Genomic DNA, 122,401 nt, shown 5'->3' with positions numbered 1-122,401 from the left:
TTGCTGCCGGGGACTGAACTCAGGACCTCATGCTTGGGAGTCTAATGCTTTAACCACTGTGCCACCTCCCAGACCACACGATTTACTTTTTTTTTTTTTTTAAAGATTGATTTTTTTAATTTTGAGAGACAACTTGAGAGAGGCCTTTTGAAATAAAAAATTTTTTGAAGTATGACCTATTGAAAATTTTAATCTGGATATTGAGAAATTGTCTTTAGACAAATTTGGAACCAAGCACTTAAATAAGGCTATCTTCATCTGTTTTAATTATTATTTATTTATTCGGGGACTAATGTTTTACAGTCAACAGTAAGTACAATAATTTGTACATGCATAACATTTCCCAGTTTTCCACATAACAATACAGTGCCCACTAGGTCCTCTGCCATCATGTTACAGGGCCTGAAAGATAATCTTACTCTTGTTTCATCTCCTTATTCAGTTTCACTCCCATTTGATTTTATTTTTCAATTTAATAATGATCAACAAGACCATAGGATAAGAGGGGTACAATTCCACACAATTCCCACTACCAGAGTTCCACATCCTATTTCCTCCATTGGAAGCTTTCCTGTTCTTTAACCCTCTGGGAGAATGGACCAAGGGTCATTATGGGGTGCAGAAGGTGGGAGGTCTGGCTTCTATAACTACTTCTCTGCTGGACATGGGTGCTGGCAGGTCAAACCATACCCCCAGCCTGTTTCTATCTTTCCCTAGTGGGGAAGGGCTCTAGAGAGATGGGGTTCCAGGACACATTTTCTATAAAGAAGGAGATAAGTTCAGTCCTACAAGGTGGCATTGGCAAGATAAGAGTCTCCAGGGAAAGTAATTGGGGGCTAGTGAAATATCTCATTTGGACAGTGTGCTGCTTTGGTATGAATGCAACCCAGGTTCAAGCTCAGCTCCTATTGCACTGAAGGAAGCTTCTGTGCTGTGGTTTCTGTGTGTGGTGTGGTGTGGTGTGGTGTGGTGTGGTGTGGTGTGGTGTGGTGTGGTGTGGTGTGGTGTGGTGTGGTGTGGTGTGGTGTGGTGTGGTGTGGTGTGTGTGTGTGTGTGTGTGTGTGTGTGTAAAGAGAGAAATGGTGGGGGAAGGAGGGAAAAACAGGACCTTCATCCTCACACCCCATTCCTATCCTCACATTGAACTCTGCAAACACGACTGAATATTCTACTACCCAACAGTTTAAATATTAACAAGCATATGAAGGGACTGGGGGAAAAAAAAAACTGGAGTCTGTAATAAGAAGCAAGCCTCAGCTGGATTCGATAATTATTTCTTGCGCAACCCTAGGCTGCAGTCAGAGCTTTCTGAAGATTACATACTTCCAGCAGCTCAGGCATGAGGGCTCAGCTCTGCCCATACTGCATAAACCTTTTCATAGCATAATAATTAGTCATGAAAAAGCAGAACAAAGAACCATTCTGACCATGGTGGCATGTTAATATTGGAATTACTGGCTTTCAGGAGAGATCTTTCTCCCTTGAAAGAGTGTAAATAGGGAGAGGAAGGAAAGCTGGGGTGTAGAGAGAAGAGAATTGGGCCAACACAGACTCCACACAAGTGGAGGGTGATTGTGTGGTAGGGGGTGTCTGTTGCTGTTGTTATGCTTATTCATACTGCTGCCTTATTTTATCTCCCACCAAATAAAGACATTACACTAAAAGTTCAGTCTTGGCTTAGCAAAGGGGAGTGCGCCTTCTGTTCCACCTTATTGGGCTTCTAAGATTCTAGTCCTGGCATCTCAGTCTATTCCCTGTAACAAAATCATGGCCCTAGTTTGCCACCCATTGTATTGTCCATCAAACTAAATATTTGGAAAACCAAGGTTCTAGAATACTGCTAGGCTGGTTACTCCTAATAAGATTTGGATTGTTGGGAGTCAGGCGGTAGCGCAGTGGGTTAAGCACAGGTGGCACCAAAGCACAAGGACCAGAGAGAGGATCCCGGTTCAAGCCCCCGACTCCCCACCTGCAGGGGAGTTGCTTCACAAGTGGTGAAGCAGGTCTGCAGGTGTCTTTCTTCTGTCTCTCCCTCCTCCTATCCAACAATGAAGACATCAATAACAACAATAATAACTACAACAATAAAACAACAAGGGCAAAAACAAAGGGAAAATGAATAAATAAATATTTTTTAAAAGATTTAGATTGTTGGAAAATTCATGACATATTTTTCTATGTTTTCCTGTGCAAAAAAATGTGTTATGACTTTTCTGACAACTCAATATATACATAGGTCCCCTATACATAGCTCCTAAAATTACAGGGGTAGAAAGTGACTGAGAAAATCCTCTATTATAGTGATTTTACAGATGAAGAAACGGAGGCCAGAGAAACCAAGAGGTGAGTTTTCTCACAAACATTTTAAGAATCCAGATGAAGGCAGTTGCCTTGACTTTTATTCTGAGAGTACATAGCTAATGTCACACACACACACACACACACACACACACACACACACACACATTCTTACCTGTTCTGTGACTTTAGTCTCTACCTGAAAACTCCACCCAACCTGTTTATGCACTTGATAAACTCAGCTATATGTAAGGGGTAGGAGATACTCATGGCAACACTGCAGCCTGCAGGTAAGTTTGAAGATAACAGCAGTACACCTGCAGAGAGCTACCCAACAGACTTATTCTCATAGCCTCCACCTCTACAAGAAGAAATGTGTCCATAGGCCCTGCGGGGACTGGAGAAGAAGGAGGAGAGATAGCACTAAAAAGACACACCTTAAGTTTGAACTGAAATGAATGCTCAGAAGGAGAGCAGTATTATTCAAAATTTAATATGCCAATGCACCATGCTTGATGATAATCACTTAAAACTACTCCAAACTGACAAAGGAAAAACACTTTTTTCTTTTTTTTTTCTTTAGATAGGACAGAGAGAAATGGAGAGAGAAGGGGGAGTCAGAGAGAGGGAGAGAAAGACACCTGCAGACCTGCTTCATCACTTGTGAAGTGACTTCCTTGCAGGTAGGGAGCCAGGGGCTTGAACTGGGATCCTTACGCCAGTCCTTGGGCTTTGCACCATGTGTGCTTAACCCGCTGTGCTACCGCCCGACTCCCTCACATTTTAATTTTTTTAATATTTTTATTTTATTTTTATCTTAGTTATTATTAGATAGAATCAGAGAGAAATTGAGAGAGGAGGAGAAGATAAGGAGGGAAAGAGATAGAGGCATCTGCAGCCCTGCTTCACCATGCATGAAGCTTTCCCCTGCAAGTAGAAACCAGGGGCTTGAACCTGGGTCCTTGCACACTGCAATGTGAGCACTTAACCAGGTGCACCACAATCTGGCCCCTGGAAAAACACTTTGTAACATAGACTCTTTTCCCTTATATAAGAGTTTGACTAGTCCAGAGAAATTCTTTTTATTATTATTTTTTATTATTTACTTATTTATTTTTTAATTTTCCCACTTTTGTTTCCCTTGTTGTTTATCATTGTCATTATTGTTGCTATTGCTGTCTTTGTTGTTGGGTAGAACAGAGAGAAATCAAGAGAGGAGGAAAGAGGAGAGAAAAATAGACACCTGCAGACCTGCTTCACCGCCTGTGAAGCGAGCCCCCTGCAAGTGGGGAGCTGGAGGCTTGAACTGAGATTCTTACGCCGGTCCTTGTGCTTTGTACCACGTGTGCCCGGCTCCCCTAGTCCAGAGAAATTCTAACAGTGGTGAATATTTGGATCACAGTATGTCTTAAAATACCTCTGAGAGAGAAAGAGAGAGAGAGGGACATGCAAGATAGAAACTTAAGTATTTCAATGAAACTGTGCCCCAAAGATGACAGTTAATGGATGGTCCTAGATTTAAAGAGAGATCTGTAGTGACAGAATATTCTGTTTTTACCTCTAATGATTTGGATAGAAACACCTTTAAGTCTCTACTCGAACATCTGTGACTTTTCTCTGGTCAGCCTACCTATAACTGCAAAAACGGCTTCCTCCTCCATTCCTCTCTCTCCCTGCCTCATTCTTCTTGCCATCGCTCATTACCCTACCATACAGATAGTGTACGGTGGTCCGGGAGGTGGCGCAGTGGTAAAGCTTTGGACTCTCAAGCGTGAGGTCCTGAGTTTGGTCCCTGGCAGCACATGTGCCAGAGGGATGTCTGGTTCTTTCTCTCTCTTCCTATCTTTCTCATAAATAAATAAAATCTTTAAAAAAAAAATAGCATATGCATCTTTGTATTGTGTCTATCTTCCCTGCTCTAGGAGTGCAGCTATTTTGTTTTGTAGTCAGAGAACTTAGAATACTGTGTAACTGAATGAATGAATGAATGAATGAAGACAACATTCTTATCAGATGTTAAGATAATGTAAGCCTAAAATAAGTTGGGGAAAATATTAGATGACAAAGTCAGCAACCAAAATTATCCTGACAGGTGAGAACAGTAGTCTGAAGCCAGCAAGATGGAATTTAACAAATTATGTAAATCAATCCCACACTTGGATTTCAGAAAAGCAAGTTACACAAGAACAAGATGGGAAGGATAAGGCAGCTAATGATAGGCACATGATTACGCCTCAGAGGACAGCCAGTTCAATCTGTCAAAAATAAAATCAGCCTGTCCAAAAAAAAAAATTTTTTAAGTGTCATCTTAGTGTAATCCCTAATTTTTTTTTAAAAAAAATCATTCTTTTCAGCATATCATACACCAATATACGTGCCTTCATTTAAAATCACATATTTACATACACAGATACAATGTACACATGACTAGGGCCACTCAGTCTAATTACAAACCGCCTAAATGTCCATCAAAAGGAAGCTGAGGAAGCACAAGAGGTGGCACAGTGCATAAAGAGACCTTCGCTTCTACCTATTTTGTCCAAACAGTACAGTAAGTGCTCTGCACCACTTGTCATTAGAGAAGTGCACATTAAAAACACCTGTGAGAATGGCATAAACAGGAAACAGGTGCTGGTGAGAATGTGGAGATAAAGGTTCTCCCTGACAGTGTTGGTGAAAATGCAAGCTGGTGCAGTCCCTATGGAGAACAGTAAGGGGAATCCTTAACCAAAGGAAAGTGGAGAGACCTTACGACCCAGTAATACCTCTTCAAACGACGTAAAATTATTTTATAAACCTATTTTAAAATAAAAGACGTGTCATTTCTTTTAACATAAAAATACTAATTCAAAAGAATATATGCCTCCACCGTGTTCATAGCTGCACTATTCACAATAGCCAAAAGGTTAAATCGACCTAAATGCCCATCAACAGATGACTGGGTAAAGAAGCTATGGGGTTATGGGGTAGTGTAGTCCAGGAGGTGGCACAGTGGATACAGCATTGGACTCTCAAGCATGAGGTCCTGAGTTCAATCTCTGGCAGCATATGTATCAGAGTAATGCCTGGTTCTTTCCCTCCATCTCTCTCTCTCTCCCTTTTCCTACCTTCTTCATGAATTAGTAAATAAAATCTTTTTTTGTTTGTTTGTTTGTTTTGTTCCTCCAGGGTTATTGCTGGGCTCGGTGCCTGCACCATGAATCCACCGCTCCTGGAGGCGATTTTTTCCCCTTTTTATTGCCCTAGTTGTTGCAGCCTCGTTGCGGTTATTATTGCCATTGTTGACGTTGCTTTGTTGTTGGATAGGACAGAGAGAAATGGAGAGAGGAGGGGAAGACAGAGAGAGAGGGGGAGAGAAAGATAGACACCTGCAGACCTGCTTCACCGCCTGTGAAGCGACTCCCCTGCAGGTGGGGAGCCCGGGGCTCGAACAGGGATCCTTACGCGGGTCCCTGCGCTTTGCGCCACGTGCGCTTAACCCACTGCGCCACCGCCCGACCCCCCAATAAAATCTTTTAAAAAAAAAAAAAAGAAGGAAAGAAAGAAGAAGCTATGGAATATATATACAGTGAAACATTGTTCTGAAATAAAACAGAACTTAAATAAGAAAAAGACAAACCAGATGCACTGATTTAGTCTTTAAAGAAGTTAAATAAGCAGAATATTTTTTAAATTTTTTAACTTATCTTTATTTACTTAATTGTTGAATAGGAACAGCCAGAAATTGAGAGGGAAGGGGGAGACAGAAGGAGAAAGACAGAGAGACACCTGTAGCTCTGCGTCGTCACTCATGAATCTTTCCCCCTGCAGGTGGGGGCCAGGTGCTTGAACCCAGGACCTTTCACATTGTAACATGTTTGTTCAACCAGGTGTTCCACCATCTGGCCCCCAGAAGAATTTTTAAAAAAGAAAAAAAATATCAAATTTTTTCTTTTTTTTAAATTTTTTAATATTTATTTATTTTCCCCTTTGTTGCCCTTGTTCTTTTTATTGTTGCTGTAGTTACTATTGTTGTTGTTATTGATGTCATCGTTGTTAGATAAGACAGAGAGAAATGGAGACAGGAGGGGAAGACAGAGGGGGGAGAGAAAGACAGACACCTGCAGACCTGCTTCACCGCCTGTGAAGCCCTGCAGGTGGGGAGCCGGGGCTCGGACTCTTTTTTCTTTTAAGACTGATTTATTTCATGAGTGAGAGTTGCCAGATTATATCTCTGTCATATGTGCAGGATATTGAACATAATAGCTCAGTTATGCAATACCTCAGTCTCACACTCTACTACTGAGCTTCCATCCTGACCCAAAATATCCATATTTGTGTACAGAAGTGATTCAGAACCTTAATATGGGGGGGGGGGGGGCTTTTGACCTAAGCATATCTGGGAGCCTGTTAAAAACAGAGTTACAGTCCCAAGTCCAGACCTATTGACATGTAGTCTGCATTGAAGAATTTTCCCAATTGGTCCCTTATGTACATATATTTTTTAGGGAATATTTTCACATGTGTATGCATATACATAGAATGAAAGGAGAGAGAGAGATCATCTCCAGCATAAGCATGCAAGTTGATGTTGTAACAGGCTGAGCTAGCTCTGGAATATTTTTAAGGAAGACTTCTATTATTATTCTTGGCTTTTAACTGTTACCACTGAGTAACAGTTCTTTTTAGGTATCATACCTGGTTGATGAGCAAGGACCCGGGTTTGAGCCCCCAGTCCCCACCTGCAAAGGGAAAGCTTTGTGAATGGCGAAGCAGTGTGCAAGTGTCTCTCTACCTCTCTCCCTCCCTATAACCCTATTCCCTCTCGATTTCTGGCTGTCTTTAACTAATAAATAAATAATGTTCTTTTTTTAAAGTTCTTTTTAGTCTTGTTTGTTTGGGTCTGCTTTTTTATTTTCAAAGAAACATTGTCTAACCACCCTTCCTAAAACCCACTAACCCTTTTCCTGACCCTTTGCCCTTTTCCCTCCCAGTAGATTGATTTAATTTGTTGATTTGCTGTTAGTGACTACTGTTTATTTTTATTTTGTCTTATCCATTTGTCAATGTTATTTCCTTGTATTATACATGTAATATTAGTATCTGTATTTCTCCTTTTGATTTATTTCACTTTCAATATTCCTGGTCAAGGTTTTCTTTTTGTTGTTGTTGTTGTTGTCTGTGTTTGCTACAAAGGTAAATTTTCATCTTTTTTAAATAGTTAAGTTGTGTTCTGTTGATACTTTCTTATTGAAGACACCTAACAGTTATCAGTGTTTAGCAGCTCACAGACCTTGAATTTGGAACTAATTCTAGCGTCAGTTTTGAGGTTAACCTTGCCTACTTTTCATTATTGAGAGAGAATGCATAAATGAGGGTTAAATGATCAATCACAGGTAGATATCCAGATTGACAACCAGCCCGCAGGGGTGCAGTGGGCATCCTTACCCGGTCACTATGGCTGAACAAGAGCAAACTATATCTAAGATGTCCCTGCAGTAAGAGTTTGGCTAAGCAAAGTCAGCTGACATTGAAGTTGGACCCACGTTTGAATCCCCAGAGTACTGATTATCAGAGTGGGAACCAACCTCTCTTGAAGCTCTCAGCAGATTCTGTTCATCTTCCTTTCTTACACTTAATGGTGCCAGGCCAACATTACTGTCCTACAGTTACATGGCCAATCTTATTCATTAGGGTTGCTTCATTTTTCTGAAATGGAAAAGGAAATAGCACAATGTTTATGCAAACTGCTGTCATGCTCATGTCCCAGGTTCAATTCCCTGCACCACCATAAGCCAGAATCAAGCAGCACTCTGGTAAAAGTAAATATTGCCAGTCAGTGGAACACCTGGTTAAGCATACACATCGCTCTGCTCAAGGACTCAGGTTTGAGCCCTCACTACCCACCTGCTGGGGAAAAGCTTCACAAGCATTGAAGCAGGTTTGTTTGCTTGTTTGCTTGTTTGTTTGCTTGTTTGTTTGTTTATTACCAGGGCACTGCTTAGCTCTGGTTTATGGTACTGCTAGAGATTAAAGCTGGGACTTCAGAGCTTCAGACATTAGAGCCTCTTTGCATAACCATTATGCTATCCACCCCTGCCCGCATTGAAGAAGGTCCGCAGTTGTGTCTCTTTCTCTTTCGATCCTCCCCTCTCAATTTCCTGTCTGCTCCATAAAATAAACAAACAAACAAACAAACAAATAATATTAAAACATCATTAGTGTCGGGAAATTGTGAGGATGTGGTTGAGCTTGGCAGGGCTTGACCTGAGGAGTGCATCTATCCTGTCAGTCTCTCTCTCTATGGAGAGGTTGAGCAAGGAGAGACAAGAGTAACCCCAAAGGTTTGCCTTTATCAAACTCCCTGTCTCACAAAGCACCCCACATTCCTGATACTATGGCCATTAGATAAAAAGAAAGGGGGAGATGACAGAAAATTGTGAGGAGCCTCACAAAGCATTAAGCCAGCTCCCCCTGCTCCACCCTGCATTCCTGATACTATGGCCTATTTACACAATCATTGTTTTGCCTGAAAGATCCCCACCCATTCCATTCCTTTGATCTATCTTCATTCTACCCTCAAGACTCTCCCTGCCTGCAGGGTAATATTAATCCTACCAGTTAAAACCCTCACAACAGTTGCTAAGGAAGTGTCTACCTTTTGCCTTTCTCCGCCCCTTTTCTAGCTATTTCCATTTCCAACTTGCCACTTGCAGGTTTGCCTTTTAAAAGCCTTGACTCTCTTTGCATTGCCTTATGCCATGTGTTTGGTTCCTGAGTCATCTCCCTCGCGTCACTGAGTGAGTAGCAGCCCAGGCTGGCTCTGGTTGCAGTTGCATTCTCTCCAACCCAGAGAGTATGCGCCCAAGAAGAGGCACCTCCACGCTAGCCTGGCACATTAGAATCTTGATAGAGATTGATTTGAATGCCCAGATGGCCTTCAACGCTATAAATATTTTAATAATAGAAGTTCTTCCAATTTATAAATACAAAATACCTTTCCATTTGATTGTGGGTTTTTGTTTTTTTTTTTTTTCTTTTTGACAACTTCTTTCATCAATGTCCTATAGTTTCCAGAGTAGCAATTTTTCCTTCACCTACTTGGCTATATTTACTCCTAAGTATTTTATGGCTTTTGATGTTATTTCTTTATTTCTAGATAATTCATTGTTAGCGTATATTTACTTTTTAAAAGTGAAGCCTTTTCTAAAAGTTTTTAGATACATACATATCAATTTCAAGTAACATAATAGGGAGTCGGGCGGTAGCACAGCAGGTTAAGTGCAGGTGGCGCAAAGTGCCAAGGACTGGCATAAGGATACCGGTTCGAGCCCCTGACTCCCCAATTGCAGGGGAGTTGCTTCAGAGGCAGTGGAGCAGGTCTGCAAGTGTCTGTCTTTTTTTCCCCTTCTCTGTTTTCCCCTCCTCTCTCAATTTCTCTCTGTCCTAGCTAACAACAACGACATCAATCACAACTACAACAATAAAACAACAAGGGCAACAAAAGGGAATAAATAATAAATAAAAAATATTTTTAAAAAAAACATAATAAGCACACCCAACCAAAAAGAGGTGTGTACTCCTATGTTCATAGCAGCACAATTCATAATAGCTAAAACCTGGAAGCAACCCAGGTGCCCAACAACAGATGAGTGGCTGAGAAAGCTGTGGTATATATACACAATGGAATACTATGCAGCTATCAAGAACAATGAACCCACCTTCTCTGACCCATCTTGGACAGAGCTAGAAGGAATTATGTTAAGTGAATTAAGTCAGAAAGATAAAGATGAGTATGGGATGATCCCACTCATCAACAGAAGCTGACTAAGAAGATCTGAAAGGGAAACTAAAAGCAGGACCTGATCAAATTGTAAGTAGGGCACCAAAGTAAAAACCCAGTGGTGAGGGGTAGGCATGTAGCTTCCTGGGCCAGTGGGGGGTGGAAGTGGGCGGGAGGGATGGGTCACAGTCCTTTGGTGGTGGGAATGGTGTTTATGTACACTCCTAGCAAAATGTAGACATATAAATCAGTAGTTAATTAATATGAGAGGGGGAAATCAATTGTATGTCTCAAAGTTTCTCAAAAGACAAACTGAATCTTTTTAATATATAGGCTATGTATTTGATATGCGGACTCTCTCAAAAGCCTAGACCAAGTAGATTAGAAGCTTCCAATAGCACAGCTATATACAAGATACTGGGTACTGTCCAGGAAACCATAACAAAGGGACTTTTCAAAGTTAACCCAATTAACAAATAATGTGATGATAATATTAACTATCGATTGTCTTTTTGAACCCTAAGACAGCAGGAACCTCACATCTTCACTATAGAGCCCCTACTTCCCCCAGTCCTGGAACCCTTGGATAGGGCCCACTTTCCCGTATGCATCTCCCAATCCAAACCAAACAACATTGCATCTGCCGATCACAAACTAACCAAAGCAACGATTGCTACCTCAACATGCTTCACCCCAGAATGTATCCAGAGACTTCACGTGTGGAATGACAACCCTTCAGCTTCATTACTCGGGTGAGACCTTTCCTTTAATAGTACACTCTAATTTCATCTCAGGTAGTTCACTTTCCAACAAAGTCCCATAACCTAGATATACACCAGTTTCTGTGAGAGAGAGCTTATGTGCACACGTATCCATAAACTACTGCAAAATATATACCTGAAAGCAGGACTACACTAGAGTTTGCAGTGAGTACCTCCCTAACACTTCCTCTCCACTATTCCAAGCTTGGGATCCATGATTGCTCAACAAATTGTTTGGCTTCATATGTTAACTCTCTTTTCAATCACCAGGTTCCAGATGCCACCAGGATGCTGGCTAGGCTTCCCTGGATTGAAGACCCCACCAATGTGTCCTGGAGCTCAGCTTCCCCAGAGTCACACCCTACTAGGGAAAGAGAGAGGCAGACTGGGGGTATGGACCGACCAGTCAACGCCCATGTTCAGCGGGGAAGCAATTACAGAAGCCAGACCTTCTACCTTCTGCATCCCTCAACGACCCTGAGTCCATGCTCCCAGAGGGATAGAGAATGGGAAAGCTATCAGGGGAGGGGGTGGGTTATGGGGATTGGGTGTTGGGAATTGTGTGGAGTTGTACCCCTCCTACCTTATGCTTTTGTTCACTAATCCTTTCTTAAATAAAAAATTAAAAAAAAAAAAAAACATAATAAGCCTGTAGTATGCTAACATAAATAAAATATTCTGTGATGAATAAATATATGTTCCAAAAAAGTTAATGACCACAGTGGCATTGTTTTATATTTTTGAAAATCTCTAATGCTTAGCTCAAGAACACAATTAGAGTCTCAGATTTCTACAGTATTCAATCCATTGCAGTATGTTGCCTTACATCAAGCATATAAAGAAGATTCAGTATCTCAGAGATAGTGTAATTAGGAACGAAAAGTATGCTATCTTTTCAGGTAATTGTGAATATTCTTCTTTGACACTCCATAAAAACTTGATAAATAGAATTTCTTTTAACGTTTATTTACAAGAGAGAGGGAGCAGGAGTGGAAAAAAGAACCAAAATACCACTCTGGCACAAGTAATGCCAGAGATCAAACTTGGAATCTGGTGCTTGAGAATCCAATGATTTCTCCATTCACTGTGATGTCAAAATTTCTTAAAGATCAAAAACAATGTGGATTCTAAAATTATGGCAGCTTACTGTTTAATTCTGTTACATAAAAAATCTACTGGCATATCTTACATGATTTGCAATATGATAAATTTGTGCTTTGGGAAAAAATAACTGGGGTATACAGATTTTCAAACTTCACACTTGTCATTATACAAAAATGTTTAAATAGAACTTGTTAATAGCATTGTTGACTTTAGGTGAAAATTCTTTTAGGTTTTAAGAACTGTTAAGTTCACAATGGCGGTAAAAAGTTTTCCCAAAATTCTAATTTTCACTAGGCAGCTCAAATATTATCATGATAAATATGCTGTTAGTTACTTTTTCTCTTGAAGAGACAGAACCAATTCATTCTTTTTAAATAAAAACAGTCTGCCAATACCTAAATCAAATATAATTTTTCCATTGCTCTTTCATATAAAATTATCTATTTTTTTAAGTAAACATCTAGCACAACTAACAATTTATTGCTATGCGTGCCTTTGGTTGAGTCAACCATTGTCACTGAGTTTACAAAGTGCACTGGGATAAGCACACATAGTATGAAGCACAAAGACAGGCTCAAGGATCCCGGTTTGAGGCCCAGGCTCCCCACCTGCAGGGGGGTCACTTCACAAGTGGTGAAGCAACTCTGCAGGTGTCTATCTTTCTCTCCCCCTCTGTCTTCCCCTCCTCTCTAAAGTTCTTTCTGTCCTGTCCAAGAATAGTAACAACAGGGAGGAAAATGGCCTGCAGGAGCAGTAAATTCAGCGCAGGCACTGAGGCCCAGCAGTAACTCTGGAGGCAAAATGGCAAAGGCACTCCGGAAGGTGAATCCTGGTGACTTGGCAGGGTCCCATGGTTACCTGTCAACTTCCCTTTTTGCTGTCAAGATGTTATGCATAGTGAGTTGGATTATCAACGAGATCAGGAGCCCCCTGCAAAGAGTGATAAACTAGGACCTTGGAAAACATTTTGGACAAACTGGATGCCTACAATGTATGTCTCCAGGAGACCAAAGTGAACACCATGCGATCATTCTTGGTGATCCGAATACAGCCCACTACCCCATTGACCAGTGGGATTCAGTAAACTTGAAATGCTTTGAAGAGGACGCAGGGCGAAAACAGATGAATGGCTTGCTTTATACCCCAGGGCAGTCAGGCTGAAGCTCATGCAGGGCCTTTTTTGATAGCTACCGTTGCTTCCAGCCAAAGCAAAAGAGGGCTTTTAACTGCTGGTCAGTATTCACAGGTGCCCATTGTCTGAACTACAGTTCCCGACTTGATTATGTGATTCAGGACAAGAGCCTGGTCATAGACAGGTTCTAGGCCTCCATTTTGATGCCTGAAATAATGGGCTTTGACCATTATCCTGAAGGTGCAATCTTGAATGTGTCACTGTGCCTGCAAAATACTATCCACCTCTGTGGAGCAGCTTCCTTCCAGAGTTTGCAGACACCCAACAAAGATCCTTCGCTTCCTAGTTCATCAGGCACACAATCCTGCATTCAAGCAGTCAATGCTGCAGCTCAGCAAGCAAAGTCAGCCACCGACACATCAGAATAAAGCTCGTTTACACTCAATCAGGCCTCGACCAGGTCAGGCTATCTCCCGCAAAGGCCAAAAAAACTTGAAGAGCTATTTCCAACCCTCCCCAAACTTGGAATTTCCTAGCTTCAGTGCACTTGTAACTCCAGAGATGCCTGAAGAGGTGTTGGCAAAAGTGATGAAGGGGCAGGTCAAGACTTCAGATTCAAAGGCCAACGATGGAGGTGCAGACCTCATTCTGGAAGACTGTGCTAGGAGGACTTTAACCTATGGTCCCTCTACAAGGGTCATAGGAGGCCGTGTGTGCTACGAACTGTAAAGAAGTCAGGACCCAACCTGGGTCGCCACTTCTACATGTGTGCCAACCCTCAAGGTCATCCCACTGACCCCTCTTCCTGCTACAACTTCTTCCTCTGGAGCAGGCCCAGATAAACAGATCAAGGCCTAGGAATGTCTGGTATGACCAATGCTGAACATGAGCTGGTCAGCTTCTTCCTAAAATGCTTCCTTCTCCCCTTCCACTTTCCTCAAGGATTATTCCTTTTTCTCTTCTTCCTCTAGTGCTTCTTTTCCTCTCTTCTTCCTGACTTAATTCCTTCATGGTGAACTTCTTGCATCTTAATGCTATAACACAGACCCATACCATTATTATTATTATTATTATTATTATTATTATTATTACTTCCTTATTGTAGGATTAATGTTTGTAATCAACAGTGAAATAAGGTAGTTTGCACATGTGTAACATTTCTCAGTTTTCCACATAGCAATTTGGCCCCCACTGGGTCCTCCTCTGCCATCATGTTCCAGGACCTGAAGCCCCCACTCCCACCCCTTTTACTTTGGTGCAACGCACCAACCTTATCCCACTTTCTACCTTCTTATCATAAGTACAATGTGAATTTAAACCCTTTCCTTCTTTGTATGAAAATATATTTGTGCCTAAATAAAATCAGTTTTTATTTTAATTCATATATATATATAAAATCAAGGGCTGACATTACAGTTTTACCCATCCTTTCTTTTGTACCACCAGTATAAATGTCACCACAGGTGTTCCAGAATAAACAATAAAGAATCAAAAAAGGCATCTGTCATTTGGGATATTTAAGCACCACGTATGTTTGGCACCCAGCACTTATAAAAACAATGTCTCCTTTGAAGGTCATTTATCTAAAAGCTAGATCAATTCAAGTAAAACACTAAGTCTTACAACTACTTATAAGTAGACAAAGGACTAGTTGAATCTTCATGTTTGCATCTAATGCTTTATTTCAACAAGTTACTGTACTGTTGGAAAAGTAACATGTGATCACTTCTTTTACTGACATTTCAGCCATCAGGTATTCTTCCAAGCCAACAACAGCACAAGACTTGATGCTTCTGTAAGCCTGGCTTTCTTATAGCCTTTGAATCTTCAGATGTGGCATAGAAGGCTTGCTTCTTTGAATGGTTCTTCTCTGGCTTCAGGATTTCCCAAAAAAGAAACATTCAAGGGCAACCCACATGTCATTCTTGCTTCTCTAAATCTTTCTCAGGCCTATGGTCAACTATCCTGGAAATGGGTCATTAACTTGCAAACTGTATTGACTCAGTAGTGGGAACCTTTTTGGCTCCAGACTGTGCCGAATTTCGCTTATTCCAGAAATATCTTGTAAGACTTTCCTAAGGCATTGAATGATGCAAACCACATTTATCCACTGACCAGAGGCAAAAATGTGATTGAAAAACAGGCCCTCAATTTCTTCCCAGCAAGACAGGGTGAGGACAGGGTTCACCATACAAAGCCGGCCTTTCTCCCCTCCTTGAAAACAACCTCCCATGGTTCATAACAGAATCTTTCATTGTTGAAAGTGGTTTTCTTGAGAACTCTACTCTCTTGCCCTTAAACACAGAACTGGGGGAGAAGGCAAGTTAGAGCACAAGGCTCACTCTGGGGCTTCACATGCTCTGTAAATAACACTAACAGAAATGATAATGAAAGGAGTAGAAAAGCATCCCCTTGGGTATTGCAATTATTAGTATTTTTCAGCATGTATTCTGTATACAGTACTGCATTTGACCCCATGATGACATGACAGTGAGCTGACATTTGACCCATGATCCTTTTGAATTATTCTAGAGCTTTCTGTCTTCGTTAGTTTCCTCAGTCTGCATATCAAAGTACTCAGTATATTTTCTCACAGTTCTGGAGGCTGGAGTTCCAGGACAGAGGTGTGATGGACTTGTTTGTTTGTTTGTTTGTTTGTTTGTTTTTCAAGTATCTCGCCTGAGCCTGTAACATCTCCTTCTGTCCTCAGATGGCCTCTCCTCTGTACACATCTGTGTCCTAATATCCTTGTTGTACAGAATGCCAGTCTTATTGGATAAGCCTCACCTTTGACTACATTTTAACTTAATACCTCCTTTAAAAAAAACCACTTCCAAGAATGATCAGTTCTTCAGGTTCTGGCTTATTATTTCATACATGAATATAAGGGAACATAAGTCAGCCCATAGCATGCTTTCCTGTTATCCCCTTGTGTTCTCTTAAATATTTTCAATGTGGGTCAGGCAACAAACACACCTACCTCTTTCACCTCTAAGCCTGTATTACTCAGCAAGCTTCCTGGCATGTTGCACTGGTCCAGGATATATTCATTGAAAATATAAAAACCTGACAAATGTTCACTTGTAAATACACCAGCATCAGAAGGATAAGAAATAGGGAAACTGAAACCTTATTTTTTTTTAATTTACTTCTTTATTGGGGAATTAATGTTTTACATTCAACAGTAAATACAATAGTTTGTACATGCATAACATTCCCCACTTTCCCATTTAACAATACAACCCCCACTATGTCATTTATCATCCTTCATGGACCTGTATTCTCCCCACCCACCCACCCCAGAGTCTTTTACTTTGGTGCAATACTCCAATTCCATTTCAGGTTCTACTTGTGTTTTCTTTTCTGATCTTGACTGAAACCTTATTTTAAAGTGACACAATTCTATAATTTCATAGCATATGATCATATGTTATCAGAATAGCACAGTTTAGACCCAGATTAATACATGATGAACCTATTAAGCCTTTAGTATTATTAAACAATCTATTTTATTTATTTTTTATTTCCAGTAGAGTTATCACAGGGGCTCAGTGCCTACATGATGAATCTACTATTCCTAGTGGCCATTCCTTTACCTCCTCCCTTTTTTCTTTCATTTGATTTTATTTGATAAGACAGAGAGGAATTAAGAGGAAAGTGGGAGAGAGAAAGGGAGAAAGAAAGAGAGACACCTACAGCAAGGTTTCACTACTTGTGAAGCTCCCCTCCCCACTGCCCTGCCCCCACCCCCATGCAGGTAGAGACTGGGAGAGTTTGAAACTCGGTCCTTGCACATATTAACATGTGCTCTCAACTTAATGGGCCAGTGCTGGGCCCCTAGGATTATAAAATAAGTTTAAAATTCTTAGAACAGATTTAATTAATTGAACTTAACTAAATAGAATTAAGAATTCTAATACCAACAACTGTTCTGAGTAATTCTATGACCTTGCTATATTTACCTTTACAGAGAATTTAAACATAATTTTTTAAGATTCATTTTGTTAATCATAGAGAGGAGGGAGAGGTGGAGGAGGAGAGACAGACAGAGGGCAAGGGAGAGGGGGAAGAGGGGGAAGGAGAAGGAGAGAGAGAAAGAGAGGGAGGGGGAAGAATCAGAGCATCACTCTAGCACTCTAGGGAAGGGAGAAAACTGAGGACTTCATGTCTGTGAGTCCAACACTATTCACTGCATCACTTCCCAGGCTGCTAAGTACTTTTTTTTTTTTTTTTTTTTACCAGAGCACTGCTCAGCTCTGACTTATAGTGGTGCTGAGAATTGAACCTGGGACCTTTGGTACTTTGGACATGAAAGGTTTTTTGAATAAACACTATGCTATCTTTCCAGCCCACTAAATACACTTTTGATACATCATTTTAGAATAAAGTTTAAGACCAGTTTACAATGTTGCTGAGTAAAGTTTATTTTGAATTCTGAAATACTGAATGAGTGGTCCAGGAGGTGGCACAGTGGACAAATCACTGTACTCTCAAGCATGAGATCCTGAGTTCAATCCCCGGCAGCACATGTACCAGAATGATGTCTGGTTCCTTCTCTCTCTCTCTCCTCCTCTTTCTCATTAATAAATAAATAATCCTCACCTAGTTCCTATTACAGTTCTCTCACTCGCTCCAAAGCTAACCTTATCAAAGCAAGGACTGCAAAAGCTGAATAAGGACAATAGACTGGCATACTTTAACGATGATTCTTTAGTCATTATAAGGCCACCCCGTCAGCTGGGGCCCTAACTGGGGAGTCCTGAGATCCCCAAACAGACTTGATAGGCCTATAATTCAAATAAATCCCTCTCTCCATTGTTATGGTCATTTCTATCAGGAACAACAAAATAGACCCCTTTGTGGGCCCCCATAGGACCTTGCCCTCAACCTGGATCAACAATGGTAGAGAATGTTCCATCTTCCGAAGGGAGGATGGACAACATACTCTATGCTACACCTGAGGAAGATGGGTCGATACTGGGTCAGCATGGAATGTTCATACTCATGACCACAGAATGTGAGCTCAGATATAGAGGGATGTAGAGGTCATACAGGCTCCTAAGATGAATATGGACCCCCAGATCACATCAAATTGATGGGGTTTACAGTAATACTTATACCCCTTTCCCATATTAGGGAGCTACTCTCTTCCCTGATCCAGCTTTCTGGTCCTTTTTCCAGCCATGACATCATCTCCCCAGACAATAATTAGGATCCACCTGCATATCAGATTTTAGGCTCAGGCAAAAAAAAAAACAAAAAACACAAAACACTAGTATAGCTACAGGCCCTTTGAAATATATGCCTACTAGCTATCTACAAAATGGAGGACCCCCCCCCCCAACACTTCATCTGCACTATTCCAGTCTTCAGGTCCATGATTGTTCAACAATTTGTTTGGCTTTATATATTAACTCTCTTTTCAGCCACCAGGTTCCAGATGTTAGCCTGATGCCGACCAGACTTCCCTGGACAGACAACCCCACCAATGTGCCTTGGAGCTCCACTTCCCCAGAGCCCTTCCCCACTAGGAAAAGAGAGAGACAGGCTGGGAGTATGGATCTACCTGTCAATGCCCATGTTCAGAAGGGGAGCAATTACAGAAGCCAGACCTTCAACCTTCTGCATCCCACAATGATCTTGAGTCCATACTCCCAGAGGGTTAAAGAATAGGAAAGCTATCAGTGGAGGGGATGGTATATGGAGGTCTGGTGGTGGGAATTGTGTGAAGCTGTACCCCTCTTATCCTATGGTTTTGTCAATGTTTCCTTTTTATAATAAAAAAAAAAATTTTTAAGCTTTATTTCACAGGAAAAAAAATAAATAAAACATTTTTTTAAAAAAAGAAATACTGAATGAAAGCTTTCCACACTGATTCTGTGTGTAGACACTTGCTTCACAAGACACAGGATGTATAGACTAAAGGGATATGTTCTTGGTCAAAATTTCCCCACAATTTATATATCACATGATTCAGTTTTACATACAAATGAACCTCTTCAATGAGTATTTAAAGATAGAAATTCAGCAAATCGGGTGGGACTTTCTTCTCTTTCCCCATCTCTGCATAGAACAATGTTTTTAAGGATGCTTTTCCAAGCATACAATAAGGGGGGAACGTTTATATCTTTAATTCCATGAACTCAGAAACATCTGCAGCTACATCTGGAGTTAAATGGCCTAAGCATCTCAACTGAAAACTATCCACACACTGTATCTGGAAAATGATTCATCAAAAGGAAAAATACTACAAGATGTAGCCAGTTCCATAAAGGTCATGGAAAAAAATATTTTTTAAAACATTGTTCTAAAATCCACAAAACTGGCCAGAAGCCTAAGACGTCTAGGATTTTTCTCAGCTGGCTTTACTCTTCTTAAACACCATGGGACCCTAAAATACTTCCACTGGGAACAACGGAGAGAAACAGAAATAGCAGCAATGTACATGAGTAGACCCTTTTCACAGAGCAGCCTGCAAAAAAAAAAAAAAAAAAAAAATCTCAGGCCACATTCAGGGACATGCACAATTTTAGGAAATGCAGACAACCTGAAAGCCCGCTGACCTACAGATAACCTATGCAGCAACAATGAAACCTGAAGAAAATACATTTTTCACTTGAAAAAAGTAAAGGGGAGAAAAAAAAACTCCTTTAAAAATACTTCTCTTTTTCTGGAACTAAGTTGAAAAAATTTCAGATAATTCTGATCTCCACTTTAATGGTTTGAAACTGGTTTTTCCCATGGTAAATGAGTAGTAATTTCCCACTATGGCCATGGCTGTGATTAACACTATCAGAACTGTCAGTCCTGGGCTCCAAAGCACGTGAATAGAGGAATAGCAAGTATAATTTCACTTCTAATACACAGAGGAGTCACGTCAAAGTTGTTTACGAAACGCCCAGTCCCTAAAGGAAATAGCACCAAGAAAATCATCTTGGCGCTCACTGGACTTCCAAAACTGTAATACAGTCTTTTTTCTCTCTCTCTCTCTCTATTTCTTTCTTTCTTTTTCTTTCTTTCTTTCTTTCTTTTTTTTTTTTTTTCACCAGAAGACTGCTCAGCTCTGGCTTATGGTGGTCGGGATTGAACTGGGGTCTTTGGAGCCTCAGGCATGAAAGTCGCTTTGCATAACCATTATGCTATCTATTCCCACCCACTATAGACAGTCTTAAAGGGAGAAGACAGAGCAATTCATTGGTGCAAGATGGCAAGAAAAATTCAAATATGTGGAGCACTTTTAGAGCCTTTATTTTTTTCTCTAAGGAAATGTCCCAACCAGAAAACCATTCATCTGACTTTCATTCAAAACAAAATGTATTTGAAATTTTATTTTCATATTTGAATTGCAAAACGCTTTTCTAGCAGGAAATCTTTGTGCTGAATTTGTGTTGTTGTTATTGTTTTTTTTTCCATTCTCTTTGGCAGAACAGAGGAAATTCCTTTACAGATGAGGAATTTAGCACACTTTCATGACAGAATTTAAGAACAGTGAGGAGTGTGGTTCTGAACTTTGGAATAACAACTTCCAAGAATCAGTGTTCTATCTAAACCAAATAGAAATATGTAAATTTTTAAAAATTTTTCTCTACTTCATATATACTGAATTAGAGGTAAAATGAAGACATCAAGAGAACAGAGAAGACATTGGGTAATTATTGGTGTTGTCATAGGGAGCCAAATCGAATAGGACAAAAAAGATAGAACAACTCTCTTCAAGATGCCTCTTCCATTATCATTGACCTATCAGAGAAATTATTTTTTTTATTATCTTCATCTATTTATTGGATAGAGAGAGCCAGAAATTGAGAGGAGGTAGGGAGATAGAGAGGGAGAGAGACAGACACCTGCAGACCTGCTTCAGCACTCAAAAAGCTTTCCCCCTGCAGGTGGGGACTGGGGGTTTGAACCCAGGTCCTTGTGCACTGTAACATGTGCACTCAACCAGGTGCTCCACCACCCAGCCCCAAGTTCAGAGAAATTTCATCTCTGCAGGAACAGGTGTAGAAGATACACCACCCAGCCCAGTAGCCATCCCAGCTCAGTACATGGAACCAGTACTGAGCAGAGACTGGAAGGGTTCAAATAAGCATGGGCTCTCCTTTCACCTCTAACCTAGCTCCCATCCACACAGCTATTGTCTGACAGCTTTCATTATAGGATAGACCTGTATCCATCTTAAAATTGTAGGGGCAGAAAAGACACTTTTACCCCTCTAGCTTTTTCGTGAGCTGGTTAAGCAATCAAATAAACATCAGAATGATTTGCCAAAGAAAAGAACAAATTTAACTACATCTTTGTGTATAGACAATCTACATGCATGTAAATTCTACGGTAAATAAATCACTTTTCAGTCACCAAGTTGTAAACGATACCATGACGCCATCCTGTCTTCCCTAGGCAGACAAAGTCATCAATGTGCCCTGTAATCCCACCTTCCAAGAGCCCTACCACAGAGGGAAAGATAGAAACAGGCTGGGAAATATGGATCAACCTGCCAATGCCTATGTCCAGTGGAGAAGCAATTACAGAAGCCAGACCTCCCACCTTCTGCACCCCATAAAGATCTTTGGTCCATATGACCAGTGGGATAAAAAAATAGGAAACCTGGGGCCAGGAGGTCACGCAGTGGGTTAAGCACATATGGCACAAAGCTCAAGGACCTGTGTAAGGATCCCCCCAGTTCCCGGGAAAAAGACGACCAGGAACTCATGGCTGAGCTGGAACACAATTGCTCTTTTTTTTTTTTTTAAGCTTTCAAGTGTTTCTTTTTTTTTTAATTTATTTTTTATTTAAGAAAGGATAAATTAACAAAACCATAGAGTAGAAGGGGCACAACACACAATTCCCACCACCCAATCTCCATATCCCCTCCCCTCCCCTGATAGCTTTCCCATTGTCTATCCCTCTGGGAGCATGGACCCAGGGATGTGGGTTGCAGAAGGTGGATTCCCTCTTTTATTAATCAGATACATCGCCTTTTATGTATCTCTTCACCGGAAGTGGCAAGGGGAAAGGAAATGACTAGGAGAGGGGGCGGAGCAAAAAAAAAGAGGCCAAACAGAACATAGAAAGCTTCCATCTAACCAATGGGGATTAAACCAATACCCTACAGGCAGGGCGGGTCTCAGGCAAGAGAGTGATTATGTAAACAGACCACAGCATCAAGCAAAGCAGCAGACCTGGAGTAATGAACAACACAGCCCCACCCCCACTCCCCACCTGCAGAGAGGGTCTCTTCACAAATGGTGAAACAGGTCTGCAGGTGTATTTCTCTCCCACTCTCTGTCTTCCCGTCCTCTCTCGATTTCTCTCTGTCCTATCCAACAACAATGACTAATAATAACAAGGACAAAAAAAGGGGGAAAAAAGCTTCCAGGAGCAGTGGATTTGTAGTGCAGGCACCAGGCTCCAGTGATAACACTGGAGGCAAAATAGAAAGACTTCCAATGGAGGGGATGGGAAACGGAACTCTGGTGGAGGGAATTATAGGGGATTCTACTCCTCTTATCTTACAATCTTGTTAATCATTATTAATCACCTAAAAAAAAGGTGGTGAAGAGGACCTAGTGGGGGTTGAATGGAAATGTGGAAAACTGAGAAATGTTACACATGTACAAATTATTGTATTTTACTGTTGATTATAAACCATTAATCTCCCAATAAAGAAATTTTTAAAAAGAAAGGTGGTGGGTGGGGCTGAGGAGATAGTATAATAGTTATGCAAAAGACTTTCATGCCTGAGACTTTCGAGATCCAAGGTTCAGTGCCCAGCACTACGATAAACCTGAGCTGAGCACTGCTTTTATCTCAGGGTCTCTCTCCATCACATTAACATAAATAAATCCTTTTAAAAACAGAGGAAAAGGGAGTCCCGCAATAGCGTAGCAGGTTAAAAGAACATCAGCAAAGTGCATGGACTAGCTTAAGGATCCTGGTGAGAGCCCTGGGCTCCCCACCTGCAGGGCAGTCTCTTCACAAGCCGTGAGGCAGGTCTTCAGGTGTCTTATCTTTCTCTCCCCCTCTCTGTCTTCCTGTCCTCTCTCGATTTCTCTCTGTCCTGTCCAACAACAACGACAATAACTACAACATTAAAACACGGGCAACAAAAGGGAATAAATAAATAAATAAATAAAATATTTTTTAAAAAAAGAGGAAAAAATCTAAGGCAAATTGTCCTAGTGAGGGTATTGATATTGGGGGGCTATGAAACGAGATAGGGACTTACTTAATTAAAGAAACTGATGTTTTGTAAGTACGAGTCTGCCCTAATATAAAGGTAGTTTTCTATGATAGAAATGTTTCTGGTAAGAAAGAAAAAGAGAAATAAAGAAGGAAAGAAGGGCAGCATTTAGTGCACCCAGTTGTATGCACACATTATACCATGTGCAAGGACACAAGTTCAAGCCTCTGGTAGTCCCCACATGCAGGGGGAAGCTTCACTAGTAGAGAAACAATGCTGTAGGCCTCTCTCTTTCTCTCTCCCTCTTTATCTCCCCACCTCTCTCAATATCTCTGTCACTATCCAATAACTTTCTTTTCCTCTACAGTTATCACTGGGGCTTGGTGCAGGCACTACAAATCCACTGCTCCTGGAGGCCAGTTTTTCCTGATTTTTACTGCATAGGATAGAGAAAAACTGAAAGAGATGGGAAGCATACAGAGGGTGAGAGAAAGATAGACACCAGCAGACCTGCTTCACCTCTTGTGAAGCGACCCCCCTCTGAGAAAAAAATAAAAAATAGTGATATCAATAGTGATCAATAATTTGAAAAGTACTGATAAAGGGAACTCATAACATAATATATAAAATGGTTAAAACAACAAGAAAAAATATTGGAGAATTGAACCAGGACAAGAGTCCAGCTAAGAGTCCTCCAGAGAGTGAAGCACAAAATAACGAGTTCAACATCCAAACATTAGCTAAGGAAATAATAACAGGAGTGAGTAAAGAAAGCAAGCACTCGCTCAATGAGAAAGGCTTTCAGCCAAGAATACTATATCCTGCTAGACTGTCATTTAGACTAGAGGGAGGCATCAAAACCTTCTCAGAGAAGCAACAGTTGAAGGAATCACCAAGCCTGCCCTGAAAGAAGTTCTGAAAGGTCTCCTATAAACAATCAGACCACCACAAATAGGCCATATATTAAAACACTCTAAAACTCTACAAGAATGGCGTTAAAATATCTTCAATCTTTGATATCAATAAATGTCAATGGCCTGAATTCACCTATTAAAAGACACAGAGTAGGAAGATGGATCAGAAAACACAACCCAACAATATGCTGTCTACAGGAAACCCACCTAACTCAACAAGACAAACACAGACTTAAAGTAAAAGGGTGGAAAACTATCATACAAGCCAATGGCCCACAAAAAAGGGCAGGAACAGCTATTCTCATATCTGACATGATAGACTTTAAAATAGATAAGATTAAAAAAGATAGGAATGGACACTACTTAATGCTCAGAGGATCAGTCAATCAAGAGGGCTTAACAATTATTAACATCTATGCACCCAATGAGAAGCCATCTAAATACATCAAACTTCTACTGAAAGAGCTACAGCAATATATTAACAGTAACACAATCATAGTAGGGGACTTCAACACCCCACTCTCTCAACTTGACAGATCATCCTGGCAGAAAATCAGTAAAGACATAAGGGAGCTAAATGAAGAGAAAGATAAACTAGAACTATTGGACATTTTCAGAGTCATTCATCCCAAGAAACTGGAATACACATTTTATTCAAATCCACATGGATCATTCTCAAGGATAGACCATATGTTAGGCCACAAAGACAGCATCAGCACTGAAATCATCCCAAGCATCTTCTCAGACCACAGTGGAATTAAACTACCACTTAACAATCAACAAAAGATTAGTAACAGTCCCAAAATGTGGAAGCTCAACAGTACACTTCTTAACAACTTCTGGGTCAAAGAGGAAATCAGGGAAGAAATCAAAATGTTTCGAGAGTTCAATGAAAATGAAGACACAAGCTATCAAAATATTTGGGACACAGCTAAAGCAGTCCTAAGAGGGGAGTTCATAGCTATACAAGCACACATTAGGAAACAAGAAAAGGCACAAATAAACAGCCTGATTGCACATCTTAAAGACCTAGAAGAAGAACAACAAAGGAATCCTAAAGCAACCAGAAGGACAGAAATCACTAAAGTTAGGGCAGAAATAAATAACATTGAGAATAGGAAAACCATACAAAAGATCAATGAAAGTAAATGTTGGTTCTTCGAAAGAGTAAACAAAATCAACAAACCTTTAGCCAGACTCACAAAACAAAAAAGGGAGAAGGCCCAAATAAATCGGATAGTAAATGAAAGAGGAGATATCACAACAGACACTGCAGAAATTCAACATATCATGTGAGGCTTCTATGAACAACTATATGCCACCAAGCTAGAGAACCTGGAAGAAATGAATGATTTCCTAGATACCTACCAACTTCCAAAACTAAGTAAAGAGGAAGTGGATAATATGAACAGGCCCATCACAGCTAATGAAATTAAAACAGTTATCAAAAATCTTCCCAAAAATAAAAGTCCTGGACCAGATGGTTTTACAAATGAATTCTACAAAACTTTCAAAGAAGAACTAATACCTCTACTTTTAAAAGTCTTCCAGAAGATTGAAGACACTGGAATACTCCCTGCCAGCTTCTATGAAGCCAACATCACCCTGATACCAAAAGCAGACAGGGACACAACCAAAAAAGAAAACTACAGACCAATATCTCTGATGAACATAGATGCGAAAATATTAAACAAAATTCTAGCCAACCGGACACAGCAGTATATCAAAAAGATTGTTCATCATGACCAAGTGGGGTTTATCCCAGACATGCAAGGTTGGTTTAATATACGTAAATCAATCAATGTGATCCACCACATCAACAAAAGCAAGACCAAAAACCACATGGTCATATCAATAGATGCAGAGAAAGCCTTTGACAAAATACAACATCCCTTTATGATCAAAACACTACAAAAAATGGGAATAGATGGAAAATTCCTGAAGATAATGGAGTCTATATATAGCAAACCTACAGCCAACATCATACTCAATGGTAAAAAACTGGAAGCATTTCCCCTCAGATCAGGTACTAGACAGGGCTGCCCACTATCACCATTACTATTCAACATAGTGTTGGAAGTTCTTGCCATAGCAATCAGGCAGGAGCAAAGAATTAAAGGCATACAGATTGGAAGAGAAGAAGTCAAACTCTCCTTATTTGCAGATGACATGATAGTATACATGGAAAAACCTAAGGAATCCAGCAAGAAGCTTTTGGAAATCATCAGGCAATACAGTAAGGTGTCAGGCTACAAAATCAACATTCAAAAGTCAGTGGCATTCCTCTATGCAAACACTAAGTTAGAAGAAATTGAAATCCAGAAATCAGTTCCTTTTTCTATAGCAACAAAAACTATAAAATATCTAGGAGTAAACATAACCAAAGAAGTGAAAGACTTGTATACTGAAAATTATGAGTCACTACTCAAAGAAATTGAAAAAGACACAAAGAAGTGGAAAGATATTCCATGTTCATGGGTTGGAAGAATTAACATCATCAAAATGAATATATTACCCAGAGCCATCTACAAATTTAATGCTATCCCCATCAAGATCCCAAGCACATTTTTTAGGAGAATAGAAAAAATGCTACAAATGTTTATCTGGAACCAGAAAAGACCTAGAATTGCCAAAACAATCTTGAGAAAAAAGAACAGAACCGGAGGCATCACACTCCCTGATCTCAAACTGTATTATAGGGCCACTGTCATCAAAACTGCTTGGTACTGGAACATGAATAGACACACTGACCAGTGGAATAGAATTGAGAGCCCAGAAATGAGGCCCCACACCTATGGACATCTAATTTTTGACAAAGGGGCCCAGACTATTACATGGGGAAAGCAGAGTCTCTTCAACAAATGGTGTTGGAAACAATGGGTTGAAACATGCAGAAGAATGAAACTGAATCACTGTATTTCACCAAATACAAAAGTAAATTCCAAGTGGATCAAGGACTTGGATGTTAGACCACAAACTATCAAATACTTAGAGGAAAAATATTGGCAGAACTCTTTTCCGCATAAATTTTAAAGATATTTTCAATGAAACGAATCCAATAACAAAGAAGACTAAGGCAAGTATAAACCTATGGGACTACATCAAATTAAAAAGCTTCTTCACAGCAAAAGAAACCACTACCCAAACCAAAAGACCCATCAGAGAATGGGAGAAGATCTTTACATGCCATACATCAGACAAGAGTTTAATAACCAACATATATATAGAGCTTGCTAGACTCAACAACAAGACAACAAATAACCCCATCCAAAAATGGGGGGAGGACTTGGACAGAATATTCACCACAGAAGAGATCCAAAAGGTTGAGAAACACATGAAAAAATGCTCCAAGTCTCTGATTGTCAGAGAAATGCAAATAAAGACAACAATGAGATATCACTTCATTCCTGTGAGAATGTCATACATCAGAAAAGGTAACAGCAGCAAATGCTGGAGAGGGTGTGGGGTCAAAGGAGCCCTTCTGCACTGCTGGTGGGAATGTCAATTGGTCCAACCTCTGTGGAGAACAGTCTGGAGAACTCTCAGAAGGCTAGAAATGGACCTACCCTATGACCCTGCAATTCCTCTCCTGGGGATATATCCTAAGGAACCCAACACATCCATCCAAAAAGATCTGTGTACACAAATGTTCTTGGAAGCACAATTTGTAATAGCCAAAACCTGGAAGCAACCCAGGTGTCCAACAACAGATGAGTGGCTGAGCAAGTTGTGGTATATATACACAATGGAATACTACTCAGCTGTAAAAAATGGTGACTTCACCGTTTTCAGCCGATCTTGGATGGGCCTTGAAAAATTCATGTTAAGTGAAATAAGTCAGAAACAGAAAGATGAATATGGGATGATCTCACTCTCAGGCAGAAGTTGAAAAACAAGATCAGAAAAGAAAACACAAGTAGAACCTGAAATGGAATTGGCATATTGCACCCAAGTAAAAGACTCTGGGGTGGGTGGGTGGGTGGGGAGAATACAGGTCCATGAAGGATGATAAATGACATAGTGGGGGTTGTATTGTTAAATGGGAAACTGGGGGATGTTATGCATGTACAAACTATTGTATTTACTGTTGAATGTAAAACATTAATTCCCCAATATGAAATAAATTAAAAAAAAAAAAAAGTAAGTGTGTAGAGGGGGGGCGGGAACCAAAGCCTCACTCTGGCACATGCAATGCTCAGTGTTGAACTCAAGATCTCATATCTGTGACACTAACGCTTTATCATAGCACCACCTCCCAGGCTGCTTAGTCCTAGTTTTTTTTGAAAATATTTCCAAGACACACACACACACAATTTTGACTAAAAAATAATACTTCACTAATTTCCAGTGCTTCCTCCTTTAGCACTACCTTTCAACTTAGATTGTATTTGCTCATTCAAATAAAATTTTACAAACTCACATAGGTCCTATCTTGAGGAAAACAGCAACAGGAAAACTAGAAGTTATCAGGCTTTATCAGAGACCTAAGAATCTAGCTTATCCTCGATCTGCCTCTTAAACTGGGAATATAGTTTGTCCCCAAAGGTCATAATGCACCCACAACCAGAGTAAAGAAATATTTACAAACCAGATTTTATAAAATCTGACTGCATGTCATTCTAACAATCCTGGGATGGGGGTTCACAAAAAAAATAATAAATAACTTGGGCCATGAAAGAGTGACCTCAATGAAAACAGAGGAGAGGCCAGAGACAATTTTATAGAAACGTTTATATAGAGCATTTGGGTGAGGAAGGATAGTTGTTCTGCCTCAGGGTGTACTGCTAATAAAAATACTGGCCAAAATGCTGTTCTTAAGTACCATAGACCTATGATGTCAAAATTCATTATGCACCCTGGAACTATTCACTGCCTCATAAACCTATAGACCAGGAAATTGTAGGGGAATGGGAGGTTTCCAAAGCTGAAATGTAGTCACTCACTCATCAGCTCCCTGTGGACCACCAAGTCCATCCCTAAGGACTTCTGCAGCTACAAGCAAAACCCTATCTACTGAGCAGTGGAAACCTGCCAACCCTGTGGCCCAGGTAATGGTACAGTGTATAGAACCCCTGACCTGTGAGCGAGATAGTGGATTTAATTCCTGGCAGTGCATATGTCTGAGGGACAGTCTGCTTCTCTAACTCATTAATAAATAACTTTTAAAAAATTAAACCTGCCTTCCCTTATTCTATCTTAAATAGTGATACCATCTGAACCAAAGTGTGACGCACATGTACCTCCAGAGGAAAAATATCCAGATAAGTTGGTTAAGTTGGGGGGGGGTGGGGAGGAAGGAAGGGAAGATAAGGGAAAGCAAAGGGGAGCAGAGACAGAAAACCCCCACATCTTAGGTCCTCCTGGCATGAGGGGGGGAGGAGGACTGCAGATAGCTCTACAGTAAAGCCAACTCTATAAAACCTGACTTTGATTTACTGTACTTACTTGACTACGTGTTAACTGTTATGCCCCAGACTGTGTCTTTTTTTTTTTTTCAGACTGCTGTCTTATACACGGTATGCATTTGCTGGATGAATGATGACAACATAGGTGATTTCCCTGTTCTCCAGCCTAGGATAAAGGTGATAAATCCAAATGACAACAAAAGATTATGTGCCATTCCTACATGCAGTGAATGGCCATGATATTTAAGGAGCATGGGAGAAGTGTCCCCTTATGGCATTAAAAATAGTGTGCAACTGTGTTGTAAACCATTAGTTCCTCCCAATAAGATAGTTTAAATGATATTAAGATTTGAGAGGAGCAAGATAAAGGGGCCATATGAGTTATCTTACCCATGCATGAGACTTTTCTGACATCTATAATTAAATCAAGATTGAAAAATTACAGAATAGGGTGGGGGAGACTGCATAATGGTTATACAAAAAGATGTTTATGCCTGAGACTATAAAGTCACAGGTTCAATCCTTCACACCACCATAAGCCAAAACTGAGCAGTGCTCTGGTAAAATTAATTAATGAATTTCCAAAATAAGGTACCTTATAAAGTTGCTTCAAGAATACATACATATATATATATATATATATTATATATATATACAATATATATATTATGAAACTCGTGTCACTGCATTCTCCCCTGTATACAAGAACTTGATTTTTTTTCTCTATAAGATTTAATTTACTTATTAATGAGGAAGATAGGAGGAGAGAGAAAGAACCAGACATCTCTCTGGCACATGTGCTGCTGGGGATCGAACTCAGAACCTCATGCTTGAGAGTCCAAAGCTTTATCACTGTGCCACCTCCCAGACCACAAGAAGTTGATTCTTTATAATCAGTATCTACTGCTGGTTCTTTAAGTCAGAAATCAAGAAATAAAGGACTTTTTTTTTTTTTTTTTACCAGATCTGGTTTATGGTGGTGCAGGGGGATCGAACCTGGGGCATGACAGTCTGTTTGCATAACCATTATGCTATCTACCCCCACCCAGGACTCTAAGATTTGTTTGTTTATTTATTTATTTATTTATGAGACAGAGATAAAAAAGCATACCATTAGTCTAGCACATTCGTTGTCAAAGAACAGCCCAAAGCCCCATTCTTGAGACTCCAAAGCTTTATCTATTGCACCACCCATCCCTGGCCACAGAAATGAAGGATTCTTACTAAAGGTTAACAAAGACCGTGGCACTCTTGACATAAGGGGAGTGCAGATAGCTCTAGGACCAGGAGGTGGCGCAATTGACAAAGCGTTGTAAGCATGAGGCAGGTCTTGTGTTCCTGAGTTTAATCCCTGGCATAGTACGTGCCAGAATGATGCTCTGGTTCTCTTCTCTTTCCCTCTCTCTTTCTTTTTTTTTTTTCCCTTTCTTTCTCTTCCTTAAGATTTATTTGTGAGAAGAAAATGTGAGTGGGGACAAACACACAGAGAGAGAGCCAGATCACCCTGGCACATGCAAAGTCATGAATTAAACTCAGGACTTCATGCTTGAGAGTCCAATGCCTTATCTACTGCACCACTTCCCAGGCCACTCCCCCCTCTTTTATTTTATTAGTGATTTAATAATGGTCAATAAAATTGTGGGATAGGGGGTACAATACCACACAATTCCCACCACCAGAGTTCTGTATCCCATCCCCTCCATTGAAGGTTTCCCTATTCTTTATCCCTCTGGGAGCATGGACTCAGGATCTTTATGGGGTGCAGAAGGTGAGGGGGTTCTGCACCCTCACCTGTTTCTGTAATTCCTTTTCCTCTAGACATGGGCGTTGACAGGTCAATACATACCCAGTCTGTTTCTATCTTTCCATAGTGGGGCTCTCTCTTTTTCTCTCTCTTAATTTGCAGATAAATAAATAAACAAAGCCTTTTTAAAAGATAACAACTAGTATTTTTCTATCTTTAGCCCATGATCAAATAATACTTGCTAATAAAATGCCACAAACATGCTCATTAATTCAAGGGTAAAACAAAATACCCACTAGTTTCAGTATCATTTGCTGTTGTCTAGACTTTCTAGCCAATGCAATAAAACATGGCAAAGAAATAAGGACAATAGCCACAAATTCCCATAACATTTTCCTTGGATATCACATAGCATGATTTTCCTGGAATGTTACAGTTAAACAGTTCCTTTTCCTTAAAACTGCTCAAAGCTCTGACCTTTGCAGTAAGGGTCCGTGTCAGGATACATTACTCTATAATTTCAGTGTTTAAAATTTTGAATTGGTTCCCCATTCCCAAATACTGCCTCCTCTAGGCATCCAGAAAGTTTCATATTCTTTGAAACACTCTTTGGAAAACTTTAATTATATTTGTTTCTGATCCTCAGATACCTTGTTTTTTAATTAGTCAAATGTATATTGTCTGTGAACAAAACAGTACTTTAGACTTTGTCAGAAAAACCTAAATTTTGGGCTGGAGTAGATAGCATAATGGTTATGCAAAGAGATTCTCATGCCTGAGGCTTCGAAGTCCCAGGTTCAGTCCCCTACACCACCAAAAGCCAGAACTGATCAGTGCTCTGGTAAAATGATCCTGGGTCCATACTCCCGGAGAGATAAAGAATAGGAAAGCTTTGTGTGTTGGGGGGAAAAGTACAGGTCCTGGAAAAGGATGACAGAGGACCTAGTGGGGGATGTATTGTGATGTGGAAAACTGAGAAATGTTATGCATGTACAAACTATTGTATTTACTGTCAACATTAAACATTAAATGACTTAAAACATTAATCTCCCAATAAAGAAATTAAAAAAAAAAAAAGAATAGGAAATCTTCCAGTGGAGGGGATGGGATCTGGAACTCTGGTGGTGGGAAATTTTACCCTTCTTATCCTATGGTTTTGTTGATATTTTCTATTTTATAAATATTTAAAAAAAGAAACAGAAGAAGAATAAAAGAAGGAGAAGAAGGAGAAAAATCTGGATCTTCATCCTGGATCATGATTGAGAGTTTGAATAGATCTTTCCTATTTCTTGAGCTATAGAGATCATGGTACGTACCTTACAAAATACTGTGCATATTAAATTAGCTAAAGCTTACCATCAGGGATATTTAAGTTTTTCTCTTTTTTTTTATCTTTTACTATATTTATTTATTGATTGTGAAAATTTGTAGCCTCACTGATGGTAATAAGAGAGTTCACATCTCACTGTAGTTTTGCAGGTCTTCATTATTCCCTAATGGAGGCCTGAGCTCATGGTTGTTTCATTAAGAAAAACTTAAGTGCCTGGGTGGTGGCACAACTGTTTGAGCACACATGTTACAATGTGCAAGGACCCAGGTTCGAGTCCCCGGTCCTCACCTGCATAGTAAATGCTGTTTTGCACAATCATTATGTGATTTTCCCAGTGCAATCTTTATAATTCCCTTGATTGTTCCTGTTATATACCCACTATGTCCCATGTCTTACAAATTCCCTTCATATTGAGTTCTGTTTCCCAAAGCAGAAGCCAGAAACATGCTTTCTCAGCTTCATTTTGACCCCTGTGACAAACTCTGACAGATTCCCTACATTAGACTTCAATTTAAAAAGAGCAACCTGAGCAGCCAGGTACAGTGCAGGAAATGTAGCAACTCCTTCCTGCCAACAGTAGCTTCAGAGGCCTTCAGTAGCCACAGAACCTCTGATGTCCATCTGTCAGTGTAAGTGGTGCTCAGTGGTAGCTAAAACTACAGAAGTGTGTTTCAACAGCTGTTTGGTGTTGGGGGGGAGGGTAGTAGATTAGATGCTGTTTGGTGATGTGACTTCCAAAATTGAATTTTCAGCCCCAAACCAGAAAATGTACATATCCTTTTAAAAATGAATTTCCTGTTGAATCTAACCAGTGTGGACTTTGTTGGTTTTCTTTTGTTTGGTTTGTTTTTTCCATCACCGAGTTCTCATAGCTCCAGTGAACATTTTCAGATAGGAAGAGTGATGCAGAAGCTGGGGAGATAGTTCAGCTGGAAAAGCACTGGACTTTAATGCTTGAAGTTCCTGGTTTTATCTCCAGCACTGCAAATATCTAAGTACTGCTCTGGCTTCTCTCACTTTCCTCTCTGCCTCATATGAATCTTAATATCTGTCTGTGTGTGTGTGTGTGTGTGTGTGTGTGTGTGCGCGCACACACACACATATACACACACATCTATTAAGTAAAATAAATCTTTCGAGAGAATAAAATAGATGGGTGGTAGCACACCTGGTTGAGCACACACACAGTTTGCAAGGGCCCATGTTCAAGCCTCCAGTACCCACCTACAGGGAAGAAGATTCACAAGTGGTGAAACAGTGTTGCATCTGTATCTCTCTCTCTCACTCTCTCTTTCTCTTCTATAAACAACCTTTTCTTTTCTTTTTTATTATATGTATTTACTGGATAGATAAAGCCATAAATCTAGAGGGAAATGGGTGACAGAGAGGGAGACAGAGACACCTGCAACACTGTTTTCACCACTCACAAAGCTTTCCTCCTTCAAGTGGAGACAGAGGACTTGGATCCAGGTTCTTGCATATTGTAACATGTGCACTCAACCAGGTACATCATCACTCAGCCCCTATCTCTTCCCTCTCTATCTTCCCCTTCCCTTTCAGTTTCTTTCTATCTCTAATTGTAATTTTAATTTAATTAAAAAGAAGTTGTGTTCAAGTAGTTTATGATACTAAAGTAATTAAATCTACTATATTCTCCATTAATCTGTTGCTTGTTAATTTGATTATTGGGTCAGTCAGAGATTCCAAAGAAGTTGGGGAAATTTTCTTTTTCTTTCTTTTTTTTTTTTTTTTACCAGAGCACTGATCAGCTCTGCCTTATGGTGTTGCAGGGAACTGAACCTAGGACTTTGGAGCCTCAGGCTTGAGAGACTTTTTGCATAACCATTATGCTATCTACCCCCACCCAGGTAAATTTTCTATCATGGCATCTTCTCTAAACGTGTTGAGCATGTCTTTTATTTTGCATACATTTCCCCATTCTATCTCACTAAAGAGTCCAGACTTTATTTTATAGTCCCATGATAATCATTAAACTATGTGATTTAAGGAATAATCACTGTTTCAAACTATATAGATATGATCCAAATAGTCAAAGCCAGTCCAGTGTACTTGCCAGTGACTGAACAACATAATCTGTGAATAACTTTCTGTTTGGAGACTTTTTACTGACCCAGAAAATATATATCTGAACTGAGTCTTAAAATAAAACAGAATGGAGGGCATTCACTCCATAATTGAGAAGCTTTTTTTTTTCCCAATATATAGCTGAAGGTGTCCAAATATACCACTCCTTCTCAAAATTGGTTTCATAATGCTCTGCTCTAGTGTGTGGGTTATTTTAAGCTAAAAGCAATGAAAACTTTTGAGTCTGAGGAAGCTTTTTTTTTTCCCCTTAATCCTTTCTCCCTTTCCCTAATCAAAAATTAGACTGTGGTTCCCTAAAGCTTCTGTCCTTTTTCTAATCAAAGAAGATGTTTCTCTCCTGTTTTTATGACCTGTTTTGTGGTAGGGAGAGGAGAAGGCATCTCCCAGATATAGACTTACATTTATCTGGAAGAACACCCTTTTTATCTGAGGACCTCACTTTTACTTTGAGAAGTCATCTTGTCCTTGCCATGGGAAACCTCCCTATCTTCTCTCCTTGGCACATCAGGCCCTTTAACTAGGCATTTATACCTTTTTTCTTCTTTGCTAAAGTGTGATCTGCATACTTCTTGTACCTTTGTCTTTGAAAGCTTTTAAATTAATATACCTTTGGTAATCCATGCTGTTTTGATTACTCATCCTGCCTGGTAAAAACCCAGAGGGATGGTGGAGTTTCCCCTATGCCCTGACATATCCTGAATGTAAACATGCAGTGCATAGCTCCATCTGATGCTATCTTGACAACCAGAACATAAACATGTTCTAGAACAAAGTAGATTCTGTGGCCAGTAGAGTAGAAAAACAAAGAATTCAGGGTCATGCTGGTATCACTGAGCTGTTAACACAACCAACTCCAAAACCTGCTTACCACCAAGAGTTACATTTACATTGGACAAAACGTGTAAGACTTTGTGTTGCTTGCAGCCTGAATCATCCTTACAGATACACTGTTGAGTTCCTTTCACTATAGATGAAGAACTCGACAAACCACTTACAATTTTCAAACTAGTAGTTCTTCACCTATGGAAAGAACACAAGTATAACCTCTTTTTCTTTTTTATTCTCTTTATTTATCTGTTGGATAGAGATAGCCAGAAATTGAAAGGAAAGGAAAGATGGAGAAGAGACAGACAGACAGAGAGACAGACCTGCAGCATTGCTTCACCACTCATGAAACTTTCTCCCTGAAGGTGGGGACTGGGGACTTGAACCAGGCCCTTGCACATTGTAACATATGCGCTCAACCAGGTGCACCACCACCCAGCCCCCACAAGTATAATCTCTCTCCAGTTTTCTGAAAACCAAGTGTTCTTCAACTTTGTGATCATTTCAACCTGAGTGTCATGGTTTGTCTTTTTAATCAGAGCCACTCTCTAACTCTCTTGAAACTACTGATCTACTGCACTTCTCTAGCATTCTGAGTCCCAGTCCTTTCTGATCACCTAACAGTATTAGAATGGTGTTGACCATCAGAAGATTTCACCCAGCATCTGGCCGAGATGGCCCAGGCTAGCAGGTCCTACTTTCTTTCACTGCCACCACCACACACACACATACACACACACACAAATACAATATGCGTGGGGAAAATAAACATAGAAACAAGTTTAGAGATCAGATAAACTAAAAACAAACAAACAAACAGAAGCATTTCAGAATCCAGGAGGCAAAGACATTACACAACAAAGGTAAAGATCTGCTCCAGGCTCAGTTCAGGTCCCCACTGCTATAGCCATTGCCCTCCCTTCCCACTCTCAGTTCCGCTGCCCATGTGGTCCAGCTGGCTGCCCCTGCTGCTGCTGCTGCTTCTCACAGAGCCTCTGGCATTGTTGCCTGCTGTCACCTGTTTCCACTGCAGCCTGCTGACCTGGCTAGGCCCCTGTCACTGTCATGTGTCACTGCAGCCTGCTGACCTGGCTAGGCCCCTGTCACTGTCATGTGTCACCGGCAACACCACTGCTGCTTCTGTTACTGCCTTCACAGCCTGGTTGTCTCTACTGCTAGCTACCCAACCCACTCTGTCTCTAGTACAACCTGTGTCTAAAACTTTATAACAATGGGAGGGGGTGTGAGAGGAAAAAGAAGGAGGAGGAGGAGGAGGAGGAAACAAAAGCTACAAGCCATGTGGTGATAAAAGATGGTTAGAAGTAGTCATTGTGTACACAATATATCCTCGATCAGACACCTGTGACTGAATCCTTGGTCATTGCCCAGAGCTGCTCAAGCACAGACTATTGATCCTGGTCTTCACAGAAAACCAAACATAATGGGAAGCCAAAGGAGAACATCTGCAATGATGGACAAGACAGCAGCTTGAAGAAAGCCATAAATTCAGCAGGGTTATGTGAACCCTCTGAAGCTATATCCTAAGTTCCTGAGAGTATCTAGAGAGGACTTCAACAAATTCAAAAAAATGATGAGGGGAATTACAGTGGGAAAAAAAATCATAATAGAGATCAGAGACTGAAGAATGCAGCAATTGGTCTAAAAAAAAAAAAAATCAGCAGAACAGGGTGGGCAGTGGCATGCACTGGTTAAGTGCACACATTACCATGCTTGAGGACCCAGGTTTGAACCCCCACTTCCCACCTGCAGGGGAGAAGTTTCACAAAGGGTGAAGCTTTCTTTCTTTCTTTCAAAGATTTTATTTATTTATGAGAAAGATAGGAGGAGAGTGAGAACCAGACATCACTCTGGCAAATGTGCTGCCGGGGATCGAACTTGGGACCTCATGCTTGAGAATCCAAAGCTTTATCACTGCGCCAAGCCCCAGGCCACATGGGTGAAGCTTTCTCTCTCCTTGTCTATCTTCTCTCCTCTTTCCTATAAAATTAAAATAATAAAAGAAAAATGGCTGCCTGGAATGATGGACTCATCCCAAAAACACCAAGCCACAGCAACCCTAGTGGCAATAAAAAATATATACATACATGCATACATACATACATACATGCAAAAAAAATCAGCAAAAGTGAACACCTGCAGGAAAACAGACACCAAATGTTGAAGTGGAGAGCAGGAAGATAAGATAGAGGAATTCACTCAAAAGTAAAACAAAAATAAAATAGCTCTGAAACAAATGATAGATGATGATAATATAAGAGAGTTAATGGAACATCAAGAGAAATAACATTCACATATAGGGGCAGAAGTCATTTGAAGAAATAATCACTGAAAATTTCCCCAAACTAATGAAGGAGAAAGACCCTTTTAGACCCAGGAAGCTTGAAGAATTCCAAGAAAAAGTGAATCCAAGTAGATAATAAATAAAATGGTAAAATCAAAGACTTAGAGAGGATTCTCAAGATAAGAGAAAAAATAGTCACCTACAAGGGAAACCTCATAAGACTATCTGTTGATTTTTCCAAAAGGAACTTTAGAGGCTAGAAAAAATTAGCATGACATATTCAAACTGTTATATGAAAAAGGCTTTCACTCAAGAATATTTTATCCTGTTAAATTATCAATTCGGTTTGAAGGACAAAGAATTTTTCAGACAAGCAGTAGCTAAAAGAATTAATTCCCACTAAACCTGATCTGTAAGAAATGACCTCATCCAGGGCGGGGGGTAGATAACATAATAGTTATGCAAAAAGACTTTCATGCCTGAGGCTTCAAGGTCCCAGGTTCAATCCCCCACACCACCATAAGCCAGAGCATATCAGTGCTTTGGTAAAAAAAAAAGAAGAAGAAGAAAAGAAAGAAAGAAAAAGAAAAAGAAAAAAAGAAAGAAATGACCTCATTTGTAAAGGATAAACAAAGCAAGAAAAACAAAGAAGGCTATAGATTCAAACTGAAGAACTGAGGTTAACAAAGCAGTTGAGCTGGGGGATGGGGGCTCCTGTGAGAAGGATGGTATCCAGTGGACTTTGGTGGAGGGATACTGGTGCTTAGGTAGGTTTGGTGGTTAAGTAAAATATTTTGAGGAGGTACGATGTTGTACTTCTAAAACATTTTTAATATATTTATTTATTTATTTATGAGAAATATACAGAGAGAAAGACCAGAGTACTGCTCAGCTCTAGTTTATGGTGGTGCTGGGGATTGAATTTGGGACCTCAGAGCCTCAGGGATGGAAATCTTTTGCATAACCATTCTACTGTCTCCCCAGGCCACATCTAAAACATTTATAGCCTTATAAACAAGGTTACCTCAAAACAAATAAAAGCTATTAAGAAGAACAGGAAAGGATTTCCTCCAATTTGTCACTTGCATATATTAATCTCATGGGTAGACTTTAGTGACTACAGAATCTAATAATGTGATTCTGTGATTAAAAGGTAGAAAAGTGGCAAAAGTTGAAAATATGGTAACCTACTAAGGTGTCCTGCAAAAGAAATTCTGTGTCAATGTCATGTTGCCATGTCAGAGACGCAGGTATTTGTGGTGAGTAAATGCCTAGAGAAAGAAGCCAGACTTCATCACTAGTTATTAGTGCTCTGTCTCTTATTCCGAACAACTAACGCCTAAAGTGGCCCAGACACTGGTCCTTTCAACCATCTCAAGATCATTCTTTTTCTTTTTTTTAAAGATAACTTTTATTAGAATTTAATCTTTTTCTTATAGAGATCTTTTACATTTTTATAAACTTCCGACCTACATATTTTTATCTGATAGAACACTGAGAAATTGAGAGTGAGGAGGAGATACAGAAAGAGAGAAAGACAGAGACAGAGACAACTGCAGCTCTACTTCACCACTTGTGAAGCTTTCCCTCTGCAGGTGGGGACCAGAGGCTTGAACCTGGGTCCTTGTGCATCCCCCTCAAGATCATTCTCTATGGCCTCTGTATCTTTTGCTCCATCTGTCTGGATCTTTTCAGTCATCAGATCTCTGGTGGATATCACCCTAAGGAAGGCTTTCCTAATAGGTCACCCACTCAGTGTCCATTTTCTCTTTTACTCTACCATCATTTACGACTGAGGAGTAGCAGGACATGGCACACCAAAAGATGCTTCTTGGCATAATGATTATTTTAAGCTAATGACTTTTATCACTTTATTGTGGGAAATGTTGTTTGACAGACTCTTGTCAGAAGTGTACAATTTCATATCTCCCCATGATTCGTGTCAGCACACCACACCATCCACCAATCTGTCATCTTCCTCCAGCACAGGACACTTTCCATCCCCTGTTGTACTCCTTCTCCAAAAGGGGGGGAGGGGAGCTTTTTTTTTTTTTTTTTTAATATGTTCTCACCAGTAGATGGAAAAGAAATCAGGCAAGCTAAAGAAACATACCTGGAAAATTCTGTAGATAGAGCAATGTTTTAAAAATACATTTCATCCTGTCCTCTGATTCAGTGCTATCTTGAAATTACCAGTATGAAGGAAAGTGTCAGACTGTACTGATCTCAGGGTTTACTTTTAATCCTCCAATGACTCCATTTTCCTACTTTTAAAGAGTGAAGATGTGTTTACCTCTCCTCTTGCAAAGATGAATGGGGAAGTTAATAGAGCTTTGCTAAATTGTTCATGTTCCATAGGAAAGACAAAGTGAAGTTCAATAAATGCAAGTTATCACATAAAAATAAAGTGAGATTTTTGCATCTTTAAAAATGATTTGCTTTTTTTTCAAAGTTTAATCCTATTATTTATTTATTTATTTATTTATTTTTAGAATTTTTAAATCTTTATTTATTGGATAAAGACAGCCAGAAATTGAGAGGGAAGGGGATGTTAGAGCGGGATAGAGACAGAGAGAGAGACACCTGCAGCTCTGCTTCACCACTTGTGAAGCTTTCCCCCTGTAGGTGGGGAGCCGGGGGCTCGAACCGGGATCCTTACGCCGGTCCTTGTGCTTTGTGCCACCTGAGTTTAACCTGCTGCGCTAACACCCGACTCCCAATCCTATTCTTAAAACAATATTAAAGGCCTTAAGAAGTAGTTAACATTGGGCAGGGGTAAATAGCATAATGGTTATGCAAACAGATTCCCATGCCTGAGGCTCCAAAGTCCCAGGTTCAATCCCCTGCACCACCATAAACCAGAGCTGAGCAGTGCTCTGGTAAAAAAATAAATAAATAAATAAATAAATAAAAATTAAAAAAAAAAAAAAGAAGTAGTTAACATTAATATAACTTTAATGATGTCAGTGAACAGAAGTTCATTATCTGAGTGATAATGAAAGTGATATTATATCAGAAAAATAAATAGGATCTAGGGGAACAAGTACAAATAATATATGTCAGGAAAATAGTGTTCAAAGGATGTTATATACACTACCTAACTCTGGCCTTCGATTTGTAGAGACAGCCAACATCCAGACACCAGTCAAATCTTGGCCCCCAAACAATTTCCTAGTTAGAGAAGGATCATTACTACAGTTCAAGGAAATTAAGAAATTTAAAATTACCTAATATTTTCACATTATTATGAGCATATACATGATAATTGTAGAACACAAAAAAATAATCTCAACTCATGCTTACCTGCTATATGCATCTGCTTTTGCTCTTTGTAAAAACCCTATGTCCATTAAATGTAGGACTCAACTGTATTGCAGTAACTGAGCTACAAATGGAAAGGCCTAGAGGCACAGATCTTTTCTGAGAGTCCTTCAACAGCAAATTTCCATAGATAGAAACTACAGCACACACACACACACACACACACACCACTGTCCTCTTAATAATATAAGAGTCATCCTAAATAATCACATATTCCTGGTGGGGGTAGATAGCATAATGGTTTTGCTGCAAAGACACTGTCATGCCTGAGGCTCCAAAGTCTCAGGTTCAGTCCCCTACACTACCATCAGCAGAGCTGAACAGTGCTCTGGTAAAAAAAAAAAAAAGAGAGAGAGAGAAAATCACATATTCCCTTCCTCCCCCAGCACCCTCCCCAAATCCTGTCTATCTCTTTGACTATTTTGCTTCCACATACATAATATTCTGAGACATGGGTTCTTAAGGCTTTGTTTATATTTCTACATCCCCAAACATCATTTCCCTTCAATGGGGGAAGGAAACTTTAAGTCCCCTTTTTGGTGAATGAAAAGCTGGCAAGTGAAAACATGTCATAGTTTATTTGTTTTATATTTTTAGATTCTTGATGTGCATTAACTCCAGAAGCTTAAGCAGCCATAGGTGACTGATTACCTTTGGTTCCTAAGTAAGTCAGTCTTCTCTAAGACTCTGTGAGAATTCTTGGTGGCTGTTGTTGGGAAGGTAGAGACACAGAACTTTGGTGCTGTGTGCACAGTGGAACTATACCTGTCATTTTACAATCTTATAACTCACTAGTAATCACAAATTAAAATATGGCTAGGTTAAAAAATCGATGGTTTGACAAAAAAGACAAAAAAAATTTAAACAAAGAACTGTTTTGATCACTAGTTTATAACCAAAAAAAGTCAAACAAAAGTGACATTTGTGTTTGTCTGTTTTGAAATAGCAAATGAAATATCACTCCAGCTGGGAAAAACAAAATTCTGAACCTATCCTACATATGCCCACATTGATAACAAAAGGCACGTGAGTGTTAGAATGAAACGGACAGTAAAGTTACTTGTAAAAACACATCAGCCACCAACCTGTAGGTGAAACCTTAGCTGCAAAGCAAGAATTGAAAAGAAGAAAAAGGCCCAAGATACAGAAAAGTGATTTGGTTCTAGACCATATTAAGAATAAGAGCTGATGTGGATGATTGGTTTAAAATGGTCATTAAACTATGAAAGTTCATATATACATATACATATTGCTTATTGGAGGAAGTGGGCTGGTGGTTTTGCCCTCCAGAAGGGAAAGTCCAAATTTCTTTACCAATACCAATAGTAGGTCTACCACAGAGGAGTCTGCAAGCCCCGCGGGGGGCTTAGAATTCTAAAAAGGCCATTCAAGCCTCAGGTAGGCTGTGTTTCTCTATTTCCCTGCCTTTTTTTTTTTTTCCTCCTTAAAACCCTTTCTTATAGGATGTGCATTTGAGGAGGTTCAAGAGGTCACTTCCCGTCCTCAGAGCAGCTGGGTTGGGACCCCGTCCTGAGAGAGAGCTCCTTGAGCACCCTAAGGTCTGGCAGCTGAGGGCCCCTGCGGAGGCCACCGGAGAGTCCAGCTGTCTCCTCCCCAGACCCCGTGCCGCCTCCCGCCTCCAGAGGCCAGGAGAGGCCGCGCAAAGAGCGGGGGTTTACGGAACAGTCTTCTCCAAGCAGTACTTGCAAAGTGGCCCCGCTGGAGACCAGCCTGCCCCCAAGGTCACCCGGGGCAGATGTGGGAAAACGAAAACGCTCTCTCTCTTTAACCCCAATTTTGAAAGCTGTCGCCCTCTGCGTCTGGCCTCACAATTCCCCTGCTACCCCCCCCCCAACCTACCTTTGACCTTGGAGTCACTTGGATGCGCCATGGCCCCAAGTCCCCAGCTCCACCACATAACAGACTCACTGAGTGATGCTGCAGAGACAAAGAAAAAGAGAACCAAATCAAGTCCGACACCTGTCGCCCTTCATCCCCTCTGTTCAAAGACTTGAGCTCAAGATCTGAAGCTGAAAAGCGGGTCCAAGGCTCAGTAGCCTCAGCGGCTAGGGGCCTCACCCCACCTCCGCTCACCTGCTTCGCACTCAGCTCCTCTGTCCTTTTCCTACTCTCTCTGCACTGTTTCTAACTCTAAAGTTTTACTAGATTCCAAAAAATAAAACAAAGCCCAAGAGAGTTGAATGGGGCTGGAACAGGCGGCGGGAAGGGGGGTGTTGGGGGGGACAGTTTTCCCCAGACCCAGCAGACTACAGTCTAAGTGATTGGGGTAAGTGGTGGGGTCCCCCTGGCCTTCACTAGGCCAAGGTCAGGGGCATTATCTCCATCAAGTTCAGTATCCAGGTGAGCTGTGTGCTCCCCAAGTACAGCCCGCTGCTCTGCGGGTTATGCTTGCATTAATTCGTTTAATCCTCCCAACAATTCTCGTGTGACAGCTGTTGTTAGGATCCTTGTTATAGATATGACAACACCGAAATACAAATAAATAAATAAAGCTACTTGCTCAAGGGCACGTCACTATGAAGAGTACACACACACACACACACACACACACACACACATTAAATAAGCAAGACCTATTCGCGATCTTAGTATCTTATGCTGCAGGTGACATTTTTCAGACCCTCAACAGCGCTCGTCTACTGGGGACAGAGCTGGGGTGTCCGGCGGAGCCAGAGTCTCCTGGGTGCTGGGCGCTGGAGCTTCTCTCCGACTCCTGGCCTTCCAGGGGCGTGGTACATAGAGTGAAGCCTGAGGAGTCCTTGCCAACCTCTCGGTCTTCCCCAAGGCGGTGCAGAGCCTGCCTCTTGCACACATTAAACAAGGGGAAAGAGGATATTTTCACTTAAAACAAAAACAGGCGGCTATTTTGCTGGCGGTCTGCGTCCTCCAGGGAGGCGACCACTCCAGCAACTTTGTTTTCCTCGCTTGGGACGTTTTCCCACGGAAGACTTCAAAGGCTAAGGAATTCCCCCTGGGGGGGTAGCACGCTGCAGCTGGGGGAACCTAGATCCCACAAATCTAGACCGCGCCTCGCCTCCCACTCTCCACTCCCCTCCCTTCTCACGCGAGCGCTTGCACTATGCAGCACCGATGCTTCTTAGGAAATGTCGCTCTCTGGACAGAGCTCAAATCACACACGCACACACACGCACACGTACACACAGGCTTGCACACCGCACACACCCCCAGCCCAGGTCGCGGGGCCCTGAGCGAGATCGGCACTAAGCGCCAGGCCCAGCCCGGGTCCTGCGAAAGAGCCTGGTACTTCAGAGGACGAGCTGCCCGGACCAAGGGTGGCATTCCTCACCCGGGCAACAGCAGCCCGAAAGCACGGGGAGCATAGACCCCAGCCCTAAATGGTGATGATGGACAAAAGCAAAGTGTATGGAACAGATTTCTTAGGAAAGGGATGATCCTAAGGACACAAGAAACTCAGCATCACAAAAACCTAGCGGTGATTTGGCTGGATTTGTTTTAAAAAATTAATAATAATAATACTTATTAATTCTACTATTATTAGCATTAATGTGCATATGCTAAAATGTGGATGCTTTTTGTATTTCCATCTTATCTGTATTGTCACTGAGAATGGAGGCATTATTTTGCCTGTATTTCATTCACACACACACATACACACAGAGAGACAGAGAGAGAGAGATAAATTGGAAGAATTCAGAGACATTAAGAGGCTTTGCTCTCAGAAGCAGGTGCAATTGTCAAACAAAAGCTAAGGATTAAGAGAAAATTTTAAGAACATTGGTAATATGTGGGGGAGGGAGAACTGAAAAAAGTCAAACAAATTTGTGGAGAGGAATTTATGAAATATCTGTCCAGAATTCTAGGCATATCCTGTGGGTAGGGGAGATGCTAGCACCCCTTGGCCCCTGCAGCCTAGTCCCAAACCCTCCCCCACCACACTTTCCAACACTATGGAAAAGTTCCTTCGTGGCTCCTCATTGTTTGGATAAACAGTTTGGAAGTGCTCTATTGTCCATGTGGATAACTACATACACCAATGCACATACTATAGATATTTGCAAAGGACATACGGGACCTCAAAATAAAATATTCTGTACTTATGACCTGGCACATGTGTATGAGGGAAATGTGAGATTTACTTTGACCACTGCACAAAAGGAGAGACCCTTGAGAGGGGAGAGAAAGTTCATGGACCTCTAGGACTCTAAGAGACTCTAGCAGCCAAAAAAAAAAAAAAAATTCAGATGAGGGGGTTGGAGGGAGCAGGACAGAGAATTCCAGAACAATGTCCAAGCTTTATTTTCAGCTTCACCCAAATGCAATTTTAGGTATGAGAAAGCTAAAGTTGGTGGTGTGGAGGGGTGATAAAATGTTTCTAAGACATGTCTGAATGTGCCATAAAATTTTTCTGCAAGAAGTGAAAATAGAGATGAGATAAATGAAGCCAGTGAGGCAAAGGTCAGATAAATGTTCAGTCAAGGTGAAGGGTGAAGGAGGGAGGGCTGATTATAATACTCTCTACAAGTCTGTGTACTGTGAACTTTTCATAATGAAATGTTTTTAAAAATAAAGATTCAGTCTCTTCACTTAAAATGGGTATATTTTATTATGTGTAAGTGATACTTCAATAAAGCCAATTTTAGAGGTGTGGTTGGTTTTTCCCCTCCCCCCTCTTTTTATGGCTTTAAAAAATTTTCCTCTTTTGTTGCCCTTGTTGTTTATCATCGTTGTTGTTATTGCTGTCATTATTGTTGGATAGGACAGACAGAAATGGAGAGAGGAGGGGAAGACAGAGAGGAGGAGAGAAAGACAGACACCTGCAGACCTGCCACAACCTGTGAAGCAACTCCCCTGCAGGTGTGGGGCTGGGGGCTAGAACCGGGATCCTGATGTGAGCTTAACCCACTGTGCCACTGCCTGGGTCCCCCCCCCCCCTTAATTAAAGCCAGCTACAAAAAAAAAAAAAAAAAAAAACCTCTCTCCTAAAAGACAAAATCAGGTTCCTCCTAACATAATGCAGTGGAAGTCATAGGTAACCTCTTGTTCCCTATCCAAAAATCCAAAGCCCCTGGCCTCCCCCAAGCCCTTCTTCCCCTGTCACCTGCCTGATGTTTCTCACTGTGTATCTAGTCTGCTTTTTAAAGGGCTCCACAAAATTCCTTTTTATCTTGCAGGCTTTCACTAGACAGGTATAGGGAGCTGCCTAGCTTGCCTTAGTTAAAAAAAAAAAAACAGAAATAATAAAAGTCTGTGGTTGTAGACTCAGAAAATGAAAGCCAGGTCTTAGAACCTCTTCAGGAATGAGAAGACTGAGGGTCAGAATGCAAGGCACCGCTACCCAGGATGCACTGCTGCAGAATCAGCCAGAAATGGCTTCTTCAGAGGTGGGGAGACTTGTTTTTTGTTTGTTGCCTTGTTTCCTACTAGAGGTCAAGAGAGCACTAGGGCCTCCAGGTCAAGTCTATAAATAAAGAGAGCTCCTGGTTTCAAAAAACCCAGATAACTGAACTGAAACCTAGATTTCTTCAACAAGGCTTGCATGGAAGGAATAGATTTCAGAGGAAGGGCTAGTCAGGGAGACAGCATAATGGTTTTATACAGAAAAGACTTTCATGTTTGAGGCTCCAAGGTCCTAGGTTCAATTCCTAGCACCACCATAAACCAGAGTCAAGCAGTGTGCTAGTAAGAAAACAAACAAAAAACAAGAACCATCAAAGGAGGGTACCAAGTAAGTAACTGATTTCCTTCTTTTAAACAGTAACAAGGGCGGTAGGAGAGGGAAAACATACCAGCATCCTAAGGCAACCCAGCGAGTACAAGGTAAGTTGTATTCGAAGGGTTCTGCATTAACTGAGGGCCAAACAACAGACCAACAGACCCCCAAAGTCAAACCTGGGACCTAGGTAGCTGGGACTGCGAAGAAACTTTCCTTCCCCTCCACCCCACCCCCTACCCCTCCTCGCCCCCCCCCCCCCCCCGCGCCCCTTCTCCTAAACCCACCGCCACAAGAAGCCCAGGTGAAGACCTGTGGTCCCAGCAGCCTGGCAGACCTTGATTCCCGAGAGCCTGGCGCCACCCAGCGTAAGCGAAAGGAACTACTTCTCCGTAGGATTCCAGGGACCCTGGCCTCACACAAAGTGGCAAAGCCCAGCATTCCAGGAGGGAGGGAAGGTGACATTCTCTTAAGAACTGCGGAAATCACTGCCAGGGTTTTTCACGTCGTTCCTGCCTATCATCAAGGATACCATCAAGTCCCAAAAGCTCAGAACTTCTTTTTTCCTTGAATTCATCCCAAGATGAAAAGTTCTTTCCCTTCAATTGCAGACTTGACCCAGCGACCTTCTGTGTGGAGCGGGAGTGCGCGCGTTGGCCCCGGTGGCCACGTGATGGCAGACACTGGGGAGACAAAGTGGAGGGTGGTAGAGAAGGCGAGGAGGGGCTTGTAAATCATTTGGAGGGATTTTTGGCCTGAGTCCCTGTTTCCGAAAGGTTGCGGGATGGCTTTGACGTTGATTATATAGCTGTTCCCTTTTCAAGTGCGCGCCCCTCCCCACCGCAGCCCCTGTGGTGTGCGAGGATTGTGTTTGAAAGGGAGGAAGCATTCTTGAAGTGGTGGGTGATGGATTGTCTAAACCCTGCTGGGACATTTGGGGCGGGGGTGTTCCAGGCAGCTCATCAATAAAGACCCCCGGGGAGGAAAGGGGGGAGGCAGGAGAATGGTCCCCACCATGCAGCCAGGAGGCCCCAGACATAAAAAGAATCCTCAAAGTCTAGAGAGAGGGTTGGTGGGGGTTCCATGATAGTGGGTGGGCCTTAAGCAGGTGGAGAGTCCTAGCTGGGCCCTTTGGCCATGGTTCATAGGTGCCACAGAGGGAACTGTTGGTGGTGGGGTGGGGTGGAGAGCTCACCAGAAAGGCTGGCCTGCTCCCAAGCTTCAGGTGTCAGTGGTGGAGGTTACTCCTTTAGGCATATTCTACTTTCACTCCTTTAGGAAACTTACACCAGCCCTTTAGCCACCCATGTTGCCTATCGTTTCCATGAGTATAAATTTATTTTCCTGGGCGGGGGTAGATAGCATAATGATTATGCAAAGACACTCTTTTGCCTGAGGCTCCAAAGTCCCCGGTTCAATCCTCCACACCACCATAAGCCAGAGCTGAGCAGTGCTCTGGTAAAAAAAAAAAAAAAAAAAGAAAGAAAGAAAAAGAAAAGAAAAAAGAAAGAGAAAGGAAAAGAAAAGAAAAAAATTAAAAAGATTTGTTTTCCAAGCCCCAACTGCACATCTGTTCACCTCTCCCAAGTTAGAGGGTTGAAAGAAAAAAATGACCCAGCTCAAACCATCCTCTGATCCTTGAAGATCAAGGCCAAGGGCAGGCCACAGCCTCTGACACTGCTAAATTCTCCTTTCCAGTGAATGTAGCTGCCTTGCAAAATATCACTTAAAATATCAATATTAAAAAATTGATATTAAAAATATCAATATTAAAATATTGATATTAAAATATCAATATTAAAATATTGGGGTTCTCTGGGCTCTCTAGATGAGAAGGCTGCCCTGGAGGCAGGGTGAAGCTGGTGGAGGTAACCTTCTAGGAAGCTGACTGCAAAGTCAAGGTCTAGGTAGAGGGACAGTTGGTTTGTTTTGGAGTTTTTGTTTGTTTGTTTTGTTTAGACAGAGGCAGAGAGACACAGAGAAAGTGAAAGAGACGGAAGTTTTATTCAGTGTGGTGAGGCCAGACTGGAACCTTTGTCACACACACACACACACACACACACACACACACACACCAAAACAGCTAACTACCCAAGCCAGCTATTTCACCAATTCTAGAGTGGTGATTTGGGAAGTTAACTCCAGTACCCAGTACCCTTCATTCTCTGGCTCATTCCAGGCCTCTTTATCAGTTCTCCTCCTGCCAGAAAGCTCTGAGCTCCGCTGAAGAGTTGCCTCCCTCGCTCCAGAAACGGGAAGTATAGGGTCCAACCTCCTGGCTGGGTTGCTGAAGACTTGGAGTGAGGATTCTCCAAAGGCAGCTTCGCTGTGGCGACGTCTGGGCGCCCCGAGGTCTGAGACCGACCCTGGGCGCCCAGCACGTTTTATTTATCCCTACAGAGGATGCTGTAGGACAAAAGAAATATTTGGACGTCAGAGCTGATTTATATTTTTGGAAGGGCTACGTTTCCTTTTCTGAAGAGAAGCTAGCGCGCCCCATATCCTGAGCCCAGCGGGGAGGCCGGGAAGAGAGTTTTGATGCTCCAGGAAGTTCATCCAAAGCGGCACAGCGAGTAGGCCCAACACCCCGCTGAGTTTGCAGCCTGGGAGATATTTATTTATTTGGGGGTGGGAGCCAAAGAGGGCAGAAGGAGAGGAGACCAGCCAGACACTAGAATAAACCCCGACCCTGCCTGGGTTGAGACCTCCAGGTCGCCTCCCCTCCCGCACGCCCTGGGACGACTGGCCTTGCCTCTCCATCGGGGGTTGCCTGGGGGCGCGGCCTGGAGACCTCCAAAGGCCAACGCCTTGGGTTGCGCATTCCTCAGACGTACGCGCTCACGCTCCCATGTTCTGAGCTTTAATTAGCTTCTCCAAGGTCCCAGGGAGGCCGCAGGGGCGGACCCTGCCGGTCCTTCAGTCCTGCACAGCCTGCGCTCGCTTCGAGAGCACCGGCTGCAGGAGCGATGGGAACAGCCGCCCCGGGCTATGAAGCAAGGGACACAGGCCCAGAGGCCCAGGTGGCCGATGACACAACACAACACCATCAGAAGGGAAAGATGCCACTTTACAGACGGTCTGAAACTGCTCTCAAAACACTAGCTGGCGCCCAGGGGTTTCTCTGGGGGGCGGGGGTGACCTTCCCTACCAGCAGTACAAGTGGAAGAAACACCCACTTACTTCCCATTTCTCCTGAGACTGGGAACCGTGACACCATCATTCCCAAGTGTCCTTCCCACTGAGAACCCAATCATCCTGGACAGCCTGGGGATACACACAGACTTCAGTGTCAGCATGGCCCCTTTCTCTGCTTCCTGCAGGCATGAGAGCTGCTTTGGAAGGGCAGTGGAAACCCTCTTCTCCAGCCCTGGCCTCTCCACTAACCAAGCAGCAGGCTGTGGGCCATGCCTCAGACTGGTCCATCATAAGCCACCACACCCCCACACCAAGTAAAAGTCTAAATGGAGGGTAAGCCAGCTAGGTTCAATGGGGGGGGAGGAGCTGTTACCGAAGTTACATTTCCCATGAGGACATATATTTAAGGTCTGGAACTACAGAGATAGGAAGGAGAGATCCACTTAGTGTGTGTGCGTGGGGGGGGGGGGAGATTAGGACCCACCCCCACCCACCCCCAGTCCTCTGTCCTTAAGCTCCTCAGGCCTCAGGCCTTCTCAAATTGGTCTTGTAGTCCTGTGAGGTTGGGGTTGGGGGTAGGATGGGAGGTTACCGATGAATGTGTCTGGGAGGTGACTATAAAGAGAACCCTGTCTTGGATGCAGACATTGGGAAAACGGAAGGATCTCTCCAAATAAACATTTGGAATTCAGAGGTCTGGGGGTGCTCAGATGAAGGAGGCAAACAGACCTTGAGACGGGTATAGGCTTTCCAGTGTCACCCTTCCTGCAAAGTCGCCCACTTCAGCCCCGGGTTCTGTGCACGCCCTGGTCTCCAGAACAGATTGTCAGTTGTAAGTTAACAGAAATAGAGGTTTCTGTAGCCTGCAGGCACGTGGTCCTTCCCGGCCTGAGGAAACAGAGGTTGGGGATGGGGTAGGTGGGGGAGGGAGATAAAAAAGAAAGAAAAGAAAAAAGGTTGCTGTGTCCTAGGCCTTGGCGCTGGGGCCCCAGCAGCCCTACACAGTAGGAGGAGGCTCTGGGAATGGAGCCGGCAGCGGGAAGATGGGCAAGATGCTGCACACATTTGCTTTGTATAGAAACCCAGGGTGAAGATTGGGTAGGTTTGGGCTGAGCTGGGAAGAGGCTTTCCACCCAGGGCCATCAGGCAGAGGGGAAGGAGGGGTAAGGCAAGCGCAAGTGCCCCAGGAGCAGAGGTCTTGCTGGCATCCTTATAAACACTGTCAGGGCTGGTGCATCTCTTCAGCGGGTTGTTGGTTTAGTCTAAGCCATTTCATGGAAAACCCACGAAGCCGAGGAAGCATACTAAGAACACACACTTTAAACCGCAGTAATGAAGAGATTTCCTAGAATAAAACGCAGATTACAGAACCAAATCAGAGAAACCCAATCTTCCCGAAGTGTACATTCCCCCACTCCCTACTCTGGAGTAAGGGCGTGACCCTAGTGCTTGGGGTGGAAGTGGTGCCGGCAGCCCCCAGCCCCAAGGGAGAAACAGTCACCCAAAGAAACAAAGAAAAGAGCCTGGGAGAAGTGCGCTGGCCCCCCAAATCATGTGTATCTGAGGAACTGATGAGCACCAGGCTGACCTACATTCATTTTAAGGAATCATATACCTTTCTTCCCAATATGAAAAGATAGATCAAGATTTTGGCTGTTTATAAGGCTATGAAAGTCTGTCAGGAAAAAACGCATCACCCTAAAAAGGAATCTAAGCAAGGAGGTTTCAGAGACAAGCACAACTTTCCTTTTTCCACCCAGTCTGGTCAACAAAATTCAGGTATTCTTGCCAGGGATAAATGCATTTGATATCCTTTGTTACAGAACACATTCTCACCCAGAAGATCTGTGCAACTCAATGACTAAAACGAAGTTCAGCGAGATTTAGCTGCCAGGTCAGAGAAGGAGTGCCTGGTAGTGAATCCCAGGTTGCTCCTGAAGGTCAGCATTGTCACTTGTTAAGGTGTGACACTCTGAGCCATCATTCTCTACCCAAAAACAGGGACAACAGATCCCTAATCCATTTGGCAGGGACCTGAAAAGAGTAAAGAACATGTGAAGTCTAGAAGGAACAAATGCAATGAGTTATTCTTCTAGACCTGATGGTCTCTGTCAAAGGCACAGCTTTCCACAGGCTGAAGTGGGATCTTCCAGAAATAATTTTGGAGACTAGACCCTTCCTGCTCAGATAACCAACAAGACTACCAGCTCCTGCATCTTTCAGAGTGCTGGGTAGTATTCAGACCCCTGGAGAAGGGATTGGAGTCAGTGACTTCCTCCAGCTCACATCTCTACCGACAAGGACCTTTCCCAATCCTACTTCTAGGTCTCCCAAAACACCCATCAAACCATGAAGCAGCATTTCTTGCACATTCAGAGAATTTAAGGAAAATATATGCCATAGATACTTGGAGGACAGAGTCTTTTTAAACCCCTGCTAATTAAAACAAGTTGCAATGTGAGAAGAGTACTGCATAGAGTAGGTCATATGTTGTTGAGTTTCTATAGTCTCTTAAAACTGTAGGGCAAATGGGAATTTTACTTGCTTATTTATTTATTTTTCTGGAGAGAGAATTCATAGTTTCCACCATCATCTCACAAAGAACTATGGACACCCCCCAAAAAAACAAAAACAAAAAACCTGGGACCTACTAGTACATTTACTTAGCATCCAGTCCTGACTGGATTTCAGGGTTGGTGCTATTTATCCTATACTCTCTATGGCCAGACTTTTTCCAGGTCCTATTTTGAAAGCAGGTGCCCAGAGACTCTACATGGAAATTTCAGGTGCAGAAAACTGCAGAGGGTTCATTGCTAGTGACAAGGATACTGCCTTGCTGAATTTTTTTAAAGCCTACTTACTACTGCCCAACAGTCCTACCTATAAAAGAAATGATTGTCTTGCTTTACCCTTGTACTTCTCAACTGGATGAATTCTCTGTACATATACCCCACACACACACACACACACACAGGACCAGGTCTTCCTTTTTAAATATTATCTGTTTGCATTCTAATTCCTGTCCTAATTGTTCTTTTTCAAATACAGAATTGGTCTTTTTTTCATATACAACACTAGGTCTGATTTTGTTCTTTATATGTAAGTTCATCCATATAAAATGACAAAAAGGAGAGAGAAAACTACCGTGAAATAAATTAGAATCTGTCCCTCCAAAGTGCCCACCAGCCACTCAGCAAACATCCCACCCAGAAAAGAATGAGTTGTCTTTCTTTCTTTCTTACTTTCTTTTATTTTTTTCTGTTGGAAATGATCGGTAAACTGAGTTCATTTGCACCATGTTTTCTTAGCTGACTCTCTACAATCAAGCCATTTTCGGACACATTCCCATGTAGGTACCAGGGGTGCTCTGGAGGAAGCTGTCGACGCCTGTTCAGCTAATTTAGGTTTTCTTTGTCTAATTACTGTGGAGCTTAGGGAAAAGGAGCCGGGCTCAGGGCAGTAAACTGACACTCGGTCTCTGTGTGTGGTATCCAGGCAGGGTTTGATGGAAAAAGCCTGCTTCCACTCAACTTCAGGTCACTGTCTGGGGCCAACCCCAACCCAGCCCCCCTTTCCTCCTCCCCTCCCTCTCCTCTGCTCCTATAGCCCCTCAAGCACACTCAACCTGGAGCTGTTTGAGAGCTGCCACCAGCCCCAGGAGGCCTGCTGTGTCTAGCTGCACCCAAGGCTCCTTAGAACTCTCTTTCTCCAGCTCTATGCCTTATCTCCCATTTTCCCCCGCCCCTTCCATCTCTTCCAGGCTCCCCAGCATGCTTGCCTGCACCTTCAACATTCCCAAAGAGAGGAGAAGAGCACCAGCCCTGCCTCCCCTCTGGCCCACTGGTTGTTCCACACTTCTCTTCTGCACACCCGCGAACCAGCCCTTGTACGGCATGCCAGTTTTCAGGCCTCCAGCTCTCCTCCTCCTCCCAGCCCCTGTCCCTGGTCAGACTACATTTCCTTGCACGTGTAATCCAATAACTAACTGTCGGGTCTCATTGGAAGTGATTCCTCCCAAGGGCACATCCTCTCTCCCCGCAGACTCTTTTGTTAGCAATGAACTGGCCACAGAGAGTGAGGGTTTCACCCACAGAAGGGAGCCTAGAGTTGACATGATGGTTTTGGTGGTCACCACTGGCACTGAGGATGAGAAGCTGATGACTGTTAGCCTTTCCTGGCTGAATACAGCTATCCCATCCATCTCACTCAAGGGCCGCCTCCTTTTTTTTCTTTTCTTTCATTTATTTATTTTTTTCTTTTCTTTTCGAAATATCCAGCGAGAAACAGAAAGGAAGTGGAAACTAATGCAAGCAGAAGTCCTAGTCCATAAGGCTTCCAGAGACTCCAAAACGTGGCTGAATAACCTGAGGCGTCGGGGTTCCTAGGTCCATCCTCTCTGCTGCCTGTCGCGGAGACAACGGCAGAGAGAGAGAGAGACAGAGACAGAGAGAGAGAGATGGCACGTTACCTTTGGGCGTCTGGCACCCTGGCGTGTGGCTGAGGGCCGCAATGTCTAAATGAAGTTGACAGATGGTGTCAGTGCGGGCACCGAGGGGGGAAGGCGACTATGGAGGCTCCCAGCGGCGGCCACACCACTCGGCCTCTGTCCTGGGCCCGGGGTGGGGGTGGTAGGGGAGGAGAGGAGGAGGAGAGAGCTGGATCGGAGATTAGGGGGGTGGGGCGGGGAAGGAAGAGAAGGGCTGGGTCCACTCCGCTGGGGGGCGGCTGGGAGGCTCGGGCGCTGCCTAGAGCAAAGAGAAAGCAGGTTTCATCAAGTCTTAGGTGGTCCTGGGGGTGGTGGTGGGGGGGGTGGTGGGCGTCCTAACAACACGTGAGCCACGCGGCGATCCCGGTTTGAAGGGGGCGGGAAGGTGGAGGCTAAGAGGCCCAGAGGAGTCAGCCTGCCCGGGGTGGGGGGGATCCCGGCCCGCGAGAGCAGATAGCTAGGGGCCAGCCCGCCAGGTCGGGAGGGGGAGGAGTGAGCGCGGCCTCCCCCGGGCGGCGCGGGGCGGCGGGGGCTGGGCGGGGTGGAGGGAGGGAGGGAGGGAGCGAGCAAGAGACCGAGGGAGGCGGCCCGGGGGGAGGGCGCGGGAGGGAGGAAGTCAGAGAGACAGAGCGTGCTGAGCTCTGAAGGGAGACGTCGGGCTCGTCCCCGGGGTCCCGCCTCGGTCCCAGCTCTCGGGGCTCGGCGGTCCGGGAGGCCGTTGCGCAAGACCGGGGCCGCCGGCTGGAGGAAGGGATGCGCCGGGCGTTGCCTCCGGCCCGCCGCCGCCGCCGCCGCCGCCAGAAGCCCCAGCGGAGCTGAAGCAGGAGGCGACGCCGCCCGCCGAAGCGCTGGCTCGGAGCGGCCACTGCTGCAGCCCGGGCGGCGGGCTAGGGCGCACGCAGGGCTTCTGGGCCGACCCGGTCCCCGCGCCCCCGCTGCCCGCCCCGGGCCCGCCCCCGCCCCCGCCGCCCGGCCTCGCTCCGGGGTCCCAGATGAGCACCGAGGGCGGGCCCCCGCCGCGCCCGCAGCCGGCCCCGCTCCGCCGCGCGTGCAGCCCGGCCCCCGGCGCGCTCCAGGCCGCCTTAATGAGCCCGCCGCCCGCCGCCGCCGCCGCAGCCCTGGAGACCCCCTCCTCCTCGTCGTCGTCGTCGTCGTCGTCGTCCTCGTCGTCGTCCGCAGCCTCCTCCAGCTCGGCCGGCTCCTCGGCGGCCGCCTGCAAGAGCGCGGGCGGCGGCGGCGCGGGCGCGGGCGCTGGCGGCGCGGGCGCCAAGAAGGCGAGCTCGGGGCTGCGGCGGCCGGAGAAGCCGCCCTACTCGTACATCGCGCTCATCGTCATGGCCATCCAGAGCTCGCCCAACAAGCGCCTGACGCTCAGCGAGATCTACCAGTTCCTGCAGGCGCGCTTCCCCTTCTTCCGTGGCGCCTACCAGGGCTGGAAGAACTCGGTGCGCCACAACCTCTCGCTCAACGAGTGTTTCATCAAGCTGCCCAAGGGCCTGGGGCGGCCCGGCAAGGGCCACTACTGGACCATCGACCCCGCCAGCGAGTTCATGTTCGAGGAGGGCTCGTTCCGCCGCCGGCCCCGCGGCTTCAGACGGAAGTGCCAGGCGCTCAAGCCCATGTACCACCGCGTGGTGAGCGGCTTGGGCTTCGGGGCCTCGCTGCTGCCCCAGGGCTTCGACTTCCAGGCGCCCCCGTCGGCGCCGCTCGGCTGTCACGGGCAGGGCGGCTACGGGGGCCTCGACATGATGCCCGCGGGCTACGACGCGGCCGCGGGCGCCCCGGGTCACGCGCACCCGCACCACCACCACCACCACCACGTCCCGCACATGTCGCCCAACCCGGGCTCCACCTACATGGCCAGCTGCCCGGTCCCCGCCGGCCCTGGGGGCGTCGGTGCGGCCGGGGGCGGCGGCGGAGGCGGAGGAGGGGACTACGGCCCGGACAGCAGCAGCAGCCCCGTGCCCTCGTCCCCGGCCATGGCGAGCGCCATCGAGTGCCACTCGCCCTACACCAGCCCCGCGGCGCACTGGAGCTCGCCCGGGGCCTCGCCTTACCTCAAGCAGCCCGCCGCCCTGACCCCGAGCAGCAACCCCGCGGCCACGGCCGGCCTGCACTCCAGCATGTCGTCCTACTCGCTGGAGCAGAGCTACTTGCACCAGAACGCCCGCGAGGACCTCTCAGGTGAGGCGGCGGGCGCGCTCCGGGCTCCTGGGCTGCTGCCCCACGCAGCCTTTGGGTCGCTGCAACCTGCCAGGTTGGGAGGGACGAGTGCTGGGAGTTGGGGGTGGGGGTGGAGATGGACACCTTATGGATGGAAGGATGGAAAGAGGATGGAGTCATACCGCCTCCGCAGATACCCGAGGTCCAGAGCTCGGCCTCCGAGCTCTGGACCTCGCCTGCTTTCCTGAGGGATGGGGGTGGGTTAGGAGGCATGTCTCCAGGTGACCCCGGAGGATCGCAGGTTATAAGCGAGAACAAGTGATCTTTGGGAATCATGTGGCAAGGAGCTCTGCCTGCCTGGGTCCTTTCTCTTTTTTTGTTTGCCTTGCTCTTGACACACACACACACACACACACACACACACACATACACACACACACACCCGCAACAAAAGTAAATGCTGGGAAAAGAGTTTATCTATATGCTGAATGGGAGTGGGATAACTGGTCCAGTGTTGAGAGAAGGGGAAATGAGGGAGGAGGCAAAGAAGAAAGCAGGACAGAATCTAGGGCCCTTTCAGGATATTGAAGGTGTCCTTACAATCCCCACTTTAGACCCAATTGGATGACACTTTCCTCTGCCCTGAGCCAGGAAGACCTGAGCTGTCTTGTGACTAAGTAATCAATAACTGTCCCCAGATTCCATCTGGAGGGTGGCTCTAATAAATTGTAGTGACCAAGGATAAGAAAACATACTGATTTGCTAGAAGAGGTGAGATGTGGGAAAGGGGCAATAGGAGTGGGGAAAGAATTTTTTTGAGTATTTCTCCAGACTTTAGTGGACAGTGGAATTAAAACTTTTGTATTTTAGCCACCTCATCTGAGGTACCCACAGGAAAAAAAGCAGTCAGAAGGAGCTCTGACCATACGGCATCCTCCCCACTTAGAAACTGGGATCATCACAGCCTAGGTTATATGTTCTTCAATCCAGGTGCCCTGGGGAACATCAGAGAAGGGCAGCCCAGAAATGGGCAAAAGATGTTGATTCCCTAGATGGTGAAATTTCCCAAATAGGCCTTTTAAATGCAGGTCTCAGAGGTTAACCAAACAAAGACAGTCCCGGCAAGACCACACCGGAGAGGATTTTAGCCTGACTTAGCCTACTGAGAGCAGAGGCTTGTTCAATTTTATGGGAATTTCAGCAAGTAACCAATACAGACAACCTTGCCCTCTAATTTTTTTTTAAAATCCCCTTGGGCTGGCTGTCAATCACTGCCCAGTCTTGGGCTAGCCACAGTCTGCACCCGCCTGCCCTGCTCAACTTGACCCCATACTCACAGCCACTATGAAAGAACACCTTAAAAATTTAAAAACACAGGAAACAGCCATTGGATCTTTCAGTGAGGCTGCTCTCTGCACCCCCACACACACACACCCGCCACCGGTGTAGGCACAGATAACTGAATGTGTGGGTTCAGGAGCTCAATTTTGTGTCTTGGAGAGAAGGAAGATTGCTGGCCTGAGTAGTTTTCCTTCCTTCCCTAGGAGTCTGCAGATACTTTTGGTGCTGCGGCAACCCATGACTCTGGCCTATACCCCCATGGGTACACTTTGCCACTGGCTCCTCTGATAGCTTGTCCATCTCAAATATTCATGTATCCCCCTTCCCCTTTCTGATTCTACTCGACATCTCCCAGGCTGGTTGTAGGTGGGGGCTCTGGGAAAGAGAGCTCCTTCACTGGTGCTCAGAGGCCTAAAAGCACAGAGCGCCCCCCCCCACACACACACACCAGCAGCGTGCTCCCAAAAACTCAGGATGTTGCCCTTGCCCTGTCTTCTTCAGACCCAGGAAAGTCAGACCTTCATGTGAAAAAAGGCCTCACATCCTTCACTGAGTCCTTAGAGACTCTAGAAGGCGGGGCGGAGGGGGGGAGATTCCAGTCAGGTACAAGTGCCTACACCCACTTTCAGTCTGAAAGTTTGAGCTCTCCCCTTCCCATGTGGGACAACCAGAATCTGGCAGTATAATGTGCTTGGGTACCACAGGGGCACATCTGTTTTGCTGAGTGACAAGTACACACCAGGAAGGCGACTGGCCCAGCTCAGCCCTTTCTCTGACAGCCTGGTTGCCTCCCTAAGTGTTGCGGCAAGGGCACTGTGCACTGAGCCTAAATCAGGCAGGCACAGGCAGCTGTGAGGTTTCAGGTCCTCACCTGCACATGTGTGACTTAACTCCAGTGCTCAGGCCAGATCCAGCCCCCCTTGGAGTAGAAGTCCTGAACTACAGAGCTGGAGCAAGGCTCCCTGCACAGTTGCACCCTGGTGCTGGGAGGCGCTGAGAAAGCAAAAGCAAAAGTCCATGCCTGGCCCTTGTCGGGGAGCAGCCCGAGGACTTCTCCATCCTCGGCCAGGCCAGTGCTCTTAGTGGAAGCATCCCGTGCAGCTAGATGCCTCTGAGGGCAAAAGAGCCTGCAGCTAAGATCTTCTCCAAGGAGCTCCTTTGCTCGGGGACAGTCGGGCAGCCACACAGGCCCTTTCTCCTGCTGTGAGATTGTCTTCTGGTCCCAACTGGCCAGATAGTTGGGAAATAAGGCAGGAGGTCCTAACCAATAACTTAAGTAGTGATGTTTCTGACTGGGGCTTCTGGCAACACAGGGCTTTGCAGTCAGGACCCAGAGAGAGAGAGAGAATGTATATCTGGGCCCAGTCATCCTGATAGCAGTGACTCTGGAGGTTAAGACCTCCAGAGTCCTGGGGTACCCAACACGCCAGGCCGGCTTGTAAGAGAGCGTTTACATATATAACTAAACAGGAGTCCAGAGACTCCCTGTAACCCAAAGCTTGAAACTTGGAGAAACTTCTAGAGCTGGATTTCTTCCATAAGTTTTATAGCAGTATGCTAGAGGACACACTAACCCTTTCTTCAGTCCCGAGGGAAACTGAGACATGACTTAAAATTAAAACTATGCCTATGAAAACTAAACTCCATCCCCTAACCCAATGAACTTGTCTCTGAAAAAGTTTTTTCTTTTTCTTTCTTCTTCCAGTGGGACTGCCTCGATACCAACATCACTCTACCCCAGTGTGTGACAGAAAAGACTTCGTCCTCAACTTTAATGGCATTTCTTCTTTCCACCCCTCGGCTAGCGGGCCATATTATCACCATCACCACCACCAGAGTGTCTGTCAGGACATTAAGCCCTGTGTCATGTGAATGGAGGGAGGGAGGGAGGGAGGAAAGGAGGCTGGAGGTTCCGCCAAGGCCGCTGGCTCCTGCATGGGGGCAGCAGTGAGTGAGGTGGGCTCACACAAATGCACGCCACAGCAGTCAGCAGCACTGGCCACTTAGCCACAGCTCTACTGGTTTCTGCCTCCCGCCCGGTAGGGTTACCCCTGGCCAGGTAACAATATCTCCAATGCAGACAGGCAGAGTGACACAAGGAGGGCCAGAGCCAACCCAGAACCCAGCTTCTTAGCAGAGATGAGTAAGCAAAAAACAATTTTTTTAAGTCACCACATTCAAAACAATAAACCTGCAACTCTGGGATTTCCGTTGCCTTCAGTGATCAGGGTCTGAAAGAACTTAAGCGCGTGTTTTCTTCTGCCTATGAAAATGTGCGTGTGTTTTTCAGAAAGGCAGGGCTAAGCACAAGATTTCAAGAGAGTCTTATCTTGTTGCCTAGCTGAGTAGTTCAATTTCCCCCCAAACACTGTGTTTGGACACAGGTGCCAAAGAACATTATTAAGAAAGTATTTAGAACCAATGTGTCTAGTTTAAGAAAGTGTTTTTTTTTTCCAGTATTGTGACAATACAACGATTTTTACAAGTTGTTTTCTACCACCATATTTTAAAGATACTTTTATGATCTTCGTGTATACTCACACTTTGCTTGTATTTTCAAAGGAGGATATATTTGCACTTATATATACTTTTACAGTTTGCCAAACTATTTTGATGTAAAATTTTTTTCAATAAAATGTATATAACAAATAGTCATTTCAGGGACCTCTTTCCTCTCTGGGTACCCCAGGGCTGCCAGCATCTCCCCTTCCCCACCAAACTATAATGCAACTCTACACTGTTTCCCCCACCACCACCCTCTAAGCTGTATAATTGACATGGTGTGGGGTCTGGGCCTTGAGCAACATAGGCCAGGTTCTGATTGTGGGTCTTTCAGGAGAGAAACGAAGGAACATTTTGTTGTGCTTCCTTTCCTTCCTTCACCCTCACTCTTTCTGACTAAACAAAAGCCAGAAGGTGAAAGGATCTTAAAAGAAAACCAGGCAAGATCATGAAAGGCAAGAGCTTGATTTGAGGAGACCAAGCTTGGTAAAACCCACCCCCCACTTTGTTCTCTTTGCTGTGCCCAAGGAAGGTTTGCTTCTTTCTTTCTTTCTTTCTCTTTCTTTCTTCCTTCCTTTCTTTCTCTCTTTCTCTCTTCTTTTCTTTTCTTTTTCTTTCTTTTTTTTTTTTTTTTTTTTTTGCAAATAATCACTAGTTAGGGCTGCCCAAAAGCAGCTGGGCTGAACAACTAGCAGTAGGGAGGTGCTTGAAGAACAGGACTGAGTTACCCTTTGCAAGTTAGGATGTTGTTGAGAAAGGTGGTCACATTTTGTGATAATGATCAATCCTGAAATGTTGGGGGGGGGGGCTGTAAGCCTTGAGCGTTAGGCAGTCTTATTTTTATTTATTTATTGTTTTTGCCTGGTTTTCCACTCATGAACACTGCAGGCAGAGCTGGTGAAACTCTGGGATTAAATAGAAAGTAAAAAGGGCAGCTAGCTGGGCCGATTTTTCTCTTCCACACCCACCTATTTGTGATCAGTCCTTTGAATTCATGGTAACTCTGGATCCAGCAGGAGGCAGAGGTTCAGAAACCAGTCAGGCTATGCCTTGTTCTCCAACTCCAGGCTGGTTTTTGATTTTGGCTTTTGCAAAAATCACCTTTGTTTCTTGTACCCCAGAAAGTCTTTTTCTCAATCACCAGGCACCTAATGCCGCTCAGTAGATCCCACACAAGTTTTATTGTATTCCAGTTGGATTTCAATCCTAAAAACATCATTAGTAAATACAGGCTTTCCCGTTCCCCCCCCCCTTCTTTTTAAAGTCAACCATTTTCTTAATCCCTAGACTTCCTTTTGGTATTTTTTACTAAATAATGCAGTGATTAATTTTTTTTGGTGTCTCCATTATCGTATTTGTCATAAAATAGAAGCCCCCCCCCTTTTTTTTTCTTTTATACTGAAGCTCAGGGGCCTGCTATAAATTATGAAGTCAGTTTCAGAGTTTGCTCCGACCACAGTGCTGTGTTTACATTCCTTCCGAGGCAGTCAGCATGGTCGTAATTTATATCCTAAACACTTGAACGTAACTTGTTTATACAGAGAATGACAGGACCCTAAAGACAAAAAACGCCGCTTCTCGCTAAGTGACCACATTGGAAGGGCTAGCACGCCCCCTAGTGTTACAAGGAGGCCCTCAGCACACGATGTCCTGGGATTCTTTTAAACTGCTAGATCTTTCTTTCTTTCTTTCTTTCTTTCTTTCTTTCTTTCTTTCTTTCTTTCTTTCTTTCTTTCTTCCTTCCTTCCTTCCTTCCTTCCTTCCTTCCTTCCTTCCTTCCTTCCTTTTTCTCTCTCTTTCTTTCCCTTCCTTCCTTCCTTCCTCTTTCTTGTCTCTCTTCATTTCTTTCTTCCTTCCTTAATGTATTTATTTGTGAGATTAAAAAAGAAACAGCATTAGTCTGGCATATGCAATGCTAGGGTTGAACTCAGGACCTCATGTTTGAAAGTCTGACACTATCCATTGTGCCACCTCTTGAGTCACTCGTGGCACTTAAAATTTTTTTTTTAAATCTTTGTTTATTGGATAGAGACAGAGAGAAATTTAGAGGAGAGGGGGAGATAAAGAGGGAAGGAGACAGAGACACGTGCAGCCCTGCTTCACTCGCAAAAGTGCACTCAACTAGGTGTGCCACCACCAGACCCCTCATGGTGCTTTTTGATAATGAACTGGGGGTGAAGGTATAGGGGGTATTGATCCTTCTTATAGATCTTCAGAAGTCATGAATATGAGAGGTTTGTGGGCCAGGTGGTGGCTCACCTGGCTAAGCACACACATTACAGTGTGCAAGGACCTGGGTTCAAATCCCTGGTCCCCACCTGCAGGGAGAAAGCTTCATGAGTGGTAAAGCAGGGCTGTAGGTACCTGTGTCTCTGTCTCCTTCCCTCTCTATCTCCCCCTCTCTTCTAAATTTCTCTCTGTCTCTATCCAATAATAAATAGAAAAGACTGACAAAAAATGAGTATCAGAAATTCAACCCATGTGTAATGACTTCAGTTCATTCTATATGTGTTTCCCAGTGAACATAAAGGACATTAATTCTGATTTTGTAAACTCAGGAGTAGTGGGAATGAATCTTCATTCTGATACAGGAGTTCTCAAACTTGAATGTCAGTCACAATCACTTGCAAGTTGAGACCTAGTAGGTGATACAGTGGCTAGAGGGCTGAATTGAAGTTCTGAGGTCCGCCCCACCTTTGCATATGCCAGACCCATGGTCTTGGTGTCCTCTCCCCACCCCATAAATACTCCCTTTAAAAGTCACTTGGAATTTTGTAAAAAAAAAAAAAAAATTTTGGGAGTCGGGCAGTAGCACATGTGATGTGAAGCGCAAGGACCGGCTTAAGGATCCCGGTTCAAGCCCACCTGCAGGGGAGTCCCTTTGCAGGCCTCTCTGTCCCTCCTCTATCTTTTTCTCTGTCCTATCTAACAACGATGACATCAATAACAACAACAATTAAAAAAAGGGCAACAAAAGGGAAAATAAATACATAAATAAATGTTCTTTAATAAAAAATCCACCTGTCCCCCACCTTCTGATTCAGTTTTTTTGGGTGTGTGTGTTGGTGGGGGCACAATTCTCAGGTGATACCCCTAATGTGGATCCAGGGGCTACATTTTGAAAACCATACCTCTAGGAAAGCCTCTTTGAATTACTAATATTCTACAGGCCTGGATGGGTGGGCAGTAAAGTTAGTTCATTCATTCGTGAAATAAAACTCTAGGGCTCTCAGAATAGCTCACTCATTGGGATAATGTTCTGCTTTGCCATGTGGGTGACTCAGGTTTGAGTCTCGTCCCTGCCACACTGACAAGAGCTTTGGCGCCAGTCTCTTCACTCCATCTGTCTGCCTCTCAATCTCAAGGAGTCAGAGGAGGAGCAAAGAGACCTTTAAAAAATTTTTTTCCAGTCCAGGAGGTGGCGCAGTGAATAAAAAGTTTTTTTTGCAAAATTATTTTTTAAATATATATATATATATATAATTTCTTTATTGGAGGATCAATGGTTTACAGTTGAAAGTAAAAAAAAATAGTTTGTACTTACATAACATTTCCACATAACAGTACAAACCCCACTAGGTCCTTCTCTGCCATCATGTTCCAGAACCTGAACGCTGAATGCCCCCCCCAACCCCTGAGTCTTTTCCTTTGGTGCAATACACCAATCCAAAATGATTTGTCCATACATAGGCCTCTGTGACTGCCTTCTAGGGAAGCAAAAGGACCAAAGTGAAGCCCTTAGCCAGAAAATAGAGCCTGGTGGGGCTCTGGGAGAACTACTAGAGCACTGAGGGAAGAAGCTTCAGTGCCATTCTGTCTCTGACCACCACCATCCCTCTTTCTAAAACAGTCAGGCCTGAGCGGTGAAGCCCTGCTGACTATGGGGGAGGGAGGGGACACCCCATTTTTATTTTAGAATTCTTGTTTTAATCCCTACGTTTGGTAGGGAGTCAGGTGGAATCATTAGAGTCCACCCACTTTATTAGAACAAGAAGTATAAACATGTAAGTAACACAGCGATGGTATTAAAATTCTCCAGAATAAAGAAAGTGGTGAGTGAGATAGGCAGAAGAAACTCCCTTATTGGATTCAAATCTCTTGATGGTGAAACAAGCAAGCAAAAAAGTTAAAGGAATAGGATATGTATAGAAATAGTGAGCCCTGGATGCAAGTGGATCAGGAAACATCGAGAGTTTATGGAAGGAATGTGGGACAAGTAGAGGTGGAGAGGAAAGAAGAAGGTAGAGAAAGAAAGAAAGAAAGAAAGAAAGAAAGAAAGAAAGAAAGAAAGAAAGAAAGAAAGAAAGAAGGAAGAAAGAAAAGGGAAGGGAAAGGAAAGGAAAGAAAGGAAGGAAGAAAGGAAGGAATGAAGGAAGGAAAGGATGAGTCAGAAGAATAAAAGCATGGAAGGAAGAGGGAATAAGGCAGAAGGATAAGGGTAGCATGAGAGTAAGAGAAGGGAAAGAAGGGGCAGGGGGAGATAGCATAATGGTTATGCAAACAGACTGTCATGCCTGAGGCTTCGAAGCAAAGTTCCAGGTTCAATCCCTTGCACCACCGTAAACCAGAGCTGATCAGTGCTCTGGTAAAAAAAAAAAAGGAAAGTGGGGGTTGTATTGTTATATGGGAAACTGGGGGATGTTATGCATGTACAAACTATTGTATTTACTGTTGAATGTAAAACATTAATTCCCCAATAAAGATATTTAAAAAAAGAAAAAGGGAAAGAAGGAGGAAAGAGTGGTGTGGGAGGTTTCAGAAGAGGCAAAGCACCAGGTTCCAGATGCCATCAGGATGCCGGCCAGGCTTCCCTGGACTGAAGACCACACCAATGTGTCCTGGAGCTCCGCTTCCCCAGAGACCCACCCTACTAGGGAAAGAGAGAGGCAGACTGGGAGTATGGACCGACCAGTCAACGTCCATGTTCAGCGGGGAAGCAATTACAGAAGCCAGACCTTCTACCTTCTGCAACCCACAATGACCCTGGGTCCATGCTCCCAGAGGGACAGAGAATGGGAAAGCTATCAGGGGAGGGGATGGGATATGGAGATTGGGTGGTGGGAATTGTGTGGAGTTATACCACTCCTACCCTATGGTTTTGTTAATTTTTCCTTTCTTAAATAGAAAATAAACTAAAAAAAAAAAAAAAGAAGAGGCAAAGCAGTGGACATTCAGATATGAGGTGCTGAGTTCAGTCCCTGTTATCACACATGCCAGAGTGATGCTCAGGTTTGCTTCTCTCTTGGTTCATAATTAATGAGAGCAATAAGAGAAAAAAAAGAAGAAGAACTGAGAGGGAAGAAGAAAGGATGTGGAGATAAGAGCAAGGAAGGTGGAGAGATGAAAAGGTATGAAGGGAGGAGGGAAAGAGAGAGGAAGAGAGAACACTGGGGGTGGGGGCTGAAAATAAAATCTCATGAGGTCTTGTCCCAAAGTGAGCAGAGCAGCCTTTGAAGCTGGGTTGAGCCTCCTCCTAGGCCAGTCTTCTCTCTCCAGAGCCCCAGTGCCAAGTCATTGGCTGAAGACCCATGTACTTCTGTTTTCCTTGGCTCCTGCCTAAAGTTAGTGAATTCTCTGGTTGTGAATGCTCACATTTTTCTGAACGGTGGCAGCAAGTTCTGGAGAGTCTGAGGAACATAATCTTGACTCCCATTTTAGGAAGTGGAAGTCGGATTTCTAGGGGACATCTTCAGGCACTCACAGTAGTCATCTGCGTGCACCTCTTCCCTCCAGCCCGCACCCACCGCCAGATCCCTGTAGACCCCAGATCCCTAATTACTGTGCTTCCTAGTGATTAATTCAAAACAGGCACCAGCTGATTTAGAATGGAAATATATTTTAATATATTTTATCGGAACGGAAATACATTTACCAAAATTGCCTCTATGAAATTCTATCTGAGCAAGGAAAAACACCACAGACAGAGACACTGGGCCATAGCACATGGCCCTCAGGATCATTTGGGGGTGGTAGGAAAGAAAGTCCTGGGAGTTCTTTTAGAGTTCAGAGTGCCCTGAGTTGAAGTCACTGATAAATATTCAGCTCTCCAAATCCTACGGGAGTGTCTAGCCCAGGGCCAAATCTCCAGGGTTCTTGGCTAAAGCATGTGCAGAAGAGGAGAGAAAAGAGGTCTGAGGAACAGGAGGAGGGGTCCATCCTTCTCCAACTGCTTGCCTCTGGAAGGGCTCCAGCCTGCTTTTCTAGCCTGGGAGCTGTTGGGCTCACAGGGAACCCTGCCCGCTGCTGACAGCAGCTCTGTCCCTCAGATGCCACCTCCAAGATCACTGAGTGCATTGAATCAGATTGAGCCTGCTCTCTGGAGTGTGTGACAGGACCTCAGCTCCCTCTCCCTCCTGATTGTCAGAGAATGTACCCACAACAAGTCCTCATCTGCAGAAAACATCATCAGGGCCAGGCGGTGGTACACCTAGCTAAGCACACATATGACAGAGTACAAGGACCAGGGTTCAAGCCCCTGGTCCCCACCTGCAGGGGGGAACCTTCTTGAGGGGTGAAGCATGGCTGTAGGTGTCACTCTGCCTGTTTCCCTCTCGATCTCTCCCTCCCCTCTCAATTTCTCTCTGTCTCTATCCAATAATAAATAAATAAATACATGTTTAAACTGCAGAGAGAACATCATCAAGCCTCCATGATATAGACATGGGGACTCTTGACTACTGTCATTTGGATTTATCCAGGACCTCCTTAATCCATTTTCCTCAGCACTCCCTCCAAAATGCCCTTTTTCCATGGCTTGTCTTTGTCACACTCACCTCAGTAGACTTGAGAGGAGACAGAAGATCCAGGGACATATCCTGGCAGAAGGCACCTGAGAGCTGGCACCTGTGCCCTCAGTGGGGCTGCCCTCCATCCGTGTGCAGAGCCTCCTGTTCTGCTTTGCCTCTATGACCTGGTATCATTTCAGACTCTCCTTAACCCACCACCCCAGTGCTAGATGGACAGAAACATCAGTGCATCATGTGGGGTGATTGGCCAAACCACAGAGTGAGCTCTGCTGATGATCCCAGAAAAAAAAGAAAGAATCACAGTTAGAAAAAAGGAATCCCGAACTTCCTGTTCTGGAGGCGGAGCTACGAGCAGCAGATCGCTTTTTCTCCTCTCCTCTCCTCTCCTCTGCCAGATCAACTAGGAATACCAAAGGAGACCACCCGGACCGAAACAAGACAGGACTAGAATGACCACAGGAACCCAGTAAATCACCCGTGAGTACAAACACGCGTGGCTGGTGACAGAGAGGAGAGAGGGGCCTAAGGAGAGATTAAGTGGCTGCTAACAGTTCAACAGTTTATCAGTGGAGACACCACCTCCAGTCTGCTCCACAACAAGGGGACAGCTGAAGGGAGGAAAGGACTCCCCAGAGACTGACCAAGTGCAACTCTGAGTCTCCATTGCTACTACCCTCAGAATCTGGAGCAGCAACAGGGAGGGACACCAGGGGACAGAGATCTAACCAGGAAACTCAGGAGAAGACCTATACCTCGGTGGCATAGCTGAGGGGCTGTGAAAGTCTCTTTGCATAACCACTGGATTATCTCTGCCACACCCTGCTTTATCTCTTGATCAGGAGTCAGTGATTAAGCTAAGAAGCCTATTGACAGTTTAAAAGCCCTCAGGCTCCCATAGCCTACAGGGAAGAAAAAAAAAAGAGGCTTTTACACCACTGAGCTCCAACTCAGGGATTGAAAAAACTGTTAACTTCCGCCACGGTAAACCCTTTAATTAAATTACTTGGACACAAGTCAATCCAGGCAATAGTGATCAATAATTTGAAAAGTACTGATAAAGGGAACTCATAACATAATATATAAAATGGTTAAAACAACAAGAAAAAATATTGGAGACTCGAACCAGGACAAGAGTCCAGCTAAAAGTCCTCCAGAGGGTGAAGCACAAAACAACGAGTTCAACATCCAAACATTAGCTAAGGAAATAATAACAGGAGTGAGTAAAGGATTTGAAAAAATTGTAATCAGAAATGCAGGAACAACAAATGAGAATATGGAAGAAAATTCTAATTATCTCATGGTTATTAGAGAGCTGAAAGCTGAAATCGCTGAGCTAAGAAGGCAACTAGCTGAACAAGCTAAAACAGTATCAGAGCAGGGCAACAAAATAGATGAACTCCAGAAAGCAGTAGAGGGCAGAGAGAATAGAATCTATGAGGCTGAAGACAGAATTAGCAAGATTGAGGATGAATTAGAGACAACTAAAAAAGAAGTAAGAGATCTCAAAAAGAGATTAAGAGATGCTGAAAACAACAACAGAGTCCTATGGGATGACTTCAAAAGAAACAATATACGCATTATTGGCTTACCAGAGGAAGTAAGAGAAGGAGAGGAAGAAAGCATTCTCCAGGCCATAATAGCTGAAAATTTCTCTAGTCTAGACAACACCAAAGACATAAAGATTCAACAAGCCCAGAGGGTCCCAAACAGAATTAACCCAAACCTAAAGACACCAAGACATGTCATACTTAGAATGGAAAGGAATAAGGATAAAGAAAGGATCCTCAAGGCTGCAAGAGAAAAACAAAGAGTCACCTACAAAGGAAAACCCATAAGATTAGCAGCAGACTTCTCCATACAAACACAGAAGAGAATGGCAAGATATCTATCGAGTGCTCAATGAGAAAGGCTTTCAGCCAAGAATACTATATCCTGCTAGACTGTCATTCAGACTAGATGGAAGCATCAAAACCTTCTCAGACAAGCAACAGTTGAAGGAAGCAACCATCACCAAGCCTTCCCCGAAAGAAGTTCTGAAAGGTCTCCTATAAAGAAACAGACCACCACAAATAGGACATATATCAAAACACTCTAAAACTCTTCAAGAATGGCGTTAAAATATCTTCAATCTTTGATATCAATAAATGTCAATGGCCTGAATTCACCTATTAAAAGACACAGAGTAGGAAGATGGATCAGAAAACACAACCCAACAATATGTTGTCTACAGGAAACTCACCTAACTCAACAAGACAAACACAGACTTAAAGTGAAAGGATGGAAAACTATCATACAAGCCAATGGCCCACAAAAAAAGGCAGGAACAGCTATTCTCATATCTGACACGATAGACTTTAAAATAGATAAGATTAAAAAAGATAGGAATGGACACTACTTAATGCTCAGAGGATCAATCAAGAGGACTTAACAATTATTAACATCTATGCACCAAATGAGAAGCCATCTAAATACATCAAACTTCTGAAAAACTGAAAGAGCTACAGCAATATATTAACAGTAACACAATCATAGTAGGGGACTTCAACACCCCACTATCTCAACTTGACAGATCATCCAGGAAGAAAATCAGTAAAGACATAAGGGAGCTAAATGAAGAGATAGATAAACTAGAACTATTGGACATTTTCAGAGTCATTCATCCCAAGAAACTGGAATACACATTTTACTCAAATCCACATGGATCATTCTCAAGGATAGACCATATGTTAGGCCACAAAGACAGCATCAGCCAATTCAAGAGCACTGAAATCATCCCAAGCATCTTCTCAGACCACAGTGGAATTAAACTACCACTTAACAATCAACAAAAGATTAGTAACAGTCCCAAAATGTGGAAGCTCAACAGTACACTTCTTAACAACTTCTGGGTCAAAGAGGAAATCAAGGAAGAAATCAAAATGTTTCGAGAGTTCAATGAAAATGAAGACACAAGCTATCAAAATATTTGGGACACAGCTAAAGCAGTCCTAAGAGGGAAGTTCATAGCTATACAAGCACACATTAGGAAACAAGAAAAGGCACAAATAAACAGCCTGATTGCACATCTTAAAGACCTAGAAGAAGAACAACAAAGGAATCCTAAAGCAACCAGATGGACAGAAATCACTAAAGTTAGGGCAGAAATAAATAATATTGAGAATAGGAAAACCATACAAAAGATCAACGGTAAGTAAATGTTGGTTCTTCGAAAGAGTGAACAAAATCGACAAACCTTTAGCCAGACTCACAAAACAAAAAAGGGAGAAGACCCAAATAAATCGTATAGTAAATGAAAGAGGAGATATCACAACAGACATTGCAGAAATTCAACATATCATGCGAGGCTTCTATGAACAACTATATGCCACCAAGCTAGAGAACCTGGAAGAAATGAATGATTTCCTAGATACCTACCAACTTCCAAAACTAAGTAAATAGGAAGTGGATAACATGAACAGGCCCATCACAGCTAATGAAATTGAAACAGTTATCAAAAATCTTCCCAAAAATAAAAGTCCTGGACCAGATGGTTTTACAAATGAATTCTACAAAACCTTCAAAGAAGAAATAATACCTCTACTTTTAAAAGTCTTCCAGAAGATTGAAGACACTGGAATACTCCCTGCCAGCTTCTATGAAGCCAACATCACCCTGATACCAAAAGCAGACAGGGACACAACCAAAAAAGAAAACTACAGACCAATATCTCTGATGAACATAGATGCGAAAATATTGAACAAAATTCTAGCCAACCGGATACAGCAGTATATCAAAAAGATTGTTCATCATGACCAAGTGGGGTTTATCCCAGGCATGCAAGGTTGGTTTAATATACGTAAGTCAATCAATGTGATCCATCACATCAACAAAAGACCAAAAACCACATGGTCATATCAATAGATGCAGAGAAAGCCTTTGACAAAATACAACATCCCTTTATGATCAAAACACTACAAAAAATGGGAATAGATGGAAAATTCCTAAAGATAGTGGAGTCTATATATAGCAAACCTACAGCCAACATCATACTCAATGGTGAAAAACTGGAAGCATTTCCCCTCAGATCAGGTACTAGACGGGGCTGCCCACTATCACCATTACTATTCAACATAGTGTTGGAAGTTCTTGCCATAGCAATCAGGAAGGAGCAAGGAGTTAAAGGCATACAGATTGGAAGAGAAGAAGTCAAACTCTCCTTATTTGCAGATGACATGATAGTATACATGGAAAAACCTAAGGAATCCAGCAAGAAGCTTTTGGAAATCATCAGGCAATACAGTAATATGTCAGGCTATAAAATTAACATTCAAAAGTCAGTGGCATTTCTCTATGCAAACACTAAGTTAGAAGAAATTGAAATCCAGAAATCAGTTCCTTTTTCTATAGCAACAAAAACTATAAAATGTCTAGGAGTAAACAAAACCAAAGAAGTGAAAGACTTGTATACTGAAAATTATGAGTCACTACTCAAAGAAATTGAAAAAGACACAAAGAAGTGGAAAGATATTCCATGTTCATGGGTTGGTAGAATTAACATCATCAAAATGAATATATTACCCAGAGCCATCTACAGATTTAATGCTATCCCCATCAAGATCCCAAGCACATTTTTTAGGAGAATAGAAAAAATGCTACAAATGTTTATCTGGAACCAGAAAAGACCTAGAATTGCCAAAACAATCTTGAGAAAAAAGAACAGAACCGGAGGCATCACACTCCCAGATTTCAAACTGTATTATAGGGCCATTGTCATCAAAACTGCTTGGTACTGGAACATGAACAGACACACTGACCAGTGGAATAGAATTGAGAGCCCAGAAATGAGGCCCCATACCTATGGACATCTAATCTTTGACAAAGGGGCCCAGACTATTACATGGGGAAAGCAGAGTCTCTTCAACAAATGGTGTTGGAAACAATGGGTTGAAACATGCAGAAGAATGAAACTGAATCACTGTATTTCACCAAATACAAAAGTAAATTCCAAGTGGATCAAGGACTTGGATGTTAGACCAGAAACTATCAGATACTTAGAGGAAAATATTGGCAGAACTTTTTTCCGCATAAATTTTAAAGACATTTTCAATGAAACGAATCCAATAACAAAGAAGACTAAAACAAGTATAAACCTATGGGACTACATCAAACTAAAAAGCTTCTTCACAGCAAAAGAAACCACTATCCAAACCAAGAGAACCCTCACAGAATGGGAGAAGATCTTTACATGCCATACATCAGATAAGAGTTTAATAACCAACATATATAAAGAGCTTGCCAGACTCAACAACAAGACAACAAATAACCCCATCCAAAAATGGGGGGAGGACTTGGACAGAATATTCACCACAGAAGAGATTCAAAAGGCTGAGAAACACATGAAAAAATGCTCCAAGTCTCTGATTGTCAGAGAAATGCAAATCAGGACAACAATGAGATATCACTTCACTCCTGTGAGAATGTCATACATCAGAAAAGGTAACAGCAGCAAATGCTGGAGAGGATGTGGGGTCAAAGGAACCCTCCTGCACTGCTGGTGGGAATGTCAATTGGTCCAACCTCTGTGGAGAACAGTCTGGAGAACTCTCAGAACAGTCTGGAGAACTCTCAGAAGGCTAGAAATGGACCTACCCTATGACCCTGCAATTCCCCTCCTTGGGATATATCCTAAGGAACCCAACACATCCATCCAAAAATATCTGTGTACACATATGTTCTTGGCAGCACAATTTGTAATAGCCAAAACCTGGAAGCAACCCAGGTGTCCAACAACAGATGAGTGGCTGAGCAAGTTGTGGTATATATATTCAATGGAATCCTACTCAGCTGTAAAAAATGGTGACTTCACTGTTTTTAGCCGATCTTGGATGGACCTTAAAAAAATCATGTTGAGTGAAATAAGTCAGAAACAGAAGGATGAATATGGGATGATCTCACTCTCAGCCCAAAGTTGAAAAACAAGATTAGAAAAGAAAACACAAGTCGAACCTGAAATGAAATTGGTGTATTGCACCAAAGTAAAAGACTCTGGGGTGGGTGGGGAGAATACAGGTCCATGAAAGGTGATGAATGACATAGTGGGGGTTGTATTGTTAAATGGGAAACTGGGGAATGTTATGCATGTACAAACTATTGTATTTACTGTTGAATGTAAAACATTAATTTCCCAATAAAGAAAAAAAATTTAGTAAAGTTAATTTAGAAAATAAAGCTATAAGCTTTTTTTTTTTTTTTTTTTAAAGGAATCCCTTTGCAAGGGGGCAGGTCAGCGTTAGGTGTGTGGATAGGAAGTCCTGAGATGTCAAATCAGCTAAGGCACCTATAGTGGGGGCCCAGCAGTTTAGCGGCAGTGCTTGTGCATACACAGCAGTGGCAGGACAAGTGTGCCGTAGAGCTTCAAAAATCACCCAGATCTATTCTGTACCCAGTCAGCTAAGGCCATCTGGTGGTGGTGGTAAGTAGACAGGGTCTGAAGGGGCTTCCAAAGGCCTCCTAGTGCTTCTAGGGCCCAGGATGGAGTAGCAGCCACTAATGACCACAATCTTGTTTATGTTTCACAGAAACCTTCCCAAAAAGGGCTTGCCAGAGGACAGGGCAGCCCCCAACTGCATGTAGCTGGTGTCCACGCTAGTTGCCTTAGCTGTACAACTGGTGTCCCGCCCCCAGTGTGCCTCATGTGACAAGAGCAACTTGGCAAATAAGATGTCCAACCTGGCCCCACTAAGTCACCCAGAATCAGTAGGTGGGACAGAGACATCAGGAGCTGTGGCAACTACCAGGTGATGTGTTAAAGGCCTTACCTCCTCTGTCCTTCCTTTGTATTTGGAGAGGAGGGTGCAGCTCAGCATGGTACCCAGTATCACCCAGCTTCAGAGTTAAATCAAGAAATCTCATTCCGGGGGCAAGGCGGTGGCATACCTCTCCAAGAGCACACATTACAGTACACGAGGACCCAGGTTCAAGTCCCTAGTCCCCACCTGCAAGGGGGAAGCTTCCCTAGTGGTGAAGCAGAGCTGCAGGTCTTTTTTTGTCTCTCTCCCTCTCTATCTCTTCCTCCCCTTTCAGTTTCTCTCTGTCTCTATCCAATAATAAATAAATAAATTTTAAAAAATTCTTAAAAAAAAAAAGAAATTTTGTTCCTAAGAGAAATCTTAGTTGGGGAATGACTTGGAACTTGAGGACACAGATGTTAGGGAGAAGGGATATGGGAAAGAAAAAGCAAAAATAGTGGAGACTCTCAGCCCCCTTGGCAGGGCTTCTGGGACTGGACAAGCTGCAAGATGTCACCTGGTGCATGGACTTCTGAGTAAGTCAAGGACCCAGGTCGTACCCGCCTGGGGTTTCCTCCAGGACCTTCACCTGTGTTCTCACTGGATAATGGAGAGTGAAGACATCAAGACCCTACCCCATGAGCAGTAAGGTGATATAATACAGCAATGAGTGCCAAGTAAAGGACATTCCCCCACCCCACCCCAACACCGCCCCACGGACATGCACATCCCGAGTGACTAGGGAAAATTCAGCAAAAGAAGCATGGTGCCCAAGATCTAATGTAACAGAGATACTATTTCAAGAACACATATAAGCACATACACATGCACACACACACACACACACACACACACACACACACACACTCACTCAATCTTATATTTGGTTGTGGTTCTAGCTTCAAGTGCCAAAAGCCGATATTATCTCTCCAAATCTCTAAGTCTGTTGTCTTTCTAAATCTCCAAATTGATGGAAATGGTTTTAAGACTCGCCTTCTGGGCCAGCAGTAGCGCTCACCTGGACAGTGTACCTGCTCTGTCATGTGCAGGATCTGGGTTGGAATCTGGCACCTGCAGTGCTGTGGTTCTTTTCCTCTTTGTGCCTGAGAAATTAGGTAGAACAGTGATACCCCAACAAAATAAATAAGTCAATAAATACAAGAATTGCTTTTCTTCCATAATAGCAGTACTTTTCCACCACACCCCCCCCCCCGCCCAATTTCAAATGCATACAAATAAGGAAAGTGCAAAAAAAAAAGTTTCCTTTAATTAAAATGTTGCTCGGCTAAAAAAAATGTTGCTTGGTTTTCAAAGGTCAAACCAAGCTCCTGTGGCCACAGACAAAGCTCCACTGGACACAGAATTGTCAAGACACAAACTATGTCACTCAGGACAGTGTCACAGTGAAGGTACCCTCCTGCTCCCCAAAGTTGAGAAATACCATGGGATCTGTTTCTGTCACTAGGTGTCCACTAACAACTGGAAGAACAAGTCTAGTGAGCTAGAGTGACCCCTTTTCCTTTTGGATCACCCCTTCTTTCCTGACTTGTCTGACATCTCGAGAGATTGACATAGAGAAGTAACTGCCAGGGACTTCAGCCCAGATTTAAAGCCACCAAAATACCACCTGACCCCAGAACACACAGAAGGCACCAGCTTCAGGTCTTCACTAGCGGGAGAGGTCAGAATGCAGACAGATGAAATCCACAGGGGCCAGGTGGTGGCGCACCTGGTTGAGCGCAGATGTCACAGTATACAAAGACCCAGTTTAGAGGCCCTGTTACTCACTCACTTACAGGGGGAAAGCTTCTCTCTCTCTCTCTTTCTCTCTCTGTGTGTGTGTGTGTGTGTGTGTCTCCCTCCCTCCCTCTCCTTGTCATCCCCTTCCCTCTCCATTTCTGGCTGTCTCTATCCAATAAATAAATAAAGATAATAAAAAAAAAAAGTAGTCCAGGAGGTGACACAATGGATAAAGCATTGGACTCTCAAGAATGAGGTCCTGAGTTTGATTCCCAGCAGCACATGTACCAGAGTGATGTCTGGTTCTCTCTCTCTCTTTCTCTCTCCTCCTAGCCTTCTCATTAATACATTATTTTTTTTCAATATAACAAAAAAGAAAAAGAAACCCACAAACAATCCGATCCAGTATGGAAGGGTAAAAATACATTCTTTAATGTGCCCTGGATATAACTCCTGCAAAAAGTATGTCCACTACAGCAAATGCTACAGCAGTGTCTGCAGACTGGCTCCCCCCAACCCCTGTGTTTCTCTTCCAAGCAGCACTCCCAGCTCAGTAGGTGCAGGGGAGTGTGTAGAGCATGGGCTCAGAGCAGGCTGTGCCAGGGTGCTGGCCACTTGGTAGAATGCTTGAGGACCCTGGTTTAGCCCCCAACTGTGGCTTGGAAGCTTGATGAGCAATGCAGGTGTCTCCCCTTCTCTCTGCCGTTTCCTCTCTTACCCTCTGTCAAAACCAAAACTGACCGCTGGGAATGATGGAGTTGTGCAGGCATCATGTCACTATGTGCCTATTAACCCTGGTGACATAACTAACAAACAAAACCAGGTTCTTTGCTAACCAGCACACCTGCTTTCTCATATCTCTACACAGCAGATTACTTAAACCATTTCTTCCATGAACAGACTTGTCCATATCATTCTGTTAGTAAGTGGGAGGGTTGGAACCCAAGACTGAATCCATGAACTCCATACACCCGTATCAAGTGAGGGAGAAGGGTCAGAGTTGCAGTAGGAGTAGCTGTGTCCTGGGGCCCACAGTGTCCACCCTGACAAGTCAAGAACTGCTCTGGGGGTTGTACAGGAAGTTCACACATCACCACAGCATTGTAAACAACATGTGGCTCCATTAAGGTTACTATGTGCACTTAACCAGGTGCGCCACCACTTGGCCCCTTCCATTAAGGTTAAACGAATGAGACGTTTATTCATAAAATTCATTGTAAACGTGAGAGGAAGAAGTCTAGTTAAGAAAATAGGCCAAAGGGAGTTGGCGGTAGCTCAGCGGGTTAAGCGCACGTGCTGCAAAGTGCAAGCATCGGCTTAAGGATCCTGGTTTGAGCCCCCAGCTCCCCACCAGCAGGGGAGTCACTTCACAGACAGTGAAGCAGGTCTGCAGGTGTCTGTCTTTCTCTCTCCCTCTCTGTCTCCCCTCCTCTTTTCATTTCTCTCTGTCCTATCCAACAACAATGACATCAATGACAACAACAATGAAAAACAATAAGGACAACAAAAGTATATATATGTATATGTATATGTATATGTATATGTATATGTATATGTATATGTATATGTATATGTATATGTATATGTATATGTATATGTATATGTATATGTATATGTATATGTATATGTATATGTATATGTATATGTATGCAAATGTCCAAAGTCCACAACTAGGCTACCCAAAATCACCACGTGCAGAGATCGGGGTCAATCTGGAGCCACATCAATAGGAGAGTGTCGTGATGAAGGTCATCCAGTCTAGAGAGGAGCTGCTGCAAGTCCCTGCATAAGTCCCTGCAATTCCCTTGTGAGCGGGCTCCGCCTCAGGCAGATGTCAATCATATGTTAATTGCCCCAAATTCCTGTTGGGGTCAGAACACATAGTAGACCATCCCCATCGCCAGCTTCACAGAGGAAGAGACCCCTGAGGAGACCACACAAAGGAAGTGAGATCTCCAGTGCTCCTACCCTTTCTCCCAAGACCCTTGGGGGTGGGGGTGGGGGAAAGCCAGTCGCCTTAAGATGACTTCAAGATTTGATAGCCAAGTAGAGACAGTAGGATGGTCCCCAGGCTCATCAGGCTCTGACTTACCTACAGGTCAGTTCCTTGCCCTGGAAGAAGGATGGTTTAACTCCTAGAGAACAAAAGCAGGAATCTCAGGCATGGTGGGAGAAAAGTTAGACTTGTTTTAATTTGAAAAGAGATTTCAAAAAAGCACAGAGACTACCCCGGAATAAGTCTAGACAGAGTCTGATCCCCATTCCCTCATAAAGGCCTCAAGTTTGGGGCCCAGTAGTAGTGCATCCAGCAGAGTGCACCTGTTACAACGCTCAAGGACCCTGGTTCAAGCCCTGCTCCTCCGACATCTACACCTCTAAGGGAGAAGCCTTCCAAGTGGTGAAGCGGTGCTGTAGGTATCTGTCTCTCCCTCTCCCCCTTTCCTCTCAATTCGTCTCTGTCTCTATCCTAAATAAATACAAAATATTTTTTAAAATAATAAAAAATAAAAGACTCAATCTACACTCCCTGGGGTGCTGCCAAGGTCACTTCTTCCAACTCCCAAGAAGATGCCAGCCTGGGGACAATAGCTCTGTGGGGGTAGGGGATGACCTGCACTCACAGGGTCTGCAACTCCCCCACCCACTCCCTGGCATTTCCAGGCCTTCTCCCCATCTGGGCCCCCCTCCTGCCTGCTCTGGCGGGACTCTTTGTTGCTCAGATCATAACCAGGACTGAGTCACTGAGGGATTTTAATTTGGAAAACAAGATTACAAAAGAAAGGAAGAAACCACAACTCGATTAACAATTACATGCAGGCCGAGGCCAGAATTACAACTTTCATTTTTCTTCCCCAGATTGGGGTGTTGAGGCTGGATGAGGCTTTTCAACTTGCCCCCAGTAGGCTCTCTGCTTCAGGGACTAAAAGGCAACTTATGGAGAGGAGGCTGAATGTGACCACTTTTATTTCCTTTCACATTCAAGGTAAATGCCAGTTCTGATTTGACTTTTGGAGGCCAGAGAGAGCTTGAGGGTAGGGAGAAAGTCCCAAACACTGCTTTAATTTTTATTTAATTTAAAAATGTATGTATTTGCTAATGAGAAAGGGAGGTGTTGGAGAGTGGGTGGGAAAGTAAGAGTGTCACTCCAGCACAAGCTACACAGAGGTTTGAACTCATGCTTGAAAGTCCATGGCTGTATGGACTGTGCTGCCTGCTGGGCCCCTGGTTTGACTTTTTGGAGTAGGAAAGAGCAGTGAGTGTTCTCTGAGATGTAGAGATTAAAAAGACTTGCACAGCTTCTGGGAGGTATCACAATGGATAAAGCATTAAATTCTAGAAGATGAGAGCCCAGGTTTGATTCCTAGGAATCATGTGTGCTTGAGTAATGCTCTCCGTAATTAATAAACCTTTAAAAAACAACAACAAAAGAAAAAAAAAGAAGGAAAGGAAGGAAGGAAGCAAGGAAAGAAGTAAGAAAGGAAGGAAGGAAAGAAGGACGGAAAGAAGGAAGGAAGGAAGGAAGGAAGGAAGGAAGGAAGGAAGGATTGAAGAAGGAAGGACTGAAGGAAAGAAAAGAAAGAGAGAGAAAGAAAGAAAGAGAAAGAAAGAAAGAAAGAAAGAAAGAAAGAAAGAAAGAAAGAAAGAAAGAAGAGAGAAAGGAAGAAAGAAAGACTTGCACATTGAGTAACTAGGGAGTGGCACAGCTAGAGTACAAACACATATGGCAATCCCACACATATGACAGAGCAGTACTCTGGTCGGTCTCTCTCTCACTCACACACACACACACACATTTACTCAGTACATACATACACATACATGCACATGCACATGTACATACACATAAACATACACATACATATACTATACATATACATATATGATATTTGCTGGCCAGAGGAATAGTTCACTGTGTGTAGTCCCTGCCATTAGTGCAACCCAGGTTCAAATGCTGGCACTACATGGAATATGCCATGGCACCAGGGGACGCTCCTGTGCTGTGGTATCTATCTGAGCGATAAAAGTGACTCAGGAACAGTAACATTGCACATGTGCAGGACCCAGTTTTCTTGGCCCCTGAATAAATAAATAGATAAAAGACTTGTTCATTGAGAGTAAGTAGGGGGAGGGGAGAACTGGTAGAAGGAACTGAAGTCCTCAAGGCCACCCCAGTGTGTTATTTTCAAGCCTGTGGGAAGGGTGGGCGATGAGGACCCTCATGGGAGTGTGTCTTAAAGACCACCCCAGCCTTCTGGATTCTGCAGTTTGTAGAAGCAGCACTGGGAATGGAAAAGGGCAAAAGCTCAGCACGGGGCGGCTCTCTTTGTTGTCCTGTCTTCCTGCCAGCCCTCTGTCACTGCTGCCTTGTTTGATATTTTCAAATCTGGCCTGAGACAGATGATGGGGCCACAGGAGGAGACTCCTTCAGGGGAGTCTTGTTTGGTTTGGAAATACTTAAATGTCTGCTGCATTTCCTCCAAGAGGGGAAAAGCCAAGACCCGTGGGAGAGCCCCACACTTGGGCCCCAGCCCCACAGGGACCCTAGCTGGGAGCTGAATCTCTCAAGCCCGCCCCCACCCTCATGCACCCTGAGAAACTCCAATGCCGCTCAGACATTCCCCACAACCTGTTTACAGTCAAGTGACTCAGCTTGTCACTCCTTTTCAAGTCATTGTAGCAATTGTCTATGATTATAGAAACCTCCTCAGCTCCTGGAAAAATCGCCAGCACTTTATTAACCTCTGTGGTGAGACACATGGTTTCCATAGATTTAAACGCTAGTGGCCACCGCAGATGAACGTAGCCCTTTAGAATGAAGACCATGTAATTAAGACATAATCTCTTCTGCTTTGTAATATATGAAGCAGTAAATGGCCAGAAGGATTGATTAAATTTTTCAGCTTCCCTTTGGCATAGAAACACTTGCCCTCCAAAAAAAAAAAAAAATGGGGGGGGAGGAGGAGAAGGAAGAAAAGGAGGAAAGAGGAGAATGAGGAGGAGGAGGAAAAAGGAGAAAGGAAATGGAAAGAGGAAGAGGAAGTAGCTGTTTGAATCAGATTTCTTTTTTTTTAATTTATTTTTTATTTAAGAAAGGATAAATTAACAAAACCATAGGGTAGAAGGGGTACAACTCCACACAATTCCCACCACCCAATCTCCATATCCCACCCCCTCCCCTGATAGCTTTCCCATTCTCTATCCCTCTGGGAGCATGGACCCAGAGTCGTTGTGGGTTACAGAAGGTGGAAGGTCTGGCTTCTGTAATTGCTTCCCCGCTGAACATGGGCATTGACTGGTTGGTCCATACTCCCAGTCTGCCTCTCTCTTTCCCTAGTAGGGTGGGTTTCTGGGGAAGTGGAGCTCCAGGACACATTGGTGGGCGAATCAGATTTCTGAAGGCATTAGTCAAGATGGTTGCTTCAAGAGCTGATAAAATAGCTCTCTTGGATAGTGTGCTGCATTGCCATATGTTGACTTAGGTTGGAGCTTGGCCCCTACAGCCTTGAAGGAAGCTTCAGTGCTTTGGTCTCCTTTATTCTCACTCTCTGCCTCTATCTATCTATCTATCTATCTATCTATCTATCTATCTATCTATCTATCTATCTATCTATCTATCCAGCTAGCTATTAAAAGATGATTATTTCCGGTAAGACTGATTCTGAGAAAATGTCCCCCCTTGGGGTCCCAGGCATCGCAGTTGGTCTGTGGGAGATCTCTAACAGCACCCACCTTGGGAGGGCAGCTGGAATGACAGAGGATTGTAGGAAAGCAGGATATGATACTGATTAACTGACAGGGAGGCGGCTTTGCTTAGTCATAATATTGATGGAGTCTGGGGTTTGCAGTCAAAGTAGATTTGACTGTGTAAACGCAGCTAACCATTGAAGCTCCCTCTTCCAGGTGCATTCCTACCTTTGGAGGAAAACTATTTTTTTTTCATGTTTTGAAAAGTGTCCTGAACCCCCCCCACCTCCAGATACACAGATTAAAAAAACATTTCTCCCTCGTCCCTTCCTCTTAAGGAAGAATCCAAACCTTTTACATCTCTATATAATCAACACAGGCTGTGGTGATCATCTAAACTTACAGATTTTCTCAACAGAAAATTACATCTAGCTTGAGATTCCTATCAGTCTATATAACCATAATCTCTGAAATAATATGCACTGGTTTTCAGTGGTGAATTTATTATCATCTATACATACCTTAACATCCAATGACATATATCTGAAACTCATATAATGTAGTGTGTTACTTCAATAAAAATGAATTTTAAGGGTTGGGGAGACAATATTAAGGTTCTGCAACAGATTCATGCTTGAGGCTTTGAGGTCCCAGGTTCAATCTTCAACACTGCCATGAGCAAGAGGGGACTGAGCAATGCTCTGATATAAATGTCTCTCAGTATCTCTCTATCTCTCATTAAAATAAATACATACATAAATAAATAAAATAAAATTTAAAATAACATAAATGACATTCACAAGTGATTACCCAAAAATATAAAGCCCATTTAACTCTGCATTCATCCTGGGTATATCAGCGCTTCAGAAAGCCAAGAGATTAAGCCTAAAGCCCATAATGAGGGACACTGATTGCAAACAACTAGTCTTTTCATGGAGGAAGGCTGTTCAGGAATGTTCTGTTCCATGGGGCATCCTGTAAGTGCCAGTCTGCTTCTAAGTTTCAGATGTCACAACTCACTTTTTTTCTTCACTAGAGCACTATTCGCCTCTGGCTGATGGTAGGGCCAGGGCTTGAACCTAAACTTCAGAGCATCAGTTATGAAAGTCTGTTGCATAAATTGTTTTTCTATCTCCCCAACCCATGTCATTAAAAATAATATTTTATTTACTTATTCATGAGAAAGATAGGAGGAGAGAGAGAAAAAGAACCAGATATTACTCTGGTACATGTACTACCAGGGACTGAACTCAGGACCTCATGCTGGATAGTCCAATGCTTTATCCACTGCACCACCTCCTGGACCATCACATTTTATCCTTTATCTTGGTCACAGGGAAGTTTATGAACTCATCCATCACCACGCCTCCACACCCCATGTATCTCCTCACCCTGGACTTCCTCTCTTATAAGATTTCTGCAGGGGACTGCTCAGTGGCACAGCTGGTTGAGTGCACACATTACAATCTACAAGGACCCAGGTTCAAGTAGTCATTCCACAACTTCAGGGGAAGCTTCACTAGAGGTGCAGTAGGGCTACAGGTATCTCTATTTTTCTCTCCCTCACCCCTCTCGATTTCTCTCTGTCCTATCAAATAAATAAATTACGAAATGAAATTTCCGAAAGTTGCCTTATTCTTCCTTTCTTTTGTTTTCTTATTTTGGAGAGGGAGAGAGAAAGAAAGAGGGAGAGGGAGGGGGGGAGAGAGAAGGATATCACAGCATCAAAGCTTCCCTCAGTGCATTAGGATGAACCTGGATTGCACGTATGCTAAATCAGTGCACTAAGCGAGCGATGTCACCAGTCCTGCTTCATCCTTTATTTATGTCTTTTCCCCTCTTCTTTATATTGGAAAGCATTTGCTCAGTTTTTATTTCCTATTTGCTTTCTCATTATTATGATTCAATGTTGATTTACAAAATCATAAGATAACGGGTATAATTTTACACCTTTCCCACCACCAGAGTCCTATGTCCCTACTCCCTCCATTGGAAACTGCAGTAGTTCTCCCAAGAACACAGATACTAGTTGACTATTATTTCTGTACATATATGTCCCCCCCTTTTTGTTTCCTATGGACCTGGCTTACCTTCCTTTCTAAGTCACACATACTACTTCTGAATGCCCTTTGTTTTTTTCTTTCTCTCTCTTCTCTCTTCAGGCCCTGATGGAATTGGGTTTCAGAGCCCTCTGGTCATCTTTCCCGAACATTTACCCCCTTGAAAATATAGACCAAAATTCTTGGGGTGCAGAAGGTGGGAGTTCTGTCCTCTGTGTTTGCTTTTCCACTGGACATGGGCGTTGGCAGACTGACACGTACCCCCAGCCTGTTTCTATCTTTTCCTAGTGGGGTAGGGCTCTGGAGAGGTAAGGTTCCAGGACACATTGGTGAGGTCATCTGCCCAGGTAGTTCAGGATGAAATCATAGTAGCATCTGCAACTTGGTGGCAGAAAGGCAGTTAAGATATAAAGCAGGACAAAATGTTTAATGAGCAGGAACCAGAAAGTAAGAATACAGCTGATGATAATAGGGATTTTAGGGTGAAAAGAAGTGGGAAAATCTATTTTAAGTATGTTCCTAGTGGTCCGTGACTTTAGCTTGATAGCTAAACTGGAAGTGGTCTTAAAACATTGAGGAAATAGTGTCAGGGTTGACAATAGGGTTAGGTGGATCAGGGCAGGAAGTACCTCCCAAACTTTAAGAAGATGTATAAATACAATTAACTGTTTACCATGTCAGTCTGACCCAGGGCCCATGTATATTCACTTATATTTAACACAGGAGACTTTATAACCTCTGAGTCACTGTCAGTCTGAGCTTACAGTCCATAGTCATAGCTGGGAACATTCTAGGCTGCACTCATTTCAGGGCAGAGTAGGATAACCCAGCCTCCTTTGGAGAGTGGGACAGTCTCTACCATTGCTAGTTCATAGGGAGAGTAAGGTCCAGAAAAGCCCGTAAGAGGGCTTATAATGATGTTCTCAATGGACGTGACCAATGATGATAGAGAAAGGGATCTATTTTAGGTCTAGGCCCATTGAATCTATGGGGGAATCGAAAGATTCTCTGACTAGGGTCCCAGGTGATGGGATGGCCTGGCAGCTTTTGTAGTCCCTTCTTGACATGACAAGCTTAGGCTTTCTCCCAGTTTTTAAAGGATTGGGTGTCATTGTTGTATCCAAACCAGTATTAGGCTTATGAGATGTTTTTTCATGATAAAATTATACTGTTTATTTATTTATTTATTTATTCCCTTTTGTTGTCCTTGTTTTTTTTTTATTGTTGTAGTTATTATTGTTGTTATTATTGATGCCATCATTGTTGGATAGGACAGAGAAATGGAGAGAGGAGGGAAAGACAGAGAGGGGGAGAGAAAGACAGACACCTGCAGACCTGCTTCACCGCTTGTGAAGCAACCTCCCTGCAGGTGGGGAGGGGGTGGGGTGGGGGGTGACAAACTGAAATCCTTCCACCCGGTCCTTGCACTTTGTGCCATGTGTGTTTAATCCATTGCGCTACCACTCGACTCCCAGTACTGTATTTTTTTTAAAGAATTTACTGAAGAAATGCTAGCTGGGGGAGTTGGGCTGTAGCGCAGCGGGTTAAGCGCAGGTGGCGCAAAGCACAAGGACCGGCATAAGGATCCCGGTTCGAACCCCGGCTCCCCACCTGCAGGGGAGTCGCTTCACAGGCGGTGAAGCAGGTCTGCAGGTGTCTATCTTTCTCTCCTCCTCTCTGTCTTCCCCTCCTCTCTCCATTTCTCTCTGTCCTATCCAACAACGACAACAACAATAATAACTACAACAATAAAACAACAAGGGCAACAAAAGGGAATAAATAAAATAAATATTAAAAAAGAAATGCTAGCTGGTCACTCAGTATGGAGAACAAAACTAGCCTCGCAGCCTGCAAGTCCCCTCCATCACAGAAATAACCTTTGTCTTTGGCCTCTCTGCAGTTTATACAAGATATAGAGGAATATGAATTTACTTCCACATTATAAATTTGATTTAGACTAAAACTAAAACTTGCAGACCAGGTGGCTTAGATTCTGAAGCATGAAGCCCTGAATTCAATCTTCAGGATGGCATGTGTCAGGGTGATGCTCTGATTCTTTCTCCCACTCATTCTTTCTCGTCCACCCATAAATAAATCCTTTTTTATTTTGATAATGAAATTTAAAGTAAAATGTCTTGAACTGCACAATTGGTCATTTCCTTTTTATTCACAGGCACTCACCAATCAGGCCTGAGTTCTTGCTAAATGTGCTAGGAATTTTCTTTAAAACACACATCTGCCCCTGGGGAGACAACTTAATGGCTATGAAAAAAAGACTTTGCCTGAGGCTATAGGTCCCAGGTTCAGTCCCCATTATCACCATAAGCCAGAGCTGAGCAGTACTCTGGCCTCTTCTTCCAACCTTTCTCTCTCCCCTCTGTATGCCTCTCATTAAAATATTTTTTAAAACACACACACACACACACATCTGTGTACGCAAAAATATTCACTGTGCAGAAGTGGTTAACTTTTTTTTTCTGCATGAATTGTTCCCCAAACAAGATTCTGAATCTTGAGAGATGAGCCTGGAGCACAGGCATTCATTAGCATGGCCCAGGGAAACTCCTGCCTCAGAGGCAGATCATATACGCAATTCCCTGCCTGCCAGAAAGCTAGCTCAGATTTCCAGCCCTGACCAGGGAAGCACCAGGATATATGCAGTCAGACCTGTTCCCTGTGGCCCTTCAGATCCACTCTCAAAGACGCCACTAGAATAGGGCAGCGAGCGGGGCAGTGGCTGCGGCCACATGTTCCTGCGGAATTCACTATGGGAGGGAAACCTCAAGCAGTTGGGTTTGGAGCTTCAGACACAATTTTGTGGCTTTGGGTCTTCTTACAAGAATCAGAAAAAATAAATACACTTTGTTTATATGAAGATGCAGAAACCATTGGGCTGCATTATAAAATGGCAATCTCTGAAGAAAAGGGAAAGAAGGGGACAAACGGAGAGTCTTAGGTGCTAGATGGCTGGGTCTGAGATCATTCTGAGTCACACAGTGACCATTCAGGTGAGCCTGGGCAGCAGTCCTCATCCTGCCCTTTTAGACAAGAATAAACAAATCCACCCCAGCTTGAAGAGAAAAGAGCTCAGGGCTCCTTCTTTGGGTGGCCAAGGAGCCAAGGTTCTGGGTAAGTGGCCCGCCCATCACTGGAGACAGGACATTATTGTTCTAAGCTCATGGGCCTGGTGCTTTCCTGAAAATCTGTCATCTGTGCAAGGGCACATAGATGGGCAATTTATCACGAAAAGCCAAGCATCTAAAATAAAATAGCCAGCTCACATACATTATCTCATTTAGTTAACCTTGTGACATAGTTTTCATGTTGTTTGTTGCTGTAGCTATAAAATAATTTAGTTGGAAATATATAATTCAGGACCAGATCTCGTGTTAGTTTACTAAAAGGACATGAAGTGAAGAAGGATGACATGGATCACCTAGAGCCATAAGGCCTGGCCCTTAAGGAACAGGAAGTGGATACCCGGCTCTGTGCTTTGTTTTTGAGAGTGTTGTCCGTGATACCCTTTGGAAGTCCAATGAGAGGTCACACTTTTCCTGGTTTACTAGTCCCTACTGAGATCTTTGAACACAAAACTTCTACCCTTCTGGTAAGATAACAGGATCTCAGAAGATCTACAACAGAGGTTCTCAACAGGGGCCAGCTTCCCCCCACCACCACCCACCCCTCCCAATTTACCAATGTGTGAAGACAGTTGGGCTGTTACACTGTCAGGGAGAGTGGTGGCTTCTGACTTGTAGATGGTTGAGGTCTGAGATGCTGTGAAACATCTTGCAGAAAACAGGACAGCTCCCCAGGAGATTTTCTTCCCCAATAGAGCAGCCTGATGCTGACTGACAGAGGTTGAAAAGTTCTGGTCTACTGCCCGCCCCCCCCCAAAAAAAAGCCAAACCTTAAAAATTGTTTGAATGCCTTTTGAAAAGTATTGCAGTGGAGCTGAGCAGTGGAACACCTGGTTAAATATACATGTTACCATGCACAAGGGCCTGGGTTCAAGCCCCTGGTCCCTACCTGTAGAGGGGAAATTTCATGAATGATGAAGCAGTGCTTTCTCTCACTTGCTGTCTTCACCTCCCCTTTTGCACTGAGCCCAAGTGATCACCTAGTAGAAATAAAAATAAAATAAAATAAGTGTTACGTTTCTTTAAGGAGAATATTGCTTTTTTGTCACAACCTTGTATCCCCCAAATAAATTGTCTGTCATTTTGGTGAATAGTGGGCTCTGTTAGCTCCTAACACATTCAGTCATATTGCTCCAAGAAATGTATTTTCAATAAACCTACCTAAATCAACATTCTCTGATTTGCTACATATTTAGACAAGATGAAGTTTCACATAACTATAAATGCCAGTGGGCTAGGGACAACACAGACAGAACAGCAAGAGAAAGGATGGGAGGAATGTGTAAGACAACAGGGCACTTCTTGTGCATGAAGCTTAATTGACTGTGAAAAGCCAAGCCCTCACGTGCTGGGGCCATTTAATAGAGCAAGTTTCCTGGAGTGGTCCAGGTTAACAGTGCATTTGAGTATCACTTCTCCACAGCAGATAGTTTATCATCATTCTTCGTCTGCCCCAGACAGATGCACGCAGGTTGAAATGAACCCAAGGGGAATTTGAGAGGAGTCCCACTATAGTGATGGCTCATCCTCCTGGCAGATGAGAAAGGAAATGTTTGCAACATGGTTGCTTCCCCTGCCTAGTCACTTGGGGCATCCTTATGTCTGGCAACTCAAAGAACTAGAAAAGAAAAGATCAGGAAAGACTTTGACCAACTAAACCATAGTTCTTTGATTTCTCTTCTTGCTTTCTTATTCGGAATCACCATTTGACTGAGAACATACATGGGTGAATTTTTTTTTTTTTTTATCTCTGGCACTGATGGTGGTGCAGGGAGACTGAGGGGCTTGAACCGAGGACCTTGGAGCCTCAGACATGAGAGTCTTTTTGCATAACCTTTATGCTGTCTCTCCTGCCTCCAAGGGCGAATACCTTTTTTTTTTTTTTCAAGGGAGAATTCTGTGTGTGTGTGTGTGTTTTAAGGGTTTTTGTTTTTATTTTTTATTTATAAAAAGGAAATATTGACTAAACCATAGGATAAGAAGGGTACAACTCCACACAATTCCCACCACCAGAACTCTGTATCCCATCCCCACCCCTGATAGCTGTTTTATTCTTTAACCCTCTGGGAGTATGGACCCAAGGTCATTGTGGGATGTAGAACGTAGAAGGTCTGGCTTCTGTAATTGCTTCCCCGCTGAACATGGGCATTGGCAGGTCGATCCATACTCCCAGCCTGTCTCTCTCTTTCCCCAGTGGGGAAGGGCTCTGGGGAACTCTTAAAGAGATAACATAAATTTCTCATAAGCTATTGTCTTTTGTTCATTGTTATAAAATATTTTTAAAAATTTTTTATTGAGGAATTAATGTTTTACATTCAACAGTAAATATAATAGTTTGTACATGCATAACATTCCCCAGTTTCCCATTTAACAATGCAACCCCCACTATGTCATTTATCATCCTTCATGGATCTGTATTCTCCCAACCCACCCACCCCAGAGTCTTTTACTTTGGTGCAATACACCAATTCCATTTCAGGTTCTACTTGTGTTTTCTTTTCTGATCTTGTTTTTCAACTTCTGCCTGAGAGTGAAATCATTCAATATTCATCCTTCCATTTCTGACTTATTTCACTCAACATGATTTTTTCAAGGTCCACCCAAGATCGGCTGAAAACGGTGAAGTCACCATTTTTTACAGCTGAGTAGCATTCCATTGTGTATATATACCACAACTTGCTTAGCCACTCATCTGTTGTTGGACACCTGGGTTGCTTCCAGGTTTTGGCTATTACAAATTGTGCTGCCAAGAACACAATATGTGTACAGAGATCTTTTTGGATGGCTGTGTTGGGTTCCGTAGGATATATCCCCAGGAGAGGAATTGCAGGGTCATGGGGTAGGTCCATTTCTAGCCTTCTGAGAGTTCTCCAGACTGTTCTCCACAGAGGTTGGACCAATTGACATTCCCACCAGCAGTGCAGGACGGTTCCTTTGACCCCACACCCTCTCCAGCATTTGCTGCTGTTACCTTTTCTGATGTATGACATTCTCACAGGAGTGAAGTGATATCTCATTGTTGTCTTGATTTGCATTTCTCTGACAATCAGAGACTTGGAGCATTTTTTCATGTGTTTCTCAACCTTTTGGATCTCTTCTGTGGTGCATATTCTGTCCATGTCCTCCCCCCATTTTTGGATGGAGTTATTTGTTGTCTTGTTGTTGAGTCTGGCAAGCTCTTTATATATGTTGGTTATTAACCTCTTGTCTGATGTATAGCATGTAAAGATCTTCTCCCATTCCGTGAGGGGTCTCTTGGTTTGGGTAGTGGTTTCTTCTGCTATGCAGAAGCTTTTTAATTTGATGTAGTCCCATAGGTTTATACTTGCTTTAGTCTTTTTTGTAATTGGATTCGTTTCATTGAAAATGTCTATAAAATTTATGCAGAAAAGAGTTCTGCCAATATTTTCCTCTAAGTATCTGATAGTTTGTGGTCTAACATCCAAGTCCTTGATCCACTTGGAATTTATTTTTGTATTTGGTGAAATACAGTGGTTCAGTTTCATTCTTCTGCATGTTTCAACCCATTGTTTCCAACACCATTTGTTGAAGAGACTCTGCTTTCCCCATGTAATAGTCTGGGCTCCTTTGTCAAAAATTAGATGTTCATAGGTGGGGGGCTCATTTCTGGGCTCTCAATTCTATTCCACTGGTCAGTGTGTCTGTTCATGTTCCAGTACCAAGCAGTTTTGATGACAATGGCCCTATAATACAGTTTGAGATCTGGGAGTGTGATGCCTCCGGTTCTGTTCTTTTTTCTCGAGATTGTTTTGGCAATTCTAGGTCTTTTCTGGTTCCAGATAAACATTTGTAGCATGTTTTCTATTCTCCTAAAAAATGTGCTTGGGATCTTGATGGGGATAGCATTAAATTTGTAGATGGCTCTGGGTAATATATTCATTTTGATGATGTTAATTCTTCCAACCCATGAACATGGAGTATCTTTCCACTTCTTTGTGTCTTTTTCAATTTCTTTGAGTAGTGACTCATAATTTTCAGTATACAAGTCTTTCACTTCTTTGGTTATGTTTACTCCTAGATATTTTATAGTTTTTTTTGCTATAGAAAAAGGAACTGATTTCTGGATTTCAATTTCTTCTAACTTAGTGTTTGCATAGAGGAATGCCACTGACTTTTGAATGTTAATTTTATAGCCTGACATATTACTGTATTGCCTGATGATTTCCAAAAGCTTCTTGCTGGATTCCTTAGGTTTTTCCATGTATACTATCATGTCATCTGCAAATAAGGAGAGTTTGACTTCTTCTCTTCCAATCTGTATGCCTTTAATTCTTTGCTCCTGCCTGATTGCTATGGCAAGAACTTCCAACACTATGTTGAATAGTAATGGTGATAGTGGGCAGCCCTGTCTAGTACCTGATCTCAGTGGAAATGCTTCCAATTTTTCACCATTGAGTCTGATGTTGGCTGTAGGTTTGCTATATATAGACTCCACTATCTTCAGGAATTTTCCATCTATTCCCATTTTTTGTAGTGTTTTGATCATAAAGGGATGTTGTATTTTGTCAAAGGCTTTCTCTGCATCTATTGATATGACCATGTGGGTTTTGGTCTTGCTTTTGTTGATGTGGTGGATCACATTGATTGATTTACGTATATTAAACCAACCTTGCATGGCTGAGATAAACCCCACTTGGTCATGATGAACAATCTTTCTGATATACTGCTGTATCAGGTTAGCTAGAATTTTGTTCAATATTTTCACATCAATGTTCATTAGAGATATTGGTCTGTAGTTTTCTTTTTTGGTTGTGTCCCTGTCTGCTTTTGGTATCAGGGTGATGTTGGCTTCATAGAAGCTGGCAGGGAGTATTCCAGTGTCTTCAATCTTCTGGAAGACTTTTAAAAGTAGAGGTATTATTTCTTCTTTGAAGGTTTTGTAGAATTCATTTGTAAAACCATCTGGTCCAGGACTTCTATTTTTGGGGAAAGTTTTGATAACTGTTTCAATTTCATTAGCTGTGATGGGCCTGTTCATGTTATCCACTTCCTCTTTACTTAGTTTTGGAAGTTGGTAGGTATCTAGGAAATTGTCCATTTCTTCACGGTTCTCTAGCATGGTGGCATATAGTTGTTCATAGAAGCCTCGCATGATATGTTGAATTTCTGCAGTGTCTGTTGTGATATCTCCTCTTTCATTTCTGATCTGATTTATTTGGGTCTTCTCCCTTTTTTGTTTTGTGAGTCTGGCTAAAGGTTTGTTGATTTTGTTTACTCTTTCGAAGAACCAACATTTACTTTCATTGATCTTTTGTATGGTTTTCCTATTCTCAATGTCATTTATTTCTGCCCTAACTTTAGTACTTTCTGACCTTCTCGTTGCTTTAGGGTTCCTTTGTTGTTCTTCTTCTAGGTCTTTAAGGTGTGCAATCAGGCTGTTTATTTGTGCTTTTTCTTATTTCCTAATGTGTGCTTGTATAGCTATGAACTTCCCTCTTAGGACTGCTTTAACTGTGTCCCAAATATTTTGATAGCTTGTTTCTTTATTTTCATTGAACTCTCGCGTTGTATGCTTTACATTGGGTTGTTCTAGCTCTCCCCCTGCCAAGAAAATTGGATCAGTCCTGCTAGTTTTTTGGGCCCGCTTGGCCCCACCCCAAGGAACCCTGAGAGAGTTCCAGAGTTCCAGAGTTCGAGAGTGCTTGGTGCCGCCGCGGGGAAAAGAGGCAGCAGAGTTTTGTTTGGTGATTAGTTTGGTTTAGTTTATGAATTGTTGTTCCTGAATAAAGAAATACAGCTTCCCTGCCCAGCCGTACATCTCTGGTCGTCTCTGTTACCCGCCCATGAAGCTAACCCGGCCAGCTGGAGCCTCCGAATTTTAACAACAAATGGCGCCCATGTGGACCTGACCTGCGCATCTCTCAGATAAGTGAAGACAATTGGCTACCTATGTACTATGGCCTTCTCTTCTGCTTGTGAAGAGATCTCCAAAGGCCTCTGCTCTTTCTTCATGAGACTGTTTTGCTGTTTCTGGAACATTTATCTCTGGACCTCTGTGGTTTCCACGCGCTCGGGCGCACTCAAAACAGCCAGAGGAGTCGGGAAGAGTCAGCGGGCAAGAGGCGAGGCACGGAGCTGCCTGTTCCACTTGGTGGAACAGCCAGCCAGCCAGCTGCGCCCAGACAACCCCGTGCACCGTGCCCACAGCCCCGCAGCCCGCAGGAGACTGACGCCACCACACAAGAACCCGATGCCAACATGCAGGAGCCCGATGCCACCACACAGGAGCCCGATGCCAACATGCTGGAGCCCTTGCCAACACGCTGGAGCCCGATGCCAACACTCAGGATCCCGATGCCACCACACAGGAGCCCAATACCAGCACACAGGCCAGCCCACAGGAGCCGGCTCTCCACTACGTGGCGCAGGGCACTGGACGTGTGATCCTTCTACGCTGCTCATCCACTGCGAACAGGGCAGCAGACATGGCAGGGCCATGGGGCAGGGCCGCGGTGGCCTATCATGGCCGCCACCCCTGGGCACCTCGACCCGCGCCTTCTACAAGGCTGGCCCGCCCGCCCTCGTGCTATGAATTCTAGAACGATCCCGGACCTCCCGGACCCCTGGGCTCCCTGCCGAAACTGGGCACACGAGATCTCCAGCTGCCGGTCCGGTCTGAAGGCAGACAAGCTGGAGTACGCAGAGATTTGTACAGAGATCGCAACCTGCAATTCCTAAAAGTGAAGCTGCCTAAGAGACCACCACTGGACAATGCAACTAAGACAGTACATATCTAAATTCGTGTTTGAAATGACATGTCTTCGTAACAAAGGTTTCTCTCCTTGTGCATTAATGACCATGTTTATGTGTATGTTTAAAGTTTGGTAAACAGTAACTTTAAGGCTAAATTCTTACTAGTCAAAGTTAAATGAAAAAGGTTTTCAACGTAATTCTCATAAAGATAAAATTAACTTATATTTAAAGTCTGAGGTAAAAATTAGTTAACAATCACTATATTTTAACTAAGTTGGTCTAAAAAAAAGGTTAAATAGACTTGTTGATATGTAAAACTCTCAATTACCTTTTCTATTAGAATTGGTAGATTACACAATGGCTATGCTAATTTTTCTCATGCCTGAGGTTTCCTTTCCTGCGCACACCTAGGGTGTGTCTCCATCTTGAATGGGTGTAACAAAAGGTTAAAAAGACGTTGTTGATATGTAAAGGTCTCAAATTCCTTCTCTATTAGAAATTTTAGATTGTGCTGTGGTTATGCTAATAACAAGTTTTGTTTCATAGTAAGTAAATTGCAGCCAGCTGCCTTTGGGACTCTAGGCCATTCCCCATCCCCATGCAAATGCCTGTCGAGGCAAGTACGCCCCCCAGAGGCAAGAAATGTTTTTTTTTAAGCTGATAAAGTTTTGCCCACAGAGGCAAAAAATGGCCGGCCTCCTCAGGCCTTCCCTTGGCAACACACTGGTTCTTGTTACTTGCTTACATGTTTCTCCATGTTTGTGCCAGTTTCTTTTTTAGAAATGCCTGTACGATAATAGGTTTCTGTTCACCCCACACCCCTGATACTGTGGTCATTTAGTTAAAAAGAAAAGGGGGAATTGTTGTATGCTTTACATTGGGTTGTTCTAGCTCTCCCCCTGCCAAGAAAATTGGATCAGTCCTGCTAGTTTCACGGGCCCGCTTGGCCCCACCCCAAGGAACCCCGAGAGAGTTCCAGAGTTCCAGACTTCGAGAGTGCTTGGCACCTCCGCGGGGAAAAGAGGCAGCAGAGTTTTTTTTGGTGATTAGTTTGGTTTAGTTTATGAATCGTTGTTCCTGAATAAAGAAATACAATTTCCCTGCCCAGCCATATGTCTCTGGTCATCTCTGTTACCCACCCGTGAAGCTAGCCCAGCCAGCTGGAGCCTCCGAATTTTAACAACACTCTTGAAACATTTTGATTTCTTCCTTGATTTCCTCTTTGACCCAGAAGCTGTTAAGAAGTGTACTGTTGAGCTTCCATATTTTGGGACTGTTACTAATATTTTGTTGATTGTTAAGTGTTAGTTTAATTCCACTGTGGTCTGAGAAGATGCTTGGGATGATTTCAGTGCTCTTGAATTGGCTGATGCTGTCTTTGTGGCCTAACATATGGTCTATCCTTGAGAATGATCCATGTGAATTTGAGTAAAATGTGTATTCTAGTTTCTTGGTATGAATGACTCTGAAAATGTCCAATAGTTCTAGTTTATCTCTCTCTTCATTTAGCTTCCTTATGTCTTTATTGATTTTCTGACTGGATGATCTGTCAAGTTGAGAGAGTGGGGTTTTGAAGTCCCCTACTATGATTGTGTTACTGTTAATATATTGCTGTAGCTCTTTCAGTTTTTCAGAAGTTTGATGTATTTAGATGGCTTCTCATTGGGTGCATAGATGTTAATAATTGTTAAGTCCTCTTGATTGACTGATCCTCTGAGCATTAAGTAGTGTCCATTCCTATCTTTTTTAATCTTATCTATTTTAAAGTCTATCTTGTCAGATATGAGAATAGCTGTTCCTGCCTTTTTTTGTGGGCCATTGGCTTGTATGATAGTTTTCCATCCTTTCACTTTAAGTCTGTGTTTGTCTTGTTGAGTTAGGTGGGTTTCCTGTAGACAGCATATTGTTGGGTTGTGTTTTCTGATCCATCTTCCTACTCTGTGTCTTTTAATAGGTGAATTCAGGCCATTGACCTTTATTGATATCAAAGATTGAAGATATTTTAACGGCATTCTTGTAGAGTTTTAGAATGTTTTGATATATATCCTATTTGTGGTGGTCTGGTTGTTTATAGGAGAGCTTTCAGAACTTCTTTCAGGGCAGGCTTGGTGATGGTTGCTTCCTTCAACTGTTGCTTGTCTGAGAAGGTTTTGATGCCTCCCTCTAATCTGAATGACTGTCTAGCAGGATATAGTATTCTTGGCTGAAAGCCTTTCTCATTGAGCACTCGATAGATATCTTGCCATTCTCTTCTGGCCTGTAGTGTTTGTATGGAGAAGTCTGCTGCTAATCTTATGGGTTTTCCTTTGTAGGTGACTCTTTGTTTTTCTCTTGCAGCCTTCAGGATCCTTTCTTTATCCTTGTTCCTTTCCAATCTAAGTATGATATGTCTTGGTGTCTTTAGGTCTGGGTTAATTCTGTTTGCGACCCTCTGGGCTTCTTGAATCTTTATGTCTTTGATGTTGTCTAGAGTAGAGAAATTTTCAGCTATTATGGCCTGGAAAATGCTTTCTTCCTCTCCTTCTCTTTCTTCCTCTCATATGCCAATAATGCGTATATTGTTTCTTTTGAAGTCATCCCATAAGACTCTGTTGTTGTTTTCAGCATCTCTTAATCTCTTTTTGAGATCTCTTACTTCTTTTTTAGTTGTCTCTAATTCATCCTCGATCTTGTTAATTCTGTCTTCAGCCTCATAGATTCTATTCTCTCTTCCCTGTACTGTTTTCTGGAGTTTATCTATTTTGTTGCCTTGCTCTGATACTGTTTTAGCTTGTTCAGCTAATTGCATTCTTAGCTCAGCGATTTCAGCTTTCAGCTCTCTAATAACTATGAGATAATTAGTATTTTCTTCCATATTCTCATTTGTTGTTCCTGCATTTCTGATTACAATTTTTTCAAATTCTTCACTCATTCCTGTTATTATTTCCTTAGCTAATGTTCGGATGTTGAACTCGTTATTTTGTGCTTCACCCTCTGGAGGAGTTTTAGCTGGACTCTTGTCCTGGTTCGAGTCTCCAATATTTTTTCTTGTTGTTTTATCCATTTTATATATTATGTTATGAGTTCCCTTTATCAGTACTTTTCAAATTATTGATCACTATTGCCTGGATTGACTTGTGTCTAAGTAAGTTAATTAAAGGGTTCACAGTGGTGGAAGTTAACAATTATTTCAATCCCTGAATTAGAGCCCAGTGGTTTAAAAGCCTCTTTTTTTTTCTTTCTTCCCTGTAGGCTATGGGAGCCTGAGGGCTTTTAAACTATCACTAGGCTTCTTAGCTTAATCACTGACTCCTGACCAAGAGATAAAGCAGGGTGTGGCAGAGATAATCCAGTGGTTATGCAAAGAGACTTTCACAGCCCCTCAGCTATGCCACCGAGGTATAGGTCTTCTCCTGAGTTTCCCAGTTAGATCTCTGTCCCCTGGTGTCCCTCCCTGTTGCTGATCCAGATTCTGAGGGTAGTAGCAATGGAGACTCAGAGTTGCACTTGGTGAGTCTCTGGGGAGTCCTCTCCTCCCTTAAGTTGTCCCCTTGTTGGTGGAGCAGACTGGAGGTGGTGTCTCCACTGATAAACTGCTGAACTGTTAGCAGTCACTTAATCTCTCCTTAGGCCCCTCCCTCTCTCTGTCACCAGCCACACATGTTTGTACTCACTGGTGATTTACTGGGTTCCTGTGGTCATTCTAGTCCTGTCTTGTTTCAGTCCCGGGTGGTCTCCTTTGGTATTTCTAGTTGATACGGGAGAGGAGATAGAGGAGAGGAGAGAAAGCGATCTGCTGCTCGTAGCTCCACCTCCGGAAGTTGAATCTCCTTATAAAATATTTATGAAACATTCAGTGTGAAACTTGAAGGAAAAAAAGTCACATATTATAATGCTATCCTTTCAGGAATTTAGACAGTAGACAGAAACATGTTGGTAGATCTGGAATCCTGCTCAGCTACAGCCAATAAAGATATACAGGTTATGTTGATTTTTCCACATATACAGATTATTATATAATCTTTTCTACTGAATTTTTTTTTTTCCAGATCGGGAGTGAAAGAGTAAAGACATCATAGTTCTGCTCCAATGCTCTTGGAGTTTCCCTCATGCTTCCATGTGGTGCCTGGGGCTCAAACCAAGGTCCTCACATGTGAAAAAGTGTGCACACTATGGGTGAGTCATCTCCCAGTCTCCTTTCATACTTTTCTAAACAGAGTACCAGAGAAATAAAACATCTACTGGCTAAATTCTAACAAGAGGAGACCAGCTTGAATTGTACATAATTTTGTATCCAAATAAAGGAGAACAGAAATCATTTGGGATATTTATATATTATTACACTTTTAGTTATCAGAATACATTAAAAGGAATATTTAAAATATTTAGGAATTTTAAATGTATTAAGAGACTATTAAAATAGCAATGTACCTAAAGAAAATATATTGATGTATCTCATTATTGTACGTTGCTACCAGGAATACATGGCTCAGTCTATGTGAGTTCTAGGCATATACTTTTGAACTATTATTATTATTATTATTATTATTATTATTATTATTAGCAGTAGTAGTAGTAGTATTTAAACTCATCACTGCTTATGTTAGCACTGAGGATTTTAACCTGGGACTTTGGAGTTTCAGGTATGAAAGTTTTTTTGCATAACCATTATGCTATCTCCCAGCCCTTAGAATTTATCTTTACTAGGAGACATGTATTGGTCATATAAGTATCTGTTAACTAAGGATGAAATTGAAGATTCTTGGACAACTAGTAAAGCAACTATGGAGGGGAGTGCTGGTGGTGGCACATCCAGTTAAGTGTACATAGTACTAAGTGCAAGGATCTACGCAAGCACACAAGTTCAAGCCCCCAGCTCCCACCTGAGGGGGGATGCTTCACACGCGGTGAAGCAGGTCTGTAGGTGTCTATCTTTCTCTTCTCCTCTCTATCTCATCCTCAATTTCTCTCTCTCTTCTATCCAATAAAATGGACAAAATGGTCACCAGGATCAATGGATTCCTAGTGCCTACACCAAACCCCAGTGATAACCATGGAAACAAAAGAAAAAAGAAAAAGAAACTATGGCATTATATCACCAAAACTCCTGGTATCGACACAGAATAAATAACTTGGATAATTAAATCATTCAGAATAAGGGCCAGAAAAATAGCTCACTTGGGAAACCTGCTTTGCCATGTGTGTCACCCAAGTTCAATCCTGGTCTTCACTGTGCTGGAAGAAGCTTCAGTGTTCTTTTTCTCCTTCTGTCTCTGTCTCTATCTCTATCTCTAAAAAAGTCAGCTAAGAGTAGTGAATCCCCAGTGACAATGGCAAAAAACAAACAAACAAAAATCCCTTTTCAATCCTCAAGTCAAAGGAATCAGTTGCAGCCATATCATTAATGAAACTTCACAGAGATGCATACAAGGTTATTTCCTTCTTCATAGCAAAAGGAAGAAGACACAGGCAGCAGAGGTTAACTACCCTAATTAGAGACTTGCACTTATTCATAATTCTGTTCAACCAAGTGCTGAAGTTCATCCATTTGAACTTTGAGCACTTCAACCATGGGGATGTAGAGATGGATGAAATCTCTTTGAGCATCTTCAACCATGGGGATGTAGAGATGGATGAAACTATCATAGCGCCCATGCTCATAGAGCCCAGGGTAAAAAATGTGTGAAACATACACAAATACCTGTATAACTGTTAAAAAAAATAAACACTAATGTAATGAAAGTCTTAAACAGACCACAGATATGTCCACAAGTCCTGTCCTACAGCAAGCAATCTGAAAATAAATGGAAACGCAAACAACATTATTTTGCACTTGATACACAGCTCTGAACTCTTGTCTGAATCTGTTAAGGGTATTAATGTTCTTTAGTGAAGAACCTTTGAAATATGAAGGTATAAAGACACTATGTGGTGGTCTGGGAGGTGGCATAATAGATAAAGTGTTGGACTCTCAGGCATGAGGTCCTGAGTTCAGTCCCCTGCAGCACATGGACCAGAGTGATGTCTGGTTCTTTCTCTCTCCTCCTATCCCTCTAATAAATAAATAAATTAAATATTAAAAATATACTTAAAAAATAAAACATTATGTGAGTCATTTTGGATGCTATCACTAAATGCAACTTTTTTTTATCTTCTTTGTCTTCTCCTCTTCCACCTCTTCCTCCTCCTGCTCCTGTTCCTGCTCCTCTTTTTTTTTTTTTTACCAGAATACTGATGATACTGGAGACTGAATCTGGCACCTTTGGTGCCTCAGGCCTGAAAATTTCTCTGCATAACTATATGCTATCTCCCCAGCCCCTAGAAACCTCCCCATTTGAAAGAAGTAGCTAATTCACACATTGAACTTATTTTAATGTCTTAACTGAATCATACCAAGGACAATCTATTTTTTTCTAACTTTGTATTATGATTTAATAGTGATTTACAAGATGATAAAGTAATTGGGGCATAATTCTAAACCACTCCCAGCACTAAAATGCTATGTCCCCATACTCCTCCAGAGGTAAGTAATCACCATTATTCTCCCAAGGTCACATATATATATTTTCCCTCCAGTTCATGTGTTTCAATTCTCTATATTCCATATATGAATGAAATCATCTGGTAGTTGTCCATTACGTCCTTATTTACTGTACTAAGCATAATCACTGCCAGCTCCATTCATTTGGAATGATCATAATCATTTTTCATTGCAGTGATGTTACTCATTTGGGGATTTGGATGCACCACTTGCTGTAACCTTAGTAACCCACATGTAGGCTGGTATTTCATAATAGACTGCTAGTCCCTGAGGGGCACCACAGAGTTCATTCTTCACTCTCTCCCAGACTCACTCTAAGAAGAAACCTCTGTTCAACCCCTAGATGATTTATTAAGTACCTGGTCCTCTGAGGGCATTTTCCTCAAGAGTTTTCAATCCACAACCACCAATAATGATTTGCTAATGGGCTCATACTGACAACCAACTCTTCAACCCATAGAACAAGAGCATCACCAAATGAAGGCAGAATTTTGTTTCTTGATGTGCAGGCTTTGAGTAAGGAGTTGTCAAAAAGCTTCTGTAGTGTCAGACTGACCAACTGTCCTCGGGTTGACTCTGGATCACATGGAGAACTAAGCTACAAAGTCCTTTCTATAAAACTGTTGTTTTCGACGGGCTGGCTTCACAGGCGGGTAACAGAGGACCAGGGACTCATGGTTGAGCTGTACGCAGTATCTCTTTATTCATGCAGGAATTTATTCATGTAGCGCAATCTATACCAAGCTAAGCTAAACTAAAAACTACAAACAATCTTGTCCTTATAAATATACTAGCCCAGTAGGGTGGGAACAGGATGCAACGCAGAGAGGGTGGAGAGAAAAGTGACTGGTGAAAATCAGGGTATGACAAGGAGAGGGGGCAGAGCAGGCAAGAATTCTACCACTGAACCACCAATGGCCTGGAGGGAGGGTGGTGCTTGTTAACAGCGGTTATGTAAATAGAATGAAGTGGATATGTAAATAGAATAGTGTTAAGCAGGGGGGATTAAACTAATGAAACAGAAGGGGTTTTTAGAAGCATACCAACATAAAACCTTCCACCTCTCTGAGTGGAGATAAGAATATCATTTTTTTATAAATATATTTGCTTTTTTTTTTTCTTTAGACACAGAGGGAAGGGAGGGAGACCATAACATCAAAATTTCCTCCAATGCGGTAAGAGCCAGACTTGAGCCTGGGTCACACACATGGCAAAACTGTGCACTGTCAAGGTGAGCTATTTTACCAGGCTTATTAGTGGGAGAGCCTGAGCACCAGCCAGGTGGTACATGCACTGCTGGGGATCGAACTCAGGACCTTAAAAGTGCAGTGTCTTACCGACACCAATTTTTCTGTTAAAACTCTATTTTCTTTTTGTTGTTGTTGTTTATTTTATTTTTGAGAGAGACAGAAAGAAATTGAGAGAAAAGAGGGCAGTAAAGAGAGTTACCTCCACTACTGTTCTATTGCTCATGAAGCTTCTCACTCCCTGCAGGTGGAAACCAGGGGCTTGAACCTGGGTCCTTGAGCACTATAATACCTATATTCTACCAGGTGTAATACCATCCATCCCTTTCCTGCGCCCCCCTCCTGTGGACATGAGAATGTGGCTGCACTTCCTCCCTTGACTGTTGCCTTACCAGTCACAAGATCTTTCTGGTGATGATGCCAGAAAATATCAAGCAAATGGTCTCTTCTAGGTGCTCCTTCTCCAGACTCACAGTCTTGCTGATGGAGCCAAGAGAGAGCTGAGGCCATAATGGCAGCTGTGGTGTTTGATGAGGGTGAGTCTTCATTGGCTCACTCATCCATTTCGCACATGGACAGTGTGCAAGTCCCACACAGCTGATTGGAGGTGGCATCAGAGAAGGGAAAAGCCAGTGTGTTGATGTTGAAAGATTTGGTTGTCCAGAAGGACAGTTCAGAAGAGATGAAGCAGGCAGTTGTGAAGATAAAAGAAGATAATTCAAGTCCAAGGCTCTGAAAGTTAAAGGTATGGTTGGAGGGATGGTCACGAAATAGCTTACTTGGTAAAGTGCACAAGTTAGCTACTATGCCCGAGGACTGAGGTACAAACCCTACCCCACCCCCAGCAACCATGTGGGAGCAACATGTAACAGGGAAGCTTTATGAATAGTGGAGCGGTGCTGTGGTGTCACTTTTCTCTGTATCTTTCATGTTCTGTCTTACAGGTCGATTCCTACCAGACCTGCACAGTCTTGTACCACAACACCCAGCTTTTATCTGTTTCAAGTTGGGCAGGGCACAAACTGATTGGTTACAAACACAGCCCTCCAAGGTGCTGACAATAAAGGTGAGAGCAGGTTGGCTGTAATCAGAGTCTGCACTCTGGATATTGGAATGTGGAAGTGAGAGTCCAATAGCAGCAGTTTTCTCATTCTTTTGCATATGGATTTTTCATTTCCCAGGAACATAATAAATGTTCATATAAGTATAATCATTATGATTTCTACCATTCATCGCCTAGTTACTTAACTTTTTTTATACAATTTCTTTTTTTCTAATTTTTATTTATAAAAAGGAAACACTGACAAAACCATAGGATAAGAGGGGTACAACGCCATACAGTTCCCACCACCAGAACTCAGTATCCCATCCCCTCCCCTGATAGCTTTCCTATTCTTATCCCTCTGGGAGTATGGACCTGGGGTCATTATGGGGTGCAGAAGGTGGAAGAAGGTGGAATGTAAATTGGTCTAGCTTCTGTAATTGTTTCCCCACTGAACATGGGCGTTGGCAGGTTGGTCCATACTCCCAGCCTGTCTCTCTCTTTCCCTAGTGGGGTAAGGGTTTGGGGAGGTGGGGCTCCAGGACATATTGGTGGGGTTGTCTGCTCAAGGAAGTCTGACTGGCATCATGATAGCATCTGGAACCTGGTGGCTGAAAAAAGAGTCAACATATAAAGCCAAACAAATTGCTGACTAATCATGAACCTAAAGGCTGGAATAGTACAGATGAAGATTTGGGGCTTCTGTTTTGAAGATAGCTAGTAGTCCCATTTTAGTTATATTCCAAAGGGCCTAAAGACCAGAAAGCTGGATCAGAGAAGAAAATAGCTCCCAAATATTGGAGAGGTGTATAAATATTGTTGACTGTAGACCCCATCGATTTGGTCTGGGGCCCATATTCAGCTTAGGAGCCTATGTAACCTCTGCATCCCTGTAGGTTGTTGGGTAGTATGCCAGCTCCCCCTAGCTTCTGCTTAACCAAGCACCGGTATGCCTGTATAGGGATTGGTTTGATCCCACTCAAAGCTGTGGTCTATTTACATAAATCACTTTTATATTTACATAAAGCACCACCTTCCCTCCAGGGCATTGGTGGTTCAGTGGTAGAATTCTCACCTGCTCCGCCCCCTCTCCTTGTCACACCCTGATTTTCACCAGTCACTTTTCTCTCCACCCTCTCTATGTCACATCCTGTTCACACCCTACTTGGGAAGTATATATAAAGACAGCATTGTTAGTTTTAGTTTTTAGTTTAGCTTAGCTTGGCTTAGATTGTGCTGCGTCCTGCATGAATAAAGAGATACTGCATACAGCTCAACCATGAGTCCTGGGTCGTCTGTCTCCCGTCAGTGAAGCTCAGCCCGACAGTAGGTCTGAGCTCACATTCTGTGGTCATGAGTAGGAACATTCCAAGTTGCACCAATTTCAGTACCAAAGAGCTTACCAAAATTAGCAAAAAAAAAAAGCAAATGACCCCCATCCAAAAATGGGCAGAGGATATGAACAGAACATTCACTACAGAAGAGATCCAAAAGGCTAACAAACACATGAAAAATTGCTCCAGGTCACTGACTGTCAGAGAAATACAAATAAAGACAACAATGAGATACCACCTCACCCCTGTGAGAATGGCATACATCAAAAAGGACAGCAGCAACAAATGCTGGAGAGGCTGTGGGGACAAAGGAACCCTTCTGCACTGCTGGTGGGAATGTAAATTGGTCCAACCTCTGTGGAGAGCAGTCTGGTGGACCCTCACAAGGCTAAACATGGACCTTCCATATGACCCAGTAATTCCTCTCCCAAGGACACCATAACACTCATCCAAAAAGATATGTGTACACCGATATTCATAGCAGCACAATTTGTAATAGCTAAAACCTGGAAGCAATCCAGGTGCCCAACAACATATGAATGGCTGAGAAAGCTGTGATATATATATATATATATATATTTTTTTTTTTTTACCAGAGCATTGTTAAACTCTGGTTTCCGGTGGTGCAGGGTGAGGTGGGGGGATTGAACCTGGGACTTTGGAACCTCAGGTGTAAAGGTCTCTTTGCATAACCATTATGCTATGTACCCCCCACATCATTTAACTTTCTAGGTCTTTCTTTCTTCATCAAAAGCAAAGAGGAAAAAATGAGTTTCATTCTAACTCTAAAACCCTACACTTAGAGAATGAAAACTTAGTACAAAGACTCTCATAGCAGAATCTCTCAAAATTATAGGACCCCAAGTAAGAATTGCAAATTCCATAATAAAGCAGGGGACTCTGATTCAGACATTTGACTCTGAGATTTGGCAGAATTCCCAGACATATGTGGAATCATACAGTATCTTAGTTTGATGAAATTGACAGAAGGCATCTAATAACCCTGCTTTCACCAGGCAAGAAAATGAGGAAGTCAAAAGTTGTCACATTTGCATAGATAGTAAATTTTATCTTCATACTTGTTACAAACAGCAAACACTGGAGTGCTGGAGATCATGGTGGGTGATTTACCCAGCTTTTTTTCTAACCTTCTCACCTGTGCCTCCAGGTCTTCTAGATAAGAGATTTTAATCTAGATTGTTCAGGTTTTATAGATAAGGAATCCGGGTTTAGAGTGGACATATCCCTTGCTCAATGACACAGCAATTAGTTCCATTCTGAACGAGGTAACAGATATAATTACATCCATCCCCCTGCCCCCCAAATTTTTGTGTCCCAAGTATTTGCTGAGTGTTGTTACAGGAGGAACTTTTATTAAGGTGAATAAACAGCATTCTTTCATCTGCCACTCCGGGGATCACGTGTGGGTGAGGGGGTCATGCACCTTGGAGCCACGTGGACTTTGTGGTCTGCTCAGACCAAGTTACAAAAGGGCAGCCAGGGGTCAGCAGGGCCATACCATCTTTGGGGTCTTGGGGGCAGGGGAAGGGGGAAAAATCTCACCCTGAATGGGTAATAATAGCAAGGCTGCTGATGTTGACTGTATGGGCAAAGAAAAGCCACTCTCAAATTTCTACCCCATGTGGCTTCTCCTGGTTGGAAAAACCAACCCAGCCAGTGTTATCCACCACCAAAGAGAAAAGAGCCCCGAGGCCTTGGGAGTTGGACCACCCTGGAGAAGGTCTAATCAGGATCAGGCTTCCCAGCCGAGAATGGGGTTCACCCAGATGAGAAAGTCACCACCGTAAAATGATTTCCAAACCTCTCCCTCTCAGCAGAAGCTCAGGCCAACCCACCACCCCAGCAGGGAGAGGGCTGTTGGAGGGCTTATCATCTGGGTTCTGCCCCTCAATGTTCAGAGAGACCTCCACCCATGGAGCCTAGTACTTTTTTTCCCCTCCCCCTTCACTATTCACTTTTCTTTCCAATTTTTTTTTTTGCCAGAGCACTAGTGGTGCAGGGGATTGAACCTGGGACTTCAGAGCCTCAGGCATGAGGGGTCTCTGTGCATAACCACTATGTTCTCTACCCTGCCCTCTTTCCCAAATGTTTAGCCTCCAGTCTGCCATACTATCACTACAACTACCACTCTATCTCCCCTTCTCCTCTTCCTCTTCCTCCTCTCCCCTCTCTCATCTTCACATATTGTTTATTTATTTATTTTAATGAGAAGGCTACAAAGAGGAAAGATAGATAGATAGATAGATAGATAGATAGATAGATAGATAGATAGATAGATTGCATATTCTGGGGATTGAACTCAGGACCTCACAGTTGAGAACTCAACACTTTGGGCCCTATGGTGGTGCATCAGGTAAAACACACATGTCACAGTGTTCAAGGACCTGGCTTCAAGCCCTTGGATCCCACCAGCAGGCAGAAAGCTTCATGAACAGTGAAACAGAACTAAAGATGTCTTCCTCTCTTCCTCTCCATGTCCCCTTCCCACTCAATTTCTCTCTCTATCCAGTAAATAAATAAATAAAATGTAAAATTAAGAGAGAGAAAGGAGGGGGGTTAATCCAGCATTTTATCCATTGCACCAACTTTCCTGCTGCCTCTCTGTTTTTCTCTTTAAATGGAAAGGTGACCTGCCCAGTGATGCTGTGAATGGATGAGGTCCTGGTTCTGAAAACAAAACAAAAAAAAAAAAAAAAGAAGTCTCCTTATGTAGCACAGATGACAGTACTTGAAAGAGTTTCCTGTTACTCGAATGGGGCTTAATATACCTTTTCTGCAAATAACTAAATAAAAAATATTTCCACTTGGCAGGATAAGGCCTCTGTTTCAACAACAATGCTAGATTGAATTCTTCTTTTTTAAAGCTTTAAATATTTCGTACCTATTATTAATGAGAAAGAGAGAGAACTAGAGTATTACTCTGCATATGTGAAGTCAGGGATCAACCCAAGCTTGAGAATCCAGTCCCTGGATCACTATGTCACTTCCCAGGTTGCCTTGGACTGAATTTTTGGACTGGTGGCCTTCCAAAGCTAACCAGTATGAATTCTTTCTTGAGCTATTCTAGAAGTTAACTACTAGCCCACTACAGTGTAGGTTTTTTGTTTGTTTTAATTTTATTACTAGAACACTGTTTAGCTTCAGTTTACAGTGGTGTCTAGGATTGAACCTAGGCTCTCGGTAAGAGTGTGTTTTATAAACACCTGAGAAATCTTCCCAGTTCTGGGAAGATTCTTACCCTATAACACACTCTCAGAAAAATGTAAACATTAAAGGACACCTTGTAAATAGCAGACAAGTTATCACACTACTTAGTGTAACTTCAGACTATCAGCTAGTTAGTCTAATAAGTAGTGTGATATCTTGTCACTAGATTATTTTCTCTCTTGTTTATTTATGTGTTTGGTTATTTAATTTATTTTTGCCTTCAGGGTTATCACTGGGGCTCGGTGCCTGGATTAAAAAATCCACTGCTCCTGGAAGCTATTTTTCCCATTTTGTTGCCCTTGTTGCTGTTATTGTTGGTAAAGCTGTTCTTGTTTTTGGATAGGACAGAGAGAAGTCAAGAGAGGAGCGGAAGACAGAGAGGGGAAAGGAAAGATAAACACTTACAGACGTGCTTCACTGCTTGTGAAGCGAGCCCCCCACCTCCGCAGGTGGGGATCCTTACACCAGTCCTTGTACTTCTTGCCATGTGCACTTAACCCCCTGTTCTACGACCCAGTGCCCCCCTTTTAAATTTTATTATCTTTATTGAATAAAGTCAGCCAGAAGTTGAGGGGGGTGATAGAAAGGGAGAGAGACAGAGTGACACCTGCAACACTGCTTCAGCACTTGCAAAGCTTTCCCCCTGCCGGTGGGGAATGGGAGCTCGAACCAAGGTCCCTAAACATTGTAACATGTGCACTCAACCAGGTGCGCCACCACCCAGCCCCTATTTGTTTGATTTTTAAAGATTTATTTATTTGTGTGGGTAGGTGGGAGGAGGGAGAGAAAGAGGCAGGGCATCACCTTTCTATATGCAATGCTAGAGTCAAACTCAGGACCTCATCTTGAGAGTCCAGTGGTTTATCCACTGTGCCATCCCTGAGTCACATTATTCATTTCTCTAAAGATCTATCTATTTATGAGGGGAACGAGAGAAAAAGAGAGAGAGAGAGAGAGAGAGAGAAGGCAAGAGGGTCAGGCGGTGGCACACGTAGCTAAACATACACAGTATGAAGCATAAGGACTTGTGCAAGGATCCCAGTTGGAGGCCCTACTCCTCAACTGTGAGGAGGGGGTCATTTCACAAGCGGTGAAGCAGGTCTGCAGGTTTCTTTCTTTCTCTCTCCCTCTCTAGTTTCCCCTCCCCACTCAGTTTCTCTCTGGCCTATCAAAAATAAATAAATAAAATTTAAAAATGGGGGAGAAAAAAAAATGGCCACAGGAGCAGTGGATTCATAGTGTAGGCACCGAGCCCCACTCCAGTGATAACCCTGGAGGCAAAAAAAAAAAAAAAAAGAAAGAAAGGAAAAAGCAGGCATCAGTGAAATCACACACACACACACACAAGACCCCAACTTGAAGAAAATAAATAAATAATAAAATAATCAAATAAAAACCAAGGTCTGACACTCTGCCCTGCCACCTACCTAGTGACTTCAGGGATATCATAATGAGGTTTGCTCATCTTCAGAATGGGAGCCATCAATCCTCTGGAGGATTGTGTGAGTGCATCGCATAAAACACATGAAAATGCTCACTGCAGAGTCACACAACTGCTGTGAAGTGCTTCTTCATCGATATAGAATCACTTAAGAGTTTTATGAAGATAAAATCCACTTACCATACAAAATGTGCAATTCAGTGACATTCACATCAATTTTGGAACATCATCGTCAGCCCAAATAGAAACCCAGTAACCACTGGCAGCCCCTCCCCATTCCACCTCAATGCCAGAGAATAATGGCAGAAGGCAAAAGCCTTGAGGTCCAAGCTTTGGAATGCACACCTGTGCTGTAATACATCCTCAATTCCCTGGGTTGAGGAGGAGTTGACATCTACCATAGGGAAGTCAGACATTCCCACTTGTGGGATTACTGTTATAGAAAATTGTTTCCACCTGCAGGGGAGTGGCTTCACAGGCTGGTCTGCAGGTGTCTATCTTTCTCTCCCTCTCTCTGTCTTCCCCTCCTCTCTGCATTTCTCTCTATCCTCTCCAACAACAATGACATCAATAACAAAAATAACTACAACAATAAAAAAGCAAGGGCAACAAAAAGGAATAAATAAGTAAATATTAAAAAAGAAAATTGTTTTTATTTTTATTTTTAATTGCCATTGGGATTACCACTGGGGCTTGGTGCCTGCACAATGTATCCACTTCTCTCTCTCTCTCTCCATATATGTATGTATATGTATGTATGTATGTATATGGAGAGAGAGAGAGAGAGAGAGAGAGAAGTTTCGGGGGGGGGAGGCTGGAGACACCTACAGCACTGCTTCAACAATCATGAAACTTCCCCCCTGCAGGTGGAGACTAGGAGCTTGAACGTCCTTGTGCATGATAATGTGTGTGCTTTACTGGACCCACCACCATCCCACGTTCTGAGAAGGTTAAGAATAGGTCACACTGCCCAGGGTAGATTAAATGTTGCCATGCTACTGAAAGGGTAGGTCAGTCATCCTTTTGCTTAGAGACTAATGATTACCGTATATCGTTTTTTTTTTTTTTTTGTATTGCAAATTCTACTCAGGAATCCTCTTTCCTTTCCCCCTTCAGGAATCAAGGAGACATCCTTTGGCAAGGGTGCTTGTAGAAGCACTGTTGTTTTTCCTAAACCCTCCTTTTGAAGTTTTAACATCTTGAATTGTGCTGTTTTCCCCAAGTATAGTGATCACAGTTGAGTCATGAAAGTAATTTATGATACTTGGACTGGAAGTCTGGAGACATCTTCAGTTCGAGACAGCCTTCCCTGCTGGATGATTTCCACATTCTTTTCCTGCTTTCGAACCCAATGCAACTCTAAGAAACTTGTGTTTGGTGGGTTTCCATTCAATTCAACCCCCGGAGTCTTGACTGCCGTCTAGTGGTGGTGCCTTTCAATGGCAGGACTAAATTTATTACTTAGCAATCACTTTAATGGAGAAATGTTGACTTATGTTACTGCTGTTGGCAAAGGTGTATAGTTTCATATCTTCTCCTGATAAGTGTCAGATATGAAATTTAGAGGCGGTACAATCAAAATCAGAATATGCAAATTTGGTTTTGAGTTTTAATCTAGAAAGCATCAATTATAGTAGTTGAGAACATATGATCTGGGGGCTGGGTGGTGGCACACTGGTTGAGTGCACATATTATAATGTGCAGGGCCTGGAGTTCAAGACCCCCTGTCCTCACTTGCAGGGGGAAAGTTTCATGAGTGGTGAAAACAGTGCTGCAGGTGTCTTTCCCTCTTGACTTCTGTCTCTTTCTAATAAATAAAATAATATAGAACTGGGTTTAAGAGGGGGGTGCTATAATGCACTGGGTTAAGCACAAGGACCGGTTCAAGGATACCCTGGTTCCAGCCCCCAGCTTCCCATCTGCAGGGCGGTTGCTTCACAGGCAGTGAAGCAAGTTTACAGGTATCTTTCTCTCCCCCTCTTGTCTTCCCCTCCTCTCTCAATTTCTCTCTGTCCCATCCAACAACAACAACAGCAATGGGAAAAAGATGGCCTCTAGGAGCAGTGGATCCATCATGCAGGCACCTAGCCCCAGCAATAACCCTGGAGGAAAGAGAGAGAGAGGGAGAGAGAATATAAAATCTGAAGTTAGACCATGGGGTTTGAGTTCCAATTCTGGCATTGACAGCTTAACACCTCAGCGCTGTCATCAGTGAAGTGGTTGACGATAGATAGTACCTGCTTCATAGGTAGCTGTCCCTATCAGTTGCTTAGCAATCACTAAGGCACTGAGCTCCTTGTGCTCATATGGCACTGCATGCATGTTCACTACTATTATCAATGGTCTTGAAAGTGCAGACAAGACAGAACTTCTGAGTATGATGTAAAGCACTGCCAGTTATACAGTAGCGATCACGGGTCTATGTGCAGAGCACACAATAAAACAAGTCTAAGGAGATGGAGGGGAACAGAGACAATAAAGTCACAAAGGACTATTATAACCTACACTTGAGTACTTAAAGTCTTCAAAAAGTCTATTTATGTATACATCATCACCTTGCTTGAAGAAGAAGAAATAAAGGAGGCTTTTGGCACAAGCAAATGGAAGAGTTAACATTACCTAAGTGTTGTGTGTGAACTAATGTATTCATCAACCATAATGGATTTACCCTCAAGAGTATATTGTGTGTTCATAGACCCTGTGGTATGAACCCTCCTTTCCCAGGGAAGGACATATGAGTATCCCAAGTACTTGGAGTCAAGAAAATTAACATCCAATTTCCCTGTCTCATTACCTACTTGATCACCTATTGATTGCAAACAAGCAAGCAAACAAAAAACACCTACATAGTTCTCATTGTTTCTGAGTTTTTACTATCTTTTTAATTTTTTAAAAAAATTATATTTATTTACTTATCGGATAGAGACAGCCAGAAATCAAGAGGGAAGGGGAAAATAGAGAGGGAGAGAGACAGAGAGACACCTGCAGCCCTGCTTCACCACTCACAAAGTTTTCCCCCTGCAGGTGTGAGCCCCTAGTCCTTGCTACACTGTAACATATACGCTCAGCCAGGTGGGCCACTGCCCAGTTCCTACCCTTCTTTTTTTAAAAAAAATATTTTATTTATTTACTAATGCGAAAGATAGGAGGAAAGAGAGAAAGAACCAGACATCACTCTGGTATACATATTGCTGGGGATTGAACTCAGGACCTCATGTTTGAGAGTCCAGTGCTTTATCTACTGTACCACCTCCCTGACCATAATTGTTACTATCTTTAGGACCGTGTTTCTTCAGAAGTTACAGTTATAACGTCAGTATTTTCTTCTGGGGTGAGAACACTAGTTCCATTGCACAGTTTAAGTACATTAGAGTTCGTTAATAAGGGAATAAGATAACTCCATTGTCTTTCTATTAGCCCGCTCTGCTCCTAAGAACACGCTCATTTGAATTAACTGGTTACCTCTTATTCAACTGCTTGATTTTCCTCAGCACTGTACCAGTCTCTTTCCAATCACATAGTCCTTATAAGTCAAGTTAAGTTCAAGTTTTTAATTTTAGTAGAATGTTCCCCCAGTCTTTCAATATCTACACTGCAAATCTATGGGAAAAGTAACTCAGTTGGCTCATTCCTATTGCTACATATCTCTGTGGGAGAATAACTACCCAGGGAAGTGAGCTCAGCCATCATACTCGTGGGAGGACACTCCCTCCAGACTTATCACTGCCCCCTCATGACGAAGCTTATGTCTCTCTCTCTCTCTCTCTCTCTTTAATAATTAGAACTTTAACAGAGTTTTTATAAAATTATCAGATTCCAGGAGCATAATTTCTTTTGAAATTATTTATTTATTTATTTATTACTGGATAGAGACAGAAAGAAATTGAGAGGGAAGGGAGGAATAGAGAAGGGAAGAGATAGAGAAGCACCTGCAGCTGTGCTTCACCACTTGTGAAGATTTTCCCATGCAGGTGGGGACCAGGGGCTTGAACCCGGTTCCTCACTCACTGTAATGTGTACCCTTAATCAAGTGTGCCACTCCCTGGCCCCAGGAGCCACACAAAGTATGTGTATGTCACCACATACTCCACCAAAGTTCTGTGCGGTCACCTGCCCAACCACCACAGATCCCACAAAGTCCAAGAGATAATTTTGTTACCATTCTTTTTGCAAGTTCATTTGTTTTTGTCATCTGTATTCCAGGTATCAGCAAAACCATGCAGGAGGTGTATATGTCCAGAGATGTGTCAGGAAAAGAGCAAAATAAATTTTGTTTCAGACACAGAGATATTTAACCCCACGCGTATTACTCATGAAAATGTGGAATAATGTAGGCACTGTGGAAAACTACATAGTGATTACTGAAAAAAAAAATTAAACCGGGTGCGAGTGGTGCCACACCTGGTTGAGCACACGTGTTACCATGCACAATGACGCGGGTTTGAGACCCCGGTCCCCACCTGCAGGAGGAAAGCTTTGCGAATGGTGAAGCAGTGTTGCGAGTGTCTCTCTAACCCCTCTCTGTCACCCCTCTCGATTTCTGGCTGTCTCTATCCAATACATAAAACAAAGATAATTTTTTAAAGAAAAAATAAAGATAGAATTGCCCTATGGTTAGGAAATTCCACTTTGAGGAATATAGTAAGTTCTTATTTAATATTATCAATAGAGTCTTGGGGACTGTGATTTCAAGTGAAATCATGGGTCATCCTTGAATGCTGGTTTGTTTAACATGCACGGAAATATATTGTTCTCAGTGACATAAAACGTTGGGCTGACCCATGTTTTCCAATGACCTAGTGTATACCTAAATTGATTCAAGGTAAGGACTCAAAAAGATATGTACATCTGGGCGTCTGGCGGTAGCGCAGCGGGTTAAGCGCACATGGCGCAAAGTGCAAGGACCAGCATCAGGGTCCTGGTTTGAGCCCCTGGCTCCCCACCTGCAGGGGAGTCACTTCACAGGAGGTGAAGCAGGTCTGCAGGTGTCTGTCTTTCTGTCCCCCTCACTGTCTTCCCCTCCTCTCTCCATTTTTCTCTGTCCTATCCACCAACAATAGCAATAACAATAATAATAACAACAACAACGATAAACAACAAGGGCAACAAAAGGGAAAAATAGCCTCCAGGAGCAGTGGATTGAGTGCAGGCACCGAGCCCCAGCAAAAACCCTGTAGGCAAAAAAAAAAGATATATATGTATATATATATATATCTCCAAGATCGTGGTGCTAGCACAACTCTCATGCTTGAGGCTCCCTTGTCCCAGGTCCAGTTCCCTTTACCATCATAAGCCAGAGCTGAGTAGTGCTCTGGGAAAGAAAGTGTTTAATGGGCACAGAGTTTCAGTGTGAGAAGATGAGAAAGGTCTGGGCAGCCCGGCACTGTTGCACGCAGTTAAGTACACATAGTATGAAATGCAAGGATCCACACAGGAATACAGGTTTGAGCCCCCTGCATCCAACCTGCAGAGGGGGGCGTTTCACAAGCAGGGAAGCAGATTTGCAGGTCTCTATCCCCTCCCCTCCTCTCAGTTTCTTTCTGTCCTATCCAATAAAATGGAAAAAATGTCCACTAGGAATCCCTAGTGTGGGCACAAGCACCAGCAGTCGCCCTGGAGGAAAGAAAAGAAAGGAAGAGAAAAGAAATGAATTGATAAGAAAAAGATCTAGAGATGAGTGCTGTGTGGTTTCACAACAATGTCAGTGTCCTCAATGTCATAGCATTGAATAAGAAGGTAAATTTTATTTCTATTTTTTGTTATTGGATAGAGACACAGAGAGAGATTGAGACAGACAGACAGAAAGAGAGACCTGCAGCACTGCTTCACCACTTGTGAAGTTTCCCCCCCTGCAGGTAGGGACCAGGGGCTTGAACCCAGGTGCTGAGCGCTGTAATGTGTGCACTTAACCAGGTGAGCCACTGCCTGGCACAGATAGTTGACCCTCATTTGCTCCCAGTGGAGAAAAACTGTGGGGAAAGTATCGATGAGATAGGGTGGTGGGTGGTGCGCCACTGCCTGGCCTCAAGAATGGTAAACGTTATGTTAAGTGTACTTCATCACATTTTTTTTTTTCAAATGGCAGGAAAGAACATAGTTTGGAGTTCAGGAGACAGAAAATCATTCTTCTCAGAACCTGTCAAGTATGGTTTTTGCTCTGGCAGTAAGGACGTCTCTTTCTGCTGTGCTCTGGGTCCTTGGGCCAAGTCAGCATGGAGGACAGGGGAGGACTGAGCTCTAGATCTGGAAGTTAAGCCTCCGGCCCCTTATTCCAGAATCATCTTCGGGAGGAGAGAGAGAGAGAGAGGTTAGTCTCAGAAACAAACCAGCCGCAGACAAGACACTGAGAGAAGGGTAAGAACACACACTTTGCAAACAACTGAATTCAAGAGACCATGTGTAGTGTAAACATTGGAAGAAAGCCAGCCGCCTGCTCAAAACATGAAGTTAAAAGACAAGAGAAATGGTCTCCTGGTTTTAGGGGGGAAGTATGGAAGCGGAGATGGAGGAGGAGGGCTTCCTTTTTCTAGCCGTATGAAGATATAGTTCACATATAATAATTAATATGCTGTGTTGTGTATGTTGCTTGTTGCACTGACCTATTGCAAAATGATCATGAGAGTAATGTTAGTAATTTCATTACCTCACATAATTACTATTTCTTTTTTTTTTACAGTAAGAGCATTGTAGATTCCCCTTTCTTAGAAACTTTCAAGAATAAAATGAAGTATTGTTAACTGTTATCAACACATTGTACATTATATACTCATTTTATAATTAGAATCTTTAAAACTGTTTTGGGATTTTTCAGAGCACCAAGGGCTATGAAACTTCCTTTTGTGGCACAATGGTGCCATCTAACGGACAAAGTGTATATGACACTGTAGAGTGAACATTTCTTTTAAAATTTGGCCAGAATTGTTGCCCTTGACCCAAATAGCTCAATTCTCAACCTTAAGTGTCCAGTAATTTTAGAGGGATTCCATAAATGATGATTCCAGTTTTTCAAGACAAATATTTTGGACAAAAATAAGATTCTTATGCAGTCTCCACTTGGCTCTTAAGATTAAATTTTTGGCCCTTGAATTTCAGATGAGACATTGATCACTAGGACTGGTTTCTCTGAAACTGAGAACTCCCACCACAACAGACACTATAGAACTATTCAACCCTGCTGATAGGAAAGAGCAGAAGTTGGTTTTATCACAGCCACCAGGATGAAACACTGGCGAAGGAAAGAAAAAATTCTGTCTACATAGCCGTATTAGTCAAATTGAAGTCTCTCATTTTTTCCAGTTTTATTTTATTTATTTTATTTTTTTTGCTTCCAGGGTTATTGCTGGGGTTCGGTGCCTGCACCATGAATCCACTGCTCCTGGAGGCTATTTTTTTCCCTTTTGTTGCCCTTATTTTTGTTGTTGTTGTGGTTATTATTATTATTATTATTATTTTATAAAAACAATATAGTCACCACTAACTTAAGGCAACTGTGCTAGATTAAGTTCCTTCACACTAGTTTATTTAAGGATCCTGTCTTCAATTCTCAGTAGAATTTATGTGCCTTTCATAAGTTTTTTCCTCATTAGATCTTCTAGCTATTATTGTTATTATTTAATTCATTATTTTTTAAAAATTTCTTTATTGGGGAATTAATGTTCTACATTCAACAGTAAATACAATAGTTTGTACTTGCATAACATTCCCCAGTTTTCCATATAACAATACAACTGCCACTAGGTCCTCTGTCATCCTTCTTGGATCTGTATTCTCCCCAACCACCCACCCCAGAGTCTTTTTCTTTGGTGCAAGATGCCAATTCCAGTTCAGGTTCTACTTGTGTTTTCTTTTCTAATCTTGTTTTTAAACTTCTGCCTGAGAGTGAGATCATCCCATATTCATCCTTCTGTTTCTGACTTATTTCACTCAACATGATTTTTTCAAGGTCCATCCAAGATCAGCTGAAAATGGTAAAGTCACCATTTTTTATAGCTGAGTAGTAGTCCATTGTGTATATATACCACAACTTGCTCAGCCACTCATCTGTTGTTGGACTCCTGGGTTGCTTCCAGATTTTGCCTATTACAAATTGTGCTGCCAAAAACATATGTGTACACAGATCTTTTTGGATGGGTGTGTTGGGTTCCGTAGGATATATCCTCAGGAGAGGAATTGCAGGGTCATAGGGTAGGTCCATTTCTAGCCTTCTGATAGTTCTCCAGACTGTTCTCCATAGAGGCTGGATCAATTTACATTCCCACCAGCAGTACAGGAGGGTTCCTTTGACCCCACAACCTCTCAGCATTTGCTGCTGTTCCCTTTTCTGATGTATGACATTCTCACAGGAGTGAAGTGATATCTCATTGTTGTCTTGATTTGCATTTCTCTGACAATCAGAGACTTGGAGCATTTTTTCATGTGTTTCTCGGCCTTTTGGATCTCTTCTGTGGTGAATATTCTGTCCAAGTTCTCCCCCCATTTTTGGATGGGGTTATTTGTTGTCTTGTTGTTGAGTTTGGCAAGCTCTTTATATATGTTGGTTATTAAACTCTTGTCTGATGTATGGCATGTAAAGATCTTCTCCCATTCTGTGAGGTGTCTCTTGGTTTGGGTAGTAGTTTCTTTAGCTGTGCAGAAGCTTTTTAATTTGATGTAGTCCCATAGGTTTATGGTTGTCTTAGTCTTCTTTGTAATTGGATTCATTTCATTGAAGATGTCTATAAAATTTATGCAGAAAAGAGTTTTGCCAATATTTTCCTCTAAGTATCTGATAGTTTGTGGTCTAACATCCAAGTCCTTGATCAACTTGGAATTTACTTTTGTATTTGGTGAAATATAGTGGTTCAGTTTCATTCTTCTGCGTGTTTCAACCCATTTTTTTCCCAACACTATTTGTTGAAGAGACTCTGCTTTCCCCATTTAATAGTCTGGGCCCCTTTGTCAAAGATTAGATGTCCATAGGTGTGGGGGCTTACTTCTGGGCTCTCAATTCTATTCCACTGGTCAGTGTGTCTGTTCATGTTCCATTACCAAGCAGTTTTGATGACAATGGCCCTATAATATAATCTGAGATCTGGGAGTGTGATGCCTCTGGTTCTGTTCTTTTTTCTCGAGATTGTTTTGGCAATTCTAAGTCTTTTCTGGTTCCAGATAAACATTTGTAGCATTTGTTCTATTCTCCTAAAAATGTGCTTGGGGTCTTGATGGGGATAGCATTAAATTTGTATATGGCTCTGGGTAGTATATTCATTTTGATGATGTTAATTCTTCCAACCCATGAACATGGAATATCTTTCCACTTCTTTGTGTCTTTTTCAATTTCTTTGAGTAGTGACTCATAATTTTCAGTATACAAGTCTTTCACTTCTTTGGTTAGGTTTACTCCTAGATGTTTTATTGTTTTTGTTGCTATGGTAAAAGTAATTGATTTCTGGATTTCATCTTCTTCTTAGTGTTTGCATAGAGGAATGCCACTGACTTTTGAATGTTAATTTTGTAGCCTGACATATTACTGTATTGCCTGATGATTTCCAAAAGCTTCTTGCTGGATTCCTTAGGTTTTTCTGTGTATACTATCATGTTATCTGCAAATAGGGAGAGTTTGATTTCTTCTCTTCCAATCTGTATCCCTTTAATTCCTTGTTCCTTCCTGATTGCTATGGCAAGAACTTCCAACACTACGTTGAATAGTAATGGTGATAGTGGGCAGCCCTGTCTAGTACCTGATCTGAGTGGAAATGCTTCCAGTATTCACCATTGAGTATGATGTTGGCTGTAGGTTTGCTATATATAGACTCCACTATCTTCAGGTATTTTCCATCTATTCCCATTTTTTGTAGTGTTTTGATGATAAAGGGATGTCGTATTTTGTCAAAGGCTTTCTCTGCATCTATTGATATGACCATGTGGGTTTTGGTCTTGCTTTTGTTGATGTGGTGGATCACGTTGATTGATTTAAGTGTATTAAACCAACCTTGCATGCCTGGGATAAACCCCACTTGGTCATGATGAACAATCTTTTTAATAGACTGCTGTATCCGGTTGGCTAGAATTTTGTTCAATATTTTCGCATCTATGTTCATCAGAGATATTGGTCTGTAGTTTTCTTTTTTGGTTGTGTCCCTGTCTGATTTTGGTAAGAGAGTGATGTTGCTTCATAGAAGCTGGAAGGGAGTATTCCAGTGTTTTTAATCTTCTGGAAGACTTTTAAAAGTAGAGGTATTATTTCATCTTTGAGGATTTTGTAGAATTCATTTGTAAAACCATCTGGTCCAGGACTTTTATTCTTGGGAAGATTTTTGATTACTATTTCAATTTCATTAGCTGTGATGGGCCTGTTCATGTTGTTTACTTCCTCTTTACTTAGTTTTGGAAGTTGGTAGGTATCTAGGAAATCATCCATTTCTTCCTGCTTCTCTAGCTTGGTGGCATATAGTTGTTCATAGAAGCCTCGCATGATATGTTGAATTTCTGCGGTGTCTGTTGTGATATCTCCTCTTTTATTTCTGATCTGATTTATTTGGGTTTTCTCCCTTTTTTGTTTTGTGAGTCTGGCTAAAGGTTTGTTGATTTTGTTCACTCCTTTGAAGAACCAACATTTACTTTCGTTGATCTTTTGTATGGTTTTCTTATTTTCAATGTTATTGATTTCTGACCTAACTTTAGCAATTTCTGTCCTTCTGGTTGCTTTAGGGTTCCTTTGTTGTTCTTCTTCTAGGTCTTTAAGATGTGCAATCAGGCTGTTTATTTGTGCTTTTTCTTGTTTCCTAATGTGTGCTTGTATAGCTATGAACTTCCCTCTCAGTACTGCCTTAGCTGTGTCCCAAATATTTTGTCCCAAATAGCTTGTGTCTTCTTTTTCATTGAACTCTTGAAACATTTTGATATTTCCTCTTTGACCCAGAAGTAGTTAAGAAGTGTACTGTTGGGAGTCGGGCTGTATAAGCGCAGGTGGCGCAAAGCACAAGGACCGGCATAAGGATCCCGGTTCGAACCACAGCTCCCCACCTGCAGGGGAGTCGCTTCACAGGCGGTGAAGCAGGTCTGCAGGTGTCTATCTTTCTCTTCCTCTCTGTCTTCCCCTCCTCTCTCCATTTCTCTCTGTCCTATCCAACAATGACAACAACAATAATAACTACAACAATAAAACAACAAGGGCAACAAAAGGGAATAAATAAATAAAATAAATATTAAAAAAAAAAAGAAGTGTACTGTTGAGCTTCCACATTTTGGGACTATTACTAATTTTTTGTTGATTGTTAAGTGTTAGTTTAATTCCACTGTGGTCTGAGAAGATGCTTGGGGTGATTTCAATGCTCTTGAATGTGCTGATGCTGTCTTTATGGCCTAAAATATGGTCTATCCTTGAGAATGACCCATGTGGACTTGAATAAAATGTGTATTCCAGTTTCTTGGTATGAATGACTCTGAAAATGTCCAATAGTTCTACTTTATCTATCTCCTCATTTAGCTCCCTATGTCTTTATTGATTTTCTGACTGGATGATCTGTCAAGTTGAGAGAGTGGGGCTTTGAAGTCCCCTACTATGATTGTGTTACTGTTAATATATTGCTGTAGCTCTTTCAGTAGATGTTTGATGTACTTAGATGGTTTCTCATTGGGTGCATAGATGTTAATAATTGTTAAGTCCTCTTGATTGACTGATCCTCTGAGCATTAAGTAGTGTCCATTCCTATCTTTTTTAATCTTATCTATTTTATCTTTATCTATTTTAAAGTCTATCGTGTCAGATATGAGAATAGCTGTTTCTGCCCTTTTTTGTGGGCCATTGGCTTGTATGATAGTTTTCCATCCTTTTAATTTAAGTCTATGATTGTCTTGTTGAGTTAGGTGGGTTTCCTGTAGACAGCATATTGTAGGGTTGTATTTTCTGATCCATCTTCTAATTTTGTGTATTTTAATTGGTGAATTCAGGCCACTGACATTTATTGATATCAAAAATTGAAGATATTTTAATGCCATTCTTGTAAATTTTTAGAGTGTTCTCATATATGACATATTTATGGTGGTCTGACTGTTTATAGGAGACCTTTTAGAATTTCTTTCAGGGCAGGCTTGATGATAGTTAATTCCGTCAACTGTTGCTTGTCTGAGAAGGTTTTTATGCCTCCATCTAGTCTGAATTACAGTCTAGCAGGATACAGTAGTCTTGGTTAAAAGCCTTTTTCAGTGAGCACTTGATAGATACCTTGCCATTCTTTTATTGCCTGTAGTGTTTGTGTGGAGAAGTTTGCTGCTAATCTTATGGGTTTTCCTCTGTAGGTAACCCTTTGTTTTTCTCTTTCAGCCTTCAGGATCCCTTCTTTATCGTTATTCCTTTCCATTCTAATATGATGTGTCTTGGTGTCTTTAATTCTGGCTTAATTCTGTTTGAGACCCTCTGGGCTTCTTGAACCTTTATGTCTTTTATGTTGTCTAGACTAGAGAAGCTCTCAGCTATTATGGCCTGAAGAATGCTTTCTTCCTCTCCCTCTCTTTCTTCCTCTGGTAAACTAATAATGCGTATATTGTTTCTTTTGAAATACTTCCATAGGACTTTGTTGTTGTTTTCAGTATCTCTTAATCTCTTTTGAGATCTCTTCTTTTTTAGTTGTCTCTAATTTGTCCTCGATCTTACTAATTCTGTCTTCAGCCTCATTGATTCTATTCTTTCTCCCCTCTCCTGTACTCTGGAGTTCATCTATTTTATTACCCTGTTCTGATACTGTTTTAGCTTGTTCAGCTAGTTGTGTTCTTAGCTCAGCTATTTCAGCTTTCAGCTCTCTAATAACCTTGAGATAATTAGTGTTTTCTTCCAGGGTCTCATTGGTTGTTTCTCCATTTCTGATGACAATTCTTTGAAACTCTTTACTCACTCCTGTGATTATTTCCTTAGCTAGTGTTTGGATGTTGACCTCATTATTTTGTGCTTCACCCTTTGGAGGGCTTTTAGCTGTACTCTTGTCCTGGTTCATTTCTCCAATATTTCTTCTTGTTGGTTTAACCATTTTATATATTATTTTATGAGTTCTCTCTGTCAGTACTTTTCAAATTACTGATCACTATTGCCTGGATTGATTTATGTCTAAGTAAGGTAATTAAAGGGTTCACAGTGGTGGAAGTTAACAGTTGTTTCAATAGTATTTTAATCCCTGATTTGGAGATCAGTGGCTTAAAAGCCTCTTTTGTGCTTTTTCTTCCCTGTAGGCTATGGGAGCCTGAGGGTTTTTAAACTATAAGTCAGGTTCTTAGCTTAATCACTGACTCCTGACCAAGAGATAAAGCAGGGTGTGTCAGAGATAATCCAGTGGTTATACATAGAGACTTTCACAGCCCCACCACTATGCCACCAAGATATATGTATTCTCCTGAGTTTTCTGGTTAGATCTCTGTTCCCTGGTGTCCCTCCCTGCCGTTTCTCCAGATTCTGAGGGCCGTAGCAATGGAGACTCACAGTTGCATTTGGTGAGTCTCCAGGGAGTCCTCTCCTCCCTTCAGCCATCCCCTTGTTGGTGGAACAGACTGGAGGTGGTGACTCTGATAAACTTCCAGATTGATACCAGCCATTTAAACTCTCCTTAGCCCCCTCTCTGTCCACCAGCCACATGTGTTTGCACCCACCAGTGATTTGGTGGGTTCCTGAAGTTGTTCTAGTCCTGTCTTGTTTCGGTCCCAGGTGGTCTTCTTTGGTATTCCTAATTGATCCAGGAGAGGAGAGGAGAGGAGAGGAGAGAAACATGTCTGCTGCTGCTCATAGCCCCACCTCCAGAAGTTTCATTGTGGTTATTATTATTGTTGTTATTGCTGTCATTGTTGTTGGATAGGACAGAGAGAAATAGAGAGGAGGGGAAGACAGAGAGGGGGAGAGAAAGACTCACACTAGCAGACCTGCTTCACCACTTGTGAATTAACTCCCCTGCAGGTGGGAAGCCAGGGATTCGAACCAGGATCCTTTGCCAGCCCTTGCATTTTGTGTCATGTGCACTTAACTGGTTGTGCTACCACCCACCTCCCTCATTTTTCCAGTTTTAAATTTTATTAGAATGTTTTCCCCCTAATCTCTGGTGTGCCTTAATGTTGTTGATTTTCTGTGTTTTATTTTTAAATCAGTGCATAAGAACTTACTTTGGCAGTATTGTTTGTCCAAATTAAAGTTTAAAAGGGGATGTATATTTAAATAAAAATCATGTATATGTAAGTTGTATATCATGATGATT

The 122,401-nt window shown here is 42.7% G+C and overlaps 1 protein-coding gene, 1 long non-coding RNA gene and 1 pseudogene across 2 annotated transcripts; 2 read left to right on the top strand and 1 right to left on the bottom strand.

Moving 5' to 3' along the window:
• Positions 1-7,871: 7,871 nt before the first annotated feature.
• LOC132538263 (uncharacterized) lies at positions 7,872-55,040 on the bottom strand. Its single transcript, XR_009549663.1, has 3 exons — positions 54,501-55,040; positions 43,045-43,122; positions 7,872-7,986 (listed from the first exon to the last, which is right to left on the bottom strand). It is a non-coding gene; the product is annotated as an uncharacterized LOC132538263 (long non-coding RNA).
• LOC103120877 (DNA-(apurinic or apyrimidinic site) endonuclease 2-like) lies at positions 12,919-13,899 on the top strand (annotated as a pseudogene).
• Positions 55,041-55,356: 316 nt separating the features above from the next.
• On the top strand, positions 55,357-60,673 carry FOXF2 (forkhead box F2). Its single transcript, XM_007531363.3, has 2 exons — positions 55,357-56,702; positions 59,728-60,673. Exons 1-2 carry the CDS (start codon positions 55,511-55,513, stop codon positions 59,892-59,894), a joined length of 1,359 nt encoding a protein of 452 aa, XP_007531425.2. The 5' UTR covers positions 55,357-55,510; the 3' UTR covers positions 59,895-60,673.
• Positions 60,674-122,401: the final 61,728 nt, after the last annotated feature.

This window comes from Erinaceus europaeus, chromosome 4, assembly GCF_950295315.1.
Source record: "Erinaceus europaeus chromosome 4, mEriEur2.1, whole genome shotgun sequence".
Taxonomy (NCBI): domain Eukaryota; kingdom Metazoa; phylum Chordata; class Mammalia; order Eulipotyphla; family Erinaceidae; genus Erinaceus; species Erinaceus europaeus.
The sequence above is the reverse complement of the archived record's forward strand: the minus strand, read 5'-3'. Positions and strand labels throughout refer to the sequence as shown.

What these genes read in the sequence shown, in the direction of transcription:
- FOXF2 (XM_007531363.3), top strand. Translation starts at nt 55,511, where the DNA reads ATGAGCACCGAGGGCGGGCCCCCGCCGCGCCCGCAGCCGGCCCCGCTC. An exon ending in CGCCCGCGAGGACCTCTCAG is followed by an intron (nt 56,703 to 59,727) that starts GTGAGGCGGCGG and finishes TTCTTCTTCCAG; the next exon opens with TGGGACTGCCTCGATACCAA.